The sequence below is a fragment of the Macaca nemestrina genome, chromosome Y (genome assembly GCF_043159975.1).
Source record: "Macaca nemestrina isolate mMacNem1 chromosome Y, mMacNem.hap1, whole genome shotgun sequence".
NCBI lineage: Eukaryota > Metazoa > Chordata > Mammalia > Primates > Cercopithecidae > Macaca > Macaca nemestrina.
Genome location: NC_092146.1, coordinates 11,307,002 through 11,451,180, shown reverse-complemented (window position 1 = coordinate 11,451,180; position 144,179 = coordinate 11,307,002). Strand labels below are relative to the sequence as shown.

At 39.7% G+C, this 144,179-nt stretch overlaps 2 long non-coding RNA genes across 3 annotated transcripts; both read right to left on the bottom strand.

Moving 5' to 3' along the window:
- Positions 1 to 53,361: 53,361 nt before the first annotated feature.
- On the bottom strand, positions 53,362 to 56,033 carry LOC139360953 (uncharacterized). The gene is made up of 3 exons (XR_011618514.1): positions 55,970 to 56,033; positions 55,096 to 55,203; positions 53,362 to 53,471 (listed from the first exon to the last, which is right to left on the bottom strand). It is a non-coding gene; the product is annotated as an uncharacterized lncRNA (long non-coding RNA).
- Positions 56,034 to 59,218: 3,185 nt separating this feature from the next.
- On the bottom strand, positions 59,219 to 122,249 carry LOC139360990 (uncharacterized). Of its 2 annotated transcripts, none has more exons than XR_011618575.1 (7): positions 122,166 to 122,249; positions 120,677 to 120,768; positions 117,868 to 117,938; positions 115,933 to 116,072; positions 64,708 to 64,756; positions 62,185 to 62,305; positions 59,219 to 59,445 (listed from the first exon to the last, which is right to left on the bottom strand). It is a non-coding gene; the product is annotated as an uncharacterized lncRNA (long non-coding RNA). The 2 variants fall into 2 exon arrangements; XR_011618576.1 differs by lacking the exon at positions 122,166 to 122,249 and adding an exon at positions 121,774 to 122,038.
- Positions 122,250 to 144,179: the final 21,930 nt, after the last annotated feature.

The window sequence follows — 144,179 nt, the reverse complement described above, 5'->3', positions numbered from 1 at the left end:
ATATTCACTTGTTAGACTCAGGACCTTAACAGTGGGCTTTAAACATGTGAGATGGTGACAACATTTGCTTTGATCTGTGTGTGTAATTGAGAACGCCAATTAGAACTTTTGCTGGTGCCTGTCATAAACCTCTCTGTACCATTCAAGGCATTTATACATTATAAGTTAGTGTTTTAAAGCTTCATGAGCTTGGCACAGATATGCAACCCAGGACCTTACCTATTTCCCTAAGCCTAGCAATGAAAGGAAAAATATCTGCTATTGGCTGATTCCCAATATTTGCTTGACCATCATGCCTGTGAATTGACGCAATGAATATGTCATAGTCCCATTTGTGGGCAAAATCTAGGCAGGAGAGTAACATCACTTAGGTGCTGAGCCAAAGCAACATGTCAGAATGCCCTCTCTAGGCAGGGTATAAGAGTTAGACTCACATTAACTGGGTGCTGGACACAGCAATATGACACAATCCCACATGTGGAAAAAGAAAAACACAAAACCCCAGCAAAGGAATGAGAGTAAAAACACCTATCTAGTGGGCCCAGGATATGTCAAAATACATTCTGTGTCTCCAGGACAGGCATGAGAGTCACATTATCAGGGTGCTGGACTCAGGAATATGTCATAATTCTCTCTATATGCAGGACCCAGGCAAAAGAGTAACATTATGTAGGTGCTGGGTCCTTGTATGTGTGCTCATGTGTACACTCACATGTTCGCTATTGCATAAAAATCTCTATAATATCTGAGAACCTTATACAAGATGCATGAGAATTGCAAATCTCTCAGAGGCATACATGCTTATATGGACTTATGACCTTACATATTGCCTAATCCCCTCCACTCCTTGTGAAGGCCAGAGAGAAGAAGTCACATTACCTAAGTGCTGGGCTCATCAATATCTCACAATCTTGTTACTGTAAAGGCCCAGACTGAAGAGGATAATCACATCACTTAGGTCATGAGCTCAGATATATGGACCAATGTCACCAGTAGGCAGGGCACAGGCAGAAAAAGAGTCGTAACACCAAGGTGCTTCTTTAGGTATTTGTTACATTTTAATATGTGGGCAGAAACCAGGCTAAAGAGCCATGTCACGTGGTCCCGGGTCCTGAGATATTCACAAATCCCCCTTAAAAATGAACCCCCTTAAAAATGAACCTAGGTGCAGGTTTCATTGTTACATCATAATGTTTCATGTGGGCAGAGCCAAACAGGAAGGCACATCACCTAGGTGATAGTCCCAGAGATATGTTGCAAAGTCTTCTTTGAAGCATGCCTCTGGAAAAAGAGTGCCATCACTTTTGTGCCTGGTCTAGCAATATGTCATAATTTAGAGGGGCAAGTCCTAAGCAGAAAAACCATAGCACCTACATGATAGGCCCTGTGATATGTAAGAGTATCCTCTTTCGGCATAGCCCTGGCAAAACTGTATCACCACCTGTGTGCCTTGGCCTTGAAATATGTCACTATCCTGCCCTGTTTGCAGGGCCCATTCCAAAGAGGTGAGTTATATCTTCCATGTGATGGACACAGTGATATATCACAATGATGAGTGTGGGCATGGTGCAGGCAAGAATGTAACATCACCTGGGTGCTTGATCCAGTGATATCACAATTCTTACTTAGAGCAGGGACCAGGCAGAAGAGTCACATCACTTCAGTTTTGCCCTAGATAGATATCAGAATCACTTATGTAGGTAAAACCAATCTGACAAGTGAAATCACACAGGTGTGTGGCAAAGATATATATTACAGTCATTATGGAATAAAATTTTAGGGATTAGTTTTACAATACCACACATCCTATTTTCATGTAGGACAGTTGCCTTCATCCATCTGTGAAGATGATAGTTCTTACTGTCAGCTGAATGTACATACGATAGAATTTCCTATGTGTGCAATAAAACTTTCTGTACCACACTGTCTATATAATACTCTCTATAAACTCTCTATACACAGTTACGAAACTCTCTATACAACACTCTGTATACACTGTTATGACAATCTCTATACAACCCAAGGGCAGTATAAAATATGTGAATATTCTAATATTCTGTAACCTTTGTAACAGAAAAAGATTCCGGTCATCACTCATGTTCTGAAACATAGTTATAAGAGTCAACATTTCTCCAATTAGCTGGAGTCACATATGAAAGTATTTATCTTGCTGGTTAGCTGTGCCTAGGTATATGTCAACATCTCCTGTGTGGTTACTAAACAGGCGGGACAACCACAACACCTAAATTCTAAGCCAGAAATATTGCAATATTCTCTTGGTAAGCAAGGTTCTAACAGAAAAGTATACGGCATAATGCCTCTTGTTAAGAGTGTCCAGGCGGGAGAGGAGAGTCAAATCACCTAAATGATGGGCCCAGAGATATGTCACAATGCCCCCTGTTGAAAGAGCCCAGGAAACAGTCATATCGTTTGGATGCAGTGCTTGGAAATGCTACACTCTTCACTGGAAGCAGGATTCAGAAAGGAGAGAAAAGCTACCTAGCATAGACGATGGCTCCACAAATATATTACAATCACTTCTGAGGACACCGTTAAGACAAGAGGGTCAAATCAGCAAGGTTCAAGACCCAGGTATGTCAAAATGTAATCTGTGGGCTATACCTAGATAGCATTAATAAGACACTCAGGAGCAGGGCAAAGGTACATATCACAATAACACCTGTGAAAAGGTCCAGGAATTAGAGTTACCATCCTGCACATACCTTGTCTTTAGATACAAGAGTCATTATTAGGGCTTTGATCTGGTCTCAGGTTATAACACTATATTACCTGAGGGCAGGGAGAAGAATGGAAACTTATAGCACCTGAGTGGGTACTGGTTCAGTGAAATGTTACAATATGGCATGTGGGAAGGACTAAGGAAGAAGAGTAACATCACCTGGATGCTGATTTCAGTGACATATCTAAATCCCTGCTGTTAACAGGGCTTAGGCAAGGGAGGAGACACACATCACCTAAGCAGTTGGCCTGGGTATATGTCACAATGGCCTCTATGTGCAGGACCAAGGCAATAGAGCAACCTCACTTTGGTGCTGTGTTCAGCAATATGTTACAATCTCTCTGGTTGTCAGGGCCCAGGCAAGAGAAAAGAAACATCACCTAGGTGCTGAGCCAAGTGACCTGTTACAAGGCATGTATGGTCACAATCCCACCTAGCAAAGAGTCACATCACCTGTGTGCAATACCCAGTTATGTGTCACAATACACCACAATTACAGGGCCAAGGCAGTAGAATGAAGTCACATCACCTATAAGATGGAGCTAGATAAAAGCCATCATGCTCTTTATAGGGAGGTTTGGGGTCAATATTTTACATCAGGTGGGTGCTGGTCCCAGTGATATATAAAACTGCCCTTTCTCACGTTGCCAAGAAGATGTTATATACTCCTTAAGTGCTTGGTACATGTATGTCACAATTTCCCTTGTGGTCTGAGCTCAGAAAGGAGAATCAAAACACACAGATGCCTGGCCAAGTCATACTTCCCAATCACATATTCAAAAGTCTTCAGAAATAAGTTTCAGAATTCTACACAAGTACTGGCTTCAGGTATGAGAGTCAACACCTCCTATGAGTTAGGTCGAAGTACAGGAGTCACACTCTTAATAACGCGCAAGATGCATGTATGAAAGTCCCAAACCCACTTGAAGATTGTGTTTAAGTAGGAGAGTCAAAGCACCACAGCCCTGCTACATCATGGTTCAAATGTCACCACACCACCTGTATATCAAATTTACATATGAGAGTAACAATGCTTATGTGTGTGAGATTTAGTACCTCATTTCTGTGGGTTCTGTTCATGTGTGAGAAGGACAATAGTGTCAACTGGGTGCCCATCAAAGAGTGAAGATAGCACCTGGTTGCTTGTGCCTGTTATGACACTCTGTATCATTGACTTTATATGTTACGCCTGAGTAGCACTGAATTCTTATAGGTGAGAGATCTAGGACTTTACTCATGGGGGAAAGACTGGCTATGAGTGCTGAAATCTCTCCTCTGGCTGGGCCTAGGAATGAGAGCTCTTATTGTGCATATGAGCTGAATCTAGGAATATCTCACAATTTCACCTTTTGACAGAGCCAAGACAGAAGAGTCACATTAACTGGGTGCTGAGCCAGGTTTACATTATAATATCCCTTGTAGGCAGGACCCAAGCAGTACAGCATATTAACTGGGGACAGTTCCAAATAATTTGTCATCATGCCCACTGGGACCAGATCACAGGCATAATAACGGGTTTTCTATCAGAACCCAGTCTATACGAGAGATGTTGATTATCATAACTGGGTTTAGGGTAATACCTAAGATTGTTCATCAATAAGAGCATGTAGGCCTCAAAGTGGTTTGCAACTCTTATATATGTTGCATAAACCTTTGGATGTTGCAGAGTGTGTTATACAATCACCCAAAACACACGTGAGATTGTTACCCCATGCATACAGGGTTGAAAAAATAGTGGATAGTCATACCCCCAAGGTACTAAGTTAAGCAATGTGTTATAATTTCCTCTCTTGGCAGAGTCCAGAACAAAGTGGAAAGTCACATCATCTAGGTTTTGCACTTAGTGATATGTTACAATTTCTTCACTGGGCAGGATCCAGGCAGGAGAGGAGAGTCATATCACATAGTTGCTATATGGAATGCTACTTCACCGTGTCCCCTGCGGGCAGGGCACTGAGAGAAGAGACACATCATCTAGTTGATAGGCCAAGACTTACGTGATAATATTCCCTGTTGTCTGGGTTCAAGCAGAACAGTCTCATTAGTATGATTCTAACCCAGCAATATTTCACAATGCACCATGGGAAAGAATTTAGGCCAAAAGTCTCAACACCGGGGTGCTAGGCCTAGTAATATGACACAATATCCTTATCTTTTAGATGACACTTTTAACTGTTAGACGGTGTGTATAAGAGTCACAATGTTGGCTGGGCATGATGGCTTATACTTGTAATCCCAGCACTGTGGGAGGCCGAGACAGGTGAGTCACTAGTTCAGGAGATTGAGACCACCCTGGCTAACACGGTGAAACCCCATCTCTACTAAAAATACAAAATAAATAAATAAATAAATTAGTAGGGCATGATGGTGGGTGCCTGTAGTCTCAGCTACTCGGGAGGCTGAGGCAGGAGAATGGTGTGAACCCGGGAGGTAGAGCTTGCAGTGAGCTGAGATCGCACCACTGCACTCCAGCCTGGGTGACAGAGTGAGACTCCATCTCAAAACAAAACAAAACGAAACAAAACAAAACACACACAAAAAAACCAGTAACAATCTCATGTGTGTTTTGGGTGATTGTATAACACACTCTGCAACATCCAAAAGTTTATGCAACATACATAAGAGTTGCAAACCACTTTGAGGCCTACATGCTCTTATTGATGAACAATCTTAGGTATTGCCCTAAACCCAGTTATGATAATCAACATCTCTCGTATAGACTGGGTTCTGATAGAAGACCCGTTATTATGCCTGTGATCTGGGTACAGAAATGAATCACAATCTCACCTGTAGCAAGGTCACATGTAAGTCATAATTCCATCTTTATACTTTATTTACTTGTTAGACTCAACACTTCCACAGTGAGCTTTGTAATGTGGCATTTGCTCTCACCCGCTGTTATAATCAAGAGTCACGATCTTAAGCTTTTGCTGAGTCCTGTTACCACCCAAGAAGTTTATAGAATATGAGTTAATGTTTTAATCTTCTGTGAGCTTTCTACAAACATGAAACTCATTATTTTACCTATTGCTGTAAGCGTAATGATAAGAAGCAAAATATCTGTTATTGATGGAATCACAATTTATGTTTGATTATCATGCCTCTTTATTGAAGCAATATAAATTTAATAATCCATTTTTAGGAAAAAACGTGGCAGGAGAGTCGCACAACTCTCCTGTGCTGTGCCAAGCAATATGTCACAATGCCCTCTCCATACTGGTTCTAGAAATGACAGTCACATTAATTGGGAAGTGGAACCAGTAATATGAATAAATCTTAAATGTGGGAGAAAAACCAGACAAATGAGGAGAGCAAAAACTCCTACAGAATGGGAACAAGATATTTAAAAATACTTTCTGTTGCTCTGGCACAGGCAGGTATGTTACATCATCAGGGTGGATGGCTCAGCAATATGCCATAATTCTCTATGTATGCTGTACCCAGGCAGAAGAGGGACGTTATCTGGGTGCTGGACCCTGCAATATTTAAAAATTCTTTTTCATGGGCACAGTTCTGGAAAAAAAATAATAGTCATATTGCCTCCTAAGTATTGGGCTTAGCATTATATCACATCACTATATTGTAAAGGCATAGGGAGAAGAAAAGATTCACATTACTTAAGACACTGAATCAGATATAAGCCCAATGTCCAGAGTAGGGAGGGCTGAGGCAGAACAGAAGAGTCGTATCACCTAGGTGCTTCCCTAGGTATATGACACAATCTAATGTGTGAAGTAAAGCCAGGCAGAAGAGCCACATCTCCTTGATGCTGAGTCCTGAGATGTTTCTCAAGGCTCCTTTAGGACAGGAACAAGGAAACAAAGTTACAACAAATAGGTGCAGGTTCTATCCTCATGTCACAATGCTCCATGTGGGCAGGCTTGAGCAGACAGTCAAATCACCTGGGTGATATGCCAAGAGATACGTCACAATGCCCTCTTTGAGGCATGGCCATGGCGAAATAGTACCATCCCCCTTTTGCCCAGCCTAGCAACATGTCACTATCCAGGTAAGGTGGACTCAAGCAGGAAAGCAACATTGCCTAGGTGATAGGTCCAGAGATTTGTCACAATGGTTTCTTTAGGACATGACCCTAGCAAGACATTACCATCACCCATCTGCGTGGCCCAGCCATATGTCACTATCCTGCTCTGTACTCAGAGCCCATTCTAATAGGGAGAGGTATGTCACCTAGGTGGTTGACACAGTGATATGTCACAATGATTTCTGTAGGCATGGCTCAGACAAATATGTAACATGACCTGGGTGCAGGATCTAGTGATGTGTCATGACATTTCTGAGAGTGGGGTCCAGGCAAAAGAGTCACAACGTTTAGAAATTGGCCCAGGTAGGTACCATAATAATATATGTGGGCTAGAACCAGTCTGGAGAGTCTTATTGCACAGGATCTCAGCTACAATTTATATCAAAATCACACTAACAAAAATTACCTGGCTGACATTTACAATATCACATATGACCTTTTTTTATGAGTGACAGGTGCCTTAATACATGTGAGATGGTGACAATCCATAATGTTCCTTCAGTGTGCATTTGAGACTCAAAATTTCACTTTTCTTCTGTTTTTTTTTATAACACTCTGAACAAGCCAAGGGTTTTATAAAATATCTGAGGTTGTTATAATCTTCTTTAACTTTTTTCCCAGAAAGAGATTTAATCACTTGAGTTTCTAAAGCAAGTGATGAGTGTCAAAATTACTCCTATTTGTGGGGTCCACAAATGACAGTTGTTATCATGCCTGTGATCTGTGTCTAGATATATGTCACAATTTACTCTGTGGTAATAAAACAGGTGTGCCAAGTAATCTAGATGCTGAGCCAGAAATTTTGCAATATTCTCTTTGTTGGCATGTCCCTGGCAGAAAAGCTGCACAACTTTGGGGTTACACTCAGATGTATAGCACAATGTCCCTAGTGGGAAGTGTCCATACAGACAAGGAGGCTCATATCTCCTAAATTATCAGCCCTGAGATATTCCACAATGTCTCCTGTTAAAAGAACCAGAAAAAAGAGTCATATCATATGGATGCGGTGCTTAGAAATCTGCAATCCCCAGTGGAAGCAGGGTCCAGTCAGAAGAGTAGAGTCAGATAACTAGGTCCAGAAACATGTTACAATACTTCCTGGGGATATTGTTAAGACAGAAGAGTCAAATAACTAAGGTACTCAGCTGAGGTATATGTCCAAATCTCATTTTCTGGCTACACCTAGGCAGGATTATTGAATCCCTCAGGAGCTGGGCAAAGGTATATGTCACAATAACACTGGTGGAAACTTCCAGGAATGGGAGTCACCATCTTGTACATAGCCTGGCTCCAGGCTTAAGAGTAATCTTTAGTTCTCTTCTCTGGTCTCTGCTATATGGCACTTTCTGCTTATGTTATAAGCAGAAAGCCCACATCACCTGGGTGGGTGTTAGTCTAGTGAGATATCACAATCTATCTTGTGGACAGGACCCTGGAAGAAGAGGCACATCATTTGTTTGCTGGTTTTAGTGATACACCAATATTCCCTCTGTGGGCAGGGCTTGGGTAGGTGAGGAGACTCACTTCACCTAGACAATTGGCCTAGATATATGTCCTCACCTTGGCACTGGGTTTAGCAATATGTCACAATCTCTTCTGTGGTGAGGGTGAGGCAAGAGAGGAGAAACATCACCTAACTACTGAGCCAAGTGATATGTTACAAGCCTTCCTGTTGGCAGAACCCAAAACAGGGAGTCACATCACCTGGGTGCAGGACCCAGTTATGTGTCACAATGCACTGTATGTTAAAGCCTAAGTCAGTAGAAGGGAGTCACATTGCTTATAGGATGGACTGAGATATAAGCCACAATACCTTTTATAGTCAGGGATTAGGCAACAAATACACAGCACCTGGGTGCTTGTCCCAGTGACATGTAAAACTCCTCTTTCTTGGCAGGCTCAGGCACCTTTGCTTATGTGTATAGTTTACATTTGTCACAATTTCATCTGTGGTCATACGCTAAAAAGGAGAGTCAAATTATTCAGACACTGTGCTAACTTTTATATTGTAATCACACACTAGAAATTTGTTTAGAGATAATTTTCACAGTCTCACACAAGTCCTGGCTTTGTGTATGTGAGTCAACACCTCCTATGAGTTTGGTGGAAGCAGAGAAGTCACAATCTCAACAATGGGTCAGATCCATGTATAAAATGCGCAGTCCCACTTGAAAATTGTGTTCCAGTGGGGGAGTCACAGTCTCACAGGTGTGATGAATCGTGCACTCCCAAACTACACATTAGTCAGATTTGTGTATCAGAGGAACAATTTCAAGCTTCGACTGCTCTTTTTGTAAGACTTATTACCTTATTTGCAGGTTCTATTTGTGAGAGATTGACAATCAGGTCAGCAGGGTGTGCATTCAGGAGTAAACAATAGCGCCTTGGTGCTGATCCCTTTATTATACTCTTTGCATCACTCAGCCTTTATATGATATGCCTAAGTGTCATAATCCTCTGTGAACCCTATACAATTAGTAGACCCATTGCTTTACTTATGGCCAGAAGACTGGTTATGAGAGTCAAACTATCTCTTCTTTCTGGGTCCAGGTATGATTGCCATACTTGGGCAAGTGTGCTGAACCCAAGGATATGTCACAATTTCACCTGAGGGCAGAAACAAGGCTGGAACATCTAATCACCAGGATTCTGGGCTCAGGATGCATTATAATCTTCTCTGTAGTCGGGAACAAGTCAGAAGAGTAACATCACTTGGGTATAGCCTCAAGTATTATGACACCATGTCCACTGTAGATGAGGTTGAAGAAAATGAGAAGAATCACACTTAAGAGCAACTTAATGAATTTTACAATATGTAAAGCCAGAAAATTAACTCTCCCCTCAGGGCTTTGTATAATGTAGCACCCCCATAGTCTAAATTAGAGAAGACTACTAACTGCCTGGTTTTCGCTGTGTGCTCAGCAAGCCTTATTTGTTCTCATTCCTAGTTTTGCATTCCTTAAGTCTCAGTGAGTTCCTGCTTCACCACCCTAGTGCAGCTGCAGAGTTACAAAGTTCATACAAAAACATGGTCTTGTCACTTAGCTCCTGGCCACTGACTGCTTAAAAGGTGGCTGCTTTCTTTGACCAGTGCTCAGACTTTCTGGACACTAGTCCTACTGAACTGGTGATCACCTTAATAATACAGGGCTCTTCTGAACTCTGCTCTGTCTCTCCTGTCTCTAATTGTCCCGTTACGTTTCTTATTATAGGGGCTCATCTGGGACTGTAGATGGCAGGTTTTCGTCTCCTCTTTCTGTGGGCTAGAGCACAAGGATGCGGGAGAGTTGGGACCCTTGGTCAACTGGGTAAGACTCAGCTCAACAGGAGAACAGCTCTCTCATCTCTTAGAGCCTTCCCCTGACAGCACAAATGAAACCAAGTCAGGAGTAGCAGGATAGTCACAAGAGCAGCACGCAGGCGCACTACTGAACCGGTATAAGGTTGGACCATAGGAAAGCCCATCTCATAAGGAGGGAAAGGGAGCTTGATCATGTCCTGACGAGCAACCACTAATCCAATCCAAAGTGGCTGGGGGCAGCAGGAGTACCCTGACAATTTAGATGAACCTCGTGTTCCCACTAACAAGTGAAAGTGGCTTACTGCATCTGGAAACAGGGACTGGGAGTGATGTGTGTATGTGTGAATCTGGGAGCCTAACTAGGCTCACCCAGGACACCAGAGAGGTTCATTTCATCTGATGATGAAATCTGGAGCAAAAGAGGTGTGTGAAAGTGTATGATAGAGACGGTCTTGGGAGAGGCCAACATGAGGAGTGATGTGGGGAGGTGCAGATCTGTTAGTACAGACTGTGTCCTCAGAGGTGAGCCAGACCTAGGTCACTGCATAAGGCTGACAGGATTAGCTTCATAGCTTTACAGCAGTAGTTGGCTGCAACCTGGCCAAGCAGCATCCAAACTTCCTGTAATAGGATCCAGTCTGGTGTATCAGAGAGTGAAAGCGAGAGTGAAAGCTCGCTGTGAAGGTGGAAATAAGAGGAAAAGCATCAAAACCAACCCATTAAAATGTATGTTGAAGAACTTTAGAAAAGGCTTTGGTGGTGATTATGGAATGAAGTTAACACCTCAGAGGCTAAGAACCTTTTGTGAAATTGACTGGCCCTCTTTAATGTAGGGTGGCTGGCTGAGGGAATCAGAGATAGGGAAATAATTGGCCGAATGTTTCAAGTGGTCACTGGGGTTGGACAAAAGCCTGGGCACTCTAATCGGTTTCTATACATAGACTCCTGGCTGAGCATGATTCAAACCCATCCCTAATGGCTACAGGCCAGTTTTGAAGATTATTATAAGACTCAAATGTATCATATAAAACAAAGAACAATAGAAACTGATCCAGGCTGGGACCCAATTCAGGTCCAAGGACTGCTGAACTTGCTGAGATACCAAAAGGCTCAGATACAAGGAATAAAGGCAGAGTTCTTGGCTACAGCCTTTGTTGAAAGGGTTAGATTGCAAGAGGATATGGATGTGGTTGTGGACGTGGTCATGGTAGAGAACAAGCAAGGCAACGTCAACAGACCAGGACACATCAGGAAGGTCAGCCTAGACTAGATAGAGGTCAGTGGGTGAGACGCAAGCAAAGAAAGCATTATAAAGATGAATGCCCACAGGAAGAAAAGGATAAGGGCAACAACCTGAGACAGAATGATTGGACAGGGCCTTCTTCAGCTGCTGGACAAAGCGTAGCAGAATCTGACATGGATCTAATTAGACTGACAGGAGCCAATGACTACCTTGAGAACTGAGACAAACTGGGCTCCATCTCTTCAGTCCCTGAAAAGCCTATGCTCTTAATGGTACTAGAGGGCCAAAAAATAGACTTTATGGTAGACATAAGTGCTGAACACTCGATTGTGACTCAAACAATTGGGCCGTTATCAAAAGACTGCTAATATTATCGGGGCCACAGATATCACAGAAAACACACCTTTTTGAAATCAAAGATAATATGTATTATGGAGACTGAAAAGTCCAACATAAGTTCTTACATTTGACAAACTGCCCATTGCCATTATTAGGAAGAGACTTATTACAAAGCTGCAGGCTCAGATCTCCTTTACACCGACTGGAGATATGGCTTTAAGCCTAAGGCAAATAAAGGCTATGGCACTAACTCTTATTACAGTATCCAAGGCAGAGGAGTGGAGACTTTATGAAAGTTTTACACGAGTGTAAAAAGAGTACAGCACAGCTGAGAAATAAAATGTATTCACAGACTTACTTCTTAAGTTACCAGGAGTCTGGGCAGAGGACAATCCCCCAGGGTTAGCAGTAAATCAACATCTCTTATAAAAGAGCTACTATGAGGAACCTACCTGGTGCAGATCCGTCAGTAGTCAGTATCCCATTCCCACAGAGGCTAACCAAGGGATTGCAGAGCACTTCAAATGGCTCCTTAAATTTGAAATAATAGAGAGATGTGTCTCCTCATGGAATGTGCCCCTATTGCCAGTGTTAAAACCTTCTGGCAAATACCAGTCTGTAAAAGGCTTAAGGGCAGTCAACAAGGTGGAGGCTACACTGCATGTTATTATGCCTAACCCACACATTATGCTTGGACAAATACCTGTTAGTGCTACTTGGTTCACATGCTTGGACATTAAAGATGCTTTCTTCTGCATCAATTTAGCCCCTGTAAGCTGAGACATTTTTGCCTTTAAGTAAGGCCCATCTCAGTATACCTGGGCTAGACTTCCCCAAGGATTTAAAAACTCCCCAACTATATTTTTAAAAGCACTAGCTTCAGACTTAAAGGCTTTCATGCCACCTACTGACTGATATGTCTTCAAGTGCTGTGTAATGCTGGCTATAAGGTATCTAAGGAGGCCAGGAGCGGTGGCTCAAGCCTGTAATCCCAGCACTTTGGGAGGCCGAGATAGGCGGATCACGAGTTCAGGAGATCGAGACCATCCTGGCTAACCCGTTGAAACCCCGTTTCTACTAAAAAATACAAAAAAAAAAAAAAACTAGCTGGGTGAGGTGGCAGGTGCCTGTAGTCCCAGCTACTCGGGAGGCTGAGGCAGGAGAATGGCGTAAACCCAGGAGGCAGAGCTTGCTGAGATCCAGCCACTGCACTCCAGCCTGGGCGACAGAGCGAGACTCCATCTCAAAAAAAAAAAAAAAAAAAAAGTATCTAAGGAAAAGGCACAGATCTGTGGCCAAGGACTCTGGTTTTCACATCTCCCAAGGGCAGCATGAGCTTAGGCAAGAGTGAAAAAGAGAGTGTCTATAGCATTCCTCAGCCAGACCCAAGGTGGCAAGTCCAGGAATTCCTAAGGGCAGTAGTTTCTGCCGCATATGGATCCCCAAGTACTCACTCCTAGCAAAACCTTTAAATGCAGCGATGACAGGGATGGGGGAAGGAGCCTCTCCTTTAGGAAAAGGAACAGGATATGACTTTCAAGGAAATCAAGAAAGCCTTAATCCAGGCACCAGCACTAGGGCTGCCAGACATGACAAAGCCTGTTTACCAATATGTTCATGAAAGAAAGAGGATGACCACAAGAGTCTTAGTGCAAACGTTAAGGTCATGGTATTGACCTGTAACATATCTGTCCAAACAATTGGACTTGGTGGCCACAGGATGGCTGCCCTGTTTCAAGGCATTGGCTGCCACTGCTGTGTTAGCTGAGCATGCTAACAAGTTTACCTTTAAACAGAACTTTACCTTTAAACAGGCTGCACCCACCGACCAGCGCCAACTGTCTGACACAACCCAGTGAGATGAACCTTGTACCTCAGTTGAAAATGCAGAAATCACCCATCTTCTGTGTCACTCTCGCTATGAGCTGAAGGCTGGAGCTGTTCCTATTAGGCCATCTTGGGCGCGCCCCCCACATAATTTTCTATATAACAAGACTAAATACTACGCTAAAAATCTTGAGAATTAGAAAAGAAATTCAGTAAAGTGGCTGTATATCAAATTCACATACAAAATTATGAGAATTTTTACATGCCAAGAATAAGCCACCTGAAAAAAAATTCAAGAAAACACTTGTTTACAACAGCTATAAAAATAAATCTTCTTTCATTTTAAGTTCATCCTTGGGGTAAGGTTCAAATTACTTTTTTCTGTTTGTTTGTTTGTTTGAATATTCAGTGTTTTCTACGTCATTTGTTAAAGAGACTTTTATTTTCTCATGTTAAGTGATAAAGACAGGAGATAGATAAGGGACCTTTTCTCATTTTGAGTAATAGAGACAGGAGACAGTCAAGGCTCCTGGCCAGAACTCTGCCTTTATGCCTAAAACAGCCTGAAGGCTGATAAATTGAACTGCTGATTTCAGATAAAGTCAGCACCTTGCTGAGTGTCTCTCTCTGAATAATGCTTACAATGTGCACTGGGAAAAGGAGGTGGAGACATGTAAATTCACACTTTTTGACAGGGGAGTAGCCTGGACTGTTCAGTTTCTGTGTGGTGACCTGATGGTCATCTGTCTCTGAGGTGGGGGCCTGTTAACAGGACTTCCTCTCACTTTGCTGATAGTTGTCTATTTTCTTTTTGTGCAATAAACTTTACTCCTCAATCTTCAATGTGTTCGTTAACCTATATATTCCTGCTTATGTGACAAGATCCTGGTTTTGGCTGAACTAAGGAAAAAGTTCTACAACATTTCACTGTCTAGTTGTGGAGCTTCAGAAAGGGGAATAAGTAAAGAAAAAAATATTTTTTTTCTCTTTTGTTTGTAAATCTTCTCATCATTGGACTTCTCCTTCGGGTAGAGGAAACTACACAACCCCACCCTGACAAGGTGAGGAACAGGCAGAATGGACAGGTGAATGGCAGCTCCCAACCCCTTCTCCTCTGGACTGGAAAATGTCAGGCATTCGTGGTGTGTTTCCCTTCATAGTTCAAGGAATCCACCCTCATCCAACATCAATTAAGTTTATCTCTCTGTTAAAGGAAATTATTTACATAAGAATAATTTTTTTTTCTCTGTCCTACACTGAAGCCTTTTTTTTTTTTTTTTTTTTTTTTTTTTTTTTTTTTTACCTTGTCAGCAGTTCAATTTTAAGCAAAAGCCCTTTTTTCTTTTTTCATAGAAAATGTTTTGTGGGTTTAGAACCAAAAAATCAGTTTATATTCTTTGTAGAATTTTAATTATGAAACAGTGTTTGTAAGGTTGGTCTTGAGCTGTGGCCAATTTCATGTGCTTTCTATGTCATTCTCTGTGGTTGTTAGGAAATTTTGTTGCAGGTCTCCATCTTGTTTTATGTTTGTAGGAACATGACCTGTAACAACATGGCAATGTTTTGTTTCACCCTCTGCCATTTCACAACGGTGGCTCACCTTTAATCCTGGCTTATAGAATGAGTCCTTTCTAGTTTCATATCAGAAGGTACCTTTTGCCATTTGCTGATTCTCTTCCCCTTCACAAACTGCCTTAATTCATTTTTCTCTGAGGACTTGGTAAGTTGCCTTCGGTAAATTTGAAAGCCAGAACTCCTGACTGCTTGGCTCTGGTAGAGTCAGCTAAAAAGGAATTTAAAAAGATTTTCTTAAAGAATGCTCAATTCGATTAAGTATAGGTACATTTAAGACACCTTTATGTTTTTCTCTTTTGCTTTCTTGTTTTGCTGGGAAACATTTTTTTTCCTTAGCTGAGTGAATTCTTTTCCTTCATTTTTACTTGCTATTCTAATGGATGCATGAGAGTCCAGTAATTCACTTAGGAAATTGGCAAATAAAACAGCTACTGGGTTTTCTTCTGCATGTCTGTGTGTAAAAGAGCTCTAATAAATTCCTGAAAAAAATGAAAAGCACTTGGATCAAATATTTTTGAAGGAAATACAAAAGCTGTGTATGTTTTGGTTTACATGACTTTAATATTTGAGAAATAAAAACAGCCTTAAAGATTATTAGTAAAACACAAATGTCGTATATATATGAGTAGGTGGACTAAATTATACAGTTGAGATACTTGGTTTGCTAAATGTTTTCATGTTATTACTGCTTTTTTAGTTTTTGAGAACAGTTCAACTTTGCTTCACAATTGGTCAAGCCTGAGGACAAATGGAACTAAACATATCCTTAATTATGGCTGCACCTAGCACATAATTAGAACAATTTCCCTGGTTTTACATTAAAGTAAAAATTGCTAAAAGTTACCATGATAACATGTAATTGAAACCATTGGAAGTAGATTAACATACAAGCTGTGTAAGAACAGTAAAATGTATTTATAATAAGAGATTATAAGAAGGCATGGGAATATAAATTCTTGCCTAGGGTTAAGCAATTGTTTTGAGTTACATAATATAGAGTTAAAGCTCAATTTGTGGAAAAATTGTAAAAATTTTTTTTTCAAAAAATTCTGTGTGTGAACATTAATTAAATGCAAAAAGGTATTATATGGGTTTTTGTAAGTTGAGCATTGAAATGAAAGCACAAAAAGGTACTCTTAAGGCACTAATCTGTGCTGTAGCAAAATTTGTAAAGAATTAAAAAGTTTTGGCTTTTTCATTTATGGGTCATCATTTCAGTTAAGTAACTAACTTATGGCAATAACTAATTTATGGTAATCTGGAATTTTATTTTATAACATCAAGCATTTTAAACCCCTAACATGTAACATCCTTCTCAAAATCAAGCTTTAGTTACAAAATTGCCTTTCCTAATTCCTGGCTTTTAGATGCTAAAGCAGGTGCCTGGAGTATGCACAAAAGACTTATACAGGATCATGTGACATGCTTAGTTATAAGGAATTGTCAAAATAGTGTTCAATATTCTTTAGATGGTATTTCGGTGAATAATGCTAATACATATTCCTAAATTGTATGAGATTTCTAAAATTCTAATGTCTGAAGTATATGTTATCAACTGCAATTAATGTTGTTATTTTAAGTTTTTATAAACCATAGAAATAAACAAAATTTTTGTCAATCATCTTTCTGACTGTAACTACTGTGAACATTTTGTTAAACACAGACAATTGTCAAGTGGTTTTGATTTTTTTTTTTAAATGGGTTTTAATCAGCTATAAAACTTTGGTGCTCACAAATGCAGGCTTCTGAAAACTTTGGAGCTTGTGACATTGGAATACAGGAAAAAACCTACAGGACTCATGAAGAATTAAATGTTTCCAAATATCAAACAAAACAAGAGTTAACTGAATGGACAGAACTGATAGAAATCTGAAGTAATCTTTCTGACTTCAGCTTGTAATATTACTGATTCTTGTATTGTTTAACACAGTCAAAGAAACTTATTTTGAGCTATTTATAGCATTTACATTTGAGTAAGCTGTACTGCTGTGAGGAAACTCTGAAGTGTATTTGTCTCTCTATTCCTAGTTTCTTCATATTTCAAAAAAATAGTTATGAGTGTTCTTAACTTATGGCAATATATCTGTTTGCATCAGTGTAATAGTCTATTTTATTTGCAACAGGACACATTTTATAGAAACTGGTTGTTTCATCAAGGCCTTGACTGAAAAGGTCTGCCTCCCTTTAAGTAGTCAAGCTCAACTGGCAGAGCCAATAAAAGCCCCTTGGATAAACTGGACTTATATCTCATCCACACAGTCTTTGTGCAGGGTTCCTGATCTGTTTTAAATAAGGAATGACACTTTGGGACAGGCCCAGGAGCTCCAAGTTTATTTTAAAACCATAAGAGGATCACCCAACTCATAAGTAATTGATGGTACAAAACCATGGCTGAGCTTGACTTCAGAAAGTCCTATGTGAAATTACTTGTGGAACAGAATTGTATCAAAGCCAATGTAAAATAACTATGTGGAAATAATTATTCTTGCTGCACTTTATGCAGCACTTTATGGGCCCAAGAGGATGACTAAACTTCATTTCACAATAACTCAGTGTTTTTTTTTGTTTTTAACAAAATGAGAACTAAATGGAAAAGATTATTTGTCAAAACTAGTTGTATATTTGTCATGAAATCATAAACTCATTAGTTTTGCATTTTTCCTACGTTTTACAACAAACCTGCTTATTCTTGTAAGCCAACTGGTGATATTCAACTGCAGCTCAGAAGAAACAAAAATGAATTTGGAATGTAAAAATCTGGATTAATATTCTAGTTCTGGGCAATTATCCTGCAAACCTTGCAGAGTTATGGGAATAAACAGGGTGCCCACCCAAACCTTAGCAAGCATAACTATAGTCACTAATTATCTGGGTGTGTTACAAGACATTCTTTATCTCCCTTGTATAAAGAGTTCTCAATTCCACAGCTCCATCTCAGCATTCAGCTAATTATATAGAGTCCATGCAAATCCCTGAGACACATTTTTGTCCCAACCCCAATTTCAAGATTCAGGTTGAAGCCCTAGGGAATAACATGGAATCTGAGAAATCCAGAAGGAGATGATATTGGAGGATAAAGGCACAGTGCAGTTAAGAATGACAAATTCCAGCTGATTAAGCCAAGCTTCCCATTTAATGGATAAAGATTATGTTAGTATCCTTGGCATAAATGAAGTCTAGTAAACTCCAGAACTACTGACATTAGAGTAGATAGGACATATGTGGGTAGATGAGTAGCCAATCATCTTCACTCTATGTCCCTTTTGAATGCCACCTGAACCCTTCGGATTCCTCTGAAAAAATATTTTTTCTTTTTTTTCTCCTCTGTTGTCTACTTACAGACAGGTCATCACTTATTCATACTACAGGACACTTCCCTCAGATGCATCCTGCAGGCCTGGAAGAGATAATTTCCTTAAACTTAGACTGGTTGGCTTAGGATTGAACTCAAGGCAAAAGAACTGAGAAGTCTGACATGCTGGTAAAATAATACATATATTTTTTCCATTGGTGCTTTTGTCTTTTCTTTTTCTATGCAAACTGGTAAAAGACCTTGGAAATTTTGAGCTGACCTTGCCATCTTCCCCTTGTTTTATTTTAATACATGTTTTTTAACAACCCAGTTTGATTCTTTTTATTTTTAAGTTATCAAAGTTCGAAAAATCATGCAACCAGAGTCTCACTACGGCCCCTTTCACTGGGGACACTTAGATAGGCCTCTTAGTGAGATATGACTACCATTTTTCCAAAAAAGTACCATCTATCATAGGAAGCACTTAAAAGTGGTTTTTGTCCTAATCCTTATCCTTATTCCAATGGCAGTCAGATGTACTCATTTAGAGGAGGGAAATAATGAGTTAAAAAAGAGCCAATGGTTCTTGGCAAAACCACACCTTCAAGCCTAAAACAGCATGAAGTCTGAAAAATCAGACTGGTGGTCCCAGATAAGGTCTTCCCTTTTCCAACTGATTTTTTTCTCAGTAAAGTCTACCTGCACAATGGGGGAAGAGGGTGGAGCCATGGTAAATTCACCTCTTATGCAGGGAGGAGAAGACTGGACTCTTCAGTTTTCTGTGATGATCTTGTGTTTATCAGTCTGGGAAGTGGGGGCCTGTAAACAGGATTCCAACTCACTTTGTTAAGTTTTTTTTTTCATTCTTTCTTTTTACTCAATCAACCCTACTCCTCATCCTTCAGAGTGTCCCTGACCTAATGTTTTCTAGTCGTGTGACCAGAATCCAACTTTTTTGAAGTAAGGAGAAAGTTTTGCAATATGAGGATTTGAAACCCTTATTTAAGATAAGCTGAGTATATGCATTTGGATTTCTTTATAGCTTTTATTATCTGTTTCAACATTTATTTTTCTGTCTTTATTCCAGCACTACAGTTTGATTACTGTAACTTTGCAGTATGTTTCAAAATAAAAAAGAATTATGGCTCTGAGTTTATTGTATTTTCCCAGGTTGCTTGTCTACTTGTGGTTTTTTGTTGTTTATAAAAATTGTAGGGCAATATTTGGTAGCTCACTCGTGTGATCCCAGAACTTTGGGAAGTCAAGACAAGTGGACTACTTAAGCCCAAAATTTTGAGATCAGCCTGGGCAATACAGTGAAATCCTATCTCTACAGAAAACCCAGAAACTTGCTGAGCATGGTAGCATGCACCTGCCAGCCAAGCTACTTATGAGGGTGAGGTGGGAGGATCAACTGAGCGTCAGAGCTTGAGGCTACAGTGAGCCATGATCAGGACACTGCACTCTAGCTTGGGTGACACAGCTAAATATTGACTCAAACATTTCAGAATATTTTAATACTGCTGGAAAAAGTACCATTTGTTTTTTGAAAGAGATTTCATTGATTTGTAGATCGTTTTGAATACCATAAACATCTAAAGAAACTTGCATGTTCTAACTCTTTAAAAATAGTATGTGGAAGAATTTGTCTAGTTTTCATATTTATACAGACATGCTAGTTTTTTTTTCTGTTTTTAACTTCCAGTTATATTTTATTGTAGTGAGAAATAATATGTTTTGTTCATTACCATTTGTTTAAATGTGCTAAGACTTGCATGCTAGCTTACAAGTTTGTCTACCTTAGGAACTAAGACATATATAATTAGAAATATTATATATTATACTATTGTTGGGTGAGATGTTTTGTAGATTATCGCCAGATCTTATTTTTCTTTTTTATCTTTAATTTTTCTGTACATTTGTCTTTGATTTTATTTTGTTTCTCTTTATTTTTTATTTACTTTCATTTTTTCTTTTAATTTAATTTTATTTCTGTTTTTTACTTTTCTCATTATATTTTCTTAATTCCACTTTATCTAGATATTTGTCATGTTTGTAACATTTTGTTTAATATATTTTTGCTTCTTTTATTTCCATTAATATCTCTTCATATTTTTATTTTTTCTCCATATTTATTTTCATTTTTTCTACTTTTTCTTAAAATTTTCTTATTTTATTTCTCTTAATTTTATTGTATTTATTATTTATTTTCATCTTAATTTTATTTTCACTGATCTTAATTATATTTCTCTTTATTTTTCTTAATTTTGTTTCACTTTATTTGTCCTTACTATTTTCGGATTACTTTAAATTTATTTTTAAATTTTATTTCTCTTGATTTTATTTTTATTTTTATTTTTTTATTTTTTTGCTTTATTTGTCTATATTTTGTTGAGGAAGGATATAGTCAGGCGCTCCTAGCAGAATTGTTGTTATTGTTGAACAGATCTTTTATTGTTATAAGCCCATCTATCATTCATTTTCTTCGGACATTTCTGCTGCTTTCAGAAGCCCCCTGTAAGCCTCAGTGTTGCTAGACTGAAGCCATGACTGCCTCTTTTTTTGTGTACCAATGGATTCCCCACACATAATCTAGGGCACTGATTGCTCTTACTACTTTACAAGGACAGGACCACACCTACTCCACTCCAACAGGTAATGTTTGGACCATATGTGAGTCTTTTTGTTGTTAAAAAATAAAATAAAATTTTGAGACACAGTCTTGCTGTGTCGCCCAGGCTGGAGTGCAGTTACGCAATTTCAGCTCACTGCAACCTCTGCCTCTCAGTTTTAAGTGATTCTCCTGCCTCAACCTCCAAAGTAGCTGGGATTACAGATGCCAGCATTTTTTTTGTTTTGTAATTTTAGTAGAGATGGGATTTAACCATGTTGGCCAGGCTGGTTTAAAACACCTGACCTCAATGATCAACCCTCCTCAGCCTCTCAAAGTGCTGGGATTACAGGTGTGAATGACTGCACCCAGTCCAGAAAAAAAAGTTTTGTTTTTGTTTTTTTGATTTTTAACTTCACATATAACTGATTTATTTTGAATTATTAGTTTTATGAGTAGATATACATACAAATATATGAAAAAAAATGCAATTGATGTAAGAAGATGAACATTTCTACATTTTTTTTTTTTTTTTTTGAGACGGAGTCTCGCTCTGTCGCCCAGGCTGGAGTGCAGTGGCCGGATCTCAGCTCACTGCAAGCTCCGCCTCCCGGGTTCCCGCCATTCTCCTGCCTCAGCCTCCCGAATAGCTGGGACTACAGGCGCCCGCCACCTCGCCGGAGTAGTTTTTTGTATTTCTTAGTAGAGATGGGGTTTCACCGTGTTAGCCAGGATGGTCTCGGTCTCCTGACCTCGTGATCCGCCCGTCTCAGCCTCCCAAAGTGCTGGGATTCATTTCTACATTTTATCTGATGATGTCATGGAGTTGCTATTTTACCTTTTCCTGTCTTTATTTTTATATGTTCAATGGGAAGATCCTCACTGAAGACTCCTCACCATGATAGACAAAATATTTTTTGTGCAATAAATCATGGATAGATGCAGTGAAGTAACTTCTGGTTTTCATTTGGAGCTCTCACAGCTGGGATTAAAAATTCTTGGTGGTAAAATCACACAATGAGTAGTTATCGTACACTGTCTTCTTCTGCACATTTGTCTACCATCATGATTTTTTGAACTTGCCAAGAAAAAAAATGTGAAAAAAATTGTTTCCCTCAGACCTACTCATCTGCCTTTTATAGATTGTCGGGTTGTGCATTGTCCAGATTGTTCAGAAGCTCATGATCACAGAGGTCATATTTGTCAAGAGAAAGCTTTGTTAAACTAGGATTAAGTGTAGGTATTTACTTCCCAGGGCCCATGGTTCCTCCAGAGGTTGGATGAAGCTTCAAAACCATTACTGAATCCAGAACTGATGACAGAATGTGCAAGCACTGAAAAATGCTCCCTTTTGATTTCCAGGTGGTCATTGCTTATTCTGGCATTAATCTTGCTTCTGAACATGAAGCTTTTCTTAGTTATCTTTCTTGGTATTCTCATAATTGTGCATCTAAGGAAAAGAGGCCTGAATGAGAGTGGTAAAGAGAAAAACTGCATTCTTCCTAGCTGATGCCTTGGTGAGCTTTGAAACACACTGAACAGAGTCTAAAGTTCTTCCTTAATATAGGATAAGTTACATCAGATTTGACTCCCATGAAAATGGCACCAAGTTTAAGATGTCAAAGAAAAGACTCAGAACCAGTGAATAAGATATGAAGTTTTACTGGGAACTTAAATAGAAGGGAGAAAGTCAACTGTCAGTGGGATTAGCATGATAACCATTTTTCCACTTACAAAAGGCATGCAGTTTTTATAGCATTTTTATTTAGCACTTTTTTTGAAGAACTTTTTACCTGTCAGCCTTAAAGGAGTGGCCTCAATCCCCTGTGTGTCCTGTATACTGTGCCACAGGATGGAACAGACCAGGTGCTCAGTTCTTCCTCATAAATGAAGAATAATTTTCAGGTAAGGCAATATTAGATTTTTTAACTTAGAATTCTGGACACTCAGAAGCATTTTTAAAATAAAGTTTCAGTCTCCAGGTATGCCCAAATCAAGTTAACACTGTCAGTTGCATCCATCAAACAGCCTGGTCTGGACAATGGAGGGCCTTCTTCCTGAGACTCTGAATTCAGAATAGTTTGATTTTTCTTAAATCCTTCAGTTGACAGTTTACTAAAAAGCCTGATGTATGTACACATTGCTGGTATGGTTGTCTAAGATAATGAGATGGCTCCTTAGTTGGTAGGTTCTGTTTCTGTTACAGGCATGACTGGTGTGTACAGGCTGCTGAGGGTCACCTTCTCCAGATTGTCATTGTCATTGGATCATGACATTCTAGGGCCCTAGTTCCACTATTTTCCAAGGTGGGGCATGCTGATCCAGACCATGAAAGTGTGGTTCACAGTGACTAGTCAGAGGCTGCCTCTTAAAAGGCAGAACTGCCAGTTCTGTGTCATATTTTCCTTGTCATTCTAAATTATCTTCTTGTATGGCGAGCAAAAAAAAAGGCTAAGAATATGACAACCCTTCTCCTTGAGTTGGTACTATTTATACATGACTCAAGTGTCAGAGTAGGTTGAGAGATCTCTTCCTGGCACAACCTGAGTAGGCTGGAGCACTGTGACCCTTAACTCTAAAAATTCCTTAATTCAGAGGAATTTCAAAAGCCACTGGATATGGGGAGTAGAGAAGGAACTGGTACAAATGACAAGTTGCAGGTAAAAGTAATTGGAGGCAGGAAGAGAATGGGACCTGCTTGTATCAGTATACACACTGCATGGGTGCAGCTTAACAGTTAAGTCAGTTCTCTGATTTGACCCGTGTGTCATGGAATTAACAGAACAACTTCTGCTCTGGCCTGGCGGCTGAACTCTTTGGTACTAGAACCAAATTTAAATTCTCATCTCTGGAATTCCATTTGGGTTTCACAGGCCACTGGAGTGCGGAGGACCAGGTGTGCCCATAAAAGTGGCTGTGGGAGGGTTTTCCTCACATGATTGGTTTCTTTTGTGCCTACACTCACAAGGATAAGGGATCTTCTTCCTCAAGGCAAACCAGGAAGGCTTATGGAAGCCAGTGAAGCAAAAAGGTGGTGCCACATACCAGTGCTTTTGGCCCTCCTGATTTGTGGCTTTGGGGGCTCAATTATGCTCAGCAGGAAAAAGGGAAAATTAAAGCCCTTTCCTAGGCCACATAGAAAAGCCTACTGCTTCTGCAACCTGCACCCACTTGTCTCTAGGAAGTGAGTATCCATTTATCTTTGTGGTCATGGCCTTCTGCTTCATTTCCGTAAGATGTTCTCCTGAAAGAAATGCCTAGGGAATCCCAGGGCCTGTGCTGGACATTCTCAATTTGTCCAAGTCAGTAAGAGAGTATCAAGAATATAATTAATATTTTCTGCATATTACTATCCCAGGGTTCCTTTTGGCTAACAATGTGTAAAAACAAATATTAAGATGTTTAGCATTTACATTATTTTAATTAGATCATTATTTATTTTCTTGAAATTTATTCTTCTGCCAATCATCGGAATTTTGTTTTATTCTTTGTTCAAATTGTTACCCATTTTAGAAGGAAAATCTTATAATATGCTACTCAAATACTAACAGATGACAGTAATGTATTTAAAACATAATTAATAAGTAAATAATTTAAATATATTTGTTTATATTAGTTGTATGAATTGTTTTTCATCTTTTTCTCAATCTCAGAAACATTCTAGCTAGGTATGCAATTCAAAATTGACAGATGTTTAAATAGGGATCTAAAAAAATTATTGGTAATATTCAGTAATATAATTCTCAAAGATTTTATCTTAAAAATCATCACAATTGACAGTTGATAGTCATAACATGCCAAATTTTCATTTAGTTTTGTGTACCACTTCTACCTTCCAGTAATTTTGGCCAGAACTATACTTCTAAGAGCTCAGGACATCAGGGCAGAGATAAAATCTCCTTGGGTTATAACAAATGTTTGCTTTTTTTCTTTCATATTGAGGATCTGCTGTGTCAAAAACTAGAATCAGGACAAGCTTAATGGCTCGTGCCTGTGATGCCAGTACTTTGGGGGACCTAGGCAGGTAGATTGCAAGGTCAGGAGATTGAGACCATCCTGGCTAACATGGTGAAATCCCATTTCTACTGTAACTACAAAAAATTAGCTGAGCGTGATGGTGGGCACCTGTAGTCCCAGCTACTCAGGAGGCTGAGGCAGGAGAATCATTGAATATGGGAGGCAAAGATTGCAGTGAACTGAGATTGCACCACTGCTCTCTGGCCTGGGTGTCAGAGTGAGACTTTATGACCAAAGAAAACTCCAGGTTTAACTGCATAGACTTAACCCCTACCTCCCTCAGTAGATATATAAATGTAAAAATATGACGTGAAAATTTTGAAAGGTTTCCTCCTAGTTTTGCTAAAATGTCCATCTCTTCATCTTGTTTCCATTGTGAGAGTCAACTGTGCAGCATAGGTAAAATTATTTTCTCTTAATTTACAGAATTAATGTAATTTCTTTACTATGGATATTTTCAATTTTTCACATGAGACTGCAGTCTAATTTCAAAAACAATATTTATTGCAAATTATGTTGCTCCTATTACATAGCTAGTATTATATTCATTTACTTCATGTATATGCAAATACATATATTTAAAAATACAACAATTTAGTGAAATAAATTGTCCCAATAAATTTAATAAACTCAATTATATCAAGTTGGTAAGGAAAAATGAACAACTAAATGAAAATTAGATTAATTAGCATTGTCTAATTGAAACAAAATATAAAATGTACTCAATAGATAATAAAAAATAGTACATGCACTGGAAATTATTCACATATGAAAATTATTTTGTGAACATCATTAAATTTTTTCAAAGCCACTGAGTTGTGAGATTAGCATTTCACTCCCCCACAACCACCATAAAAAAAAAAAACCCAAGAACAAAGCCTGTTGATTACAAACACCTTATATACCATAATCAAATTCTCAACACCATCAAATAGGATCAAAAAACCCAAAATCCCAATTCAAAAGAAAGCAACCTCAAATATATGCACACAAAGATGAGACAATATCAGTGCAAAAATCATGAAAATACAAAAAGCCAGAGTCATTTCTCTCATCTAAATGACCAAATCATATTTCAAGCAAGGCCTAAGGTGACAGAAGTAGAATTCAGAATACAGATAGAAATAAACTTCATTGAGCTACCAAAGTAAGTTGCAACACAATTCAAGGAAGAAAAAAATTTCAGGAACTGGCAGAAAAAAAAACAGCCAGTTTAGAGTTTTCAGCTTTATCAGCTGAAAAACACAATACCAAAACTTTATAATGTGAACACAAAAATTAACAGCAGAATAGGCCAATCAGAAGAAAGAATCTCAGTACTTCAAGACTGATTTTTGAAATTTGACAGGCAAGAATAGTGAAAAAAGAAAATGAGAAATGAGTAAATCCTCTAAGAAATATAGGATTATGTAAAGAAACCAAATCTATGACTAAAAAGAGTGTCTGAAAGTGATGGGGAGAATGAAAACAACTTGAAATACAGATTTCAGATATCATTTATGACAGCTTCCCCAACCTAGATAGAGGGGCCAACATTCAAATGCAGAAAATGTGGAGAGCCCCGGTAAGATGCTTTGTGAATAAATAATCCCAAAGACACATGATTTTGAGATTCTTCCAAGTAAAAATGAAAGAAAAAAAATGTGTTAAAGGCAGCTAGAGAGAAGGACCATGTCCCCTCTAAAAAAAACCTCATCAGACTAACAACAAACCTTTTAGCAGAAATCCTACAAGTCAAAAGAGAGTAGAGGTCTATATTCAACATTGTTAATAAAAAGGAATTCCAACCCAGAATTTGATGACAGATGAAAGAAAGTTTGAGAAGTAAAAAATAAGTATGACCCTACTCAGATAAGCAAATGCTGAGGAAATCTGTTACCACAAGACTTGCCTTACAAGTGCTTCTGAAGAAAGAACTACATGAGAAAAAGACTATTACCATTCACTACAAAAACACTGAAGCACATAAACTGCTGACACTATAAAGCAACCACATAAACAAATGTACAAAACAGCCAGCTAATATCACAGTGACAGAATCAAATTCACAAACATGAACACTAACCTTACATGTAAATAGGCTAAATACCCCAATTAAAAAACAGAGTGGCAAGCCGAATTAAGAATCAAGATCTAATGGTATGCTGTCATTGAGGCACCCATCTCAAATAAGCTCAAAACAAAGAGGAAAAGAATAATCTACCAGGCAAATAGAAAACAAAACAAAACAAAACAAAAACAAAAACAGAAATAAAAAGCAGGGGTTGCAATAAAGTTCCTAGAGAAACAGATTTTAAATCAACACAGATTTAAAAAGACAAAGAATGGCATTACATAATAGTAAAAGATTATATATCCAATATATCCACCAACACAAAAGCACCCAGATTATAAAGCAAATCCTTAGAGACTCTTCAAGATGTTAACATAAATGTTCTTCAACAGTCATTACCTTTACACTGCATTTGCTCATTATTAAGTCTCTGGTGTTGAACACAATATGAGGACTTGTTAAATACTTCTCCACATTTTTAACACTTGCAGAGTTTCTCTCTAGTATGAATTTTCTGATGTCTAATGAGCCATGAAAACGAGCTTGATACTTTGCCACATTTTTCACATTTTTAGGGTTTCTCTCCAGTGTGAATTCTCTTATGATTAGTAAGGTCTGAGAATCTCTTAAACATTTTGTTATGTTCTTCACATTTGTGAGGTCCCTCTTCCGTATAAATTTTCTTGTGGTTAATAAGGATTTAGGAGTGAGTAAAGGCTTTACCACATTCTTCACAGATGTAGGGTTTCTCTCCAGCATGAATTATCATATGTTTAACAAGTTCTGAAACCCACATATAGTCTCTTTAACATTCACATTTGTAGGGTTTCTCTCAAGTATGAATTCTGTATGATTACCAAAGTCTGAGAACCACTTAAAGACTTTGCCACATTAATCTCATTTGTAGGATATGTCTCCAGTATGATTTTTCTTGTGTTTAATAAGGATTAAGGAGTAACTAAAATTTTGCCACATTCTTCACATTTGTAGACGTTCACTCCTATATGAACTGTCTCATGTTCAGTAATGTTTGAGAGCTTCTTAAAGGCTTTGCCACATTTTTCACATGTGTAGTAACTCTCTGCAGTATAAATTCTCTTCTGCATAGTAAAATCTGAGAACAACCTATGGTCTTTACCTCATTCTTCACGTTTGTAGCATTTCTTTTTAGTAAAATTTTCTTATGTTCTGTGAAGATTGAGCAGAACTCAAAAGCTTTGCCACATTTATTACGTTCAGATGGTTTGTAATGGGTAGTTGACAAACATTGATGAATTCCATTATAATTGCTTTCTCACCCTCAGAATTACACACACTTTGGTCGACTTTCTTTACGTGTAAACTATAAAGGTTACAGCTTCCATATTTTCTCAGAATCACTTTTTGAGTGGAATATTTTATGTTGTGCTCTGTTAGTATCTCTGCAGTAAAATAAAAAGAGCCAGCTGAAATAAAAGAAAAACAAAATTTTTCCTTACTTAGACTCAAGTGATTATACTTTACAAATATATAGTTATACAAACACATTAACAAGGTGACAATAAATTGCCACAGACTCTAATTTCTTTACAGACATATTAACAGAAATATTTTGACCAAAATGCCTTCATGAGCAATCTAAGACCCATTTAAGAATTTGCTGCACCCCTAGTGAAAAAAATGCCAAAACCATATAGAAGTGTAATAAAAGTATTTTGTAGTTTCCTACCACAGCCATTCTTCTTCCTATGACTTTAAATATAGACTCCCAATTCATCTTCCCCCTCCACAAACAAATAAAATATGGCACCTGTGTTATTGTTTCTGTCTTTTTAACACCTTAGGAAAGACTAATTTCTACATTCCATGACAGTGTTGAAAGAAAAGGAGGTATACTTTGAGTTTCAGACAGCTGAGAAAAAGGCAAATGACTATTACAAGAAAAGAAGGACTTCAGTATCATAGACAGAAAACAAGTATAGCAACTGACTACAGAATCTCAATAGGAAACATAGAGGATGGCTGGGAGTGGTGACTGTCACCTGTAATTCCAACATTTTGAGACACTGAGGCAGGTGGATTACCTAAGGTCAGAAGCTCAAGACCAGCCAGGTCAACATGGTTAAACCCCATTTCTACTAAAAGTAGAAAAATTAGCCAGATACATTAGCAGGTGTCTGTAATCCCATTTACTCAGGAGGCTGAAGCAGGAAAATCACTTAAACTCAGGAGGTGGAGGTTGCAGTGAACCACAGTTATGCACTTGGACTCCAGCCTGAGCAACCACAGTGAAAATTCTACTAAACAAACAAACAAAAATAATGGTTTTTTTTAAAACTAAAAAACACACTAAACCAGCCTAAAAATGGTGTCATATTCCCCCAGAAAAAAGTCACTTAATATTTTGACATGTGGCTTTTTTATTATACAAATTGCAACCTAAGATTACAACATATACCAAACATCAAGATAATATGGCTCAATCAATCAATACTAAAAATGAAAGTCACTTCCAAGATGGTTGAGTAAAAACAGCTCCAGTCTGTAGCTTCCAGTGAGATTGACACAGAAGATGAATTATTTCTGCATTTCCAACTGAGGAAGCTAGTTCGTTTCATTGGGACTGATTGGACAGTGGGTGCAGCCCACAAAGCAGGGTTGGAGGTTGTCTCACTTGGGAGGCTCAACGGGTCAGGGAATTTTCCTTTCCTAGCCAAGAGAAGCTATGACAGACTCTACCTGGAGAAATGATACACTCCTTCTAATTACTCCGCTTTTTCCATGGTCTTAAGCAATGGCAGACCAGGAGATTCCCTCCTGTGTCTGTCTTGGTGGGTACCACACCCTCAGAGCCTTCCTTGCTCATTGCTAGCACAGCAGTCTGAGATTGACCTGCAAGACTACAACCTTGCAGGTGGTTTGGGCCGGGGAGGTATTTGTCATTGCTGAGGCTTGAGTAGGTAAGCAAAGTGGCTGGGAAGCTCAAACTCAGCAGAGCTCAGCACAGCTCAGCAAGGCCTACTGCCTGTCTAGACTTCACCTCTGTGGGCAGAGCATAGCTGCACAAAAGGCAGCAGACAACTTCTGCAGACTTAAACATCTCTGTCTGACATCCTTGAAGAGAACAGTGGTTCTCCCAGCATGGCATTTGTGCTCTGAGACCAGACAGATTGCTTCCTCAAGTGGGTCCCTGAACCCCATGTAGCCTGACTGGGAGACAACTCCCTGTAGGGGCCAACAGACACCTCATACAGATGGGTTCCCCTCTGGGATGAAGCTTCCAGAGGAAGGATCAGGCAGCAATTTTTGCTGTTCTGCAATATTTTCTGTGCTGCAGCCTCCACTGGTGATACCCAAGCAAACAGGGTCTGGAGTGGACTTCTGGCAAACTCCAACACACCTGCAGCTGAGGAACCTGATTGTTAGAAGGAAAAGTAACAAAGGATAGATGAATGGCTAACTAGAATAAACAGTGTAGGAAATATCTTAAATACCTGATGGAGCTGAAAATCACAGCACACAAACTCCATGACACACGCACAAGCTTCAATAGCCGATTTGATCAAGTGGAAGAAACGACATCAGTGATTGGAGATGAAATAAATGAAATAAAGTGAGAAGACGAGATTAGAGAAACAAGAGTGAAAGAAAACAAACAAAGACTGCAAGAAATATGTGACTATGTGAAAAGACAATATCTACATTTGATTGGTGTACCTGAAAGTTATGGGGAGAATAGAACCAAGTTAGAAAACACTCTTCAGGATATTATCCAGGAGAATTTCCCCAACCTAGTGAGGCAGGCCAACATTCAAATTCAGGAAATACAGAACACCACAAACATACTCCTCGAGAAGAGCAACCCCAAGATACATAATTGTTAGATTCACTAAGGTTGAAATGAAGGAAAAAATGTTAAAGGCAGTAAGAGAGAAAGGTTGGGTTGCCCACAAAGGGAAGCCAATCAGATTAACAGCGGATCTCTCAGCAGAAACTCTACAAGTCAGAAGAGAGTGGGGGCCAATATTCAAAAATCTTAAAGAAAAGTATTTTCAACCCAGAATTTTATATCCAGCCAAACTAAGCTTCATAAGTGAAGGAAAAATAACATCTCTACAGTCAAGCAAATTTTGAGAGATGTCACCACCAGGACTCACTTCAAGAGCTCTTGAAAGGAAGTACTAAACATGGAAAGAAAAAAGCAGTACCAGCCACGGCAAAAATGTGCAAAATTGTAAAGACCATCGATGCTATGAAGAAACTGCATTAGTTAACAGGCAAAATAATCAGCTAACATCATCTGACAGGTAACAATATTAATCTTAAATGCAAATGAGCTAAATCCCCAACTACAAGACACAGACTGGCAGATTGGATACGAAGTCAAGACTCATCACTGTGCTGTGTTCAGGAGACCCATCTCATGTGCAGAGACACCTACAGCCTCAAAATAAAGAGATGTAGAAAGATCTACCAGCAAATGAATGGCAAAAAAGCAGGGATTGCAATCCTAGTCTCTGATAAAACAGATTTTAAACAATCATAGATCTAAAGAGACAAAGCAGACCATTACATAATGGTAAAGGGATTGATTCAATGAGAAGAGCCAACTATATATTCACCCAAAACAGCAGCACCCAGATTCATAAAGCAGGTTCTTAGAGACCTACAAAGAGACTTAGACATCCACACAATAATTATAAAAGATTTTAACACCCCACTATCAATACTAAACAGATCAAGGAGACAGAAGGTTAACAAGAATATCAAAGACTTGAACATAGCTCTGGACCAAGCAGACCTAATTGACATCTACAGAACTCTACACCCCAAATCCACAGAATACACATTTTCTAAGCACCACATTGCACTCATTCTAAAATTGACCACATAATTGGAAGTAAAACACTACTCAGCAAATCAAAAAGCAGAGAAATCATAACAAACTGTCTCTCAGTTCACAGTGAATCAAATTAGGACTCAGAATTAGGAAACTCATGCAAAACCACACATGTACATGGAAACTGGACAACCTGCTCCTGAATGACTACTGGGTAAGTAGTGAAATAAAGGCAGAAATAAAGGTTTTGTTTGAAACCAATGAAACCAGACACAACATACCAGAATCTCTGAGACACATTTAAATCAGTGTTTAGAGGGAAACTTATAGCACTAAATGCCCACAAGAGAAAGGAGGAAAAAATAAAAAATCGACACCCTAACATCATAATGAAAAGAACTAGAGAAGCAAGAGTAAACAAATTCCAAAGCTACAGAAGGCAAGAAATAACTAAAGATCAGAGAAGAACTGAAGGAGATAGGAGATAGAGACACAAAAAACTCTTCAAAAAATCAATGAATCCAGGAGCTGGTTTTCTGAAAAGATCAACAAAATAGATAGACTTCTAGCGAGACTAATAAAGAAAAAAAGAGAGAAGAATCAAATAAACATAATAAAAAATGATAAAGGGGATATCACTACCAATTTCACAGAAATCCGAACTACCATCAGAGAATACTATAAACACCTCGATGTTAATAAATAGATAATCTAGAAGAAATGTATGAATCCTGCATACATAAGTACCTCCCAATACTAAACTGGGAAGAAATTGACTCCCTGAATAGACCTATAACAGGTTCTGAAATTGAGGGAATAATTAATATGCTGACAACCAAAAAATGAAGTCCAGGATCAGGAGGATTCACTGCCAAATTCTACCAGAGGTACAAGGAGGAGATGATACCATTCATTCTGAAACTATTCCAATCAACAGAAAAAGAGGAAATCTTCCCTAACTGATTATATGAGGCCAGCAGCATCCTGACACCAAAGCCTGGCAGAGACACAACAAAAAAACAGAATTTTAGACCATTATCCCTGATGAACATTGTTGCAAAAATCCTCAATAAAATGCATCACATCAAATCCAACAGCATATCAAAAAGCTTACCCACCACAGTCAAGTCAGTTTCATCCCTGGGATTTGAAATACACAAACCAATAAATGTATTTCATCACATAAACCAAACCAATGACAAACACCGCATGGTTATCTCAATAGATGCAGAAAAGGCCTTTGACAAAATTCAACAGCCCTTTATGCTAAAAACTCTCAATAAACTAGGTATTGATGGAATGTATCTCAAAATAGTAAGACCTATTTATGCCAAACTCACAGCCAATATCATACTGAATGGGCAGAAACTGGAAGAATTCCCTTCAAAAATCAGCACAAGACAAGGATGCCCTCTCTCACCACTCCTACTCAACACAGTGTTAGAAGTTCTGCCCAGGGCAATCAGGCAAGTGAAAAAAATAAAGCATCTTCAAATAGGAAAAGATGAAGTTAAATTGTCCCCGTTTACAGATGACTTGATAGAATATTTAGAAAACTCCATTGTCTCAGCCCGAAATCTCCTTCATCGATAAGCTACTTCAGCAAACTCTCAGGATACAAAATCAGTGTGCAAAAATCACAAGCATTCCCATACACAAATAATAGGCAACCAGAGAGCTAAATCATGAGTGAACTCCCATTCACAATTGGCAAAAAGAGCATAAAATACCTAGAAATTCAACTTACAATAGATGTAAAGGACCTCTCCAAGGAGAACTACAACCACTGGTCAACAACATAAGAGGACAACGAAGGAAGAACATTCCATGCTCATGGATAAGAGAATCAATATCATGAAAATGGCCATATTGCCATTTTTTATACATTCAGTGGCCATATTGCCAAGTTATTTATATATTCAATGCCATCCCCATCAAGCTACCAACAACTTTCTTCACAGAATTAGGGAAAAATACTACTTTAAAGTTCATATGAAATAAAAAAGAACCTGCATAGCCAAGACAATCCTAAGAAAAAGAACAAAGCTGGAGGCATCACGCTACCTAACTTCAGACTATATTAAAAAGCTACAGTAATCAAAACAGCATGGTACTGGTACCAAAGCAGATATACAGACTAATGGAAGATAACAGATGTCTCAGAAATAGCACCACACATCAACAACCACCTGACCTTTGACAAACCTGAAACAAACAAGCAATGGGGAAAGGATTTCCTATTTAATAAATGGTGCTGGGAAAACTGGCTAGCCATATGTAGAAAGCTGATACTGGATCCCTTCCTTACACATTACACAAAAATTAACTCAAGATGGACTAAACACTTAAATGTAAAATCTAAAACCATAAAAACCCTAGAAAAAAACCAAGGCAATACCATTCATAACATAGGCATAGATAAAACTTCATGACTAAAACACTAAAAGCAATGGCAACAAAAGCCAAAATAGACAAATGTGATCTAACAAAACCAAAGAGCTTCTGCACAGCAAAAGAAACTAACATCAGAGTGAGCAGGCCACCTCCAGAATGGGAGAAATTTTTTGCCATCTACCCCTCTGACAAAGGACTAATATCCAGAATCTACAATTAACTTAAATTTACAAGAAAACAAACAAAAAATCCCATCAAAAAGTGGGAAAATATTATGAACAGACACTTCTCAAAAGAAAACAGTTATGCAGCCAACAAACAAATGAAAAAGTACTCATACTGGTCATCAGAGAAATGCAAATCAAAACCACATTGATATAGTGTCTCATGCCAGTTAGAATGGTGATAATTAAAAAGTCAGGAAACGGATTCTGGAGAGGATGTGGAGAAATTGCAACACTTTTACATTATTGATGGGAGTGTGAATTAGTTTAACCATTGTGGAAGACACTGTAGCGATTCCTCAATGATCTAGAACTAGAAATATCATTGGATGCAGCTATCCCATTACTAGGTATATCCCAAAGGATTGTAAATCATGCTACTATAAAGACACATACACACATATGTTTATTGAGGTACTATTTACAATAGCAAAGATTTGGAACCAACACAAATGTCAAACAATAATAGACTGGATTAAGAAGATGTGGCACGTATACTTCATGGAATACTATGCAGCCACAAAAATAGGGTGAGTTCATCTCCTTTGCAGGAGCATGGATGAAGCTGGGAACCACCATTCTCAGCAAACTATCACAAGGACAGAAAAACCAAATGCCACATGTTCTCACTCATAGGCAGGAGTTGAGCAATGAGAACATATGGACGCAAAGCAGGAAACACTACACACTGGGGTCTTTCTGTGTGTGGGGAGCTAGGGGAGGGGTAGCATTTGCAGAAATATCTAATTTAAATGTTGAGTTGATGGGTGCAGCAAACCAACACGGAACGTGTATATCTATGTAACAAACCTACACATTGTGCATGTGTACCCTATAATTTAAAGTATAATAATAAAATAAAAATAAATGAAATAAAAATAAAAATAAAAATGAATATGCATAAATCAATTATATAAAAAACTTAGTAAAAACTACCTAAGACAATTTCAATTAAATTCTAGATCTATTTTTTAAAAGAAAGACATAAATTACCCTGTAAAATCAAAATTACCATCCCAATTTTGCTCAATCAGTAAAAGGGAAACAAAGAAAACAAAATGATTACTGTTGCCTTGTAGTACAGTTTGAAGTCAGGTAGTGTGATGCCTCCAGCTTTGTTCTTTTGACTTAGGATTGTCTTGGAGATGCAGGCTCTTTTTTGGTTCCATATGAACTTTAAAGCAGTTTTTTCCAATTCTGTGAAGAAACTCATTGGTAGCTTGATGGGGATGGCATTGAATCTATAAATTACCTTGGGCAGTATGGCCATTTTCACGATATTGATTCTTCCTATCCACGAGCATGGTATGTTCTTCCATTTGTTTGTGTCCTCCTTTATTTCACTGAGTAGTGGTTTGTAGTTTTCCTTGAAGAGGTCCTTTACATCCCTTGTAAATTGGATTCCTAGATATTTTATTCTCTTTGGAGCAATTGTGAATGGAAGTTCATTCATGATTTGGCTCTCTGTTTGTCTGTTACTGGTGTATAAGAATGTTTGTGATTTTTGCACATTGATTTTGTATCCTGAGACTTTGCTGAAGTTGCTTATCAGCTTAAGGAGATTTTGGGCTGAGACAATGGGATTTTCTAAATATACAATCATGTCATCTGCAAAGAGGGACAATGTGACTTCTTCTTTTCCTAACTGAATACCCTTGATTTCTTTCTCTTGCCTGATTGCCCTAGCCAGAACTTCCAACACTATGTTGAATAGGAGTGGTGAGAGAGGGCATCCCTGTCTTATGCCAGTTTTCAAAGGGAATTTTTCCAGTTTTTGCCATTCAGTATGATATTGGCTGTGGGTTTGTCATAAATAGCTCTTATTATTTTGAGGTACATTCCTCAATACCGAATTTATTGAGCATTTTTAGCATGAAGGGCTGTTGAATTTTGTCAAAAGCCTTTTCTGCATCTATTGAGATAATCATGTGGTTCTTGTCTTTTGTTCTGTTTATATGCTGGATTATGTTTATTGATTTGCAAATGTTGAACCAGCCTTGCATCCCAGGGATGAAGCCCCCTTGATCATGGTGGATAAGCTTTTTGATGTGTTGCTGAATCCGGTTTGCCAGTATTTTATTGAGGATTTTTGCATCGATGTTCATCAGGGATATTGGTCTAAAGGCAACAGTAACCAAAACAGCATGGTACTGGTACCAAAACAGAGATATAGACAAATGGAACAGAACAGAGTCCTCAGAAATAATACCACACGTCTACAGCCATCTGATCTTTGACAAAACTGAGAGAAACAAGAAATGGGGAAAGGATGCCCTATTTAATAAATGGTGCTGGGAAAATTGGCTAGCCATAAGTAGAAAGCTGAAACTGGATCCTTTCCTTACTCCTTATATGAAAATTAATTCAAGATGGATTAGAGACTTAAATGTTAGACCTAATACTATAAAAATCCTAGAGGAAAACCTAGGTAGTACCATTCAGGACATAGGCATGGGCAAAGACTTCATGTCTAAAACACCAAAAGCAACAGCAGCAAAAGCCAAAATTGACAAATGGGATCTCATTAAACTAAAGAGCTTCTGCACAGCAAAAGAAACTACCATCAGAGTGAACAGGCAACCTACAGAATGGGAGAAAATTTATGCAATCTACTCATCTGACAAAGGGCTAATGTCCAGAACCTACAAAGAACTCAAACAAATTTACAAGAAAAAAACAAACAACCCCATCAAAAAGTGGGCAAAGGATATGAACAGACATTTCTCAAAAGAAGACATTCATACAGCCAACAGACACATGAAAAAATGCTCATCATCATTGGCCATCAGAGAAATGCAAATCAAAACCACAATGAGATACCATCTCATACCAGTTAGAATGGCGATCATTAAAAAGTCAGGAAACAACAGGTGCTGGAGAGGAGGTGGAGAAATAGGAACATTTTTACACTGCTGGTGGGATTGTAAACTAGTTCAACCATTATGGAAAACAGTATGGCGATTCCTCAAGGATCTAGAACTAGATGTACCATATGACCCAGCCATCCCATTACTGGGTATATACCCAAAGGATTATAAATTATGCTGCTATAAAGACACATGCCCACGTATGTTTATTGCGGCACTATTCACAATAGCAAAGACTTGGAATCAACCCAAATGTCCATCAGTGACAGACTGGATTAAGAAAATGTGGCACATATACACCATGGAATACTATGCAGCCATAAAAAAGGATGAGTTTGTGTCCTTTGTAGGGACATGGATGCAGCTGGAAACCATCATTCTCAGCAAACTATCACAAGAACAGAAAACCAAACACCGCATGTTCTCATTCATAGGTGGGAACTGAACAATGAGATCACCTGGACTCGGGAAGGGGAACATCACGCACCGGGGCCTATCATGGGGATGGGGGAGGGGGGAGGGATTGCATATGAGTTATACCTGATGTAAATGACGAGTTGATGGGTGCTGACGAGTTGATGGGTGCAGCACACCAACATGGCACAAGTATACATATATAACAAACCCGCACGTTATGCACATGTACCCTAGAACTTAAAGTATAATAATAATAAATAAATTAAAAAAAAGAAAACAAAATGAAATAACAAAAATTAAACAAACAAAAAGATAAACAGCATGAAAATAAAAATCGTGAAGTAGGAGTTCTAAAAAGACTGTTATGCACTTCATCATTAGTAAAGAAAAATAAGAAAATCAAGAAGCTCATCAAATTTCAACAAAGATTAACACAAACGGATTTCTAGCAAGACAACAACATAAGCAATGTTGAAGACAAGAAGAGAATCTGGAAGAAAAAAAGGTTGTGTTATTTATGTGCATGCTTCTGCAAGATTACCCCTAAAATAATGAACATAAATATTTCATTCAAAAAGGCAGTAGGATAACACAGTTAAAATACCGAAAAAAAAGTGTAGGCAAGAATGTTACATTCAGCAAAAGTACCCATAACAATGAAAAAAAATTAATGACATAATTTATATCAAGATCTAACTATGTCAAGTCTTCAAGAGACTCACTTCAGATTAAATAAAAAATAATAGATTGAAAATGGCAGGATAAAAAATACATTCCATTTGAGTGTTAGCTAAATGAAAGTAGAGGTAATAATTTATTGAGCTGAATCTGGTCATATTTTATGTAATTTAAGTGAAAATTCACAAGAGACAAAGTAAGACATTTAATTACAGTAAGACGTTTCACTCACTGAGAACGTATAAATATATGAGAGTATTCCAAAACACATGAACCAAACATTGAGACAATTGAAGCAAAGACAGACAGCAAAATGATAATGGAAGTATATGTCAATATCCCACTTTCAGTAATAAAGCAAAACAGAATGTCAATTAGGAAACAAAAAACTTTAATACACTATACAATAATTACAACAACAAATCTATACAACAGAATATATATTCTTTTCAATTGCTGATAAACATTTTTTTTTTTGATGAAGCATTCAGTGGCACTATGTCATCTCCCTATAACCCGCACCTCTAGGGTTTAAGTGATTCCCCTTCCTCAGCCTCTTGAGTAGCTGGGACTACAAGTGCACACCACCACACTCACTTATTTTTTTATCTTAGTAACCCGGGTTTCACCAGGTTGCCAGGATGGTCTCAATCTCTTGACCTCACCCTGGGCCCTCCTTGGCCTCCTATAGTGCAGGGATTACAGGCATGAGCCACTGCACCCAGCCAACAACACATTTTTGAGCATGGTAAAGAGACACACATATTTTACATGCTGCTTTTCAATTTTTAATTATATTTTTCCAAAATTACAAGAAAAAATACCCACAAAATTATGTAAGATCTCAACAGACCATGAGAAACCTGACAATCTTTAAAGAGAAGAAAAATATTTAAAGCATTACAATTAATTTTCAAATACAGAATAAACCTACAGTAATCAAAGCACTTTGGTACTGTTATAGAGGTAGAACACCAAAGTCATAAAGCAGAATGCTGCAGTTATAAACTCTTGAATAGAGAAGAGAGAAGAGATATCACCTAGGTTTTACATTCAGCCATATGTCACAATTTCTGCTGTAAGCAGGACTGAGGCAGGAGATGAGAGTTACACTACCTGGACACGAGTTTCAGTGATAATTCATAATGTCCTCTGAGGGAAGTGCATAGGCTGAAGAGACACATCACCTAGCTAATAGGCACAGAGATATGTGACAATGTCACCTGTTGAAGAGGGCCTAGGCAGAAGAGTCACATTATTATGACTCTGACCCAGTGATATGTAACAATGCAACCATGGAAAGGAATTTGAGCCAAAGAGCATCAACTCCTGCGTAATAGGCCCAGTGTTATGACCCAATCTCATCTTCTTTGAAAGTGGTACCTTTAACTTTAACTGAGCGTGTATGTTATCGTCATAATGTCACATGTGTGTTGGACCAAGTATAATACCCTCTGCAATATCTGAGTGCTTTATAAAACCTATATGAGAATTGCCAAACTCTCTGAGGCCTACATGCTTGTATGGACTCACTATCTTAGATATTGTCCTAAACCCAAATACGGTAGTCAACATCTTTCCTAAAGGCATGGTTAGGGGAGAAGACCTATTATATGCCTATGAGCTGGGTCCAGAAATGAATCACCATTTAATCTATGGCCAGATCCACATATAAATGTCAAAATTCCAACTTTGTGCTGTATTCACTTGCTAGACTCAGGACCTCAACAATGGGCATCATAAATGTGGGAAGGTGACAACTTTTAATTTTATTTTGGTGTGTAACCAAGAGTGCAAATCTGAAGTTTTTTCTGCATTCTGTTATGAAACTCTCTACCACTAAACAGTTTATACAATATGAGCTAGTGTTGTAAGCTTCTGTGAACTTGGTACAAATATGTAACCTAGGACCTTAAATATGGCCCTATGCCTCATGACGAGAAGCAAAATATCTCTTATTGCCTGTAACTCAATATATGTTTGATTATCATGCCTGTGAACAGAAGCAAGATATATGTCATAATTTCATACATGGGCAAAACCTAGGCAAGAGGGTAACATCACAAAGAAATCTGCCAGGCAATATGTCACAATGTCTTCTCTAGGCATGGTATGGAAAATTAGGTCATATTAACTGGGTGCTGGACCCAGCAATATGATACCATCCCACATGTAGAAAAAATCCAGTGAAATAACAACAGCCAAAAAACCTACCATAACAGTTCCAAGATAGGTCAAAATACCTTCAGTAGTTACAGCATGGACAGGAGAGTCAAATCATAAGGGTTCTGTGTTGAGCAATAGTCATCATGTCCTAATTTTCTCTTTACTCTGGACCCAGGCAGAAGAGTAACATCAAATGTGTGCTGGGCCCTGCAATAAGTCAAAATTCCATTTTTATTATCACGGTTCAGGAAAAAAAGGAGAATCATATATTTGGGGTGCTGGGGTCAGCAATATGCCAAAATCCTCCTACTGTGAAGGCCCAAGCAGAAAAAAAACAGTCACTCACTTAGGTCTTGGGCTCAGTGATATGTTGCAAAGTCCCCAGTAGGCAGAGCTCAGGCAGACAAAGTGAGTCAAATCACCTCGTTCCTTCCCTAGGAATATGTCACAAACGTAACATGTGGACAGAAACCATGCAGAGAGCCACATCACTTGGGTGTTGGGTCCTGAGATATGTCACAAGGCTCTCTTAACACAATACCCAGCAAAGATAATTACATAACCTAGGTGTAAGTTCTCTGCTTATGCCACAATGCACAATGTGACTAATACCGAAGGAGAGAGTTATTTCATGTAGGTGATAGGACAAGAGATATGTCACAATGTCCTTTATGAAGCATAGCCCTGGCAAAAGAATACCATAAGCTGTGTGCCAGGTGAAAAAACATAGGCCCAGAGATACGTCACAATGCCCTCCTTTGGGCATGGCTGTCAAAACAGCACCCTCACCTTTGTGCCTAGCCTTGCAATATATCACTATCCTTCCATAGTGCAGGGCCCATATCAGAAAGGGGACTTATATTACCTATAAGGTGGACACAAAAATATGTTACAATATCCGTGCTGGGTACGGCACCAGCAAGAATTTAACATCAACTGGCTTCTAGATCCAGTGACACATCACAATCCATAATGAGAGAAGAGCCCAGGCAGGAGAGCAAAATCACCTGTGGTTATGAAGCAGGTAGAAGAGTCCCATCACCTCGAGGTTGGCAGAAGCTCTTTAGTTTAATGAGATCCCATTTGTCAATTTTGGCTTTTGCTGCCATTGCTTTTGGTGTTTTAGACATGAAGTCTTTGCCCATGCCTATGTCCTGAATGGTACTACCTAGGTTTTCCTCTAGGGTTTTTATAGTGTTAGGTCTAACATTTAAGTCTCTAATCCATCTTGAATTAATTTTCATATAAGGAGTAAGGAAAGGATCCAGTTTCAGCTTTCTACTTATGGCTAGCCAATTTTCCCAGCACCATTTATTAAATAGGGCATCCTTTCCCCATTTCTTGTTTCTCTCAGGTTTGTCAAAGATCAGATGGCTGTAGATGTGTGGTATTATAGAAGACATTCATACAGCCAACAGACACATGAAAAAATGCTCATCATCACTGGCCATCAGAGAAATGCAAATCAAAACCACAGTGAGATACCATCTCATACCAGTTAGAATGGCAATCATTAAAAAGTCAGGAAACAACAGGTGCTGGAGAGGATGTGGAGAAATAGGAACACTTTTACACTGTTGGTGGGATTGTAAACTAGTTCAAACATTATGGAAAACAGTATGGCGATTCCTCAAGGATCTAGAACTAGATGTACCATATGACCCAGCCATCCCATTACTGGGTATATACCCAAAGGATTATAAATTATGCTGCTATAAAGACACATGCACACGTATGTTTATTGCGGCACTATTCACAATGGCAAAGACTTGGAATCAACCCAAATGTCCATCAGTGACAGATTGGATTAAGAAAATGTGGCACATATACACCATGGAATACTATGCAGCCATAAAAAAGGATGAGTTTGTGTCCTTTGTAGGGACATGGATGCAGCTGGAAACCATCATTCTTAGCAAACTATCACAAGAACAGAAAACCAAACACCGCATGTTCTCACTCATAGGTGGGAACTGAACAATGAGATCACCTGGACTCGGGAAGGGGAACATCACACACCGGGGCCTATCATGGGGATGGCGGAGGGGGGAGGGATTGCATTGGGAGTTATACCTGATGTAAATGACGAGTTGATGGGTGCTGACGAGTTGATGGGTGCAGCACACCAACATGGCACAAGTATACATATGCAACAAACCTGCACGTTATGCACATGTACCCTAGAACTTAAAGTATAATAATAATAAAAAAGAAAAAGAAAAAAAAAAAAAGAAGAGTCCCATCATAAAAAATCTTGGAAACAAATATTCCAATTTTCTCTTTGTAGGCAGGGTCATGTCAGAAATTTCACATAACTTGTGTGCTACGTCCAATGTCCTATGGCACTGGACAATGCCTATGTGGCACATTTTCTCATGTGGGCGGGGTCCATGCAGAAGAGGAGTCATATCACATCAATGATGGGTCCAAAAATATGTCACAATGACTCCTGTTGACAAGGCCCAGGCAAGAAAGTCATATTATTTGAATGCAGTATTTAGAAATGCCAAAATTACCAAATGAAGCAGAATACAGTCAGGATATTGAGAGGAGCCGGGCACATTCCTCAGCCCCGGGCTCAAAACAAACAAGCCCAATACAAACACATCCCATCCTCCCATCCCACCACATATCGCCATATATCTCTCAAACTTCCTGAGCCCAGTACAAACACATCCCATCCTCCCATCCCACCACATATCGCCATATATCTCTCAAACTTCCTGAGCCCAGTACAAACACCACCTGGAAAAGTCTCCGATAAGGAGGCAGCCGTTCAAAGTTTTACTGAAAGCGCGGGAACCAAAAGAATTCCTTTGTTCCCCTGTAACTTTCGGGCTATAAAAAGCAAACACTCGCATTGTTCGGGGCCCTCTTGTATGCTGTGTAATGGAGGGACCAAGTTCGAACTTGTCATAAAGATCCTTGCCGCTTGGCTTTGACTCTGGACTCTGGTGGTCTTCTTTGGGGAATAGAGGGTCTGGGCATAACAATATAAAAGTTATGCAACTTAGATGATGGGTCCAGAAATATGTTACAATCACCTCTGAGCACTTTGTTAAGATAGTGCAGTCAAATCACCAAGGTTCTTGATCATAATCTCATTTGAGGGCTATACCTAGGCAGAATTATTAAATCACTCAGGAGCTGGGCTAAGGTATATGTTATAATTACACTTTGGAAAGGTTTAAGAATAAGACTCAATATCCTGCACATGTTCTGGTTCCAGGCACGAGCTGTTATTAGGCTTTTGTTATGGTCTGTAGTACATGGCTGGGAGTGGTAACTCACATCTGTAATCCCAGCACTTCGGGAGGCCCAGACAGGCAAATCACTTGAGGTTGGGAGTTTGCAACCATCCTGAGCAACATGGAGAAACCCTGTCTCTAATAAAAATACAGAAGTAGCCAGGCATGGTGGTGCATGCCTCTGATCCCAGCTAATCAGGAGGCTGATGCAAGAGAATCGCTTGAAACAGGGAGGGGAGTTGGTGGTAAGTGGAGATCCCAACATTGCACTTCAGCTTGGGCAGCAAGAGCAAAACTCAGTTGAGAAAAAAAAAAAAGCCACATTACATACATTTATGTGACTCCAGTGAGAAGTCACAACCCACCTTGTGTGCAGGACACTGGCAGAAGAGTCACATCACCTGGATGGTGATTTCAGTGGCATATCAAAACCCCCTCTGTAAGCAGGACTTTGGTAAGAGAGGAGACTCATTTCACCTAGGCAATTGGCCTAGATATATGTTCACAATATTGGTTATTTGTAGTACCAAAGCTGGAGAGTAACCTCATATTGGTGTTGGACCCAGCAATATGTCACAATCTCCCTATGGTCAGGGCCCAGGCAAAAGGGAAGAAACATCACCGAGGTGACGAACCAACTGATATGGTTCAATCATGGTTCAAATGTTACCAAACCACCTATAAATCACAATGCCTCCTGTTGGGAGAACCCAAAAAGGAGGATCACATGACCTAGGTGTAGCACTCAGTTATGTGTCACAGTGCATTGTAAATGCAGGCCCAAGACAGAGGAAGGGGAGTCACATCATTTATGTGATGGACCTAGATATAAGACACAATACTATTTCTAGGCAGTTTTCAGGCAGATAATTCACATCACCTGGGTGATGGTCCCAGTGATATAGAAATGTGTCCATTGTAGGCAGAACCACAAACGTTGTTATATATTGCTTACGTGTTTCTTCCACATATGGCACAATTTCATCTGTCGTCTGGGCCTAGAAAAGAGGGTCAAATTATTCATGTGCTGGGCAAATTTATCTGTCCCAATCACACTCTGAGAAAGGTACAGAAATAAGTTTCACAGATGACACTATTTCTGGTTTCATGTATGTAAGTCAACTCTTTCTATAAGTTTGGATGAGGTAAAGAAGTCACAATATCATCAATAGAAAAGGCCTATGTATGAGAGTCTCAATCCACTTGAAGATTTTATTCCAGTAGGGTAGTCAGAGCACCACAGGTGTGCTGAATCATGGTTCAAATGTTACCAAACCACCTGTAAATCACATCCACCTATGAGAGTAAATATTTCAACCTTTGATTTTATGTGTGAGATTTAGTACCTAATTCCTAGGCCCTGTTCATGTGTGAAAATGACAATCATGTCAGATATCTGTGCAAACAAAAGTTACATTCTCACCTGGTTGCTGGTCTCTGTGATGACACTCTTTGTACCATCAAGGCTTTATATGATACACCAGAGTGTTATAATTATTTGTGAACTTCATACATGTAAAAATCCAGGACTTTACCCATGACCATGAGACAGGTTGTGAGAATCAAAATATCTCTGCTGGCTCAGTCCAGGTACGAGAGACACTACTGTACATGTGTGCTTAGCCTAGGTATATATCAAAATTTCACCTGTAAGCAGTAACAAGACAAGAAAGCCACATCACATGGATGCTGAGCCCACTGTAAAGAAGGAAGAAGAAAAAAGGGAGAGTAACTCCATCTCTGCAATATGTAATAAAGCCCTCTCTTGGTAGAGTCTAGGATATAAAGGAGATTCACATCACCTACGTTTTGCAATCAGCAGTATATCACAATTCATTTGTTGAGCAGGACCCCAGCAAGAAAGGACAGTCACATTACCTAAATGTTAAACCAAATGACATTTCACTCTGTCCTCTCTTGGCAAGGCACAGGCAGGAGAAACAAATCACATAGCTTATAAGTGAAAAGATATGTGATAATATCCCCTGTTGGCAGATTCCAGGCAGAAGAGTCACATTATTATTAAAAGTCCTGTTCATGAGCATTGTTCAGCAACAAGATAAGAGCCACATTACCTAAGTGCTAGGTTCATCAGTATGTCACAGTCTTTCCATTGTAAAGGCCCAGACAGAAGAAAAGAATCACATCACTTAGATTGTGGGCTCAGAGATATAACCAAATGTCACCATAAGCAGGACTCAGGTAGAATAAAAGAGTCATATAACGTAGGTACTATTTTAGGTATATGTCACAATTTAATATGTGGGCAGAAACCAGGCTGAAGAGTCACATGACCTAATACTAGATTCTGAGATATTCACAAGTCTCTTTTAGAAAAAAACCCAGACAAGACAGTTACATCATTCATGTCACGATGCTCCATGTGGGCATGGCCAAGCAGGAAGTCACATCACCTAGGTGAGAGGCCCAGAGATATTTCACAAAGCCTTCCTTAAAGCATGACCCTGACAAAAGAGGACAAGCAGCTTTGTGCCTGGCCTAGCAATATGTCACTATTCAAGTGGGCAGGTCCCAAGCAGAAGAGGCATATCAAATACATGATAGGTGCTGTGATATGTCATAATACTCTCCTATGCTCTCTGTTTGCAAAACACTATCATAGTCACCTGTGTACCTGGCCTAGGAATATGTATCTATTTTGCCCTGTGTACAGGGCCCATGTTTCAGAGGAGAGAGAGTTAGGTCTTCTAATTGATGGACACAGTGATATGCCACAGTGTCTGTGGGCATGGTGCAGGAAACAATGTAACATCATCTGTATGTTGGACCCAGTGATGTCACAATTCTTTTTTTGTTTTGTTTTGTTATACTTTAAGTTCTAGAGTACATGTGCACAACATGCAGGTTTGTTACATATGTATACATGTGCCATGTTGGTGTGCTGCACGCACTAACTCATCATTTACATTAGGTATATCTCCTAATGCTATCCCTCTCCCCGCCCCACTCCCCACAATAGGCCCCAATGTGTGATATTCCCCTTCCTGTGTCCAAGTGATCTCATTGTTCAATTCCCACCTATGCATGAGAACATGCACTGTTTGGTTTTCTGTTCTTGCGATAGTTTGCTGAGAATGATGGTTTCCAGCTGCATCCATGTCCCTATAAAGGTCATGAACTCATCCTTTTTTATGGCTGCGTAACACATCGTGTACATGTATCTTTATAGTAGCATGATTTATAATCCTTTGGGTATATACCCAGTAATGGGATGGCTGGATCAAATGGTATTTCTAGTTCTAGATCCTTGAGGAATCACCACACTGTTTTCCATGATGGTTGAACTAGTTTACAGTCCCACCAACAGTGTAAAAGTGTTCCTATTTCTCCACATCCTTTCTAGCACATGCTGTTGTTTCCTGACTTTTTAATGATCACCATTCTAACTGGTGTGAGATGGTATCTCATTGTGGTTTTGATTTGCATTTCTCTGATGGCGCAATTCTTAATGAGAGCAATGTCCAAGCAGAAGTGTCATATCACTTTAAGTTTGGCCCACGTACATATCAAAATTCCATATGTAGCCTGGAACCAGTCTAAAGAGTGAAATCACATGGGTGCTTGGTAAAGATTTATATCAAAGTCACAAGGCAATACAATTCTAGGGATTAAATTTACAATATGAAACATGTCCTGTTTTCATGTAGAATACTTGGATTAATCCATCTGAGATGGGGAAAGTCGCTACTGTAAACTGGGTGTACTTATGAGATTTTCAATTCCCTCTGTGTGCTAGTCCGTGTTATGACACTCTCTATACAACCCAAGGGTGTTATAAAATGTGTGAGTGTTATAATCCTCCATGATCTTTCTATTAGGCAGACATCCTAGGCATCACTCAGTCTCTATACCTAGAGTCAAAATTTCTATTGGCTGAGTCCACATATGAGAGTCATTATTATGTCTGTTAGCTGTGCCTGGGTATATGTCAATATTCCCTCTGTGGTTATTAAAAAGGCTGGACACATCTCCTAAATTCAAAGCCAGAAATATTCTAGTATTCTCTTTGTAGGCAGGGCCCTAACAGAAAGGTCATAGAACTTTGGTGTTAGGCCCATCTCCACGGCATAATGTCGCTTGTGGAGAGTGTCCAGTCAGGAGAAAAGAGTCATATCACCTACATAATGGACACAGAGATATGTCACAATGCCTCCTGCTGAAAGGGCACAGGCAAGAGAGTCATGTCATTTGGATGCAGTGCTTGGATAGCTGCACTTTTTACTGGGAGCAGCCTTCAGGCAGGAAAGGAGACTCACATAACCTCGGCGATGGGTGCAGAGATGGGTTCTGAGGACACTGTTAAGAGAGGTGAATCAAATCACTGAAGTTAATGGCTCAGGTATATGTCAAAATGTCACCTGTGGGCAATACTTAGGCAGGACTCTTAAATCACCCAGGAGATGGGCAAAGGTATATGCCACAATGAAAGGTTCAAGGATGAGACTCACCATCCTGCACTTCTCCTTGCTCAAAGTACAAGAGTTGTTAATAGGCCTTTGATCAGCTCTCAGGTATACAACACAATATCACCTGTGGGCAGGGAGAATAAAGGAAAGTCACATTACCTGAGTACTTGCTGCTCCAGGGAAATGTCACAATTCTTCTTGTGGTCAGGACTCTGGAAGAACAGTCATGTTACCTGGATGCTGGTTTCAGTGATATATCTAAATCCCCCCTGTGGGCAGTGCTTAGGCAGGAGATGAAACATTTCATCTTGGCGATTTACCTGGATATATTTCACGATGGCCTCTATGTGCAGGACCAAGGCAGAAGGAGTAATCTCACCTTCGTGTTGGTTTCAGCAATATTTCACTGTCGCTCTGGTGGTGAGGGCCCTTTCTTGCTTTGCCAATGAAGATGTTACATATTGCTTCATTGCTTGGTGCACATATGTCACAATTTCAAATGTGCTCTGGCTTAGAAAGGAGAGTCAAAACACTCACATGCTAACCAAAGTCATACTTCTCAATCACAAATTCAAAAATGTTCAGAAATAAGTTTTATAGTCTCACACAAGTCCTAGCTGCAGGTATGAGAGGCAACACTTCCTATGTATTAGGTCAAAGTACGGAAGTCTCAATCTCAGCAATTGGTTAGATCCATGTGTAAGAGCCTCAGTCTCATTAGAATATTGTGTTCCAGTAGGAGACTCAAAGCACCACAGGTCTGCTGAATCATGGTTCAATGTCACCAAACCACCTTTGCATCAAATTCATGTATGAGAGTAACAATTTCAAGCTTTGACTGCTCATGTGTGTGAGATTTAGTACCTCATTTGTAGGCTCTGTTCATGTGTCAGAATGACAATTGTGACATCTGGGTGTGCATCCAAAACTGCTTATGTGTGTGAAGTTTAGGATCTTATTTGTAGGCTCTGTTCATGTGTTAGAATGACAATCATTTCAGCTGGGTGTGCATCCAGAAGTCACAATATCACCTGGTTGTTGTTGCCTGTTATGACACTCTATGTACCACTCATGCTTCATATGATATGCTTAAGTAGCATACTTTTCTATGAATTCTTGCAGGTGGGAGATCTAGGACTTTATCCATGTCTGTAAGACTTTCTGTGAGAGTCAAAATATCTCCCATGGCTGGGCCTAGGTATGAGAGTTATTATTGTGCATGTAAGCTGAATTCACGTACATGTCAGAATTTCACTTTTCATCAGAGATAAGACAGAAGAGTAATATCAGCTGAGTGCTGAGCCAGGGATATATTATAAACTTTTTAATAGGAAGGATATGTGTGGAAGAGTCACATTACCTTTGCACAGCCTCAAATAACCTGTAATCATGCCCACTGTATACAGGGCTGAAAAAATAGTGAATAGTCACACCCGCTATTTGCTGGGCTCAGCAATATGTTATAATGTTCTTTTTTGGCAGAGTGCAGGATAAAGTGCAGAGTCATATCACCTAGGTTTTGCACTCAGTGGTACGTCACAATTTCTTCACTGGGCAGGATCTAGGCGGGAGAGGAGAGTCATATTACCTAGATGCTATATCTAGTGATATATCAGTGTCCCCTGAGGGCAGAGCACTGACAGAAGAGACACATTACCTAGCTGTTAGGCCCAGAGATATGTGACAGTATCCCCTGTTTTCTAGATACAAGCAGAGGGGTCACATTATTATAATTCTAACCCAGCAATATTTCAAAATGTACCCATGGTAAAGAATTTTAGCCAAAAATCTCAACATCTAAGGGTACTAGGTCTAGTGATATGACAATCATTTTATGTTTTAAGGTGACACCCTTTAACTGTTAGCTTGTTGTGTATATATCTCATGTGTGTTCTGGGTCATGATATAACACACTCTACAGCAATCAAATAATTTATGCAACATCATGAGCATTGAAATTCACTCTGAGGCCTACATGCTCATACTAACTCACAGTCTTACATATTTCCCTAAACCCAGTAATGATAGTCAATATTCCTCTTATAGTCTGGGTTCAAACTGGAGACCCATTTTCATGCCTGTGGTCTAGGTCCAGCAATTAGCCACAATCTTACCTGTAGCAAGATTCACACATGGAAGTCACAATTGCATCTTTGTACTTTATTTACTTATTAGACTTAAGACTTCAACAGTGGGCTTTGTAAATGTGGGATGGTGACAACTTTTGCTCTCACCTGCATGTGTAATAAAGATTCCCAATCTTAACCTTTTGCTGGACCCTGTTATAAATCTCTGTGTACCACCCAAGGTGTTTAATTGAATGTGAGTAACTGCTGTAAGTTTCTGTGAGCTTTGTACAAATATGCAACCCATAATCTTACCTATTGCCATAAGCATAGTGATAGAGACAATATATCTACTATTGGTGGAAATCAATTTAAGTTCGATCATCATACCTTTGAACAGAAGCAATGTAAATTTCATAATCCTATTTACAGGAAAAAAATTGACAGAAGGGTAGCACAACCTAGGTGCTGTGCCAAGCAATATGTCACAATGGCCCTTCTAGAAAGCATCTAGAGATGAGGGTTACATTAACAGTGTAATGGACCCAGCAATATGACACAATCCCAAATGTGGAAAACAAAAAACAAAAAACAAAAAACAAACAAACAAAAAAACCAGACAAACGACAAGAACAAAAACACGTACAGAATGGGCCCAGGATAGGTAAAAATACTCTCTGTTGCTCTGGCACAGACAGGAGAGTTACATCATCATAGTGGGGATCCAACAATATGCCATAATTCTGTCTTTATGCAGGATCCAAGAAGAAAACGAACGTCATCTGAGTGCTGGGCCCTATAACATATCAAAGTATCTTTTCTTTTTTTTTTTTTTTTTTTTTTTTTTTTTTGAGACGGAGTCTCGCTCTGTCGCCCAGCCTGGAGTGCAGTGGCCGGATCTCAGCTCACAGCAAGCTCCGCCTCCCGGGTTCACGCCATTCTCCTGCCTCAGCCTCCTGAGTAGCTGGGACTACAGGCGCCGCCACCTCGCCCGGCTAGTTTTTTGTATTTTTTAGTAGAGACGGGGTTTCACCGTGTTAGCCAGGATGGTCTCGATCTCCTGACCTCGTGATCCACCCGTCTCGGCCTCCCAAAGTGCTGGGATTACAGGCTTGAGCCACCGCGCCCGGCCTCAAATTATCTTTTCATAGGAATGGTTCAGCAAGAAGAGAAGAGTCATATTACCTAAGTATTGGGCTTAGCAATATGTCATATCACCCAATTGTAAAGCATCAAGCAGAAGAAAAGGGTCACATCACTTAAGACACAGGCTCAGATTTATGACCCGATTTCACAAGTAGGCAGGGCTCAGTCCGAAGAGTCTATCACCTAGGTGCTTCCCTAGGTATGTGACACAATGTAATATGTGAGGTGAAGCCAGACACAAGAGTCACATTATCTTAATACTAGGTTGTGACATGTGTCACAAGGCTTCCTTAGGACAGGAAATAGGCAAGAGCATTACAACACATAAGTGCAGGTTCTACGCTTATGTCACCATGCTCCATATCAGCAGGGCTCAACCAGGGAGTTACATCAGCTACATGATAGGCCCACAGATACTTCACAATGTCTTCCATGAGGCATGGACCTGGTGAAAAAGGACCATCACCTGTGAGCCTAACTTAGCAATATGTCACTATCTAGTTAAGGAGGACTCAAGCGGGAGAGCAACATTACCTACGTGATAGGCCCATAGACTTGTCATAATGCTCTCTTTAGAACATGGCCCTAGCAAGAAAGTACTATCACCTGTTTGTCTGGCCCAGCCATATGGGACTATCCCCTACTGTGCACAAGGCCCATTCTAATAAGGAAAGTTACATAACCAAAGTGGTTGACACCCAGATAAATCACAATGATTTCTGTGGGTATTACTCAGGCAAAAATGTAACATGACTTGGGTGCTGGATCTAGTGATACATCACGATTTTTACTGAGAGCAGTCCCAGGCACGAAAGTCATAGTAGCTTGAGGTTGGCCTAGATAGATATCACAATAACATATGTGGACTGAAAGCAGTCTGTAGAGAAAAATTACACAGGTGTTCAGCAAAGATTTATACCACAATCATACTTGCAGGAAATTACCAGGATGAGATGGACAATACCATACATGTCCTGTTTTCATAAGTGACAGTTGGCTTCATATATTGTGAAATGGTGACAGTTCTTACTGTCAGCTAGGTGTGCATATTGGATTCACAATTTCATATTTTTGCTGGCTTCTGTTATGACACTCTGTAGAAGCCAAGGACTTTACACAATATCTGAGGCTGTTACAATCTTCTGTGATCTTTTTACCAGAAAAAGATATAATCACTCATGTTTCTAAATCAAGTTATGAGAGTCAAAATTACTCCTATTTGTGGGATCCACATATTAGAGTTTATCATGCCTCTGAGCTGTCCCTAGGTATATGTCACAATTTACTCTGTGATAATAAAAGAAGCATGAGAGCCAAGTCACCTAAATGTTGTGTATGAAATTTCCCCGCATTTCTTGTGTAGGCAAATTTCTGGAAGAAAAGTTACATAACTTGGGGCCTACACAAAACTTTATGTCACAATGCTGCTTGTGGGCAATTTCCAGGCAGAAGATAGTCACATTACTTAAATTATAGGCCCAGAAATATGTCACAGTGTCTCCAGTTGAAGGGACCAGTATAATGTCATTTGGATGCAGTGTTTAGAAATGCTACAGTCTCCAGTGGAAGCAGGGTCCAGGAAGGAGAGTAGTCAGGCAATCTAGATAATGGGTCCAGAGACATGTTACAATACTTCCTGAGGATATTGTTAAGACAGAATAGTCAAATCACAAAGTTGATCAGCGGAAATAAATGTCCAAATTTCATTTATGGGCTACACATAGGCAGGATTATTAAATCACTCAGGAGCTGGGTAAAGTTAATTATCACAATAACACTGGTGGTAAGTTGAAGGAATGGGAGGCACCATCTTGCGTATGACATTGCTCTAGGTTTGAAAGTCATGATTATTCCTCTTACCTGGACTCTGATATATGGCACAATATCACCTGTGGGCAGAAAGTAAGCAGGAAAGTCACATCATCTGAGTGGGTACTGGTCCAGTGAGATGTCACAATCCTTTTTGTGGGCAGGACCTTGGAAGAAGAGTCACATCACATGGATCCTAGTTTTAGTAATAAATCAAGTCTCCCCCTTGGGCAGTGCTTGGGTGCCGGAAAGAGAAGAGACTCGTTTCACTTAGGCAATTGGTCTAGATATATGCACAATGGCCACTATGTACAGTACTACAGTATGAAAGTAACCTCACTTGTGTGCTAAGGTTAGCAATATGTTGCAGTCTCCCCTGTGGTCAGGGCAAGGCAAGAGAGAAGAAAAATCACCTAGGATCTGAGCTAAGTGATATGTTACTATGCTTCCTGTGACATTTCCATGTCACAAAATGGAGAATCATCACCTGGGTGCTATAGCAAGTTCTGTGTCACAATGCACCATAAGTGCCAGACCAAGGCAGTAGAGGAGAATCACATCACTTACATGATGGACCTGGATATAAGCCACAATGCCTTTTATAGGCAAGGATAAGGCAAAGAATTCATATCATCTGGGTGTTGGTCCCAGTGATATGTAAAAGTGTTCTTTGTAGGCAGGCCCAGGAAGCTTTGCTTAGGTGTATGGTCCGCATATTAGTTAGATGATGGACCTAGATATAAGCCACAATGCCTGCTATAGGCAGGGATCAGGCAAAGAATTGAAATCAACTGGGTGTTAGTCCCAATGATATGTAAAAGTGTCCTTTTTACGCATGCTCAGACACCTTTGTTTAGATGGATAGTCCATATATGTCATGATTTTATCTCCGGTCATGGCCTAAAGAGAGAGTCAAAGTATTCAGGAGCCGGTCTTACTTAGGCTAATTTGTATATTCTGATAACACACTAGCAAATATTTAGAAATAAGTTTCACAGCACCACACAAGTCCTGGCTTCATGTATGTGAGTCAACACATCCTGTTAGTTGGGTGAAAGCAGAAGAGACACAATCTCAACAATGAGCAACATCCATAGATATGATGCCCAATCCCACTTGAAGGCTATGTTCTGGTAGGGTAGTCACAGCCTCACAACTATGCTGAAACATGCATCACCAAACCTCCCGCGTAAGAGAGGAACAATATCCACCTTCAACTGCTCTTTCGTGTGAGATTTATACCTTCTTTTTAAGCCCTGTTGTTGTGAGTGAATAAAAATCAGGTCAGCTGGATGTGCATCTAAGAGTCACAATAGCACCTGACTGCTGATCCCTGTTATGACATTCTTTGTACCACTCAGGTTTTATGATATGCCTGAGTGTCATAATCCTCTGTGAAATTTATACAATTAGGAAACCAATTACTTTACTTATGGCCAGAAGATTGGCTATGAGAGTCAAAATATCTCTCTTCTCTGGGTCCAGGTATGATATTTATTTTTGTGCATGTGAACTGTATATGTCACAATTTCACATGTGGCGAGAAGCAAGGCAGGAGAGCATCATCACCTGGATGTTGAGCTCTAGATACATTATAATCTCCTTAACAGCCAGGGCCAAGTCAGAAGAGTCACATCACCTGGGTACAGTCTTAAGTAATATGGCACCATGTCCACTGTATACAGCATTGAAGAAAAAGAGGAGAGTTACACCACCTAGGTGCTGGGCTCAGCAATCTGTAATAATCCCCTCTTTTGGCAGACTCCAGAATAAAGAAGAGAATTGCAATACCTAGGGTTTCACTCAGTGGTATGTCACAATTTCTTTAGTGGGCCAGACCTAGGCCAGAAAGGAGAGTCACATTTATTAGATGCTATGTCCAGCGATGTCACAATGTTCCTTAGGGACAAAGCACAGGCAAAATAGACAAATCACCTAACTGATAGCCTCAGAGAAATGTGATAATATCACTTGTTTGCAGGGCCCAGACAGAAGAGTCAAATTATTATGATTCTGACCCAACAACATTTCACAATACACACATGGGAAGCAATTTTAGCAAAAGACTTAATATTTGGGGTACTAGGCCCAGTGATAAGACACAATCTCTTCATCTTTGAGGGTGACAACTTTACATGTTAGCTTGGTTTGTATATGAGAGTCACAATGTCACGTGTGCGCTGGGCCATCATACGACACCGTACACTATATCTGAGGGCTTTATATGGCACACATTTGCGTTGCAAAGTACACTGAGGCACACAGGATCACACGGACTCACAATCTTATATATTACTTTAAACCCAGGTATGATAGTCAAAATCTCTTATTAGGCTGAGTTCAGAAATGAGACCCATTTATATGCCGGTTATCTGAGTCCAAAAATTAGTCAAAACTGAACCTGTAGCCAGATTCACATATGAGAATCACGATTCTATCTTTGTACTCTTTTTACTTGTTAGACTCAGTACCTCAATATGGACTTTGTAAATGTGGGATGGTGACAACTTTTACTTTCACATGGGTATGTAATTGAGAGTTATCATCTTAACTTTTTGCTGAGTTTGTTGTGAAACTCTCTGTACCACACAAGGAGTTTTTACAATATGAATTAGTGTTGTAAACTTTTGTGAGCTTTGTACAAATATGCAACCCAGGATTTTACCTATGATGTAAATACAATGATGAGAGGCCAAATGTCTCCTTTTGGCTGAATCTCAATATAAGTTTGACCATCATGCCTGTGAACAGAAGCAAGGTATATGTCATAATCCTATTTGTGGGCAGAAAAAAAAAATAGTGAAAAGAGGAAAATCACTTAGATGTTGTGGCAAGCAATGGGCCACATTGTTCTCTTTATGCATAATCTAGAAAGGAGGGTCCCCTTAACTGTGTGCTGGACCCAGCAGTATGGAAAAAAAAAATAGCCAAAGGGTGAATGCCAAAACACCTACCAATTGGGCTGAAGATACATCAAAATACTTTCTGTGGCTCTGGCAAAGGCAGGACAGTAGCATTATCAGGGTGCTGTGCCCAACAGTATGCAATAATTCCCTCTTTATTCAGTACTCTGGCGGAAGAGTAACATCATCTGGATGCAATAGGTCAGTATTTTCCATTGTGGGAATGGTTCAGAAAAAAACAGTAGAGTCACATGACCTAAATGCTGGGCTCAGCAATATCTCACAATCCCACCATTTTAAAGGCCCAGGCAGAAGAGGAGAGTCATATCACTCCGGTCATGGGCTCAGCGATATATTCCAACATTCTCAGTAGGCAGGGCTCAGGCAGACAAGGAGAGTCATATCACCTAGGTACTTCCCTAGAAATATGTCACAATGAAACATGTGGGCAGGAACCAAGGAGAAGAACCACATCACTTGGGTGCTGGTTCCTGAGATATGTCACAAGGTTCTCTTAACATAGCACGCAGGCAAGAGTGTTACATCACCTAGGTGCAGGTTCTCTTCTTATGCCACAATGTTTCACGTAGATAGAGCCCAAGCAGGGAGTCAATTCACCTAGATGATAGACCCAGAGGTATGTCACAAGGTCATCTATGAAGCAGAGCCCTGGCAAAAGAGTATCATCACCTGTGTGCCTGGCCAAGAAATATGTCATTCTGCAGGTTGGCAGAGCTCAAGCAAGAGAGCCACATAACCTAGGTGACTGGTTCAGAGATATGTGACACTGTACTACCTTGGACATGGCTCTGGCAAAATAGTACCCTCACCTGTGTTCCTGGCATTGCAATATGTCACTATCCTTCCACTGTGCGGGACAATTCCAGTGAAGTTAGTCACATCACCTGTGATGTGAACACAGATATACATGACAATAATTTTGGTGGGCATGGTACCGGCAAAAATGTAACATCACCTGGGTTCTAAATGAAATGATATATCACAGTGCTTATTGACAGAAGAGCCCAGTCAGGAGAGTCACATCACTTTGAGGTTGGCCTATGTAGATATCACAATCCCATATATGGGCTGGAACAAGTCTATAGAGTCAGATTACACATGTGCTTGGCAAATAATTATATCACAATCACACTGTTCAGAAAATTCCATAGATGATATTTACAATACCATGCATGTCCTGTTTTCATGTGTTACAGTTGGCTTCATCCATGTGAGATTATGTCAGTCCTTACTGTCAGCTGGGTGTGCATACAAGACTCACAATCTCACCTGCATGCTGAGCTCTAGTTTCATTCTGTTTGTATAACCAAAAGACTTTGTTAAATACGTGTGAATGTTGCAATCTTTTGTGATCTTTATACAAGAAGGTAATCCAGAATATCAGGCCTGTCCCTAAACCTAGTTATATGAGTCAAAGTACTCTCTATTGGCTGAGTCTGCATATGAGCATCATTATCATGCCTGTGAGCTGTGCCTACATATAAAATACATTTCCCTCTTTGGTTATAAAGAGGGCAGAACAGACACTCACCTAAAGGCTGGGCTAGAAATATTCCCACATTCTCTTTGTAGGCAGGGTCCCATCAGAAATATCACATAACTTGTGTGCTAGGTCCAGCTCTATGGCACAATGTGCCTGTGGGCAGCATCCAGGCAAGAGAGGAGAGTCATACCACATAAATGGTGGGCCTAAAAATATGTCACAATGCCTCCTGTTGACAGGGTCAAGGCAAAGGCTCATATTTATATAGTCGCAGTGTTTAGAAGTGATGCAATTAGCAAAGGAAGCTGAGTACAGGCAGGGGAGGAGAGTCATGTAACTTAGATATACAGAAATATGTTGTAACTTCCCTGAACACATTGTTAAGATAGCTATGTCAAAGAACCAAGGTGATTGGCTCAGGTATCTAGGAACATCTCATTCAAGGGCTATACCTAGTTACAATTTTTAAGTCACCCAGGAGATGGGCTATATGTCTCAATTACACTTGAGGAAAGGTTTAAGAATAAGAGTCACCATTCTGCACATATCCTGGATCCATGCATATGAGTTGTTGCTATGTTTTTCCTTTTTTTTTTTTTTTTGGAGACAGAGTCTCGCTGTGTCACCCAGGCTGGAGTGTAGTGGCGCAATCTCGGCTTACTGCAACCTCCACCTCCCGGGTTCAAGCAATTCTCCTGCCTCAGCCTCCCGATTAGCTGGGATTATAGGCAAGTGCCACCAAGCCGGCTAAGTTATTATGTTTTTCTTATGAGCTCAGTTATATGGCACAATATCACCTGTGGCCAGTGAAAAGGCAAGAAAGTCACATGATCTATGTGGGTCTTCGTCTAGTGAGATGGAACAATAACTCTTGTGGTCATTGCCCTGGTAGTTGGATCACATCAACTGGATGCTAATTTCAGTGATATATCAAGACTCCCTCTGTGGGCAGGACTTTGGCAGGAGAGGAGACTCACATCATTCAGGCAATTGGTCTGGATATATGTCACAATGACCTTTATGTGTAATACCAAGGCTGACGAGTGACCTCACATTGGTGTGGGGCCTAGCAGTATGCCACAATATCCCTGTGGTCAGGGCCAAGGCAAAAGTGAAGAAACATAACCTACAATCTGTGCCAAGTGATATCTTACCATGCTTCCTGTTGGCAGATTCCAAAAAGTAGACTCACATCAAATGGGTGCCCTACCCAGTCATGTGTCACAATGCACTGTAAGCACATGGCTTAGGCAGTAGAAGGGAATTACATCACTTACATGATGTACCTTGATATAAGACACCATTCTTTTTGTAGGCAGGTTTCAGGCACATAATTCACATCATCTGGGTGATGGTCTCAGTGATATATAAAAGTGTCCCTTGGAGGCAGAGCCAAGAAACATGTTATATATTGCTTAGGTGCTTTTTCCACATATGGCAGAATTTTATCTGTGGTCTGGGCTGAGAAAAGAGTATCACATTATTCTTGTGCTGGCCAAAGTTACCTGTTCTAATCAAAGTCTCATAAATAAGTTTCACATCCCACACAAGTCCTGGTTTTGTATTTGTGAGTCAACCCTTTCTATGATTTGGGTCAAAGTAGAGGAGTCACAATCTCAACAATGGGCAAGATCCATGTATAGGAGCCCCAATCTCACTTGAAGATTGTTTTCCAGTAGGGGAGTCATAGCTTCCCAGATATGCTGAATCATGGTTCAAACATCACCAAGCCACCTGTAAATAAGATCCACGTATGAGAGTAATTATGTCAAACTTTGAGTGCTTTTGTGTGTGAGATTTAGTACCGCATTCCTAGGCCCTGTTCACATGTGAGAATGACAATCATGTCACCTAGGTGTGCATAAGAGTCACCGTTTTACCTCATTGCTGGTCTCTGTTATGACACTCTTTGTACCATTAAGGCTTTATATGATATACCTGGATGCTATAATCCTTAGTATATTTTATATAGTTGAAAAACCCAGGACTTTATCCATGGTTATAAGACTGGCTATGAGATTAAAAATATCTCTACTGGCTGGGTCCAGGTATGAGAGTTATTATTGCATATGTGAGCTTAACCCACGTATATGTCACAATTTCACCTTTGAGTAGTGACACGTCAGAAGAGTCATATCACTTGGGCCCTGAGCCAGTGATACCATATTATTTTATTTTTGGGTTGGGTCTAGTCAGAAGAGTTAGATCACCTGCGTGCAGACTCAAATAGTGTGTCACCAAACCCATTCTAGATAGGATAGTAGAAAAAGAGAAGAGTCACTTTACCTAGGTGCTGGGCTCTCCCATATGTAATATCCCGTACCTTGTCAGAGTCTAGAGTATGAAAAATAGACACATCACCTAGGTTTTACAATCAGTGGTATGTCACAATTTCTTTGTTGAACAGGACCCAGGCAGGAGAGGAGAGTCACATCATCAAGATGTTAACTCAAGCAATGTTTCACAATGTTTTCTCTTGCACAAGCAGGAGAGAAAAATCACCTAGCTTATATGCCCAGAGATATATGAAAATATCATCTGTTGGCAGGGCCCAGGCAGAGGAGTCACATTGTAATGATTCTCATCCAGTGATATGTGACAATGCACCCATGGAAAGGAATTTAAGCCAAAAAGGTTCAACATCAGTCCACTTGATCTAGCAATATGCCAAACTTTTTGTCTTTCAGGGTAACATCATTAACGGTGAGCTAGGTGTGTATATGAGAGTCACAAACTCTTGTATATATTGGGTCATTATATGACACTCTGGTAACTTTGAAGACTTCACACAGCATGTATGAGAGTTGCGAACCACTCTGAGGCTTACATGCTTGTATAGATTCATGATCTTACATGGTGAAAAAAAACCCAAGTGTAATAGTCAATATCTGTTCTATAGGTTGGTTTTAGGGATGAGACCCATTATTATGCCTGTGAGCTGGATCCAGAAAAGAGTCATCATCCCACCTGTGGCCAGACCCACATGTGAGGGTCACATTTCCAACTGTATACTGTCTTCACACATTAGACTCAGGACCTTAACAGTGGCATTTGGACATGTGAGATGGAAACAAAATTTGCTTTCACCTGGATGTGTGATCAAGAGCTCCAATATGAACTTTTTACTGGTGCATGTTATAAAACTTTGTACCACACAAGGAATTTGTACATTATTAGTTAGTGTTATAAAGTTCTGTAAAGTTGGTACAAATATGCAATTCAGGACCTTGCCTATTGCCCTAAGTCAAAGGATTAAAGGCCAAATATTTTCTATTGGCTGAATCCTAGCATAAGTTTGATCATTATTCCAGTGAACTGAAGTAAGGTACATATCATAGTTCCATAGTCCCATTTTCCCAGTGGGCAAAAAACCTAGGCAGAAAGGTAACATCACTGAGGTGCTGTGCCAAGCAAAATGCCTTGATGTCCTCTCTAGGCCGGGTTTAGGAATTAGAGTCACAGTACTGGATGTTGGACTCAGGAATATGACACCATCCCACATGTGGGAAAAAAAACTCAGTCTTGTTATGAGAGCCAAAACACCTACATAATGGACCCAAGATATGGCAAAATACCTTCTGTGGCCCTGACACAGGCATGGCAGTCATATTATCAGGGTGTTTGGCAGGGCAATATGCCATAATTCTCTCTATATGCAGGAACCCAGCCAAAGAGTAATATTATCTGCATGCTGAACATTGCAATAGGTCAAAATTCTATTTTGGGGCATAGTTCAAGAAAACAAGAAGAATCAAATAACCTGAGTCTTGGGCTCAGCAATGTCTCAAATCCCACTTTGTAAAGACTAAACAGAAGAAGAGAATCACTTCACTTAGGTCATGGGCTCAGAGATAAATCTCAGCATCCCAAGAAGGCAGGGAGCAGGCAGAAAAACAAGGGTCATACCACTTAGGTGCCTCCTGAGTTATATTTTACAATTAAAAATGTGGACAGAAACCAGGCAGAAGAGCTACATCAACTGGTCCTTGGTCCTGAGATATTCACAATTCCCCCTTAGTAAAGGACCGAGGCAGGAGAGTTACATCACGTAGGTGCAGGTTCCACCCTTATGTCACAATGATTGATGTTGGCAGGGCCAAGTAATGAGTCACATCACCTAGGTAATAGGCCCAGATATGTGTCACAAAGCCTGTCTTAAAGCATGCCCTGCAAAAGTATACCATCTCCTTTGTGCCTGGGCTAGCAATATGTCATAATTCAAGTGGGCAGATCCTAAGGAAAAGGGCTGTATAACCCACATGATAGTCCCTGTGATATATCAAAATGTCCACTTTTGGTCACAGCCCTGGCAAAATAGTGTTAGAACTGTTTGCCTAGCCTATGACTATGTCACTATCCTGCCCTGTGTGCAGGACCTGTTTCAGAGATGAGAGTTATGTCTTTTAAGTGACGGACACAGTAATATGTCACAGTCATGTCTGTGAGCATGGTGCAAAAAGAATATAATGTCACCTGGGTAGTTGATCCACTGATGTCACAATTCTTATCGAGAACAGAGTCCAGGCAGAATAATCTTATCACTTCAAGGTGGACCAGGTAGATATCAAAATTCCACATGTAGGCTGGAAGCAGTCTAGAGTGAAAATACACATGTGCATAAGTCATGATGAAATAAAATTCTAAAGATTTGATTTCCAATAAGAAAACCTTAAATGAACCTTGATTCATTTAAGACAGTTGCCGTCATCTACCTATGATGGTGAAAGTCCATGTCAGCTGGGTGTGCATGAGAGGCTCACAATTTTCTCTGTGTTCTAGGTCCTGCTATGACAATCTCTGTACAACCCAATGGTATTATAAAAATATGTGAGTTTTCTGTGAGTTTTTAACCAGAAGGAGATACCTAACATCACTCATTTGCCTAAACCCAGCTACAAGAGTTAAAATCTCTCCTATTGTCTGAGTCCACATATAAGAGTCATTATCATGCCTGTTAGTTGTGCCTAGGTATACGTTACCATGCACTCTGTGGTTGTGAAAACAGACAGGCAACCACATCACCTAAATCCTAAACCAGAAATGGTACAATATTCTCTTTGAAGGCATGGCTCTAACGGAAACATTGTAATACTTGGGTGCTAGGCCCAGCTTTATGGCATAATGCCCCTTGTGGAGCAAGGCAGGAAAGAAAATTTATATCACCTAAATGATCAGCCAAAAGATAAGTCACAATTCCACCTGTGGAAAGGGCCAAGGCAAGAGAGTCCTGTCATTTGGATGCAGTGTTTAGAAGGCCTGCACTCTTCACTTGAAGCACAGTTCAGGCAGAAGAGGTGATTCACATAACCTAGATGATGAGCCCAGGACTGCAGGGCAGAAATAAAATCTTCTTTTGTTATAAGAAATGTTTGGTTTTGTTCTTTCATATCACAAAATTTTCTATCCTCAGAGACAATAAGTTGAGGATGGTCTGTGTCCAGATCTATAATCAAGGCCAAGCACAATGGCTCAAGCGAGTAATCTGAGCACTTTGGAAAGCTGTTGTGGCAAAATCATGAGTTCAGGAGATCAAGACCATTCCAGCTAACATGGCGAAACCCTGCCTCTACTAAAAATATAAAAAAAATAACCAGGGGTGGTGGCGGGCACAAGTAGTCTCAACTACTTTGGATGCTGATGCAGGACAATTGATTGAACACAGGAGGCAGAGGTTGCAGTGAGCCAAAATCGTACCACTACACTCCAGCCTGGGTGACTCCATCTCAAAAACAACAACAACAACAAAACTTAGAATCAAATCTACTTAAAATGGCTTGATAATTCTGCCTAAGCCAGGACATAGAGAAGTAGGACTAAAACCATATTTTGTTAATCTAAATGAAAACAGTTCAGGGCATTTTAGGTTTCAATACTGATGGTGCATATTTTAACATGTCTCAGCAATTCCAGGTTTGACTGCATAGATTTACCCTCTACCTCCTCCAGGAGATGTTTAAATCAAGAAACATGGCTGCATGGCTGAAGATTTTATAAGGTTTTCATTTAGTTTTGCTGAAATGCCTATCTCTTCATCTTGTTTCCATTGTGAGTGTCGATTATACAGCATAGTTACAATATCTTCTCTTAATATGAAGAAATAATGTCATTTCTTTACTACAGATATTTTTAATTTTTCACCTGAGACCACAAGCTAATTTCAAAAATAATATTTATTTCTAATTAGGTAGTTTTTATTAGATAGCTAGTGTTGTCTTTGTTTACTTAATGTATATGCCAAAGAGCCATCATAACTTATTAAACTTTCAACTGTTTACTTGAATAAATTGACATAATAAAATTAATAAATTTAATTATGTCAATTTTATAAAGTAAAATGAACAATAACTAAATGAAAATTAGATTAAACAATATCTCTAATTGAAATAAAATGTAAAATGTACTAAATAATTAACATATAATAATACATGCACTGTGAAATTACATGAGAATAAAATTGTGAACAACATTAAATTTTATCAAAGTCACTTTTATAATCTCTGATGGGATTATACAAAGAATGTTTTATAAAATTATATGAAAATTATATATTGTCTACAGTGAGCAGCAGGCCAGAAGAAAAACAAAAACAAAAAAAAATGAATTTGCACAATATGATTCTAAGCCAGGAGCAGTAACATTTTAGATAAATGAATTTAATGCAAAGCAGAGAAAACAGATTTGCTTTCAAAATCTTTAAAGGTTCTGGTTTGCTGCTAAATGATTAACACTTGTAAAATTATCTGTTTTATTCTAATGATTTTCTTTCCCTCTGAAAGTAAATACAGAACTATAAACAAATTTGATTATTCTTCATAAATTTGTCACACCTAACATTTATTAGGTAATAGATATGTATTTTTAAATCCATGTAAATAAAAACGAAAGGTTTGTATGGGTTAAGCAAACCAGAGAAGTCAATATTCAACAACAAAAACATAATAAAATTTTGTAAACTGTTGTTCAGAATTCAGAAATATATAGTTCCATTATACTCACGTAGTCTTTATTAGAACCATTGTAATCACCTACTGTTACCATCTGTTACCTACAAGTTTGGGTAAGATGGGATAAGTTAACATCAGCAGCAAGGAAAATATTTAATGTAAAATAGCCTTAACACAATAACAAAAATTTTGGCTTATGAAACAACAGGTGCTGGAGAGGAGGTGGAGAAATAGGAACACTTTTACACTGCTGGTGGGATTGTAAACTAGTTCAACCATTATGGAAAACAGTATGGCGATTCCTCAAGGATCTAGAACTAGATGTACCATATGACCCAGCCATCCCATTACTGGGTATATACCCAAAGGATTATAAATTATGCTGCTATAAAGACACATGCACACATATGTTTATTGCGGCACTATTCACAATAGCAAAGACTTGGAATCAACCCAAATGTCCATCAGTGACAGATTGGATTAAGAAAATGTGGCACATATACACCATGGAATACTATGCAGTCATCAAAAAGGATGAGTTTGTGTCCTTTGTAGGGACATGGATGCAGCTGGAAACCATCATTCTCAGCAAACTATCACAAGAACAGAAAACTAAACACCGCATGTTCTCACTCATAGGTGGGAACTGAACAATGAGATCACTTGGACTCGGGAAGGGGAACATCACACACCGGGGCCTATCATGGGGAGGGGTGGGGGGGGGATTGCATTGGGAGTTATACCTGATGTAAATGACGAATTGATGGGTGCTGATGAGTTGATGGGTGCAGCACAGCAACATGGCACAAGTATACATATGTAACAAACCTGCACGTTATGCACATGTACCCTACAACTTAAAGTATAATAATAATAAAAAAAAGAAAACAAATTAAGTCTACCCATTGTCATTAAAAAGGCATTTTGAAATTCACTGTATTTTATTTAGCTTAAGTTGCAAATGGTAAATCTAATTCCTTCTAAAATTCACATAATTTCTCTTACTATGCTGAATATTAACCTGATCACTTACCACACTTCTAATATCCTGTCACTTATGATACTGCTGTAAACCAACCACAAGTGGTCTTTCCATTTATAACTTTTTTCATGTATCTTAGATACCAGTTTTTTAAATCTTCCATGGGAAAGTATATAAATCTGTTCATCTGATATAGAAGAACCTTTCTTAACTCTGGAGCAGCAACCATTGATCATATTATTTCACATAAATTTTAGAAATGAAGACACATCATCAAATGTAAGAGTTAAATTACATCAATATTTGCTTTAGAAAAAAATCAGATTATTTCAATATAAAAAATTATTGATCTTTTAGAAAAAGATGATCAAGATTGCTGACTAGAAGCAGCTAGACTGTGTAGCTCTCATAGAGAGGAATGCATAAATAGAACAACTTCAGCTGAAACATCCAGGTTCCCGCATTGAGACTAGTTAAAGAAACAATTTAACTTGTGAAGAATGGAGTAAAGCAAGGCAAGAAAATGTGCCATTCTTGAACAACATGGAGTCAGGCAAATCTCCACATCCAGTAAAGCAGTGAGTGCATGTGTGACCCTGGGAACCCATAATTCTTTCACAAATCTTTGCAATCGTCAGGTAAGGAGGTATCTTCATGAATCCACTTCATTAAGGCCTTCAGTTTAACACACAGAGCTACATGGTGTCTCAGCAGAGCAGTCACTCAGGCCTGTGCAGAGATTCAAGGACTTTAGATACTCTGGTTTTCCAGGCTTCCCAGAAAAAGCATCAGCAACTCTAGCAAAACAGGAGGTCAAACCCCTGTACATACCTATAGAAACTAGGCAGAATCCAGGGGGCTGAGCAGTGATGGTCTCTAGGACTCACTTCCACAGTGCCTCATAGGGTAAGACGTACTGGCTTAAAATTCCTGTCAACCATTGGTTGCACCTTCTGGGGATGGAGTTACCAGAAAGAGAATGGGCCACAATCTTTGCTGCTTGGGCAACTTAGCCATTCCAGCCTTCAAGTTTTGAAGAGCCCAAGCTCACTGGGGGCAGGAAGAATCTCCTAGCACCCTACAGGTGCTCTAAAAAGACATGGCCAGACTGCCTGATAAAGCAGAGCTCCAATATCATTCCTCCTCACTGGAAAGAATTCCCAACGAGGGTGTCCAGCTACCATTACCAGTGCTCTTTGGTTAATGGAATTTTGAAACCTCTTTGGAATATAGTTTTTAGAGCAAAGACTGAGCTGTCATTTTTGCTGTTTGTGTGACTTAGCTATTTCAGCCTTCTGCCTTTGGATAATCCAAATAGACTGGGACTGGAAGTGATACCTCTGCACCGCAGAGCTGTCCTACAAAAATGAGGTTGAACTACTTTCTTAAGTAGTTCCCCTTACATGTTCTCCTCAAAGGGTAAGACCTTTCAAAAAGGGTTTCTAGATACCTCTGACAGGTGCCTTTGGGCTAAAAACAGGTCTATACCTCTCTGTGATGGAGCTCCCACAGAACAAGTCATGCCACCATTGTTGCTGTTTTGCAGCATTCACTGGTGATAACGTTAGGTACTGGAAAATCTAAGGTGAATAGAAATTTCAGTGAACACCCAACATATGGCACCATCCCTTCAGACAAGTGCTGAGAAACTTACGTGAGTGCCTGTTCTCATATATTCTCACTGGGCATATTCTCCAGGACTGGGGAACTAGCCAATCATTGCCAGAGCTATTGAGCCAGTATCAACTTAACAACTCCCTAGACAGAGTCTGCAGGGGCAACTGAAAATATTTCTGCCACTACATCTGCAGGAGATCTGTCCTTTCTACCGGCAGATTAATAAAAAATCCAAAACCCTAAGTAAGTGCCTTATTCACACCTCAAACAAGCTGCAGCTCACCCAAGGAGAAAAGACCAGTTTATCCTCCATGGTTTCCACAAACTAACCAATGCTCCTCACCAGACAGTGAACCCCTAATTTGACCACAAGCACAGATCCTCCATCCTGTGTTGACTGCACTGAGGGATTGCTGACCTACATCTCTCTGAGATTCAACCCCTGGAAGACAAGCAAAATGGTGTGGCAGTAAGCAAGCTCAGATGGTTAGGCACAAGAGCATCTGTAGTAAAGTGTGGCCAATGGTGGTTGTTTCTTTAGGCTCAACTTTGTTCCATTAGATACTTTAGCCCTAGCAGAACTGTTGGACCTAATTTCTGCAGGATGATCAGGTAAATCAGGAAAAGCAACTCCAACTGAGCACTCCTTGGTCTGCTCACCTCACCAGGGACCCAGTCTGGCTACTGATACATACAGGGCAGTCTCAGGTACTCTGGGAGCCCAAACCATTGCACCTGCACTGGTGGGCCATGCCTGACACCTGTAGAGCTCAGCAAGGTAGCCCCTATGACTGAATCAGCCCATATGTCTCTTCCCCATATTGCAGCTTCCCCTGACACCATAATGGCTCCAGATATTACTTTGTTGGCACATGTCTGCAAAGGAGGGTTTGTCTTTGCTTGCCCCACCAGCAATTGGGAATGCAGTATTTCCCTGAAACTCCCAGCAACTGCCATTGCAGATGAAGCTTTGCTGGGCAAAGAGCCAGAAAGCCACACCCCTGCCTTTGTGCTTACATAGTTCAGAGAAAAAGGTATGCTAATACACTCTGAACACTCTTTCTTGAGGGTCACAAAGGAGGCATCAAAAACTTCTCTGGTCAGCATCCTGCCATAAGCAAACCCTACATTTAGTACAATAGCACCACATTTCCAGCAGCACTCTCCTCCCAGCTGCTTTGTTCCTACCACAGAGTTGAATGCCCAAAGACAGGGAGAAACCTTATATTCGCTTGTACTCTGCGGCAGCTGTGTAACCTTAGTCCCACAGAGTGGGAAACTTCAAATATCAGGGGGCCAGGGAAAAGAGTTGGGGCTCAATACAAGTCATCCAGACTATGCAACCTCTGAGATGTGAGGTGAGCGTTGCCCTCCAAATCAAGACCCCCAAAAAACGAATCTAGCAGGAACTAAGCCTGTTGGCTGCAAACACCTTATACCACAATCAAATACACAAGACCATCAAATAGAATTTTAAAAAATCCCATTCAAAGATCAACAACCACAAACATATGCCCATAAACATGTGGCAAAATCAGTGCAAAAATTTTGAAAACACAAAAAGCCAGAAAGACTTCTTTCCTCTGTGTGACCAAATTACATTTCCAGCAAGCTCTAAGATGACAGAAGTATAATTTAGAATATGGACAGAAATAAACTTCACTGAATGACAAAAGTAAGTTCAGTGCCAGAAAGGGGAAAAAAAAATGAAGAAACTGGCAAAAACAAACAAACAACAACAACAACAACAAAAGAGCCAGTCTGGAGAAAAATGGGGCCAATAGGATAGAGCTGAAAAAAACAACGCGAAAACTTTCCAATATAATCACAAGTATTAACAGCAGAATAGGCCAAGCAACAGAAAGAATCTCATAGCTTCAAGACTGGCTTTCTGAAATAAGACAGACAAGAATATTGATAATATATCTGGTTGATAGCACCCAGGCAGGAGAGTCACATTATTATGATTCTAACCCAGCGATGGGTAACTGTGCAACCATGGAAAGGAATTTGAGCCAAAAACTCTCAAGACCTGAGTACGAGACACAGTGATATGACACAATCTCATTGTCTTTGAGGGTGACACCTTTACCTTGTAACTGAGCATTTATATTAGACTCACAGTCTCATATGTGCTGGGCCAAAGTATGAAAGTCTCTACAACAACCAAGAGCTTTTTAAAACCTGCAGCAGAGTTGCAAACCTCTCTGAGGCCTACATACTACTAAGGACTCACAATCTTACATAGTGCCATAAACCCTGGTTTGACAGTCAACATCTCTCCTATAGGCAGGGTTAAGGGAGAAGACCATTTTTCCTGTGGGCTGGGTCCATAAATGTGTCAGCATTCCATCTGTGGCCAGATTCCCATATAAATTTCACAACTCCAACTTAGTGCTATATTCCCTTGTTAGACACAGAACCTCAACAGTGGGCATTGTAAATGTGGGATGGTGACAACTTTGAACTTTACCTGGGTTTGTAACTGATAGTTCCAATCTGAACCTTTTACTGGGCCTTGTTATGAAACTTTCTATCACCGAAGATTTTAAACAAAATAAGTAAGTTTTGTACAAACATGTAACCCAGGACCTTACCTATTAACATAAGCCTAACATGAGAGACAAAATATCTCCTGTTGGCTGATTACCAATATAAGTTTGATTATTATCTCTGTTAACTTAAGCACGGTATATGTTATAATCCAATATGTGGACAAAAAACTAGGCAGGAGGGTGACATCATTTGATTGCTGTTCCAGGCAATATGTTACAATGTCTTCTCCAGGCAGGGTATAGGAAGATGAGTCATCTTAACAAGGTGCTGGACCAAGCAATATGACACCATCCCACATGTGGAAAAACCAAATTGTGAGAGAAAAAAACACCGTATAATGAACCCAAGATATGTCAAAATACCTTCAGTAGCTTCAGTAATGACAAGAGAGTCACATCATAAGGGTCCTGTGCACAGCAATATGCAATATGCCATAATTTCCTCTTCAGGCTAAACTCAGGCAGAAGAGTAACATAATCAGGTTGCTAAGCCAAGAAATAAGTCAAAATTCCTTATTTGTGGGCATGGTACAGGAAAGAGAGGAATGTCACATATCCTGAGTGCTGGACTCTGCAATGTGCCAAAATGCTTCTATTGTGAAGACCTAGGCAGAAAAAGAGAGTCACATCACTTAGGTCATGGGCTCAGATACATGTCCCAATATCCCAAGTAGGCAATGCTCAGGCAGATGAAGAGAGTTATATCACTTAGGTGCTTCCCTAGGAATATGTCACAATGTAACTTTCAGGCAGAAACCACGCAGATGAGACACATCACTTGAATGTTGGGTCCTGAAATACATCACAAGGCTGTTTTAGGAAAGCACCCAGCAAAGAGAGTTACATTACCTAGGTGTAGGTCTTCTGTTAATGGCACAATGCTCCATGTGGGTAGGACCCAAGGAGGGAGTCTCTTCACCTAGATAATAGGCCTAAAAAAAGTCACAGTGTGACTATAAAGCATAGCCCTGGCAAAAGAGTACCATCACCTGTGTGCCTGGCCTAGAAATATGTCACTGAAGGTTGGCAGGGGCCAAGCAGGAGAGCCACATAATGTAAGTTACAGGCCAAGAGAAAAGTCACAATGCCCTTTTTTTGGCCATGGCTCTGGCAAAAGAGTACCCTAACCTGTATATCTTGCCTGGAAATATGTCACTATTCTTTCTTTGTGCAGGGCCCATTCCAGAGAGGAGATTTACATTACCTACGAAGTACACACAGAAATATATGACAATAATTTTGGTGTGCATGGTGCAGGCAAGAATATAGTAATCACCTGTGTACTAGATTACTAGATCCAATCACATGTCACAGTCTTCACTAAGAGAAGGGCCAAGGCAGGACAGTCAGATTACCTTAAGATTGGCTTAGGTATATTTTGCAATCCTATATATGGCCTGGAACAAATATGGAGAGTCAAATTACACAGGAGATTGGCAAAGATTTAAATCACAATCACACTGTTCAGAAAATTCCACAGATGATATTTATAATACCACACCTGTCCTGTTTTCCTTTGTGACACTTGTCTTCAGCCACATTGGGATGATGACAGTCCTTACCGTCACCTGAGTGTGCAAACAAGATGCAATTTCAGCTGTATGTTGAGCCTGGCTTTGACTTTGTCTGTAAAACCCAAAGACTTTATAAAATATATCTGAGTGTTATAATCTTTTGTGACCTTTGTACAGGAAGGTGATCCAGGATATCACAAATATCCCTAAACCTCATTACAAGAAAAAAAATATCCTCTATTGGCTGACTTCACATATGAGAGTCAATATCATGTGAGCTGTGCCTAGGTATATGATACAATTCACTCTGTGGTTATGAAGCAGGCAGAACAGCACCATCACTTAAATGTTGGGTTAGGAGTATTTCAATATTTTCTTTGCATGTAGGGTCCTGTCAGAAATATCATATAACTTGTGTGCCAGGTCTAGCTTTGCATCAGAATGTTATTTGGGCACTGAGTGTCCAAGCAAGAGAGGAGAGTCATATCACCTAAATTATGCACCCCAAAATATGTCACAATGCCTCCTGTTGACAGGGCCCAGGAAAGTGAGTCATATCATTTGGATGCAGTGTTGAGAAATGCTAAAATTATCAAAGGAAGCAGGATACAGGCAGAAGAGGAGAGTCATGTAACCTAGATTATGGGTCCAGAAATATGTTACAATACCCCTGAGAATATTGTTAAGATATCACAGTCAAATCACCAAGGTGTTTGTCTCAGGTATTTGTCAAAATCTCACTTGTGTGCTATACTTTGTCAGAATTATTAAATTAAATTATTAAACACCTTGGTCAAAGGTATATGTCACAATTACACTCATGAGTGGTCACCATCCTGCACATGTCCTGGTTCCAGACATATGAGTTGTTCTTAGGCTTTTGTTATGATCTCAGGTATATGGCAGAATACCACCTTTGGTCAAGAGAAGGCAAGAAAGTGAAATTACCTTCCTAAGTGTGGGTCCACGGAGATGCCAAAATCCAACTAGTGGGCAGGACCCTATTGAAAGAGTCACATCACCTGTATGCTGGTTTCAGTGATGTGTATCAAAACTTTCTTTGTAGGCAGGCCTTTGGTAAGGGAAGAGATTCACAGTGGCCCTTATTTGCAGTACCAAGGCTAGAGAGTGAACTCATATTGGTGTTTGGCTCAACAATATGTCACAGTCTCCCTGTTGTCAGCTCTCAGGGAAAAGCGAAGAAACATCACTTAGGTGCTGAGCCAAGGAATATGTTACAATGATTTCTGTTGGCAGAACGCAAACATTACCTGGGTGCAGTACTGCAGTAGCCAGTTATATGTCATGATGCACTGTAAGTGCAGGGCATAAGCAATAGAAGAAAGTTACATCACTTCTGTGGTGAACCTAGATATAAGACACAATTTTCTTTGTAGGTAGGTTTGGGCAGATAATTCACACCACCTGGGTGACGGTGCAAGTGATATATGTGTGTGTATTTATACACACACACATACACACACACATATATGTGTGTGTGTATATGTGTGTATATATTATATATAATATATATTATATATATAAAATACATATTTTTATATATATATATATAAATTTGCTTTTTGAAGGTAGAGCCAAGGCAGGTGTTCTGTAATGCTTAAGTACTTTTTCCACATATGGCTCAATTTCTTTGTGGTCTGGCCTAGAAATGATGGTGAAATTATTTATGTGCTTGGCAAAGTTACCTCTCACAATCACACTGTCAGTAAGGTTCAGAAATAAGTCTCAAATCCTGGTTTCATGTGTGTGAGCCAATCCTTTCTATGGATTGAGTCAAAGTAGAGGAGTCACAATCTAAACAATGGCCAACATCCACATATAAGAGCCCCAATCCCACGTGAAGATTGTGTTCAAGTAGGGCAGTCACAGCATCACAGGTGTGCTCAACCATACTGCAAATGTTATCAAACTATCTGTGAATGAGATTCACCTATGAGAGTAATTATTTCAACCTTCAAATGCTTTTTATGTGTGAGATTTAGTACCTCATTCCTAGAACATTTTCATGTGTTAGAATGACAAATGTGTCAACTAGATGTGCATACAAGGGTTACATTCACACCTAGTTGCCGTTCTCTGTTATGACATTCTTTGTACCTTTCAGTTTTTATATGATACATCTCAATGTTGTAATACTTTGTGAATTTGATACAAGTGAAAAACTCAGGACTTTATCCATGACCATGAAACTGGCTATAGAGTAAAAATATCTCTGTTGACTGGGTCCAGGTCTGGTATTATCACACATGTGTTCTTAACTCAGATATATTTCACAAGTTCAGCTGTAAGCAATGACAATGCAGAATAGTCACATCAGCTGGGTTTTGAGCCAGTGATACAGGATAATCCTATTTGTAGGATGGGCCTAGTCAGAAGGGTTATATAACCTGGCGACAGCCTTAAATTGTATGTCAAGAAGCCCACTGTAGACAGGGTAGAATAAACAGAGAAGAATCCACAGAATGTGGCAGCTCATGCCTGTAATCCCAGCATTTTGGGAGGCTGATGGTAGCATATTATGAAGTCAGGAGTTTGAAATAAGCTTAGCCAGAATAGTGATCCTGCCTCTCTACTGAAAATACAAAAAAAAAAAAACACAAAAAAACAAAACACACACACACACACACACACACACACACACACACACACACACACACACACACACACAAATCTGGCAATGGTGGCTAGTGCCTGTAATCCCAGCTACTAAAGATACTGTGGAAGAAAAATCGTTTGAACTCATAAGTCGGAAGTTGCAGCACATGAAGGTGGCACCACTGCACTACAGCCCAGATGACAGTGCATGACTCTTTCTGAAGAAGAAGAAGAAGAAGAAGAAGAAGAAGAAGAAGAAGAAGAAGAAGAAGAAGAAGAAGAAGAAGAAGAAGAAGAAGAAGAAGAAGAAGAAGAAGAAGAAGAAAAAGAAGAAGAAGGAGGAGGAGGAGGAGGAGGAGGAGGAAGAGGAGGAGGAGGAGGAGGAGGAGGAGGAGGAGGAGGAGGAGAAGAAGAAGAAGAATGAGAGGAGGAGAAGAGAAGAAGCAGAAGCAGCAGCGGCAGCAGCGGGGGAGAAGGAAGAAGAAGGAGGAGGAGGGTAAGGGGTATTATTTTAAATAACCCTCTTATCTTCCGAATGTCTTGTTCGTTATTAAGGTTGTGGATGATAGATCCAGAGCATATAAATAATATGACTTTAAAGAAGGTGTGGGTGCAAATATGTAGAAATGCTAGGTATGGTTGGTTAATACCGATAGGGAGTCACTCCACTTAGGTGCCTGGGTTCTAAAATATGTAATAATACCCTCTCTTGTCAAAAATGTAGAATATACAGTTACATACCATAGATTTTGCAATCAGTGGTATGTCAAATTTTCTTTGGGTTGCAGAACCCAGGCAGGAATGAAGAGTCTTATAATCTAGATGTTAAGTCATACAATATTTTGTAATATCCTCTGGGGTCAGGGCACAGGCAGGAGAGACAAATCACCTAGTTTATAGCTCCATTTATACATTATAATATACTTTGTTGGCAGGGTCCAGGTAGAAGAGTCAGTTTATAATGAATCTAATCCACCAAGATGTCACAATATACCCATGTGAAGAAATTTAAGCCAAAAAGTCTTAAAATCTGGGTACTAGGCCTACTAATATGGCAAATCTCTTTATCTTTGAGGATGGTATCATTAACTGTGAGCTGGGTTTGTATATGAGAGTGACAATGTAATGTGTTCCTGGGCTATTTATTACCCTCTAAAACATTCAAAGGATTTAGGCAGCATTCATGAGAGTTCCAAATCACTCTGGGACTACATGCTCATAAGGGTTCATGATCATACATACTGACCTAAACCCAGGTATAATAGTCAATATCTCTTCTGTAGTCTGGGTTCAGGGGTGAGACTCATTACTTTGCCTATGAGCTGGATCCATAAATGAGTCACCATCCCACCCGTGACAAGATTCATATATGAATGTCATTATTCCAATTTTATGCTGTATTCATTTGTTAGATTCAGGACCTCAACAATGGGCTTTGTAAATATAGAAGGTAACGATATTTATTTTCACCTGATTGTGTAGTGAAGAGTCACAATCTTAACATTTTGCTGGGTCCTGTTATGAAACTCTCTGTACCATGCATGAATTTCTATAATGCAATTTAATGTTGTAAACTTCTGTGAGCTTTGTAAAAATATGCAATTAAAGACTTTACCTATTGATTTAAACCTAGTAGTGAAAGACAAAATATCTCCTATTGACTGAAACCCAATATAAGCTTCATTATCATGCCTTTGTACTGAAGCAAGGTATATGTCATTATCCCATTTGTGGGAAAAGCTAAGCAGAATGTTAGCATTACTTAGGTGCTATGCCAAGCAATTTATCACAATGTGCTCTCTAGGCAAGGCCTAAAACAGAGGGCCCCATTTACTGGGGGCTGGAGTCAGCAATATAATACAACCCCACATTGAAGTAACCCAGCATAGTAACAAGAGCCAAAAGACCTACAGAATGGGCCAAAGATATGTCAAAATACCTTCCATGCCTCTGGCACAGGCAGGAGAGTCACATGATTAGGGTGCTGGGACCTGAAATATGGCAAAAGTACTATTTGTGGGCATTGTTCAGCTACAAGATGAGAGTCATACTACTTAAGTGCTAGTCTCATCAGTGTCCCCCAATCCTCTCATTGTAAAGGCCCATACAGTAGAGGAGAGTAACATCACCGAGGTCATGGACTCAGAGATATGGCCCAATATCACCATATGCAGGGCTCAGGCAGAAAAAAAAGTCATATCTCCTAGATGCTTCTTTAGGTATATGTTGGCAGAAACCAGGCTGAAGAGCCACATCACCTCATCCTGTGTCCTGATATATTCACTGTTGGGGTTCAATAAGGCTAGTAGAAAAAAATATAAAAGACAGTAATAGTTAGAAGCTCTTTTGGAAGGCCTGAGAGTTTGCATACCTTTAGACTGCTTGGATGAAGGTAGCCAGGGTCTTTTTGCAGGAGCCATAAAGATTAGAGTGCAATTACAAAGGAATGTGGGAAGTTTATCTTACTAACTTGTTTACTTATATGAGCTTAACACTAACCTTTTCCTATGGCAGGTACATTACTGCCTCCTACTCGTTGAGTCAGCAGAATTTTATTAGTCACAAATGGTGTTTGCTTAGGGCCTTAGAACATGGTCTTTAATATTTACCCTTTAATGGTGCTTACTCACAACTTTTGTTAGTCTTACTGAATAAATGCAAGCCTGATTAGTGAATCAGGGCCAAGTTGCAACTGTTTACAGAACTCAGTTTAGAGGCCATAAGCACCTCAGACCCTCAGCTGGACTAACAGAGCAGAATATCTGTATGTCACTTTATTCATTCATTGCTGAATCAGGGATCTGCAGGAACAGACCCTCTGCAACTAGTGCTCCTGAAAAAAACAGCACTGCCTCAATTTACAAGTATTCTTTAGAAAGGCCCCAGGCAAGAGAGTTGCATTACCTATGTGTAGGTTCCAGCTTTATGTCACAATGCTCTGTGTAGGCAGGGCAAAGCAGCAAGTCACATCACCTAGGTTATAGCCCCAGACACGTTAGATATGTCACAAGGTCTTCTTCAAATGTTTGCCCTGGCAAAAGAGTACTATCGCCTTTGTGCCACACCTAGCAATGTATCACTATTCAAGTGGGCAGGTCCCATCAGAAAAGCCACATCACATATGTGATAGGCCCATGAGATGTCAAAATGGCATATTTTGGGCATTGTCCTAGCAAAAGAGTATGGTCATCTGGCCTAGGGAATATGTGTGCCTGACCTACGTATATGTCATTATCCTGCCTTGTGTGTAGGGCCCTTTCCAGAGAGGAGGGTTTTATCTTCTAAGTGATGGGCACAGAGATATGTCACAATAATGTCTGTGGTCATGGTGTCAAGAGAGGGAGTTACTACATATTGCAGAGCCCACCCCAACAATACGGAGTGACTCTCCTCTTTTTCTTCTTCCCTGTGTATAGTGGACTGGGGGACATATGATTTGAGGCTACACACAGTGATGTGACACTTCTAAATAGGCCAAGCCTACAAATGAGATTATACTATATCACTGTCTCAGCACTAGGTGATATGACTCTACTGCCTTGTCCCTGCATATAGGTGAAATTGTGACATATATCAAGGTTAAGCACACGTGCACATTAATAATTCTCATACCTGAACCCAGATAGCGGAGATATTTGACTTTTATAGGAAGTCTAATGGCCATGGGTAAACTCCTGGGTTTTTTACTTGAACGAGGTGAAAATGTGACGCCTGTATATACACCTAGCTGACATGACTGTCATTCGCACACATGAACAAGGCCTAGGAATGAGGTACAAAATGTCACACACAAAAGCAGTTGAATGTTAAAGCAATTACTCTTACACATGGATCTTATTCAGATGTGGTTCAGTAACATTTGAACCATGATTAAGCACAACTGTGGTGCTCTGACTCTCCCACTGAAACATGATCTTCAAGTGTCATTGGGACTGTTATACGTGGATCTTGCCCATTGTTGATACTGTAACTCCTCTACTTGGTCCAACTCATACAAAAAGCTGACTCACATACATGAAACTAGGACTTGTGTGAGATGTAACTTATTTCTGAACCTTTCTAAGAGTGTGATTAGGACAGGAAAATTTGCCGAGTGATGAATAATTTGACTCTCTTTTCTAGGCCCAGACCACAGATAAAATTGTGCCTCATGTTGAACAAGCACCTAAGCAACATACAGCAACTTCCTTGGCTCTGACTAAAATGGGCACTTTTATATATCACCTAGGTGACGAGAATTATCTGCCTGAAACTTGCCTACAATGAAAATTGTGTATTATATCTAGGTTCATCGCATAAGGGACATGACTCCCTTCCATTGCATAGGCACTGAACTTACAGTGCACTGTGACACATAAGTAGGTTCTGCACACAGGTGACGTGATTCCACTTTTTGGGTTCTGCCTACATGAAGCACTATACTATATAACTTGGCTCAGCACCTGGTGATGTTTATTTGCTTTTGCCTGGGCCCTGACCACAGGAAGATTGTGACATACTGCTGGGCTCAGCATTAATGTGAGGTCACTCTCCACCCTTGGTGCTGCATATAAGGGCCATTGTGATATATATCTAGACCAATTGCCTAGGTGATGTGAGTCTCCTCCCTTGCCAAAGTCCTGCTGACAGAGGTTGTTTTGTTATGTCACTGAAATCAGCATTTAGGTGATGTGACCCTTCTACCATGATCCTACCCACAAGGTGGACTGTGACATCTCACTGGACCTGCACCCACATAGGTGAGGTGACTTTCTTACCTTCACTCTAGCCAAAGGTGATATAGTGCCATATACCTGGGAACATAACAAAGGCCTGATAACAACTCATATGCCTGGAGCCAGGATGCGTGCAGGATGGTGACTTGTTCTTAAACATTTCCATAAGCGTAATTGTGAAATATACCTTGCCAAGCTCCTAAGTGATTTAATAATTCTGCCTAGGTATAGCCCACAAATGAGATTTTCACAAATACCTCGGCCAAGAACGTTGGTGGTTTGACTGTGCTATTTTAACAATGTCTTCAGCGGGGATGACTCTCCCTCTCTGCCTGTCTTCCGCTTTCTTTGGTGATTGTAACAAGTCTTTGCAACGTTCTTGGCCAGAGTGTCACATCATTTGGATGCAGCACTATTCACAATAGCAAAGACTTGGAATCAACCCAAATGTCCATCAGTGACAGACTGGATTAAGAAAATGTGGCACATATACACCATGGAATACTATGCAGCCATAAAAGAGGATGAGTTTGTGTCCTTTGTAGGGACATGGATGCAGCTGGAAACCATCATTCTTTCCAAACTATCACAAGAACAGAAAACCAAACACCGCATGTTCTCACTCATAGGTGCGAACTGAACAATAAGATCACTTGGACTCAGGAAGAGGAACATCACACACCGGGGCCTATCATGGGGGGGGGGGAGGGGGGAGGGATTGCATTGGGAGTTATACCTGATGTAAATGACGAGTTGATGGGTGCTGACGAGTTGATGGGTGCAGCACACCAACATGGCACAAGTATACATATGTAACAAACCTGCACGTTATGCACATGTACCCTAGAACTTAAAGTATAATAATAATAAATAAATTTAAAAAAAAAAGAATACATTTATATCTTGATGACCTCAAATTGTCATTAAATGGTTAAATTAAAAAAAAAAAAGACTCTGTCTCAAAAAAAAATTGTATCTTGGACAACCAGTTATCACCAGACTTGTCACTGCTACTCATGAATCTCCCCACTGTTTTGCCATATAGTTGGGTGCAGTCTTTCACCTGCTTTTGAGTAGCTCATCTGGTTTGGGGGACTTGGCTATGGTTCTCTGTGCAAAGTTATTTCTAGTTAATACATTATGCAGAAGGGATATGTGTTACATTAACAAAACCATTCGCCAGAATACTACAAGTGACAGCTTAAAACTCAAAGGGCTTGGTGGCACTTTATATCCCTCTAGATAAGCCTGTTCTATAATTAATAAACCCTGGCCCCCAGCCTACATATCGCCATCTTCAGCAAACCCTAAAAAGGTTATAGAGTAAGCACAAGTGTACACCTAAAATGTTAGGTCAAGGTGTAGCTCATAAGGTGGCAAGAAATGGACTACATTTTCTATACTAAGGCCAAGAAGCATGCACACAACACCTGTTATCCTCCTCAAATATTATTCTAGAAATTACTATTACTAAAAACTCTTTACGCACATATAGAGGAGATAAGTTGCAACGTGGTAAGCATACTTGAAAGTGTGCCTGGACAAGGGAAAGTTTAGCTTAACCAAAGGCCTCCAGGTTACACCCAGATTTCATAATGACCTAATCACTTTGAGCCAACTCTAGTGGCTCGTTAAAACCTCATTAAAAATATTAACAAACTACCTTAATCAAACCGTTTACCTAGGACAAAAGTATATACGATAGAAACTTTCACCCTGTTGCAATAGACATAGTACAGTAAGGGAAATATGAAAGAACTGAACAAAGCTTTAAAAAGCAAAGACAAACTCTTACACCTTCTGCATAATGTATTAACTAGAAATAAGTTTACACAAAGAACTATAGCCAAGTCCCCCGAAATCAGATGAGTTACTCAAGAATAGCTAAAAGAGAGCAGCAATCTATTTCCAAAATAGTGGGAAGATGCATGAGTAGCGGTAACAAGCCTAACAAGCCTTGTGAAAGCTGGTTGTCCAAGACAGAATGTTATTTCAACTTTAAATTTACCAACAGTATTACTTAATCTCCCCTAAGTTAACTGTTAGTCTAAAAAGAGACAGCTCTTAATACCATAGGAAACAACCTTCCTGCAAAGAGTAAAAAATACTACCACCATAGCTGGCCCAAAAGCAGAAACTAATAGGAAAGCATTCAAGGTCAACTCCTAATTATCTTAAGTTCTAATCACCCTACTGAACTCCTGACATCACATTGGACTAATATATTACTTAATAGAAGCAATAATATTAATATAAGTAACAAGAAAGCTTACATCAGACTGGAATAACCCACTGACAGTTAACAGCCAATATTAATAAACAATATATTTAGGGCCCTATTATTTAAACTGTTAATCCAAAACAGGCATGCTCTAAGAAAATATTAAAAAAACTAAAAGGAACTCAGCAAATCTTACTCCATCTGTTTACAAAAACATCACCTCTAGCGTTACCAGTATTAGAGACATTGCCTGCCCAGTGGCATATATTCAATGGTCGCAGTATCCTGACCATACAAAGGTAGCATAAACACTTGTTCCCTAAATAGGGTCTTGTATAAATGGCCACAAGAGGGTTCAGCTGTCAATCACTTTTAATCAGTGAAGTTGACCTGTTGGTGAAGAGGTAGATATAAACTAATATGGTGAAAAGACCTTTCAGAGTGTGAATTAACTAATGAAAATAAAACCTTCAAAAAGCCTACAGGTCCTAGCATACTATCCCTTCATTAAAAACTTTGATTGGGGTCGCTTTGGAGCATAATTCAACCTCTGAACAACCTAAACTAAGACTGCACCAGTCTCAGGGAGTTGACAAACATTGACCCAGTGATTTGATCAATGGAATAAGTTTTCCTAGAGAAAACAGAACAGTTCTCTCCTGGAGTCCATATCAACATTAGCGTTTATGATCTAGATGTTTGATCAGGACACCCTAATTGTGTAACTGCTTTTAAAGATTTGTTTGTTCAAAAATTAAAATCCTACATCATCTGAGTTCAGACCAGAGTAACCCAGGTTTCTACGGATTTAACTTTTCTCCTAGTAGAAAAGGACGAGAGAATTAGGTTCCAATTCATAAAGTGCCCTCGTCCCATAAATAATGTTATGTCAATCTAACAAATCAACTCCCACCCTACACAAGAACAGGGTTTGTTAAAATGGCAGAGTCCAGCAATTGTATAAAATTTAAACTACTTCTTAACAATATAACTTTCTCCTACTTATTATTCCCACTCTAATTGTTATAGCATTCCATAAACTCATTTAACGAGAATTCTTAGGCTATAAACAAATATGCAATGGATCTAACACTGTAGGTCCCTATGGAATGCTTCAACCATTCGCTGACATAATGAAACTTTTCAGCAAGGAACCCTACAGCCCTCAACAACTACTATTAACCTTTATATTATTGCACCAACCCTGGCCCATTCTATCGCTCTCATCTTGTAGACCCTCCTCCCTATTACCAGATCCTCTAAATAATTTTAATAAGGGCCTCCTATTTATACTACCTATATCAAACCCAGCCATGTGCTCTATTCTGTGATCAGCATGAGCATCAACCATTATTTTATTATCAGTTCCACTAATAGGTGGCTCATTTAACTTATATGCACTTATCACAATGCAAGTATTCATCTGACTGCTTCTATCTTCATGAACCCTAGTTATAATATGATTTATCTCCACACTAGCAGAAACTAACCAAGCCTATTCTATTCTGATCTAATGGAAGGAGAGTCAGAGCTAGTCTCAGACTTCAACATCAAATATGCCACAAGTTCATTTGTCCTCTTCTTTATAGCAGAATACATGAATATTATTATAACAAATGCCCTAACTACTACTATTTTCCTAGGAGCACTAAAAACTATATATTCACCAGAACTCTATACCACAAATTTCATTACCAAGACCCTCCTTTTAACTGCCCTGTTTTCATGAAATCGAACAGCATACACCCAGTTCCGCTATGAGCAACTCATATATATTCTATGAAAAATATTATACCACTTACAGCAGCATTCTGCATATGATATATCTCAATGCCTGTCCTAATTTCCAGCATTCCACCCAAAACATAGGAAATATGTCTGACAATAGAATTACTTTGATAGTGTAGACAATAGAAGTTAAAATATTCTTGTATCTAGAAATACAGGGATTGAACCTACCCCTAAGAATCCAAAATTCTCTGAGCTACCTCTTGCACCATGTCCTAATGTAAGGTCAGCTAAATAAGCTATCAGGCCCATACTCCAAAAATATTGGTTATATATTTCCCATACTAATTATTCCATTAGCTCAACTTCTTATCTCTCTTACCATTTTCAAAAGAACTCTTATCACAATGCTAGGCTAAAATTGATTTCTCATCTGCACAGGAATAGAAATCAACATAGTAGCTCTTACCCCAATCTTAATTATAGAAACAAATTTCCACTCTAAAGAAGCAATCACCAAATATATTCTTACCAAGCAACCAAATCTATAAACTTATGATAGGTATCCTTTCTGATAACCAGTCCTCTGGACAATGAATAATAATAAACACTATTAATCAATTTTCTTCTAATAATAATAATGAACATAGTAATAAAATTAGGAATAACACCTTTTCATCTTCAGAGTCCCGGAAGTAAACTAAGGAACCTCTCCAATATCTGGCATACTTCTTCTCACATAAGAAAAATAAATAAACAAAAAACTAGCCAGTATCTCGATTATGTTTCAAATTTTCCCATCAATAAACATGAACATTCTCCTATCTATCAAAATCCTCTCCATTATAGTGTGCAGTCAGGGAGGACTTAATCAAACACAACTGCATAAAATCCTAGCCTACTCCTCAATTACTTACATAGGTTGAATAATAGCAGTACTAATTTATAACCCAAACATTACCATTCTAGGGCTGATTATTTACTGTATTTTAACAACTACCACATTTCTAATACTCAAACTGAGTATAAACACTAAGTGAGTATACAAGGAGATGTGCCAAATCTTCTTGTCTTAGAGGGTGACAACATTAATTGTGAGCTGGGTGTGTACAGAGTCATAATCTCACATGTTTCTTGGGCCATTGTCATACAATGTATGACACTCTACAAGATTCAAAGGTTTTAAACAGCATGCATGAAATTTACAAACCTCTGTGAGGCCTACATGCTCTTATAGATTCACGATGTTACATATTTCCCTAATCCCAAATATAATAGTCAAAATCCCTCTATGGTCTGGGCTCAGAAATGAGATACATTACTATGCCTATGAGCTGGATCTAGAAATTAGTCACCATCCCACCTGTGGCTAGATTCACACATATGAAGGTCACAATTCCAACTTTGTACTGTATTCACTTGTTACACTCAGGACCTTAACAGTGGGCTTTGGATGTGGTGACTATATTTGCTTTCACCTGGGTGTGTAATCTAGAGTCCTAATCAAAACTTTTGCTAGTCCCTGTCATGAAACTCTCTATACAACCAGAGGGGTTTATATATTTTGAGTTACTATTGTAAAGTTCTGTGTGCTTGGTACAAGTATGTAACCAAAGGCAGGACCTTACCTATTGCCCTAAGACTAGAGATGAAAGGCATAGTATCTTCTATTGGCTGAATCCCAATTTAAGTTTGACCATCATGCCTGTGTACTGACGTAAGGTATAAGTGATATTTACATTTGTGGCCAAAAAGTAGGCAGGCGGGAAACATCACTAAGATGCTCTGCCAAGCAACATGTCAAAATGCCCTCACTAGGCAAGGTATAGGAAGTAGAGTGACATTAAGTGGATGCTAGACTCACAAGTATGAAACAATTTCACCCGTGGAAAAAAACCAGCCAAGTTATGTGAGCCACAACACCTACATAATGGGCCCAGGATATGTCACAATATTTTCTGTGACTTTGGGACAGAAATGAATCACATTATCATGGTACATTATCATTATCATGGTGCTGCACTCAGAAATATGACATAATTCTCTCTATATGCAGGACCTAGGAAAAGACTAATATTATCTTTGTGCTGGGCCCTGCAATAGGTCAAAATTTCTGTTTGCGGGCATCGTTGAAGAAAAAAAGGAGAATCAAATAACCTGAGTGGTGTGTTCAGCAATATGAACAACCCGCCATTGTAGGGATCAGTCAAAAGAAGACAGTCACTTCACTTAGGTCATGAATTCAGAAATATATCCGAGTATCCCCAGTAGATAGATTTGGAGGAAAAAAAAAAAAGACAATTACACCACCAGGGTGCTTAGCTCAGCAATAAGTAAAAATTTCATTTCTTGGTAGTGTCCAGGAAAAAGAGGAGAGTTGTATCACCTAAGTTTAGCACTCAATGGTAGGTTACAATTTTTTCAGTGGACAGCACCCAGGCAGAAGAGGAAAGTCACATTACATAGATGATATATATACAGCAGTATGTCACAGTGTCTTCTGAGGGCAGGGAACTAACAGGAGAGACATATCACCTAGCCAAAAGGTCTAGAGATATCTGAAAATATCTCCTGTTTGCAGGGCTCAGACAGAAGAGTCACATTATTTTGATTCTGACCCAGTGACCTGTAACAATGTCCTTATGAAAAGGAATTTTAACCAGAAATCTCAATACCAGGGTACTAGGCCAACAGATATGACCCAATCTCTTTATCCTTAAGTGTGATGCCATTAATTGTTAGCTAGTTGTGTATATGAGAGTCACAATCTCACATGTGTGCTGGCCATGGTATGATACACTCTACAACATCTGAGAACTTTATACAACATGCATGACAGTTGCAAACCTCTCTGAGGCCTACATGCTTATGTGGACTCACGATCTTACATATTGTTCTAAATCACGTATGACAGTCAACATATCTTCTATAGCCTGGCTTCAGGGATGAAACCATTATTATGCCTGAAAGCTGGATCCAGAAATGAGTCAACATCCTACCTGTGCCCAGTTTCTGTTATGAAAATCAAAATTCCAACTTAGTGCTATATTCACTTGTTAGACTTAGGACATCAACAAGGGGCTTTTTAAATATATGATTGTAATACCTTTTACTTTCACCTGAATGTGTAGTCTAGAGTCACAATCTTAACTTTTTACTTGGCCCTATTATAAAACTCTCTGTATCACACAAGAAGATTTTATGATATGAGTTAGTATTTTAAGATTCTGTGAGCTTTGTGCAAATATGTAATGAAGAACCTTACCTATTGACCTAAACATAGTGGTGAGAAGCAAAATATTTCTTATTGGCTGAATCTCAGTATAAGGTTGATCAACATGCCTTTGAATAGAAGCAAGTTAAAAAACTAGGCAGAAGGTAAACATGACATAGGTTCTGTGCCAAGGAATATATCACAATGTGCTCTCTAGGCAGAACCTAAAAAAGACAGTTACATATACTGGTGGCTGCAGCCAGTAATATGATACAACCACATGTAGAAAAAATCCAGCCAAGTAATGAGAGCCAGAACACCTACAGAATGGGCCAAGGATACATCAAAATACTTTCTGTGGCTCTGGCACCAGCAGATGACTCACATCATTAGAGTGCTAGGCTGAGCAATATACTATAACTTTCTCTTTATGCATGACCTAGGCAGAATAGTGACATCATCCAAGTGCTAGGCCCTTAAACAGGCAGAAGTTCTGCTTGTGGGCATGGTTCAGCAACAAGATGACAGTCACATTTTCTAAGGAATGTACTCATCAATATGCCACACCCTTCCCACTGTAAAGGCCCAGACAAAAAGAGTCACATCACTTAGGTCATAGACTCAGAGATACAGCCCAATGCCACCAGTAGGCAGGGCTCAGGGAGAAAAAAGGAGTCATATAGCCTAGACACTTCTGTAGGTGTATTTCAAAATTTAACATGTGAACAGGAGACAGGATGGAAAGCCCCATCACCTGATCCTGGGTCCAGAGATATTCACAAGTCTCCCTTAGAAAAGGACCCAGGAAAGAGGGTTGCATCACCTAGGTGCAGGTTTTATCCTTATGTCACAATTCTCCATGTGGGCCAATCAAGCAGGAAGTCATGTCATCTAGATGATAGGCCCAGAGGTATGTCACAAAGCTTTCCTTAAACCATGGCCCTAGCATAAAAGCACCATCACCTTTGTGCTGGCTTAGCAATGTGCCACTATTCAAGTGAGCAGGCTGGAAGCAGAAGAGTCATATCACCTACATAATAGGCCCTGCGATGTGTAAAAATGCCCTCTTTTGGACATGGCCCTGACAAAAGAGTATCATTAACTGTATGCCTGACCTAGGAATATGTCACCGTTTGCCCTGTGTGCTGGACCTATTCCAGAGAGGAGCGTTATGTCTTCTATGTGATGGACACAGTGATGTGCCACAATGATATCTGTAGTCATGGTGGAGGCAAGAATGTAACATTATTTCAGTTATGGATACACTTGTGAAAAAGAGAGTTTCTGGGATGCCAGATGAGTTGGTCTCCCCTGTGTGAGACAACCATGGGGAGCCATGGGAGGTCTCTGAGGAGAAAAGTCTCCTTATTGCCTTCTTGTGTTTATGACCCAAGAGCATAAGTTCAGTGGCATGCCACAGGTGGCTCGGGGAAATAACACTTCCTTGAAGCAATAGAGTATAATCAAACATCTTGGCTCCTCCTGAAACCCACTCCCACCCATTTCAGTCCCAATAAGTTAAGACTTTAAGTAGTTTAGACACACACCTTTGCTCAAGGAAATTCACAGAAACCGCCACTGCTACGCATCTTATTGAATGACTCACGAGTTCTCCTTCATTGATTAATCCTTTTCCTCATCCCTTCTTACCCTCCCATTTGTCCTAAGAACAAAGAGCTTGTAAACCAACAAACTGGGTGGAGACCGAGAGCTCAGAGCCATGATCGAGCCTCCAACGCTCTGGCCCCCTGGACCCTTTTAAACTCTTATTCTGTCTCTTTCTAATTCCTTTGTCTCTGCGGGACTTGGGGTACCCACTGGGTGGTGTGGGGCTGTTTTCCCTAACATGATGTTACAATTATTACTAGAACTGAGGCGCAGGCAGAAGAGTCATATCACGTCAAGATTGGCTCAGGTGGATATCAAAATCCCATAGGTAGTCTGGAACCAGTCCAAAGAGTAAAATGACGCAGGTGCTTGGCAAAGTTTTATATCACAGGCATGATGGAAAAAAATTATATGGATTAGATTTACAGTAACACACACATCCCATTTCATGTAGGACAGTCACCTTCTTTCATCTGTGATAGTGAAAGTCCTTACTGTCGGGTAGGCATGCATAAAAGACTCAAAAGGTATGTGTGCTAGGCCCTGTTATGACACTCTCTGTACAACCCAAAGATGTTATGAAATATGTGTGAGTGTTGTAATCTTCTGGAACCTCTTCACCAGAAGGAGATCCTGGAGATCACTCATGTCTCTAAACCTAGTTATAAGAATTAAAATTTATCCTCTTGGCTGGGTCCACATATGACAGTCATTATCATACCTATTAGCTGTGCCTGGGTATATGTCCACGTCCCCTCTGTTGTTATTAAACAGGCAGGACAACAACATCACCTAAATCCTAAGCAAGAAATATTTCAATATTCTCTTTGTAGGTAGGACACTAAAGAAAAGTCACCAAACTCGGGTGTTAGCCCCAGCTCTATGGTACAATGTCCCTTGTGGAGTTTGTCCAGGCAGAAAGGAGAACATATTGTATGGGTTCATGATGGGTCCAAAGATGTCAAAATGCCTCCTGTTGAAAGGGTCCAGGCAGGAGAGTTATGTCATTTGGATGCAGTGCATAGAAATGCTACTCTCTTACCTGGAAGCAGAATTTAGGCAGGAAAAGAGTCACATAACCTAGATGATTGGTCCAGAGATATGTTATGATCCCTTCTGAGGACAATGTTAAGACAGGACAGTGAAATCACCAAGGTTCTTGGCCCAGGTATATGTCAAAATGTCATCTGAAGCTATATTTAGGCAGGATTATTAAATCACTTAGTAGCTGAACATAGGTTTGTGTCTCAATAACACCTGTGGACAGGTTCAGGGATAAGTGTCACCATCCTGCACATATCTTGGCTTCAGGCTCCAGAGTCATTATCACACTTTTGATCTTGTCTCAGGTATATGGCAAATATCACCTGTGGGCAGGGCAAAGAAAGGAAAGTCACATCAACTGAATGGGTGGTGGTTCAGTGAAATGTCACAAACATTTTGTAGGTAGGATTGTGGAAGAAGTGTCACATCACCTAAATGCTGGTTTCAGTGATATATCTAAATTCCCCCAATGGCAGGGTATAAGCAGGAGAGGAGACAGAATTCACCTAGGCAATTGGCCTGGATATATTTCAAAATGGCCCCTATGTGCAGGAACAAGGCAGAAGGGTGACCTGACCTTGATGTTTGGTTCAGCAATATGTCACTATGCCTTTGGTGGTCAGGGGTCGGATAAGACAGAAGAAACATCACCTAGGTGCTGAGCCAAGTGATATGTTGGAAAACTTCCTATTGGCAGAAACCCCCCTTTCAAAAAGAAAAAGTCACATTACCTGGGTGCAGTACCAAGTTATGTGTCACAAAGCACTATAAATGCAGGGCCTATTTAGTAGAAGGAAGTCGCATCACTTACATGATAGAAGTATATAAAGCCACAGTTCACTTTGTAGGCAGAGTTTAGACCAAGATTTTATATCAGCTGGGTGCTGGCCCCAGTGATAATTAAAAGAGCCTTTTGTCCCATTGCCAAAGAATGTGCTATAAGTTGCTTAGGTGGCTGATGCATGTGTGTCACAATTTCCATTGTGCTCTGCAACTAGAAAGGAGAGTCAAAACACTGAGATACTGTGCAAAGTCATACTTCTCAATTACACACTGGAAAATGTTCAGAAATAAATGTTATTGTCCCGCCCAACTCCTGGCTTCCAGTATGAAAGGCAACACCTTCTATAATTTGAGTCTAAATACAAGAGTCACAATCCCAACAATGGGCAAGATTCACGTATAAGAACCTCAATCCCACTTGAAGATTGTGTTCCAGCAGGAGATTCAAAGCACCACAGATCTACTGAATGATGGTTCAAACATCACAAAACCACATGTGGTTCAGATTCATTTATGAGAGTAACAATTTCAATCTTCAGTTGCTTATGTGTGTGAGATTTAGTACTTCATTTGTAGGCTCTTTTCATCTGTGAGAATGACACTTATGCTAGCCGAGTGTGCCTCCAGGTGTAACAGTAGCACGTGGTTGCTGGTGCCTGTTATGACACTCTTTGTATGTCTCAGACTTTAGGCGATATTATTGAATAGCAGCCTTTTCTGTGAATGTTCAAAGATGGGAAATCTGGGACTTTACCCATGGCCATAAAACTGGCTATTAGAGTAGAAACATCTCCCCTGACTGGGTCTAAGTCTGAGGGTTATTATTAAGTATATGAGTTGAATCCAGGCATATGTCACAATGTCACCTTTGGACAGAGACAAGACAGAAGAGTCACATCATCTGGGTACTGAGTCAGGGATATATTATAATCTCCTTTGTAGGCAGGACTCAGTCATAAGCATCATATAAACTGAGAACAGTCTCAAATAATATGTCATTATGCCCACTGTATACAGGGTTGATAAAATAGTGGATAGTCACAATCTCTAGGTGCTGGGTTCAGCAATATGATATAATTTTCTATCTTGGCATAGTCCAGGAAAAAGAGGAGAGTCACATCACATAGATATTCAGTGGTATATCACAATTTCTTTAGTGAGCAGGATCCAGTCAGGAATGGAGTCACATTACATAGATGATATATCTACCAATATGTCACAGTGTTCCCTCTGGGCAGGGCACTAGAAGGAGAGACATATAACATAGGTGATAAGCCTAGAAATATGTTATAATATCCCCTTTTGGATGCATCAGAACAGAGGAGTCACATTATTATGATACAGACACAAATATATTTCACAATACAAATGTAAACCAAATTGTCTCAATACCAAGAACTAGGCCTAGTGATACGACAGTCTACTTCTCTCTTTGTGTGACATCTTTAACTGTCAACTTGATATGTATATGAATCACAATCTTAGGCGTGTTATGGGTAATCAGATAACACACTCTGTAACATCCAGAGGCTTTATGCAACCTGAATGAGAGTTGCAAACCTCTCTGTAGCCTACATGCTCATATTGACACAGTCTTACACATTGCCCTAAACCCGGTTATGATAATCAACATCTCTCTTATACGGTGGGTTCAGACAGTAGTCCCATTATTATATCTGTGATCTGTGTCCAGAAATGAATCACTATCTCATCTGTAGCAAAGTTCACATGTGAAAGTCACAATTCCATTGTTGTACTTTGTTTACTTATTAGACTCAGAACTTCCACACTGGGCTTTGTGAGTGTGGGATGGTGACAACTTTTGCTCTCACTTGCCTGTGTCATCAAGAAGCACCATCTTAACCTTTTTCTGGGCCTTTTATGAAAATCTTTGTACCACTCAGAAAGTTCATAGAATATGAGTTAGTGATGGAAACTTCTATTAGCTTTGTATAAATATGCCACACATAACCTTACGTATTCCCCAAAGTGTAGTGATGAGAGGCAAAATATCTGCTATTGGTGTAATCCCAATTTAAGTTTGATCATCATGTCTGTGAACTGCAGTAATCTAAATTTCATCATTTCACTTGTAGAAAAAACAAGTGGCAGAAGGGTAGCACGCCTTAGGTGCTGTGCCAAACAATATGTCACAGTGTCCTCTCTAGGCTGGGTCCAGAAATAAGAGTTACATTAACTGAGCACTGGACCTGGAAATATGACACAGTTCCAAATGTGGGGGGAAAATGATGAGAGCAAAAACATCTATAGAATCAGCCCAAAATATGTAAAATTACTTTCTGTTGCTCTGGCACATGCAGGACAGTTACATTATCAGGGAAGGGAACCCAGCAATATGCCATAATTCTTTCTTTATGCAGGACCCCAGCTGAAGAGAGACACCATCTGATACTGCACCTTGCAATACATCAAACTCTTTTCATGGGCATGGTTAGGGGAAAAAAGTAGAATCATAGTCCCTAAATATTGGGCTTAGCAATATGTCATATCATAGCCTTGTAAAAACTCAGGCAAAGGAAAAGAGTCACATCACTTAGCACACAGGCTTTAATATATGGTCCAATGTCCCAAGTAGACAGGGTTCAGGCAGAAGAGAAGAGTCATATCACCTAGGTGCTTCCCTAGGTATATGATGCAATCTAACATATGAGCTGAAAGTAGGCAGAAGAGCCACATCATCTTGATGCTGGGTCCTGAGATATGCCTCAAGGATCCCTTAGCACAGGATCCAGGCAAAAGAGTCACAGCAAATAAGTGTAGGTACTTATGTCATGCTGGGAACAGGTCCTAAGGGTGTCATAAACAGGTTTTAAGGAAACTGGCCATAAACAGGATTTCTGCAGCAATGTGACACACTCATGATGGCTACCACCCACACTGGTAGAAATTGTTGGTTTGCTGCAGCAGGGCAAGGAATGCCTGGCCCACCTGGAGTGGAAAACTGCTAAAACCAAAAACAATAACATGAGCAGTCTGTGCCTTAACAACATGCTTTTGCTGCAGATAATCAGTCAAAGCCTGTTTCTCTGCTCCTCGCTAAGAAGGATTTGTTTCCTGTAAGAAATTCTTTTAGTTAATGTACAATCTATAGAAACAATACTTATCACGGGCTTACTGTCAATAAATATGTGGGTCAAACTCTGTTCATGGCTGTCAGCTCTGAAGGCTGTTAGCCCTCTCTTTCACACTTTGTAGTCCATTTCTGTGTCTTTGTCTTTATTTCTCTAGCACTGCTGGGTTAAGGTCTCCATGACTGAAGAGGTTTTGGCAAGTGGCGCCCAACATGGGAGCTGAAACCTGAGTTGAAGTGGAACTACACTGGAGGACACCTGAGTACTCTTAAGCAATCCCTGTGTTAAGAAAGAAGGGCAGCTTGGAAGCATCAGGGTAACAATGAGTCGAGCAGGCATGAGGCTTGTTTGAGTCGGCTTTGGCAGCTCCTTGGAAATGGGGAAGTGAAGATTAGCACTACCAACTTATGTAGCTTTGTTTTGTGGTAGAGAAATATTACCCCTGTTTTCCTGACTGAGAAACTAAGAACGTAGAGATTTGGGGAAAGGTAGGCAGCACACTGAAAAAAGGATGTAAGGTCAGTGTGGGCTCTGGTTTGTTCAACCTTGGCCATTCCACACAGATAATGAGGAAGAATCAGAGGATGAAGGAGAGTATAATAAAGTAACAGAAAAGGTGAGAGAACAGGTTTGCCTGCCAGCTAAAGTGACAAAGGAGGGAGAGGTTCATCCCTACCCCTCTGTACCCCTCATTATTTTGAAGAAACGAAGTGGCCTGAGGCTTTGGATCTTTTTTCCAGAGGACACTGGCAGAAAAGCAGTCTCCCTAGTGATTGTTCAACCAGCACCTCAAGCAACCACTCTCAGTTCTATTCAGGCAGGCATTCAGCAAGCTGGACGAAAGGGTGATATGGATCCTTGGCAGTTATCTGTTAGAATACACCCAACTGATCAACAGGGGAATATTATAGCTAGGTTTGAATCTTTTCCTTTTAAAATTTGTAAAGAATGTAAACAAGTTATTAATCAATATAGACCACATTCATCTTTTGTAATGCGACTGTTAAAGAATGTGTCTATCTCCAGGGGGATGATTTCTACTGAATAGGATGCTCTTACTTGAGATTATTTAACTCCTGCTCAGTTCTTACAATTTAAAATTTGGTGAGCAGATGAAACTTCCATTCAGGCTGCTTGCAACACCCAGGACAAACCTCAAATTAATATAACTGCAGACAAACTTTTGAAGGTCAGTGGCTGGGCTGGTTTAGATGCACAAGTGGTCATGCAGGATGATGCCATAGACTAGTGTAGAGGCATGTGCATTAGAACTTGATAAAAAATCACTTGAAGAGGAAAACAATACCCTTCCTTTAGTGCTGTCAAACATGGGCCAAAATAAATATATGCAGATTTTATAGCCACTTTACAGGAGTCATTTAAAACAGTGGTTGCAGATTTGGCTGCTCAGGATACAATGTTGTTGTTATTAGTTTTCAGCAATGCCAATCCTTAGTGGAAAGCCATTCTGTGACCTATTAGAGGAAAAGCACATTTAGTTGCCTATATTAAAGCTTATGTTGGTATTGGAGGTAATCTGAATAAGGCTACTCTGCTAGCCCAGGCAATGGCAAGAATGAGAGTGGGTAAAGTAAATGCTCAGTTTCCTGGAGCTTGTTTTAACTGTGGGAAGCATGGTCATACTAAAAAAGAATGTAAAAAAAAAATCAGCAAGACTAGTTGAGGGAAAAAAGAAAACTCCTGAACCTGCAATATGTCCAAAATGCAAAAAAGGAAAACATTGGGCTAAAAGTGTCACTCTAAGTTTGAAAAGGATGAGAACCTGATTTTGGGAAATGACATGAGGGGACCATCCAGGGCCTGTTCCAAACTGGTGCATTTCTGGCTCAGGTCACTCCCTCACCCCTGTACCACCTCATCTCAGCCATTAGTGTCACAGTAGATTTACGCTGCACAAAAGCTTGAGTCTTCTACCTGGGGAAATCCTGCAAAAAGTGCCAACTGGAGATTGTGGACCCTTGCCAGTGGGGATGGTAGGAGTACTTCTAGGTAGGCCTAGTTTAAATTTAAATGGAATCAAAGTACAAGTACAAATGGAAGTCACTGATTCAGATTACAATGGGTAAATTCAAATTGTTATATCTATTTCTGTTCCCTGGAAAGCAGAGCCAGAAGAGCATATAGCACTGCTTCTGATTGTGCCATATGTGGAAATGGGGAAAAGTAAAACTAAGTGAACAGAAGGATTTGAAACCACAAATAAACAAGGCAAAGCAGATTATTGGGTGAATCAAACTATTGTAAACATCCTACCTGTGAAATAACTATTCAGGGAAAACAAAATAAAGGATTGGTAGATACAGTAGTGGACATTTCAATCGTTTCTCTACAGCACTGGTCGTCTGCATGGCCAATTCAACCCACTCAATTTAAACATAGTTGGAGTTGGTAAAGCACGTGAAGTATATCAAAGCAGTTATATTTTGCATTGTGAAGGACCTGATGGACAATCTGGGACTATTCAACCAATTGTAACTTCTGTACCTATAAATTTATGGGGAAGAAATATATTATAGCAATGGGGAGTACAAGTGTTAATTCCAGAACAATTATATAGCCCTCAAAGTCACCACATGATGCAACAGATGGGGTATGGGCCTGGCATGGGATTAGGAAAAAACTTACCAGGATTAAAGAAACCTCTTCAAGTGGAAGGACAGAATTCTCATCAAGGTTTAGGATATCATTTTTAATGGCAGCCATTGTTAAGCCTCCAGATCCTATACCTTTAAAATGGTTAACAGATAAGCCAATTTTGATACAATAATGGCTGCTGAGTAAAGATAAACTGGAGGCTTTACAGAACTTAGTTACTGAACAGTTAGAGAAAGGACACATACCTCCAACATTTTCTCCCCAGAATTCTCCAGATTTTGTCTTTCAGAAAAAAAAAATCAGGTAAATGCAGAATATTGACAGACCTTAGAGCCATTGATTCAGTTACACAACACATGGGGACATTGCAGCCAGAATTCCCTTCTCCTGTTATGATTCCAAAACATTGGCCTTTAATAGTCATAGATTTAAAGACTGTTTCCTTACTATCTCCTTAGCTGAGCAAGACTGAAAGGTTTGCATTTACAATTCCTGAAGCAAACAACCTGCAGCCTGCTAAGCATTTTCACTGGAAAGTGTCACTACAAGGCATATTATATAGTCCAACAACTTTTCAGACTTATGTAGGACAAGCAATTGAACCTACTCATAAAAAATTTTCAGTGTTACATTATTCATTATACAGATGATATCCTTTGTGCTGCCCCAACTCGGGAAATATTGTTCCAATGTTATGATCACTTGCAAAACTCAATTTCTTATGCTGGTTTAATTATAGCTCCTGACAAAATTCAGTCTACCATCCCTTACTCTTACTTAGAGACATTACTTAATGACACTACAATGGTGCCACAGAAAGTAACCCTACATAGGCATCAATTGAAAATATTACATGACTTTCAATAATTACTAGGGGACATTAATTGGATAACACCTGCTCTAGGCATTTCTACCTATGATATGAGTAATCTATTTTCTATCCTTAGAGGAGAGCCTAGTCTCACTAGCTCTTGGCAAATCACAGAGGAGGCTAAGGCAGAGTTACAGCTGATTGAAAAGCAAGTTCGGCCGGGCACGGTGGCTCAAGCCTGTAATCCCAGCACTTTGGGAGGCCGAGACAGGCGGATCACGAGGTCAGGAGATCAAGACCATCCTGGCTAACATGGTGAAACCCCGTCTCTACTAAAAAATACAAAAAACTAGCTGGGCGAGGTGGCGGGCGCCTGCAGTCCCAGCTACTCGGGAGGCTGAGGCAGGAGAATGGCATAAACCCGGGAGGCGGAGCTTGCAGTGAGCCGAGATCCGGCCACTGCCCTCCAGCCTGGGCGACAGAGCGAGACTCTGTCTCAAAAAAAAAAAAAAAGATTAAAAAAAAAGAAAAGCAAGTGCATAAGGCTCAAATAAATAGAATAGATCCAGAAAAGACTTTAGACTTATTGATTTTTCTGACTCAGCATTCACCTACTGGTGTTATTGTCCAAAAGAAGGACTTAGTACAATGGCTTTTTCTTCCACATAATAATTCACAGACTCTAATTCCTTGTTTAGATCAAATTGCTACTCTGATAGGAAATGGGAGATCTCAAATTACATGGATATGATTCTGGAAAAATTATTGTCACTCTGGCACAAATGCAAGACGCCTTTAATAAACAGTCTTACTTGGCAAACCCATTTAGCTGATTTCCTAGGTGTCCTTTATAATCACTTTCCAAAAACAAAATTATTTCGATTTTTAAAATTAATAGGATTCTCTCTAGAATAACTAAATTTAAACCAATTGAAGGTGCTGAAAATGTTTTTACAGATGGCTCTGGTAATGCTAAAGCTTCTTATTCTTAATCTAAAAGTAAAGTTTTCAAGAATCCCTATACTTCAGCTCAAAAGGTAGAGCTTGTAACTATAATTTAGGTGCTGACTGCTTTTGAGATGGCTGCCAATGTAATTTATGATTCTTCATATATGATTCATTTCACACAATTAATTGAAAATGTTCAGTTACGATTTCATACAAATGAACAATTGATGACTTTTTGTTTACCCAGTTACAAACCACAGTTAGGAATAGAATGTAGCCCTTTACATCATCCATATTAGAACTCATACACCCCTTCCAGGGCCTTTAACTACAGGGAAAAAAGTGGCTGACCACTTAGCTGCCATAGCATTATTTAATGCTAAACACTTTCACACTTTGACTCATGTAAATGCCTCTGGTCTTAGATGAAGATATAATATTATTTGGAAAGAGGCTAAAGCCATTATTCAACAATGCCCAACCTGCCAAATGATTCATTCTCCATCCTTTACTGGGGTCATTAACCCCCATGGATTGGAACCAAACTGTCTTTGGAAAATGAATGTCACTCATGTTTCTTCTTTTGGTATATTGGCCTATGTGCATGTGTGTGGAGATACATTTTCTCACTTTGTTTGGGTTACCTGTCAAACAAGGGAATCTTCTGCCTCTGTTGAATGGAATCTTCTGCAGTGCCTCGGAAACACGGGCATTCCAGCTTTGATTAAAATGGACAATGCCCCAGGATATACTAGTCAAACTATTACTACATCTGTCTCTCAATGGAATACTAAACATATAACTGGCATCCCATATAATTCACAAAGACCAGACTTTGTGGAACATATGGGTGTCTCCCTAAAATGGCAATTACAAAAGCAGAAGCAGGGAGACAGGAACTATGGGACCCCACATATGCAACTGAATCTAGCATTATTGACCTTAAATTCTTGGAGCCTCCCTAAAGTCCAGTAGCTATCAGCAGCTGAACTGCATCTACAGAAAATAGCTGCAAAGACAACTGAACAACTGGTTTGGTGGAGAGATCCAATAACAAAAAGTTGGGAAATAGATAAAATAATAACATGGTGTAGGAATGAGATACTAAATCTCACAAAAAAAAAGCAGTCAAAGGTTGAAATAATTACTCTTATACATGGATCTGATCCACAGGTGGTGTGGTAACATTGAACCATAATTCAGTGTGGTGCTGTGACTCCCAACTGAAACACAATCTTTACGTGGAATTGGAACTCTTGTACTTAGATGTTGCCCATTGTTGAGATTGTGGTTCCTCTACTTTAACCCAACTTAGAAAGAATTAACTCATATACATAAAACCAGGACTTGTGTGGGATGTGGGACTTATTTCTGAACTTTTCTGAGAGTGTGACTGGGACAGGTAACTTTGGCCAGCACATGAATAATTAGACTCTCTTTTCTAGGTTCATACCACAGATACAATAGTGCCATATATGGAAGAAACGTCTACACAATATATAACACTTTCTGGGGCTCTCCCTAAAAAGGGAATATTTATATACCACTTGGATTATTACCCAGGTGTTGTGAATTATCTGCTCAAAACCTACTGACAAAGAGGAGTGTGTCTTACATCTACGCCCATTATATAAGTGATTTGACTTTTTCCTACTGCTACTGCCCTGCATTTATAGTGCATTGTGACACATAACTCTATGCTGCCCCAGGTGATGCAATCCTTTTTGTGTTCTGCCAACAGGAAGCAATATAATATATCACTTGGCTCAGCACCTATATGTTTTTGTTTGTTTGTTTGTTTGTTTTGCTTTAGCCTGGGCCCTGGCTACAGGAAGATTGTGACATATTTCTGGGCCCACCATGAAAGTGAGGTCACTCTCCAGCCTTGGTACTGCATATAAGGGGTATTGTGACAAGTATCTAGGCCAATTGCCTAGGTGAAGTGAGTCTTCTCTCTTGCCAAATGCCTGTCAACAGAGGGGGTTTGATATATCACTGCAACCAGAATCCAGGTGATGTGGTTCTTCTGTCAGGTTCATGCCCTTGATGGATTGTGCCATCTCAGTGGACCTGCACTCATATAGGTGATGTGACTTTCTTACCTTCTCTCTGGCCACAGGTGATATTGTGCCATATACTTGAGATCATAACAAAAGCCTAGTAACAACTCATGTGTCAAACCACAACATGTGCAGTATGGTGATTCTTGTTTTTATATCTTTCCACAAGTGTAATTGTGACATATAGCTTTGCCCAGATTCTGAGTGTTTTAATCAGTCTGACAAGTTATAGCCCATAAATGAGATTTTGACACATACCTATGCCAAGCACCATGGTGATTTGACTCTGCTATCTTAACAAGGTCCTCGGGGGTGGCGGGGTTGTAAATTATTTCTGGATCCATAATCTAGGTTACATGATTCTCTTCTCCTGCCTGTAACTTATTTTCTTTGGTAATTTTAGGATTTCCAAACACTGCATCCAAATGATTTGATTGTATTGCCCAGGCCCTGCCAACAGCTGGCATTGTGACCTATTTTGGGGCCCATCGTTTAGGTGTATGATTCTCCCTTTTTGCCTGGACACTACCCACAAGGGACATTGTGGCACAGAGCTAAATCTACCACACAAGTTGTGTGACATTTCTGACAGGACCCTGCTGACAAAGAGAATATTAGAACAATTTTGGCCCAGCATTTAAGTAATGTAGCTATTCATACCATAAAAGGAATTTTAACATGCACCTAGGCATGACTTACAGGCATGATAATCACTTTCATATGTAGACTCAGTCTAAGAAAGATATTTTAACTCTTATAACTAGATTTAGAAACATGCATGATGTCCTGGATTACCTTCTTGTTCAAAGGTTACAAAAGATTACAACATTCACATGTATTTTATGAATTCTTTGGATTATACAGAGTCAATGCAGGGCTCAGCACATAGGTGAAATTGTAAGTCTTGTATGCGCCGCCCCCCCCGCTCACAGTAAGCACTGTCATCATCTCACATGGATGAAGCCAAGTGTCACACACAAAAACAGGACATGCGGGTGATATCATAAATCTCACCTGTGTAATTTTCTATTGGTGTGATTGTAATATAGATGTTTGCCAAGCACCTGTATAATTTGACCTCCAGATTTGTTTCAGTCCACATATTGGATTGTGATATCTACCTAGGCCAACCTCAAGGTGATGTGACTCTCCTGCCTGGGCTTTTCTCTCAGTAAGGATTGTGACATATCTCTGGATCTATTATCCAAGTGATGTTACATTCTTGCCTGCCCCATGCTCAATAAAATTATTGTGAAATATTTCTGTGTTCATGTCATAGGTGATATAACTCTACTCTCTGAAGTGGGCCCTGCACAAAGGAAGAATAGTAACATATTGTAAGGTCAGGCATATAGGTGAGGGTATACTTTTGACAAAGCCATACCTCAATGAGAACATTGTGACATATAATGGGGCCTACCACCTAGCTTATGTGGCTCTCCTGCTTGGGCCATGCCAACCTGGAGAATGACATATTTCTTTTCTTTTCTTTTTTTTTTAATAAAATCCTTTATTGCAGGCCTCGTGTTTGATGACTCAGGCCTCAGTGGGTCTGGGCCATGGGACCTTTCAAGTGGCCGACACAGGAACATTCTAGGCCAGGCACAAAGGCAATGGTCTATGCTTCACAGAAGACATTGTGACATACATCTGTGCCTATTACCTGGGTGAAATGACTCCCTCCTTGGGTCCGACCCACATGAAGCATTGTGCCATAAGCAGAGAACCTGCCCCTAGGTGATGTAACTCTCTTACCAGAGTGCTGTCCTAAGAGAGCCTTAGGATATATCTCTGGATGCAACACTTAAGTGATGTGGCTCTTCTGTGTGGTCTTTGCCCACATGCTACACTGTAAAATATTTATAGGGAAGCACTTAGGTAATATGACTCTCTTCATCTTCCAGAGCCCTGCCTACTGGGGACAATGGGACATATCTCTGAGCCCATGACCTAAGTTATGTGACCCTCTATTTCTGCCTCGACCTTCACAATAGGAGGATTTTAACACATTGCTGAGCCCAGCACTCAGGATTTGTGACTCTCCTCTTTCCTGCACAATGTGCCCCCCAAAAAATTGGCTTATTGCAGGGCCCAGCACCCAGATGATGTTCTCTTCTGCCTGGGTTCTGCATAAGAGAAAATTATGACATGTTGCATATTGCTGAACCCAGAACTATTGTGATGTAACTCTCCAGTCTGGTTTATTACATATTGAAGAGCCCAGCACCTAGGTGGTGGTACACTCTGCTTTTTCTTTTCCCTGTCTATAGTAGGCTTGGTGACATACTATTTGAGGCCGTACCCAGGTGATGTGACTTTTCTGACCAACTCCAGCCTATGAATGAAATTATTCTATATTACTGGCTCAACACCCAGGTGGTGTGATTCTCCTGCCTTGTGCCTGCTCACAAGTAAAATTGTGACATATACCCAGGTTAAATATACATGTACAATAACAACTGTCATACCTGGACTCAGCCAGTAGAGATATTTTGACTCTCACAACCAGTCTCATGGCCATGGGTAAAGTCCAGGATTTTTCACTTGTATGAAATTCAGGAAGGATTATAACACTCAGGTATATCAAATATAGCTTTAATGGTACAAAGATTTTCATAACAGAGACCAGCAGCCAGATGAGAATGTGACTCTTGTATGCACACCTAGCTAAAAGATTGTCATTCTAAAACACTAACAGACCCTAGGAATGAGGTACAAAATCTTATATATAAAAAGAAGCCAAAGGTTGAAATAGCTATATCACACACGGATCTGATTCACAGGTGGTTTGTAAACATTTAAACCATGATTCAGCATGTCTGTGATGCTCTGACTCACTTACAGGAACACAATCTTTAATTGGGATTGGGGCTTTTATACATGGATCTTGTCCTTTGTTGAGATAGGGACTCCTCTACTTTGACCCAACTTATAGAAATAGCTGACCGACATACACGATACCAGGACTTGTTTGGGATATGAAACTGTTTTCTGAACCTTTGTGAGAGTGTGATTTGAACATGTAACTTTCTCCAGCACATAAATAACTTGACTCTCTTTTCTTGGCTTAAACTGTAGATGGAATTGTTCTGTATGTGGAAGAAGCACCTAAGCAGTATATAAGACTTTCCATGGGTCTGCCCAAAAAAATCACTTTTTATACCACTGGGACCATCACCTAGGTGATGCAAATTATTCGCCTGAAACCTGCCTACAAAGATAATTGTCTTATATCTAGGTTCATCATGAAAGTTATGTCATGTCTTTCTACTGGCTTGGCACTGCATTTAACAATACATTGTGACACATAAGTGGTTACTGCACCCAGCTGATGCGATTTTTCTTCTTGGTTTCTGCCAACAGGAAGCGTTGTAACATATCACTGGGCTGAGCACATACGGAATGTTTCTTCACTTTTGCCTGTGCCCTGACCCTAAGGAGATTGTGACATATTGCTGTAACCAGCACCAATGAGAAGTCACTCTCCAGCATTGGTACTGCACATAAGGATCATTTTGACATACATCTAGGCAAATTGCCTAGGTGCATTGAATCTCCTCTCTTTACGAAGTACTTCCTACAGATAGGGTTTTGATATATCACTGAAACCAGCATCTAGCTGATGTGACTCTTCTGCCAGGTTCCTTTTCACAAGGTGGATTGTGATATCTCACGGGACCCACACCTACATAGGTGATGTGATTTCTTGCATTCTCTATGGCCACAGGTGATATTTTTCCATGTACTTGAGACCATAACAAAAGCCTAATAACAACTCATATGCTAGGATCCAGAACATGTGCAGGATGGTCACCCTTAATCTTAAAACTTTCCACAAGTATAAATGTGACATACACCTTTGTCCAATTCCTGAGTGATTTAATAATTCTTCCTAGGTATAGCCCCCAAATGAGATTTTGACAGATACTTGGGCCAAGTACTTTGGGGATTTGACTGTGCTATTTTACCAATGTCCTCAGGGGGGTTGTAATGTATTTCTGGACCCATCATCTAAGTTACATGAGTCTCTTCTTCTGACTGTACACTGCTTCCTTTGGTAATTTTCGCATTTCTAAACACTGCATCGAAATGATATATATCTCTTGCCTGGGACCCCTCTACAGGAGGCAATATGACATAATTTTTGGCCCATCATTTAGGTGATATGATTCCCCTCTCTGACCTGGACACTGCCCACAGATGACATTGTATCAAAGAGCTGGCTCTAGCACACATTTATGTGACATTTTTGACAAGACCCTGCCTACAAAGAGAATGTTGGAATATTTCTGGTCCAGAATTCAGGTGATATGGCTGTTCTGAATTTTTCATAACCACAGAGAGAATTGTAACATATACCTAGGCATGACTCACAGTCATGGTAATGACTCTTATATGTGGACTCAGCCAATATACAATATTTTGACTCATAACTACATTTAGGGTCATGTCTGCTATCCTGGATCACTTCTTGTACTAAAGTCACCAAAGATTATAATGCACACACATATTTTTCAAAGTCTTTGGGTTGTACAGACAGAGTCAAAGTGGGGCTCAGCGTATTAGTGGATTTGTGAGTCTTGTGTGCATACCTATCTGACAGCAAGAACATCTCAGAAGAATGAAGCAAATTGTCAAAATGAAACAGGATATGTGTGGTATTGTAAATCTCACCTTTGACATTTTCTGACAATGTCATTTTGATATAAATCTTTGCCAAGCAGCTGTGTAATGTGACTCTCCAGAAAAGTTCCAGCCCATATATGGAACTGTGATATCTACCTAGGCCAACCTCAAGGTGTTGTGACTCTGCTGCCTAGAACTTTGTCTCAGTAGAGATTGTAACGTATCATTGGACCTAGCACCCAGGTGATGTTACGTATTTGCCTCTGACATGCCTACAAAAATTATTGTCACATATTTTTGTGTACACCTCATAGGTGATGTAACTCTTCTCTCTGGAATGGTCCCTGCAAAAAAGGAGGACAGTGACATTGCAAGATCAGGCTTAGAGTTGAGGGTACTCTTTTACCAGATCTGTGCTTCATGGAGAACATTGTGACATATCTCTGGGTCTGTAACTTAGGTGAAGTAACTCCTTCCTTGGACCCTACCCACATGAAGCATTGCAGCATAAGCAAAGAACCTGCACCTAGGTGATCACTGTCTTGCCTGAGTGCTGTTCTAAGAGAGCCTTATGACATATCTCAGAACCCAGCACCCACGTGATGTGTCTCTTCTGCCTGGTCTCTGCCCACATGTTACATTGTGACATGTTCCTAGCCAGGCACCTAGGTGATATAGCTCTCCTTGTCTGCCTGACCCCTGCGTACTAGAGACACTGGGATATGCCCCAGACTCTATGACCTAAGTGATGTGACTCTTTATGCCTTGGTATTCACAATAGGATTTTTTTTTTACATATTGCTGAGCCCAGCGCTCAGGATATATCTCTCTCCTCTTTTCCATGAACCATACCCACACAAAAGAACTTTTGACCTTTTCCAGGACCCAGCACCCAGATGATGTTACTCTTCTGCCTGGGTTTTGCATAAAGAGGAAATTATCACATGTTGCACATTGCTGGGCCCAACACCCCTATTATGTGACTCTCCTGCCCATGCTGAAACCACCAAAGGTATTTTAACATATCTTGGGTCCATTATATATGTTTTGGCTCTCATAACTTGGCTGAGTTTTTTCCACATCTGAAATAGTGTCATATTTTGGGTCTGCCACCCAGTTAACGTGACCTGATTTTCTATTTCCTCCCTAGACAAGGCATTTTGACATATTGCCTGGCACAGCATCTAAATGATGATACCGTCCTGCCTAGTTTTCTGCCCACATATGTGTTATGACATATATTTGCTTCAGTTCAAAGGCATGATGATCAAACTTTTATTGGGATTCAGCCAATAGGAGATGTTTTGCCTCTCATCATTAGGCTTAGGGCAATAGGTAAGGTTTTTGGTTGCATATATGTACAAAGCTAAGATTACAAAACTAACTTATATTTTGTGGAAGAGAGTTTAATAACAGGGGCCAAGAAATAGTTCAGGTTGGGAGTCTCAATCACACATCCAGAAAAATTAAAAATTGTCACCATCCCACATTTACAAAGCCCACTGTTGTGGTCCAGAGTGTAACAAGGGAATACAGAACAAAATTGGAATTGTGACATTTATATGTGGATCTTGCCACAGGTGCAATGGTGACTCATTTTTGGATCCATACAAATGCATAATAATGGGTCTTCTGCCTTAACCCTGCCTGTAAAAGAGGTATTGACCATCAAACCTGAGTTTAAGGAAATTTGTAAGATTGTGAGTTCATATGAGCATGTAGTCCTCAGAGAGGTTTGCAACTGTCTTGCAGGTCTAATAAAGCCCTCAGATGTTGTGGAGAGTGTCATACATTGGCCCAGTGCACATGTGAGATTTTGACTGTGATTTACGTTCTCAGCTAAAGATGAAGGTGTCACCCTCAAAGATAAGGAGATTGTGTCATATCACTGAGCCTGCTACCCAGGTATTGAAACTTCGTGGATCAAATTTCTTTCCATGGGTACTTTGTTACATATCCCTGGGTTGAAATTATAATAATGTCACTCTTTTTTTCTAGGCCCTGTCAACAGGAGATATTATCACGTATCTCTGAGCCTATTAGTTAGGCGATATGTCTCTCCTGCCAATGCCTTGGTAAGAGGGGAGACTGTGACATATCTCTTGGCATAGCATCGAGGTAATGTGACTCTCCTCTCTTGTCTGGATCCTGCCCACTTAAGAAATTGTGACGTATCACTGAGTGCAAAACCTAGGGGTTGTGATTTTTCTCTTTATTGTGAACCATGCCAATGAAGGGAATTATTATATACTGCTGAGCCCAGCATATAGAGGATGTGAGTATGCACTATTTTTTTTTTTTTTTTTTTGAGAGGCAGTCTCACTCTGTTGCCCAGGCTGGAGTGCAGTGGCCGGATCTCAGCTCACTGCAAGCTCCGCCTCCCGGGTTCATGCCATTCTCCTGCCTCAGCCTCCCGAGTAGCTGGGACTACAGGCGCCACCTCGCCCAGCTGTTTTTTTGTATTTTTTAATAGAGACGGGGTTTCACCATGTTAACCAGGACGGTCTCGATCTCCTGACCTCGTGATCCGCCCGTCTCGGCCTCCCAAAGTGCTGGGATTACAGGCTTGAGCTACCGCGCCTGGCCTGCACTATTTTTTTAAACCGTGTGTTCATTGGGCTTGATGACATATTATTTCAGACTGTACCCAGGTAATATGACTCTTCTAACTGATCATGCCTACAAAGGAGATTATTATTTATCCCTGGCTCAGCAATCAGATGATGTGTCTCTTTTGCCTTTTCTCTATGCAAAGGTGAAATTTTGACATATACATGGATTAAGCTTATATGCATAATAATAACTCTTATACCCAGACCTGAAAGAGATATTTTTGAGTCTCAGCCACTCTTATGGCCATGGTTAAAGTCCTAGATCCCCCACATGTAAGAATTCACAGAAAAGTATGCTGCTCAGGCATATTACATAAAACCTGAGTGGTACAAAGAGTTTTATAACAGGCACCAGCAACCAAGCGCAACTGTGACTCTTGAATGCACACCTTACTGACACAATTGTAATTGTCACACATGAACAGAGCCTACGAAAGAGGCACTAAATTTTACACACATAACTAGTCAAAGCTTGAAATTGTTACTCTCATACATGAATCTGACCCACAGCGGTTTGGTGACATTTGAACCAGGATTCAACTGACTTGTGGTGCTTTGATACTCCTACTGGAACACAATCTCAAGTGGGATTGGGGCTGTATACATGCATCTTGCCCATTGTTAAGACTGTGATTCCTGTACTTCGACCTAACTCATAGGAGGTGTTGACCCTCATACCCGAAGCCAGGACTTGTGTAAGACTGACAATTATTTTGAACACATTCAAATGTGTGATTAAAAAGTGTAACTTTGCCTAGCATCTGAGTGTTTTGACTCTGCTTTCCAGGCCCAGAGTTGAAATTGTAACATACATGCCCCAAGCACCTAAGCAATGTACAACACCTTGTTTGGCAATGCAACATAGGGCACTTGTATATATCAGTGAGAACAGCACCCAGCTGATGTAAATCTTGGCCTAAACCCTGCTGACAAAATGCATTTTGGATTTGATCTAGGTCCATCATGTAAGTGATAAGACTTTCTTCTACTGCCTTGATCCTGCACTTATTGGATATTTTAACACATCATTGGGTATTGAAACCAGATGATGTGACTCTTTTTTTTTTTTTTTGGTGGGGGGGTGTTTCTGCAAGTATAATGCTTTGTGACATATCACCAGCTCAGCACCCAGGATGTTTCTTCTCTCTTGTCAGGGCCATGACCATCAGAGAGATTGTGACATATTGCTGAACATGTGGGTAGGGCCCAAGGAAGAAGTCACTTCACCTAGGCAATTGGCACAGAGATATATCACAATGTCCTCTCTGAAGCATAGCCCTGGCAAAAGAGTACCATCAACTGTGTACCTGATGTGGAAATTTGTCACTTACAAGGGTGGCAGGGCCCAATCAGGAGAGCCACATTACCTAGGTGATAGGCCCAGAGATATGTCATATTGTCCTTCTTTGGGCATGGCTCTGGCAAAAGAGTTCCCTCACCTGTGTGCCTGGTCTTGAAACATGTCACTTATTTCTTTGTGAAGGGCTCATTCCAGAGAGGACAGTTACATAACCTATGAGGTGGACACTGACATATGTTACAATAATTTTGATGGACATCGTGCAGGCAATAATGTTACATAACCTGGGTGCTATATCTAGTAATATGTTACAATCCTTACTGAGAGAAAGATACAGGCAGGAGAGACATCTGCTGGAGGTTGGCCTGGGTAAATATCACAATACCATATATGGGCTGAAACGTCTGGAGAGCCAAATTGCACAGATGCTTGGCAAATATTTATATTTCAATTACATTGTTAGAAAACTCCAAAGATTAGATTTACAGTACCACACATGTCCTGTTTTCATGTGTGACTGTTTCATCCATAGGATATGAGGAAAGTCCTTAGAGTCAGCTAGGTGTACATACAAGACTCACTCTTTCACCTGTGTGCTAAGTCCTGATTTGACTCTGTCTATATAACCCAAAGACTTTGTGAAATACATTTGAGTGTTGTGATACTTTGTGACCTTTGTACAAGGTAATCCAGGACATCACACAAGTCCCTAAACCTAGGTATGAGTCAAAATATCCTCTATTGGCTGAGTCCACATAAAAGAGTCATTATCATGCCTATAAACTATGGCTAGGTGTATGTTCCAATTTCCTCTGTGGTCATGAAGCAGGCAGAACAGACACATCATGTAAATGCTGAGCCAGAAATATTCCAATATTCTCTTTGTATGCAGGTTTCTGTAAAAAATACCACATAACTTGTTTGTTAGGTCCAGTTCTGTGGCACAATGTCCCTTGTGGGCATTGTCCTGCCAGGAAAGGAGAGTCATATCACATTAATGATGGGCCCAAAAATATGTCACAATGCCTCCTGTTGACAGGGCTCAAGAAAGAGAGTAATATCATTTTGATGCAGTGTTTAGAAAAGCTACAATTATCAAAGGAATCAGGATAGGAGAGCCATGTAACATAGATGATTGGTCCAGAAATATGATACAATTCCCCCCGCGAACACATGTTAAGATAGAACAGTCAAATAAACAAGGTGATTCACCGGGTATTTGTCAAAATCTCATTTGTCAGCTATGCCTATGCAGAATTATTTAATCATTCAGGAGCTGGGCAAAGGTAGATTTCACAATTATACTTGTACAAAGGTTAAGAATAAGAGTCACAATCCCGCACTTGTCCTGGCTCCAGCCATATGAGTTGATATTAGGCTTTTGTTATATTCTCAGTTACACGGTGCAATGTCACCCATGAGCAGGGAGAAGGCAAGAAAGACACATCACCTACATGGGTGTGTATCCAGTGAGATATTACAACCCACCTTGTGGGACTGACCCCGGCAGAATAGTGTCACATCACCTGGATGCTAATTTCAGTGAAATTTAAAAACCCCCTCTGTAGACAGGACTTTGGCAAGGGAGGAGATTCATTTCACCTAGGTAAGTGGCCTACATATATGTCACAATGGCCTTTATGTGCAGTGGCAAGGCTGGAGAGTGACCTCAACTTGGAGCTGGTTCTAGCAATATACAACAATCTCCCTGTGGTCAGGGCCCAGGCAAAAGCAAAGAAACATCACCTAGGTACTGAGCCAAGTGATATTTTACAATGCTTCCTTTTGGCAGAGCCCAAAAAGAATTACATTACCTGGGTGAAGTATCCAGTTATGTGTCTCAATGCACTGTAAGTGCAGGGCCAAAGCTGTAGAAAGGAGTCACATTCCTTATGTGATAAACCCTAATACAGAACACAATTCTTTTTGTAAGCATATTTCAGGCAGATAATTCATATCACCTGGGTGACGGTCCCATTGACATATAAAAGCGCTCATTGTAGGCACAGCTACGGAAAGTGTTATATATATTGCTTAGATGCTTTTTTCTCATATGGCATAATTTCATCTGTGGTCTGGGCCTAGAAAAGACAGTCTAATTATTCATGTGCTTGGTGAAGTTACCTGGCACTCTCAGAAAGGTTCAGAAATAAGTTTCACATCCCACACAAGTCCTGGTTTTTTGTACGTGAGTCAAAACTTTCTATAAATTGGGTCAAAGTAAATGAGCCAGAATCTCAAAAATGGGCGAGATCTATGCATAGACCCCTAATCCCACTTGAAGTTTGTGTTCCAGTAGGGGAGTGACAGCAACACAGTGTGCTGAATCATGGTTCAAATGTTACCAAACCACCTATGATTCATATCCATGTATGAGAGTAATGTTTCAGCCTTCAACTGCTTTTTATGTGGGAGATTTAGTACCTTATTTCAAGGCCCTGTTCATGTGATACAACGACAATCGCATCAGCTAGGTGTGCATATGAGAGTCACATTCTCACCTCATTGCTGGTCTCTGTTATGACACTATTAGTACCACTACGGCTTTCTATGATATACCTGAATGTTATAATCCTTTGTGAAATTTACACAAGTAAAAAAACTCAGGACTTTTCCCGTGGCCGTGAGACTTCCTATGAGAGTGAAAATATCTCTACTGACTGAGTCTAGATATGAGAGTTATTATTCTGCATGTGTGCTTAACCCAGGTGTATGTCAAAATTTCAACTGTGAGAAGGGAAAAGGCAGGAGAGTCACATCACCTTGGTGCTGACTCAGTGATACAATATTATCTCATTTGTAAGCTGGGCCTAGTCAGAAGAGTCACATTACCTGGGTAAAGCCTTAAGTAGTATGTCACCATGTCCGCTATAGTTAGGGAATGAGAAAAAGAGGACAATCACACCACCTAGGTGCTGATCTCTGCAATATGTAATAACCCTCTCTTGGCAGGGTCTAGAATATGAAGGAGAGTCACAACACCTACGTTTTGCAATCAGCGGTATGTCACTTTTTTTTTTGGTGAGCAAGACCCAGGCAGGAGAGAGGAGTCACATTACCTATATGTTATTTCAAATGATATTTCACAATTTCCTCTGTGGGCAGGGTACAGGCAAGAAAGACAAATCACCTAGGTTATAGGCCCAGAGATATGTGATAAAATCCCCTACTGTCAGGGCCCAGGGAGAAGAGTTACATTATTATGATTTTAACAAAGCCATATGTCACAATTCACCCACAGGAAAGAGTTTAAGCCAAAAATCTCAATACCTGAGTTCTTGGCCTACATCTCCATCTCCTGGATGAGATTGCCACACCCACAGAATCCTCATGCATAAACCCCGCTCCCTTACCCTCAAAAATTATCCAACTCTCTACGCTATTAAAATCAATTGTGGCCAGGCGCAGTGGCTCACAGTTGTTATCCTAGCACTTTGCGAGGCTGAGGTGGATAGATCATGAGGTCAGGAGATCGAGACCACCCTGGCTAACACAATGAAACCCTGTTCCTACTAAAAAAAAAAATACAAAAAAAACTTTAACCAGGCATTATGGTGGGTATCTGTAGTCCCAGATATTCAGTAGGCCAAGAAGGAGAATGGCGTGAACCCAGGAGGTGAAGCTTACAGTAAGCTGAGATTGTGCCACTGCACTGCAGCCTGGGAGACAGAGCGAGACTCCCTCTCAAAAAAAAAAAAAAAAAAAAAAAAAATCAATTGTGACCAACACGCCATCATACTCAACTATTCATCAAACCAACATAATCTCTATTGATAATTCTAATAATAAAGTCCCTCAAATATCAATATTTTAACCTCATGTTTCAGGATATTCCTCAATAGCCATAGCCATAGTACAACCAAAAAACAACCATCATACAACCCAAATAAATCAAAAAGACTATTAACCCCATGAAACCCTCACCAAAATTCAACACAATACCACAACCCACAGCATCATTAATAATTAGCCCCAGGTTTCCATAAATAGGAGAAAGATTCAAAGAAAAACCTACAAACTCTATAAAAAAGAGAATACTTAGTAAAAATGCCACTATTCTCACATGGATGATAACCATGACAAATGATATGAAGAAGCATTGTTGTACTTCAACAACTGTAAGAACTCAAATGACCAATACCCTAACACACATCTGCTAATAGAAATCATTAACTACTCACTCATTGATATTCCCACACCATCTAACATTTCTACATGATAAAACTTCAGGTCAATTCTTGGTGACTGCCTAATTTTCCAGATCATTAAAGGATTATTTTTGGCCATGGACACCTCAGACACCTCAGACACCTCAAGTGCCTTTTCTTCAGCTCAGATATAAACTACAACTGAAATATATGCTATTTTCAGGCCAATGATGCTTCAATATTTTTCATTTGCCTCTTCACACGTGTTGGTTGAGGTTTATATTATGGATCATTTCTATTCCTAAGAATCTGAAATATTGGCTTTACCCTCCTATTTGAAACTATAGCAACAGTGTTATTAGGCTACGTGCTCCCATGAGGCCACATATCATTCTGAGGCACTACAGTAATTAGAAATCTACTGTCAGCCATTCCATATATTGGAAGTGAACTTGTATAATGAATCTGAGGTGGACTCTCAGTTGACAAAGCCAACCTTACACAATTTTTTGCCTTCCATTTCAACTTTCCCTTCAACATTACAACTCTATCAACTGTTCACCTATTATTCTTACATGAAACAGGATCTAACAACCCTTGAAGTGTTTCTTCAGACCCCCCAAAAAAATCACTTTCCACCCTTAGTATAAAATCAAAGATATTCTAGGTTTAATTTTTCTTATCCTTTTTCTAATAACTCTAGTACTATTTTAGTCTGAACTCCTGAGCAACTCAGATAATTACACTTTAATCAACCCCTGTAATAATCCACTCTCTATTAAGTCAGAATGGTACTTTTTGTTTTCATACAGCCTTATGATTTATCTCTAACAAACTAGGAAGCATACTGACTCAGGTATTCTCCAATCTCACTCTAGCAGTTTTTTCCTTACTTCACAAATCTAAACAACAAAGCAAAATATTCCAGCCACTAAGTCAATGCCTATTTTGAATTGAGTGGATTACCTGTTTACACTCACATGTATCAAAAGGTAGCCAGTTGGATACACTTTTTTTGCCATCAGGTAGACAACACCTATCGTGTACTTCTACACCATGCTCACCTCACTAACTGAAAATAAATTACTTAAATGAAAAGGCTATTGTAGTATAATTTAATACTCTAGTCTTGCAAACCAGAAATGGAGAATTGCCTCCCCAGAACCACCCAAGGAAAAAGAATTCTTGCCTCACTGTCAACACCCAAAGCTAAAATTCTAATTAAACTACTCTCTGATTTTTTTCACAGCACACGCTGTAACTACTATGTCAGTTTTAACCAACTAGCACCAACACCTTAGTGCTTTGCGTGTACTTTGTGCATTACTGCTAACTCGCATGAATAATATATAGTACTATAATTGTTTAGTGGGTACATAGTAAATTCATAGATGAGGATACATTACAAATCTTGTCCATAAATGTATAAGCATGTATTAACATTCCTTTAGTCACCTATGGTACATCTATTATTGACTGTCCAATACAAATCTAATCCATATGAATAGTAAATCCTAATATATATCCTTAATATTACATGATGCATATATTCATTCATTGGAAATAGCATATTTCAGTCAAGCAATCACTTGTCAACACAGATATCCCTTCCAAATTCTGGTCTCTAAATCTACCACCCTCTGTGAAATCATCATCACACTCAGGAGTACTGTTCTCCTTGCTCTGGGCCAAAACACTTGGGAGTGACTATTTTGAAACTATGCCTGGCATCTGTTTCTTACTTCAGGTCCATTAAACTAACATTGCTCACACATCACCCTGAAATAACACATCTCAGTAGACTACTGACTACCCCTTATTAAACAGTCAGGAGAGCACTATTGTTCATTTTGTATTTTTAACTTTGGGGTATGCTATCACTCACCATTGGGGAATGCCTGGTCCCTGCTGAATCAGCTGTAGATGAGCTCAGATTTGATTCCTGCCAAATCAACTGTAGAAGCTGAGCATATATTAAATATTCTGGCAGCATAATAACCATAAGTTCTTAATTAATTCCTGAAGGACATAACAAACAATAGGCATGTATGCTCACGCATGTATACTCATGCATGTAAGCACACTTTAAATTTACTATTTCTGATTAAATGCACAAACTTCTCCTCCCTCCATCTTTGACTTTACTGCCAACCTAGGTAAATGTACTGTTACCAAATACCAAAACAAAAGACTAAAATGCAACCCAGTCAGAGTCCCAAAATCATACTTTAACTGTGAATACCCAAACAACTACTCCTTGATTGATGTAATATTCCTAAAAATCTTAAGGCCTCCCAAATCAACTCTCCATTTTATATAATAAACACAATATCTAAACTTCCACTGTAATACTAATATAACACCATAAATATATCCTTCTAAAAGCTCTCCCCCATTTATTATACCCTAAATCAATTACATTCTAATTATGAATAATCCTCTCAATCACATCTCTTCTAATTGAACTTTAAAGACCTTGAATTCCCAGAAGTGTAAAAACCTATTTATATTTACTTCTTTCCTTTCATATGCTAATTTTAGTCTCAAGTATTTATATGATTAATGTAACTTAAATATTTCAAAGCAAGACACTGAAAATGTCTAGATGGGTCTGCATAACCCCATAAAAAATAGGTTTGGTCCTAGACTTTCTATTAGGTCTTAGTAAGATCACATATGCAAGGATCACCGCCCCAGTGAAAATGCCCTTTAAATCACCTGGATCAAAAGAAACAAATATCAAACATGCACAAATGCAGCTCAAAACACTTTACTCAACCACACCACTACAAGAAACAACAGTGATGAGTATTTAGTAATAAATAAAAGATTAAACTATACTGATATTTATGGTTGTTCAATTTCATGTCAGCTACTGGGGCCATATGATCAACCCAAGCTATTAGATCTCTGCATAAAGAGTGTGTAAGGTCTATCCTCAATAAAACTAAACTCCATATAAATTGTAAAACAAACAAACAAACAAACAAAAACTTCCTGCCCAAGTAAAGTATACGACAAAGGTAGCTTTAATATCCTGAATACAAAATAGCTAAGACCCAAACTTGGATCTGATACCCCACTATGCTTAGCCCTAAACTCTAATGTAGGAAAGTTCTTCCCTAAGGTCTTAGGACCTGTTCTACTTTAGAGTAACACACTTACAAGACATTAAGTAATTCTGCGATAAGTCTAAAGTTGAACTAAGATTCTATCTGTTACTCTCTTTGGGAAGGTTTGTTTCCTAAGATCTTAAAAGCTGTCCCTCTTTAGACTAACAAACTTGCAGGGAGATTAAGTAATTCTGTGGGTAAGTTTAAAGTTGAAAGCCTGTAATCCCAGCACTTTGGGAGGCCGAGACGGGCGGATCACAGGTCAGGAGATCGAGACCATCCTGGCTAACATGGTGAAACCCTGTCTCTACTAAAAAATACAAAAACCTAGCCGGGCGAGGTGGCGGGCGCCTGTAGTCCCAGCTACTGGGGAGGCTGAGGCAGGAGAATGGCGGGAACCCAGGAGGCGGAGCTTGCAGTGAGCTGAGATCCGGCCACTGCACTTCAGCCTGGGCGACAAAGCGAGACTCTGTCTCAACAACAACAACAAAAATAAATAAATAAATAAATAAATAAATAAATAAATAAATAAATAAATAAAGTTGAACAAAGATTCTGTATTGGACAATCTGCTATCACTAGGCTCAGTAGGCTTTTCACAGCTACTCGGGAATCTGCCCACTATTTTGCCACATAGGTGGGTGCACTCTTTTAGGTGTTCTTGAATAGTTCATCAGGTTTTGGGGGACTTGCTATAGTTCTCTGTGTAAAGTTATTTCTAGTTAAGACGTTATGCAGAAGGGGTATATGTTACATTAATAAAACCATTCACCAGAATACTGCAAGCAACAGCTTAAGACTCAAAGGACTTGGTGGTGCTTTATATCCCTCTGGAGGAGCCTATTCTATAATTGATACACCCCAATATCCCTCACCACTTCTTGCCCCCAGCCTATATACCACCATCTTCAGCAAACCCTAAAAAGGTTATAGAGTAAGCACGAGTATACACATACAAATATTAGGTCAAGATGTAGCTCAAGAGTTGGCAGGAAATGGACTACATTTTTTATACCCAGAAAATTTCACAACAAATTTTATGAGATGTAAGAGCTCAAGAATAATTTAGCAGTACAACAAGCGGTATATATCCTAAGAAGCAATTATGTCAATATAAGTATTAGGAAGGTATTCTCCAATGCATAAGCTTATATCAGACTGGAATAATCCACTCACATTTAGCAGCCTCATATTAATAAGCAATATATTATTAATGGTCCTATTATTTAAACTGTTAATCCAAAACAGTATGGATTTAAGGAAATATTACAAAAACTAAAAGAAATTCGACAAATCTTATCCCACCTGTTTACCAAAACATCCCCTTTAGCATTACCAATATTAGAGACATTACCTGCCCAGTGATATAAGTTCAATGGCGGCTGAATCCTGACTGTTCAAAGGTAGTATTAACATATGTTCCCTAACTAGGGTCTTGTATACATGGCCACACAAGGGTTCAGCTGTCACTCATTTTTTATCAGTGAAGTTGACCTATCCATGAAGAGGTGAATATAAACAAATAAGATAAAAAGAGCGTTAATTCATTAATGCAAGTAAAATCTCAAAAAAGCCTACAGGCCCTAGTGTACTATCCCTGCATACAAAATTTTGATTGGGGTGACCTTGGAGCATAATTCAACCTTCGAACAACCTAAACTAAGACCACAGCAGTCTAGACGAGTTGACACACACTGACTCAACAATTTGATCAATGGAATTAGTTACCTTAGGGATAACAGCAAAATTATATTCTGGAGTCCATATCGACAACAGGGTTTACAACCTCAATGTTGGATGAGGACGTCCTAATGTTGTAAGAGCTATTAAGGGTTTGTTTGTTCAAAGATTAAAGTCCTACATGATCTGAGTTCAGACCAGAGTAATCCAGGTCAGTTTCTATCTATTTAACTTTCTCCTAAAACAAAAGGACAAGAGAAATAGGGCACAGTTTGTAAAGTGCCCTCACCTCATAGATAATGTTATGTCAATGTAACAAATCACCTCACACCCTACTCAAGAACAGGGTACAGTCAAGGTAGTCAAAAAATAATATCAAACATGGTCTATGTTCCTGGAAAAAAGCCTAGGAAAACAGGAGATGGGAATTATTGAACCCATACTTTAAAAAATGATGAAAAATGATTAGGTTATCATTTTTAGGGGCAGTCACTGTTGAGCCTCCAAGTCCTATTCCCTTATAATGGAAGATCCAAAATCCTGTTTGGTTTGAGCAGTAGCTGCTTTCTCAGGAAAAATTAGGGGCCTTTCAGGAATTAGTCAAAGAGCAATTAAACAAAGGAAACATTGAACCCACATTTTCTCCATGGAATTTGCCAGTGTTTGTAGTAAAGAAAAAAACTGACAGATGGTGCATGCTGACCGACTTACCAGTGGTCAGTGGAGTCATCCAGCTGATGGGGGCCCTGCAGCCAGGGCTTCTATCCCCCATCATGATTCCTAGAGACTGGCCATTAATAATTAGAGATTTGAAGGATTGCTTTTTTAATATCCCTCTAGCAAAGTCTGATTTTGAGAAATTTGCTTTTACTATTCCTGCTATGAACAACAAGGCACAGCTAGATATCATTGGAAAGTCCTAAAGTCCTGACACAGGGTATGTTGAATAGTCCTACTATTTGTCAAACATTTGCGGAGGAGGTCTGTTCAACCTGTGAGAGATCAGTTTCCTGATTTGTATATAATTCATTATGTGGATGGCATATTGTGTGTGGCCGAAAATCGAGACTGATTTTTCCAGTGTTATTCATATTCATAGGAGGTGGTAACCAATACTGGATTGATCATAGCACCAGATAAAATTCAAACTGCCACTTCTTTTCAATATTTGGGAATGCAGGTTCATGAAAGAGCAATTAAACCCCAAAAGGTTCAAATTTGAAAAGACTCTCTGAAAACTATAAATGATTTTCAAAAATTATCAGGGGATATCAATTGGATTCAACATATTTTGGGAATCCCTACCTATGTTATGTCTAATCTGTTCTCCATTTTAAGAGGAGAACCTGATCTCAATAGTAAATGAGAACTGACTCCTGAGGCTGCCAAAGAATTACAAATGATTGAAGAAAAAATACAACAGGCTTAAGTTAATAGAATAGACTCAGGTTTACCATTACTGTTCATTGTGTTCCCTACTCTCCATTCTCCTACAGGGGTTGTAGTTCAGAGTGAAGACTTAGTTGAATGGTCTTTCCTGCCTTGCAATGCTGTTAGAACACTCACAGTATACGCGGATCAGATGTCAGTCTTGACTGGGCAATCTCACCTTAGAGTTGTTAAACTCTGTGGCTCAGATCCAGGTAAGATTATAGTGCCAATGAATCAGATTCAGCAAGCCTTTGTTAATTCAATCAAACAGCAAAAAAAAAAAAAAAAAAAAAAAAAAAAAAATTAGCTGGCTTCACTGGAGTTCTTGGCAATCAATATCCAATAAACAAAATTTTTCAGTTTTTAAAGCTAACAACATGGGTCATTCCAAAAATTACACAGAGTACTCCATTGGAAGGAGAAGTCACGGAGTTTACAGATGGCTCTAGCAATGGAAAAGCAGATTATGTAGGATCTAAAAACAGAATTATTCAAATTGATTTTCAATCATCACAGAGGACTGAATTACAGATGGTTATAGCTGTGTTAGAAGACTTTAAGCAACCTGTAATATTTGTCTCTCATTTAGCTTATATTGTTCAAGCCACTCAATATATAGAAACTGCACTTGTTAAATATCTTGTGGATGAAGAATTCTGTCAGCTGTTTTTTCTTTACAAAAGGCAGTGCATGATAGCAGTTTTTCTTTCTATATTATGCACATTCAAGCACACACTTATCTTCCTGGGCCCCTTGTAAGGGCTAATGATCAAGCTGATGTTCTAGTTTCCACTGTGCTTTACGAATGCCCAAGATTTTCACTCCCTAACACATGTTAATGCAGCAGAACTTAAACAAAATATAAAATTACTTGGAGATAGGCAAAGGACATTGTGTGCAACATTGCCCTCAGTTTCAGATACTACAACTGCCACATGAAGAAACTGGTGTTAACCCTTGGGGATTAACCCTCAGTATGTTGTGACAAATGGATGTAACACACATACCTTCATTTGGGAAACTTTCATATGTCCATGTTACTATAGATACACTTTCCCATTTTTTAGGTGACTCTTGCCAAACAGGTGAGGTGGCTGCTCATATTAAAAGATATTCACTTTCCTGTTTCACTGCCATGGGCATCCCACAAAAAATTAAAACAGAAAATGGCCCAGGCTATTGTAATAAATCTTTACAAGCATTCCTTCAACAATGGCACATTGAGCACAGTACTGGTATGCCCTATAATTCTCAAGCCCAAGCCATTGTTGAATGGGCTAATCGAACCTTAAAATCTCAATTGCAAAAACAAAAGACAGAGGGGGGAACCAGAGAATACTCTACTCCCCATATGCAGCTATGATTTGCTTTTATTACTTTAAATTTTTTGAATTTATCTAGAGATCAGGTTATAATGGCAGCAGAGCAGCATATGACAGGTCAAAAACAAATCCTAATAAGGGAAAACATGTGTAGGGGGAGGACACCAGAATCAAAACCTGGGAAAAGGGCAGAATTATTACATGGGTTTGAGGGTTTGCTTTTATTTCACCAGGAAAGAATCAGCTTTCTCTCTGGTTACCCACAAGACATCTTAAGCTGTACCAGGAGCCAGAATCCATGAAAGAGTAAAAGACCTTGGAACATCCCCGCACCCTCAGTTCCTCAAATGGCTCAGATGAACACCTCTGTTGAGCAGATGGAAACCAGTAAGACTTGCCAAGCAACTCCACCAACCTGGGGGCAGATGAAGAGACAAGCCCACATTGCAGAAGAGAATCTGAGGTCTCAGAATAAGTCTCTGACCACCGGTAATCTAATGGTAGCTATGATGGCAGTAATCTCCCTGGCGATTACTCTCTCAAGAGCTGAGGCAGATCAAAATTACACTTATTGGGTCTACTTCCAATTCCCACCACTGATTAGGCCTGTTACATCGTTAGACCCACTGGTGGAGGTTTATGTGAATGATAGTGTCTAGATGCCTGGACCAACAGATAACAAAGTTCTTACTCATCCAGAGGAGGAAGGACTGTTAATGAATGTTTCCATTGGTTATCATTTTCCTCCCATCTGCCTGGGGCTGGCAGCAGGATGTTTAAATGATAGTAAACAAAGTTGGATGGTTCATGTCCCTGCACATAATGGATCAAAACCTCTATTCATGCAATCTGTGAAAGAACATTTCAATCTTTGAACACTATTAAATACCTTGAGCACAGTGATGTTATGACACATCACCAGATTAATAAATTTAAACATAATAAGGAGCCCTGCCCTACGCAGGCCACTAAATTATCTGGAAAGGTAGGTGTGCTAAGCTGGGAAGATTGTATTGCAAACAGCACTGCTGTACTGCAAAATAATTCCTATGGAATCATCATTGATTGGACCCCTAGGGGAAGCTTTGCAGTAAATTGTACTGTACAGCATGAAGATTGTAGAGAGACTCCTTTTGCAAATGACTATCCAGATAACGCAGCATAATTAAATAGAAGAATTGAAACAAATTACCCTGTTCAGTGGGAGGAGAACAGTATGGCTCCTCCAAGCCTAAAACTGATTGATCTAATTATAAGTCCAGAACATCCAGAGTTATGGAAATTAATGATGGCTGAAATGCCAATTTGGATTTGGAAAGGAGAATATAAAACAGAGCCCCATAGTAAAAAACTTCGATTTGTTGTAGCCATGACCTCTAATTGGATGGTCCTATTACAGAGTTTTGTTAAACCTCCTTTTATGTTGGCAGTGGGAAAATTTAATATTCTACCTGACTCTCAAACGATATCATATCATAGTTGTCATCTTTTTACCTGCATTAATTCTACCTTTAATAAAGATAATAGCATTTTACTGGTTAGGGTCTGAGAAGGAGTTTGGATACCAGTTTCTGTCAATAGACCTTGGGAGGCTTCTCCCTCCATACATACTATCAATGAAGTACTAAAATAAATATTTAGTGGATCAAAGAGATTCATATTTACTTTTATAGCCGTCGTCATGGACGTTATAGCTATCACAGCTATTGCTGCGGCTGCTGGTGTTGCTTTGCACTCTTCTACTTAAACTGTAGGCTCTGTGGATAGTTGGAAGAAATACTCTTCTAAGTTTTGGAATTCCCAAAGTGAAATGGATCAAAATTGGCAAATCAAATTTATGATCTCCATCAAACAGTAATTTGGATGACAGATTGGATTATGAGGTTGGGACATAGAATTCAAATGCAATGTGACTGGAATACTTGTGAATTTGTATTATTCCTGTCTCTTATAATGCCACCAAACATCATTGGGAGATGATTAGACATCAGCTACCAGGAAAAGAAGTTAATTTAACATTAAATATTACTAAACTGAAAAAACAAGTTTTTGAGGCATCTCAGACTCATCTCATCGTGTTGCCTGGAGCTGATATTCTTGCTAGAACTGCTGATGGCCTTTCTCATACCAATCCTTTAAAGTGGATTAAAACCATAGGTGGATCAACAATTGCAAATGTTACTTCGGTTTGTGTATGTTTATGCTGTTTACTGTAGTCTATAGATGTGTACGGCACCTTGGGAGAGAAACCAGACACCGTGAATGAGCCATGATAGCAATAGCAAATATTAATAAAAAATAATAGCCGGGCGCGGTGGCTCACGCCTGTAATCCCAGCACTTTGGGAGGCCGAGGCGGGCGGATCACAAGGTCAGGAGATCGAGACCACGGTGAAACCCCGTTTCTACTAAAAATACAAAACATTAGCCGGGCGCGGTGGCGGGCGCCTGTAGTCCCAGCTACTCAGGAGGCTGAGGCAGGAGAATGGCGGGAACCCGGGAGGCGGAGCTTGCAGTGAGCTGAGATCCGGCCACTGCACTCCAGCCTGGGCGACAGAACGAGACTCTGTCTCAAAAAAAATAAATAAATAAAAAATAAAAATAAAATAATAAATAATAATAATAATAATAATAATAATAATAAAGACAAAAAAAGAGGCCCATGGGAAAGAAACTTTCTGGTGTGCCCGGTGCGTTGGCCTCCCCTCTGTGAGACACCCATGGGAAGCCACGGGTGGCCGCTGAGGAGAAAAGTCTCCTTACTGTTTTCATGTCTTTATATCTTGACAGCATAACTGCTGAGAGGCATTCCACAGGTTTTTCCGGTAGATAACACTCTCTTGAAGATGTGGACAGTGTAAAATATCTTGACTACTCCTGAAACCTGCTTCCATCCATTTGACTTCTGCTAAGTTAAAGATCTTAAGTAGTTTAGACACATGTCTTTGCTCAAAGAAATTCACAGAAACTGCCACTGCTATATATCTTATTGAATGACTCACGAGTTCTCCTTCACCAATTAATCCTTTTCCTCATCTCTTCCTCTCCCTCCCAACTGCCCTAAGAACAAAGAGCTTGTAAAACAATAAATTGGGTGGATCCTGAGAGTTCCGGGACGTGAGCAAGCCTCCGACTCTCTGGTCCCCTGGACCCACCTTTAAATGCTTATTCTGTCTCTTTCTAACTACTTTGTCTCTGCCAGTCTCAGAGTACCTGCTGGGTGCTGTGGGACTGGTTTCCCAACACATTTGGATAGAGCCAAGAAGAAAGTCACGTCACCTAGGTGATAGGCTCAGAGATATGTCACAAAGCCTTTTTGAAAGCATGGCCATGGCAAAAGAGCACTATCACATTATATTTGGCCTAGCAATATGTCACTATTCAAGTAGGCACTTCCCTAAAAGAAGAGCCATATCATATAAATAATATGCCCTGTCATATGTCAAAAGGTTGACCCAGCTTAAGGAGTCAAACCACACCAGTGTTTGGCAAAAATTTATTTCACAGTGATGATGGAATAAAGTTCTAGGGATTAAATTTAGAGTACCACACATGTGTTTTCATGTAGGAAAGTTGCTTTCATCCATCTTTGATGGGGAAAGTCCTTACTGTCAGCTGGCTATGCATATAAGACTTGTAATTTTCTCTGTGTGCTAGGCCTTGTTAATACACTCTCTATACAACCCAAGTTTGTTATAAAATATTTGTGAGTGTTGTAATCTTCTGTGACCTTTATATGAGAAGGAGATCCTGGACATCACTCCTTATTTGTCCTAAGATAAAAATATTCCAATATTCTCAAGACAACAATATTCCAATATTCTCCTTGTAGTCAGGGCCCTAACAGAAAAGTCTTGAAACTTCAGTGCTAGGCCCAGCTGTATGGCATAATGCTGTAGGAATTTAATCAGGCTGGTGGAAAAATATTGAAGACAGTTATAGTAATTGCCACAAACTCCTTGGAAGGCCTGAGAGTTTCCACTCCTTCAGATTGTTTGGCTGAAGGCAGCCAGGGTCTCTTTGCAGGAGCAAGAAAGATTAGGGTGCAAGTCCAAAGAATGTGGGGAGTTCATCTTACTATTCTATTTAGTTATATGGGTCTAAGACTAACATTTGTCCTACCACAAGTGCTTAACTGCCTCCTGCTTGAGGGGTCAGAGGAAGTTTATTACCTGCAAATGGTGTTTGCTTTATGCCTCAGAAGCTGGGCTTTGTAAATGTGGGATGGTGACAACTCTTACTTTGACCTGGGTGTGTAATTGAGATCCCCAATCCTAACTTCTTGCTGGACACTGTTAGGAAATGCTCTGTACCACCCTAGGAGTTTATACAATATAAATTAGTGTCGTAAACTTCTGTGAGCTTTGTAGAGATATGCAATCCAGGATTTTACCTATTTCCCTAAACCTAACAAAGACAACCAAAAGATCTTATATTGGCTGAATCCCAATATAAATTTGACCATCATACCTGTGAACTGAAGCAAGGTATATGTCATCATCCAATTTGTTGGCAAAAATATAGGAAAAAGAGTAACATCACTCAGGTGATGTGGCAAGCAATATGTAACAATGTGCTCTGCAGCAGAACCTATGAAGGAGGCTCATATTAACTGCTTGCTGGACTGAGCAATATGACACAATTATACATGTGGAAAAACTTAGCTAAGGGATGAGAATATGTCAAAATAACCACTGAGACTCTGGCACAGGCAAGACTGTAGCATCATGAGGGTGCCGTGGACACCAGTGTGCAATAATTTTCTCTTTACTTAGGACAATGGCAGAAGAGTAATATCATCTGAATGCAATAGGTCAAAATTTTGCTTTGTGAGCATGGTTCACAAAAAAAATTGTTGACTCACATCACCTAAATACTGGGCTGAGAAATATTTCAAAACCCCACCCTTTTAAAGGCCCAGACAGAAAAAGAAGAAAGTCATATTACATAGGTCATGAGCGCAGAGATACGTTCCAGTGTCCTCAGTAGGCAGCGATCAGGGAGACATGGATAGTCATATCACCTGGGTAGTTCCCTAGAAATATATCACATGAAATATATGGGCAGAAATCAGGCAGAAAAGTCATAACACTTGGGTTCTGAGTCATGAGATATGTCACAAGGCTCTCTTATGACAGCATCCAGACAATAGACTTACACCACCTAGGTGCAGGTTCTCTGCTTATGCCACAATGCTCCATGTGGTTGGAGCCCAAGGAGGGAGTCATTTCACCTAGGTAATAGGCTTAGGGATTTGTCACAATGTCCTCTAGGAACCATAGCCCTAGCAAAAGAGTATCATCACCTGTGTGCCTGACCTAGAAATATGTCACACTCCAGGTTGGCAGAGCCCAAGCAAGAGAGCCACATAACCTAGAGATATGTCACAATGTCATCCATTGAGCATAGTTCCGGCAAAAGAGTACCCTCACCTGTGTCCCTGACATTGCATTATGTCACTATTCTTCATTTGCGCAGGGCACATTTTTAAAGAGGAGAGATACATTACCTATGAGGTGGACACAGAAATATGTCACAATAATTTTGGTGTGCATAGTGCAGGCAAAAATGTAACATCACCTGGGTGCTAGATCCAGTAATATGTCACAATCTTTTCTGAGAGAAGGACCCAGGCAAAATAGTCACATCCCCTTGATGTTAGCTTAGGTAGATATCACAATCCAATACATGGGCGGGAATAAGTCTGGATAGTCCAATTGAAGAGGTGTTTGGTAAAAATTTATATCACTATTGCATCGTAAGAAAATTCCAAAGGTGAGATTTACAATACTACACAGGTTCTGTTTTCATGTGTGACAGTTGACTTCATCCATGTGAGATGATGACAGTCGTTACATCAGCTGGGTGTGTGTACAAGACTCACAATTTTGCCTGGGTGCCAAGCCCTGTTTTGACCCTGTATAACCCAAAGACTTTGTAAAATATGTCTGTGTGTTGCAATCTTTTGTGACTTTTGTACAAAAGGTAATCCAGGATATCATGCAAGTCCCTAAGCCAAGTTACAAAAATTAAAATAATCTCTATTGGCTGAGTCCACATATGAGAGTCATGATGAAGCCTGTGAGCCATTCCTAGGTATGTGTTAAAATTCCCTCCGTGGTGATGAGGGAGGCAGGCAGAAGAGCCACATCACCTAAATTATGGTCCAGCAATATTCCAATATTCTCTTCGTAGGCAGGGTCCTGTCAGAAATGTCACATAATATGTGTGCTAGGTCCAATTTTGTGGGACTATGTCCCTTGTTACAATGCTTCTGGTTGCAGAACCCAAAAAGGAGAATCACATCACCAGGATAAAGTGCCCAGTTATGTGTGACAATGCAATGTAAGTGATGACTCAAGGCAGTATATGGGAGTCTCATCACTTATATAATGAACCTAGAGATAAGATATTATTCCCTTTCTAGGCAAGTTTCAGGCAAGTAAATCATGTAGCCTGGGTAATAATCCCAGTGATATATATAAATGCCCTTTGTAGGCTGAGTCAAGAACATTGTTACATATTGTCTAGGTGCTTGTTTCACATATGGCACAGTTTCCTCTGTGGTCTGGGTTTAGAGAGTCAAATTACGTGCTGGGCAAAGTTACCTTTTCCAGTTACACTCTCAGATAGGTTCAGAAATAAGTTTCACGTCCCACAGGAGTCCTGGTTTTTTGTATGTGAGTCAACTCTTTTTATGAGTTGGATCAAAGTAGAGGAGTCACAATCTCAACAATAAGCAAGATCCATGCTTAAGAGTCCCAATCCACTGGAAGACTGTGTTCCAGTAGGGGAGTCACAGAGCTGCAGGCATGTTGAATCATGGTTCAAATGTTACCAAATCATCTGTGAATCAGATGCATGTAAGAGAGCAATTATTTCAATCTTCAACTCCTTTTTAAGTGTGAGATTTACTATCTCACTTCTAACTTTTATTATATATGAGAATGACAATCATGTCAGCTAGGTGTGCATTCAAGAGTCACGTGTCACCTCATTGCTGGTCTCTTTTATGACACTCTTTGTACTGTTAAGACTTTGTACCAGAGACCATTAAGGCTCTTTGTATGATGTACCTGGGTGTTATAATCCTTCGTTAACATTATACAAGTGAAAAACCCAAGACTTTACTCATGGCCGTGAGATTGGCTATGAGAGTCAAAATATTTCTACCAGCTGGGTCCAGACATGAGAGTTACTATTGTGCATGTGTGCTTAACCTAGATATATGTCACAATTTCACCTGTGAGCAGAGATAAAGCAAGAGAGTTGCATCACCTGTGTGCTGAACCAGTGATACAGTATTATTTCATTTGTAGGCTGGGTCTGGTCAGAAGAGTCACATCACCTGGGTACGGCTTCAAATGCCATTAAGAACACTATATACAGGAAAGAAAAGGTGAAGAGTTACCCCACATAGGTGCTGGGCTCTGCAATATGCAGTAATCCTTTATCTTAACAGAGTCTAGGATATGAAGGAGAGTCACATCATCCAGGTTTCCCATTAGCAGTATGTCACAATTTCTTTGATGGGCAGGACCCAGGCATAATAGAAGAATCACAGTACCTAGATGTTAAGTCAAATATTTATACTTTAATGTCCTCCAAGGACAGGTCGCAGGCAAGAGGGACAAATCACCTAGTTTATAGGCCCAGATATATGTGACAATATCACCTGTTGCCAAGGTCCAGGCAGAAGAATCACTTCCTTATGATTGTAACACAGCGATATATCACAATGCACCCTTGGGAAGAAATTTAAGCCAAAAAGCCTCAATACCTGGGTAACAAGACTAGTAATCTGCCAAATTTTATTTGCCTTTGAGGTTGACATCTTTAACTGTGGGCTTGGTGTCTATACAAGTGTCACAATCTCATGTTTCCTGAGTTGTTGTATGCAACTCTTTGACATCCAAAGGTTTTATATGGTACACCTCAGAGTTGCAAAACCCTCTGAAACCTACATGCCCATATGGATTTGTGATCTCAAATATTGCCCTAAACCCATGTATAATAATCAATGTCTTTTCTATAGGCTGGGTTCACAGATGAAAAACATTATTTTGCCTGTGAGCTGGATCCAGAAATGAGTCACTATCTCACCTGTGGCCATATACATATATGAAGTCCACAATTTCAACTTTGTATTGTATTTACTTGTTAGACTCAGGACCTTAACAGTGTGCTTTGTACCTGTTGAGCAGTGAGATGATTTGCTTATAACTGGGCATGCAATTCAGAGTCCCAATTTGAACTTTTTGCTGTTCTCTATCATGAAACTCTCTGTACCACCCAAGGAGGTTACATGTTATGAATTAGTGTTGTAAAGTTTTGTGAGCTTTGTACAAATATGCAACCCAGGACTTTACCTATTGCCCTATGCCTAGAGATGAAAGGCAAAATATCTCCTATTGGCTAAATTCCAATATAAGTTTGATTTTTCTGCCTATGATCTGAAGTAAGGTGTATGTCACAGTCCTGTTTGTGGGGAAAAAAACTATGCAGAAGGGTAACATCTCTTTGATGCTGTGTCAGGCAACACATCATAATGCCCTCCCAAAGAAGGGTATAGGAATTAGAGTCACATTAAGTGGGTGCTGAACTCAGCAAGGTGACACAATCCAATGTGTGAAAAAAATGTAGCCATGTGGGAGTAAAAACACCGACATAATATGGTCAGGAGATGTCAAAATACCTTCTGTGACTTCACACAAACATGAGAGTTTGGGCGTGGTGCAGCAATATGCAATAATTATCTTTATATCCAGAACCCAAGCAAAACAGTTACAATCTGGATGCTGGGCCTTACAATATGTCAACATTTCTGTTTCTGGGCAATAACTCAATTTTTGAGGCCAACATCATCCTGATACCAAAGCCTGGCAGAGACACACACAAAAAAAGAGAATTTTAGATCAATATCCCAGATGAACATTGATGTAAAAATCCTCAATAAAATACTGGCAAACCAAATCCAGCAGCACATCAAAAAGCTTATCCACCATGATCAAGTGGGCTTCATCCCAGGGATGCAAGGCTGGTTCAACATATGCAAATCAATAAACGTAATCCAGCATATAAATAGAACCAAAGACAAAAACCACATGATTATCTCAATAGATGCAGAAAAGGCCTTTGACAAAATTCAACAGCCCTTCATGCTAAAAACTCTTAGTAAATTTGGTATTGATGGAACGTATCTCAAAATAATAAGAGCTTTTTTTTTTTTTTTTTTTTTGTTTGTTTGAGACGGAGTCTCGCTTTGTCGCCCAGGCTGGAGTGCAGTGGCCGGATCTCAGCTCACTGCAAGCTCCGCCTCCCGGGTTTACGCCATTCTCCTGCCTCAGCCTCCCGAGTAGCTGGGACTACAGGCGCCCACCACCTCGCCCGGCTAGTTTTTTGTATTTTTAGTAGAAACGGGGTTTCACCATATTAGCCAGGATGGTCTCGATCTCCTGACCTCGTGATCCGCCCGTCTCGGCCTCCCAAAGGGCTGGGATTACAGGCTTGAGCCACCGCACCCGGCCAAGAGCTATTTTTTAATGATCGCCATTCTAACTGGTGTGAGATGGTATCTCATTGTGGTTTTGATTTGCGTTTCTCTGATGGCCAGTGATGATGAGCATTTTTTCATGTGTCTGTTGGCTGTATGAATGTCTTCTTTTGAGAAATGTCTGTTCATATCCTTTGCCCACTTTTTGAAGGGGTTGTTTGTTTTTTTCTTGTAAATTTGTTTGAGTTCTTTGTAGGTTCTGGATATTAGCCCTTTGTCAGATGAGTAGATTGCAAAACTTTTCTCCCATTCAGTGATCAGGACACAGTCAGGAGAAGAGAGTCACATTGCCTAGATGTTAAGTCAAATGATATCTTACAATGTCCTCTGGAAGCAGAGCACAGGCTGGATAAAAAAGAAATCACCTAGCTTATAGGCTCAGAAATATGTGATAATATCCCACGTTGGCAGAGTCCAGACGTGTCACATTATTAATATTCTATCCCACCGATATGTCACAGTGCAGCCATGGGAAGGAATTTAAGCCAAGAAGTCTCAACATCTGGGTACTACCCCTGGTAATGTGCCAAATCTCCTTGTGTTTGAGGGTGACATATTTTACTGTGAGCTGGGTGTGTATATGAGCGTCACAATCTCACTTGTTTTCTGGCCATTGTATGACATTCCACAACATTCAAAGTCTTTATACCGCATGCTCGAGAGTTGCAAACCACTTTGAGGTCTACTCGTTGGTATGGATTCACAATGTTATATATTGCCCTAAAGTCAGGTAGGAGTCAACATCTCTGATGTAGGCTTTCAGGAATGAGACCCATTATTATGCCTGTGAGCTGGATCCAGAAATGAGTCACCATCCCACCTATAGCCTGATCCACACATGAAGTTCACAATTCCAAGTTTGTACTGTATTCTCTTCTTAGACTCAGGAACGTAACACTGGGCTTTGGACATGTGTGATGATAACAATATTTTCTTTCACTTGGATATGTAATCAAGAGTCGCAATCTGATCCTTTTGCTGGTCCATGTCATGAAACTCTCTGTGTCACTCAGGAGTATATACATTATGAGACAGTGTTGTAAAGTTCTGTGAGCTTAGAAAATGTGCAACCCAGGACCTAACCTATTGCCCTAAGCCTAACAATGAAAGACAAAATATCTTCTACTAGCTGAATCCCAGTATAAATTACACCATCATGCCTTTGAACTGAAGTAAGGTATATGTCATAGTCCCATTTGTGGGCAAATCTAGGGAGAAGGGTAATGTCACTTAGGTACTGTGCCAAGCACTATGTCACATTTCCCTCTCTAGGCAGACTATAGGAATAGCATTATATCACGAGTGCTGGATTCAGTAATATGACACCATCCCACATGTGGAAAAAGTCCAGCCAAGTTATGAGAACTAAAAAAACCTATATAATGGGCCCAGAATATGTCAAAATACCTTCTGTGGCTTTGGCACAGGACTGAGAGTAATATTACTAGGGTGTTGGGTCCATCATAATTCTCTCTATATGCCATAATTCTCTTTATATGCAGGACCCAGGCAACAGAGTAACATTATCTGCATGTTGGGGTTGCAATAGGTGAAAATTTCTCTTTGTAGGCATGCTTTGAGAAAGAAAGGAGTGTCAAATAACCTGAGTGCTGGGCTCAGAAGTGTGTCACAATTGCTTCATTTTAAAGACCAGGCAGAAAAATAGAGTCACTTCACTGAGGTCTTGCACTCATAGATATATCCCAATGTCCCCAGTAGCAAAGATCAGGCAAAAAATGAGAGTTATATCACCTAGGAGCTTCCCTAATTACATGTAGCTACCTAACATGTGGACAGAAACTAGGTAGAAGAGGAACCTCACCTGGGTACAGACTCAAGTAATATGTCACCATGCCCAATATAAACCCAATGTAGACAGGTTTATAAGAAAAAAAAGTGAATCACGAAACATGGGTGCTGGGCTCAGCAATATGTAGTAATTCCCTTTCTTGTCAGAGTCCAGGACAAAGAGGACAGTAATGACATCTAGGTTTTGCCCTCAGTGGTATGTCACCATTTCATGAGTGGGCAGCACCAGACAGGAGAGGAGAGTCTAATTACCTAGAAGTTAAATCTACCGATATGTCACAGTGTACACACAGCACTGACAGGAAAGCCATATAGCCTAGCCAATTATACACCCAGAGATATGGGAAAATATCACTTGTTGGCAGGATCCAGGCAGAAGAGTCACATTATCATGATTCTGACGCTGTGATAAGTAACAATGCCCTTATGGAAAGGAATTTAAACCAAAAAGTCTCAACACCGGGGTACTAGGCCAAGGGATATGAAACAGTCTTTTCATCTTTAAGGGGGACAGCATTAACTGTTAGATAGTTGTATATAGTTGTGTATATGACAGTCAGAATCCCACGTGTTTACTGACCATTGTATGACACTCTGTACAACATCTGGATAGTTTACACAACATGCGTGAGAGTTGTGAACCTCTGTGAGGCCTACACGCTTATGTGGACTCACAATCTTACGTATTGCCTTAAACACAGGTATGATAATCAATGACCTGCCTGTAGGCTGCAGGGATGAGATCATTATTATGCCTGTTATCTGGGTTAATAAATGAGTCACCTACCCTCCTGTGGCCAGATTCACTTACGAAATTCACAATTCCAACTTGGTGCTGTATTCACGTGTCAGACTCAGGACCTCAACAATGGGCTTTGTAAAGACAGAATGGTTACAACTTTTATTTTCACCTGAGTGTGTAGTCAACAGTCACAATCATAACTTTTTGCTGGGCACTGTTATGAAACTCTGTGTAACACCCAAGAAGTTTGTATGGTATGGGTTAGTGTTGTAAACTTCTGTGAACTTTGTACAAATATGTAATGAAGGACTATTGGCATAAACCTAGTAGTGAGAGGCAAAATATCTCCTATTCCATGAATCTCAATATAGGCTTGGTCATTATGCCTTTGAACTGAATCAAGGTATACATCTTAATCCCATTTGTGCACAAAAAATCTAGGCAGAATTTTAACATCACTTAGGTGCTTTCCCATGCAATATGTCACAATGCCACTTCCAGGCAGTGCCTAGGAGAGAGGATCACATTAACTACAGGCTGGAGCCAGCGATATGATACAACCACACATGGAAGAAACCCAGCAAAGTGAGGAGAACCAAAACACCTAAAAAATGGGCCACAGTTACATTAAAATACATTCTGGGCTCCATCACATGCAGGAGAGTCACACCATTAGGATGGTGGGATAAGCAATATGCCACAATTTCCACTTTGTGCACCACCTAGGCAGAAAAGTAATATGTCATAATCTTTCAACCAGTAAGGTCCAGACAGAAGAAAAGAGTCACATCAAATACATCATAGGCTCAGAGATATGGTCCAATGTCACCAGTAGGCAGGGTTCAGGCAAAAAAAAAAAAAAAGAGTCATATCACGAAGGTGCTTCTTTAAATATATGTCACAACTTAATATGTTTGCAGAAACCAGGCAAAAGAGCAACATCACCTAGTCCTGGGTCCTGAAATATTCACATGCCCCACCTTAAGAAAAGTACCCAGGCAAGAGGGTTGCATCACCTAGATGCAGGTTTCACTCTTGTGTCACAATGCTCTATGTGGTCAGGGCCACGCCATAAGTGACATCACCTAGGTATAAGACGGAGAGATATGTCACAAAGACTTGCTTAAAGAATGACCTGAGCAGAACAGAACCATCACTTTTGTGCCTGGTCTAGCATTATTTCACTATTCAAGTGGGCAGATCCCAAGCAGAAGAGCCATATCACCTACATGATAGACTCCGTGATATCTAAAAATGCCCTCTTTGGGGCATGGCTTTGGCAAGAGAATATCATCACCTTTGTGCCTGACCTACAAATATGTAACTGTCCTGCTCTTTCTGTAGGGCCCATTCCAGGGAGGAGAGTTGCAACTTCTAACTGATAGAAACAGTGATATGTCACAATGATGTCTGTGATCATGTTTCAGGAAAGAATGTATCATTCTTATGTGGATGCTAAATCCAGTGATGTCACAATTCTTACTGAGAGCAGGGCTTATGCGAAAGAGTCACATCACTCCAAGTTTGGTCCAAGTAGTTATCAAAATCTCATATGTAGACAGCATCCAGTCTGAAGAGTGAAATCACACAGGTGCTTGGCAAAGTCAAAATTTCTATTGGCTGGGGCTACATATGACAGTTATTATCATGCCTGTTACCTGTGTATAGGTAGATGTCACCTTCATCTCTGTGGTTCTTAAACAGGCAGGACAAACACATCACATAAATTCTAAGCCAGAAATATTCCATTATTTTCTTTGTAGGCATGTAACATAGAAGTCACAAAACTTGGGTGCTGGGCCCAGCTCTATGGTATAATGCTTCTTGTGGAGAGTGTCTAGGCAGGAGAGGAGTGTCCTATCACCTAAATGATGGTCCAGAGATATGTCACAATTCTGCCTGTTGAAAGGGCCCAGGCAATAAAGTCATGCCATTTGGATTCAGTGCTTAGAAACTCTAAACTCTTCACTGGAAGCAGTGTTCATGCAAGAGAGGAGAGTCACATAACCTAGATGATGGATACAGATATATGTTAGATCCAATTTGAGAACATTGTTAAGTCACAAGAGTCAAATAACTGAGGTTTTTGGCCCAGGTATATTTCAAAATGTCATCTGTGGGCTATTATTAGGTGAAATTATTAAATCACACAACAGCTGGACAAAGGTAAATGTCACAATAACACCCATGGAAATAGTCAGGGATGAGAGTCACTACCCTGCTCCTCCTGGCTCCAGGTACAAGAGTCATTGTATGGCCTTGATTTGGTCTTAGGTATTTGGTAACATGTCACCTGTTGGCAGGAGAAGAAAGGAAACTCATTTCACCTGAGCGGGTGCTGGAACAGTGAAATGTCACAATCCTTCTTGAGGGCAGGATTCTGGAAGAAAAGTCACATCACCTGGATGCTGGTTTCAGTGATATATCTAAATCTTCCTTGTGGGCAGGGCTTAGGCAACAGAAAAGAAAAACTTCACCTCTCCAATTAGCCTGGATATATGTCACAATAGCCCCTGTGTGAAAGACCAAAGTAGGAGAATGACCTCACCTTGATGTGGGTTCAGAAATATGTCACAATCTCTGTGCTGGTCAGGTCTCAGGCAAGAGAAAAGAAAGATTACTAAGTTGCTGAGCCAAATGATATGTTACAAAGCTTCTTATTGGGAGAACCTCCACCTCCCCCCCAAAAAAAGAGTCAAACAACTTGAGTACAGTAACCAGTTACATTTCAAAATGGGCCAAAAATGCTGGGCCAAGGCAGTAGAAATAAGTCACATCACTTACGTGATCAATCTAGATAAAAGCCAAAATGATCATTGTAGATAGATGTCAGGCCAAGATTTCACATCAGTTGAGTGCTGGTCCAAGTGATATATAAAATTGCCTTTTGGCATATGGCCAAATAAGGTGTTATACACGCTTGGGAGCTTGGTGTATATGTGTCACAATTTCAACTGTGCTCTGGGCCAAACACTCAGATGGTGGGCAAAGTCATACTTTTCAATCACAAACTCTAAAATATTCAGAAATATGTTTCACAGTCCCACACAAGTCCTGGCTTTGTGTTTGAGAGCCAACACATTGTATAAGTTGGGTTGAATTTTGGGAGTCATAATCTCAACAATGGCCAAGATTCATGCATAAGAACCACAATCCCACTTGAAAATTGTGTTCCAGTAGGAGAGTCAAAGCATCGCATGTCTGCTGAATCATGATTCAAACAGCACCAAACCACCTGTGGGTCAGATTCATGTATGACTGTAACAATTTCAATCTTGGACTGCTTATATGCGGGAGATTCATAGGCTCTGTTTATGTGTGAGACTGACAAACGTGTCTGCTGGGGTAGCATCCAAACTCACAGTAGTACCTGGTTGTTGCTGTCCATTATGACACTGTCTGTACCACTCAGGCTTTGTTTGTTATGCCTGAGTAGCATACTTTTCTGTGAATTCTTACCAGTGTGGGATCCAGAATTTTACTCATGGTCACAAGACTGGCTATGAGAGTCAAAATATCACCCCAGCTGGCTGTAGCTATGAGATTTATTATTGTGCATATCAGCTGAATCCAGTTATATGTCAGAATCTCACCTTTGGACAAACACAAGATGGAAGAGTCACATGCTTAGTGAGGGGTACGTTATAATCTCCTCTGTAGTCAGGACGCAGTTGGATAGTCTTTTCACCTGGGTACAATCTTAAATAGTATGTCCATGCCCACTGTATACAACATTGAAAAAATATTGGATAGTCACAGCACCTATGTGCTAGGCTCAGCAATATGTTATTATTCCCTCTTTTGGCAGAGTCCAGGACAAAAGGGGAGTCAATTCACCTAGGTTTTGCACAAATTTGTATGTCACAGTGTCTTCAGTGGGCAGGATCCAGGCAAGAGCAGAGTCACCTAGTTGCTATATATACTGATATGTCACAGTGTAACCAGTGGGCAGGGCACTGGGAGGAGAGACACATCATCTAGCTGAAAGGCCCAGAGATATATGATGATATCCCCAGTTGGCTGAGTCCAAACAGAAGAGTCATATTACTATGAATCTAACCTAGCGATAAATTAAAATTCACCCAATGGAAAGAATCTAAGCCAAAAATTATCAGCTCCTAGGGGTATTGACCTTGTGATATAAAATAATTTTCTCATCCTTTAGGGTGATGACTTTAACAGTTAGTTAGTTGTGCACATAAAATTCACAACCTCATGTGTGTTCTGGGATATGGTATGACACACTACAACATCTGAAGGCTTTATGCAACATGCATGAGAGATGCAAACCACTCTGAGGCCTACATGTTTGTATTGACTCCTAATCTTTCACATTGATTTAAACCCAGTTAGGAGAGTCAACATCTCTCTTATAGGCTAAGTTCAGATGGGACACCCATTATTACACCTGTGATTTGGGTCCAGAAATGAGTCACCATCTCAATTCCATCTGTGTTCTTTATTCACATGTTAGACTCAGTATTTCAACACTGGACTTTGTTAATGTGGGATGGTGACAAATTTTGCTCTCATCTGCTTTAATAATCAAGAGTCATGATGTTCTCTTTTTCCTGGGCCCTGTTATAAAACTCTATGTGCCACCCGAGGAGTTTATAGAATATGAGTTATTGTTGTAACTTTCTGTGAGATTTATTTCAATACGCAATTCATAAGTTTAACTATTACCCTAAGTTTATCGATGAAAGGCAAAATATCTACTATTTGTGCAGTTCCAATTTAAGTTTGATGATCACGCCTCTGAATTCAAGCAATGTAAATTTCATAATTGCATTTATAAGACAAAATACTGGCACCTGGGCAGCACAACTTAGTTGTTGTGCCAAGTAATATGTCACAATGTCATATTTTTTTGTTTCTCTGGCACAGTCCAGAGAGTTACATCACAGGGTGGGGATAGGGAAGCATGCCATAGAAATATGTCACAATGTGCAAAACCAAAGTATGAAAGTGACATCAACCTGGCACTGGTTTAGCAATATGCCACAACCTCGTCAGGATAATGCCACAGAGGAGAAACATCACCTAGGTTTTGAGTCAAGTGATATTTTACAAAGCTTTCTGTTGGCAGGACCCAACAAGGAGAGTAGCCAGAACGCTTTTTATAGGCACGGGTTAGGCAAAGAATTCACATCACCTATGTGCCAGTCACAGTGATATGTGACAGTGCTCTGTGTAGGCAGTCTCAGACAACTTTGCTTATGTTTATGGCCCACATATGTCACAATTTCATCTGTGTTCATGGCTTAAATATAGAGAGTCAAATTATTCAGGAGCTAGGCTAACTATTATGTCCTAATTAAACTAAATGAAATATTTAGAAATATGTTTTACTGTTCCACACAAGTCCTGGTTTTGTTTATGTGAGTCAACGACTCCTGTGAGTTGGGTCAAAGCAGATGAGTCACAATCTCGACAATCAGCCAAGAGACTAGAGCTAAAACACCTATAGAATGAGTCAAAGATACATCAAAATACTCTCTGTTCCTCTGGTACAGGCAGGACAGTAGCATCATGAGGGTGCTGTGCCTCCAAGTATGCAATAATTCCCACTTTATTGAGGTCTCTGGCAAAAGAGTAACATCTTTTGTGTGTAATAATAGGTCAAAATTTCCCTTGTGGGCAAGTTTCAGCGAAAAGAGGAGAGTCAAATGACTTAAATGCTGGCTCAGCAATATGCCGCAATCCCAGCACATTTAAGGCCCACTCAGTAGAGAACAGTCATGTCACTGAGGACGTGGGCTCAGAGATATGTCCCAATGTCCCCATTTGGCAGGACTCAGGCAGAAAATGAGAGTTGGACCACCTAGGTGCTTCTTTAGTTGTATGTCATAATCTAACACATGGGCAGACAGCAGTCAGAAGAGCCAGATCACCTGGGTGACGTGTCCTAAAACACGTTGCAAGTTCCCCTTAGGACAGAACCAGGTGAAAGAGTTACATCACCCTGATGCAGGTATAATATTTATTTCACAAGGTCCTGTGTGGATGAGCCCCAAGCTTTGAATTATATCACCTACTTGATAGGCCCAGAGAGATGTCACAATATCTTCCTTGAAACACAACCCTGGCAAAAGAGTACAATCCCCTTTGTGCTAGCCTAGCAATATGATACTACAACCCCTGTGTTCAGGACCCATTCCAGAGATGTCATAATTATTTCTGTGGGCATGGTCCAGGCAAGAATGTAACGTCACCTGGGGTTTTAGATGCAAGGGTATGCCAAACGCTTACTAAGAGAATGGCCAAGGCAGGAGTTTTACATCATCTAGAGGTTGGCCCAGGGAGCGAGCACAATACCATATATGTACTGGAACCAGTTGGGAGAGTAAAATTACAGAGATGCTCAGCAAATATTTATATCACATTCATACTAGCTGAATATTCCAAAGACAGGATTTTCAATACCACACATATCCTGTTTTCTTGAGTGATCATTGGCTTCATATATGTGACACATGACAGTCTTTACTGTAAGCTGAGTGGGCATATTAGACTCATCATATTATCTTTCTGCTGGTTTCTATTATAAGACTCTCTCCTATTTCTGGGACCCACATGTAAATCATTATCATGCCTGTGAGTTGTGCCTATGTATATGTCAAAATTTACTCTGTGGTAATGATAAAGGCATGAAAGTCACATAACCTAAATGTTGAGGTAGAAATGTTCCAACATTCTCCTTACAGACAAGTTCCTGATTAAAAAATTGCATAATTTGGGGGCTATGATCAACTGTATGGCACAATGCCCCTTGTGGGCAGTGTCCAGGCAAAACAGGAGAGTTGTATCACCTAAATGATAGGCCCAGAGATAAGTCAAAATGCCTTCTGTTGAAAGTGCCAGGCACATATCATTTCTAATTATAACATTTTAACTAGAGTAATTTAGTATCTTATTGTGGCTTTGATTTTCATTTTTCTAATAATTAAAAATGTTGAGCATCTTTGCACGTACTTGGCCATTTGTATGTCTTCTTTGGAGAAATGTCACTTAGGGTCTGTTGCTGATTACTAAATTTTGTGTCATTTTTACTGTTAAGTTTGTTATATGTTCTTCATGTTTTTCCCTTGTCATATGTATATTTTGCAAATATGTTCTCCCACACTGTAAGTTTTTTCTTCACTCTGTTAATTTATTTTTGCTATGTAATTTTTTTTAGATTCTAGTAATTTCATTTTTCTGCTTTTGCCTTTCTTGCTTGTGCTTTTGAGTTCTTACTTAAATTTTTTCCAAGTCCTATTTGGTAAAGAATTTCTCTATGTTTTATTCAAATAGTTTTTTAAGTTTGAAATTTACATTTAAATCTCCTATTCATTTTTGATTATTTTAATACAGCAACAGGTTTGTACCTAGTTGGATTCATGTAAATAGTCAATTTTCCTAGCACCATTCACTGAAAAGATTGTCTTTCCTAACATGTTTTCTAAACAACTTAAAATTATTGGTTTTTGGAATTTAATACTGGTATCCTTTGGTATATGTGTGTGTTTTCCATGTCTTGCTTGTTTTAGCTTTTTTAGTACATTTTGAAGTCAGGTTGTTTGATGCTCTCAACTTTGTTCTCTTTTCACAAGATTACTTTGGCTATTCGGGGAGTTTTTTGCTGTGGTTGTTCCCTATGAATTTTAGACCCGTTTTTTTTTTCCTTTATTTTAAAAAATGACATTGGTATTTTAATAGACTTTGCATTGAATCTATAGATTACTTTGAATACCATGGCCATTTTTACAATATTTTTATAATTCATGAGCTAAAAATACCCCTCGATTTTTTTGTTTTATTTAGTTTTTATCAATGTTTTATAATTTATAGTGTAGAGAATGTTTATCTTTTTAATTAAGTTTACTACTAGACAGCTTTAATTTTTATTCTAGATGCTGAAAAAGCATTCGGAAGAATCTAACATGCCTTTGTGATTAAAACATCTGAATAAATTTGGTATAGATGGTATGTAACTCAACACAGTTAAGGCAAAATATGACAGAACAATGGAGAAAATCACACTGAACAGGAAAAGAAGAAAGCTTTTTATTTAAGGTCTGGAAAAACACAGTGATGTCTGCGTTTACCACTATTACTCAACAGAGTACTGGAATTCCCAGCCAGATCATTCAAGCAAGATAAAGAAATAAAAGACATACAAATAAAAAAGGAGAAAGTCAAATTGTCTCTGTGAGCAGATCACATAATAGTCTATATAGCAAAACTTAAGTACTACACTAAAATTCTTGAGAAGTAATAAAGAAATTCAGTAAAGTGGAAGAATATCAAATTGACATAAAAATTAGGAAGATTTTTATATGCCAGGCATAAGACATCTAAAAAATAAATTCAAAAAATAATTTACAGCAGCTATAAAAAGTAAGTGTTATCTCATTTTAAGTTCATGCTGTGGTAAGGTTCAACTTTATTTTTTATCATTTGGATATTTAGAATTCTACAAACCATTTGTTAAAGAGAATGTTCTTTTCTCATGTTGAGTGATAGAGACAGGATACAGCCAAGGGACCTTTTCTCATTTTGAGTGATAGACAACAGAAATAGTCAAGGATCCTGGGCAAAACTTCACCTTTAAACCTAAAACAGCCTGAAGGCTGAAAATGTGGACTGCTGGTTTCAGATTAGGTTGACCCTTTCCTGACTGTTTCTCTCTGAATAATCTCTTGAGTAGCTGAGATAACAGGTGCACACCACCACGTCCAGCTATTCTTTTTTTCTTTTGTATTTTACTAGCAATGGGATTTCAGCATGGTGGCCATGATGGTTTCAAACTCCTGACCTCAAGTGATTTGCCTACTTAGGCATCCCAAAGTGCTGGGATTATGGGTATGAACCACTGTGCCTGGCTGAAAAAAAAATTAACTTGAAAAATAACTGATGTATTATGAAGCTGTCAGCTTTACTGGTAGATATGCAGGCAAATATGTCCAAAAATGCTAATGATGTGAGATGAGCATATCTACACATTAAACCATAGTGATTTATGGAGTTGCTATTTTCCCTTTTCCTGTCTTTATTTCTATATGTTTAATGGGAAAATTCTCATTGAAGACTCCTCAGTATGATTGAAAAAAAATGTTGTTCAATCAATCTTTGATAGATGAAACTTCTGGTTTTCTTTTGGTGTCCTCAAAGCTAGGATTGAAAACTCTTGGTTCTAAACTCACATGATGAGGAGTTATATTATGCTGTCCTTTTCTGCACATTTGTCTGTAGTCACATTTGTTTGAACTTGCCAGCAAATAGAATAGGAAATTGTTTCCCTGAGATCTACTCATCTCTCTTTTATAGTTTTTAGGTTGTGCATTGTCCAGTTTGCTTATAAGCTCATGATCACAGAGGTTATATTTGTTCAGAGCAAACTTTGTTGCACCAGGATTAAGTGAATATGTTTACTACCCGGGGCTAATAGTTCCTCTAGAGGTAGGATGACTCTCAAAAACCATTATTGAAGGCAGAAAGTGAAGACAGAAGTTAAGGGCTGCCTACAGGAGAGAATAAAATTCTCCCTTTCACTTTCCAAGTCATCACTGCTTATTCCAGCATCAGTCTTGCATCTGACCACCATATGTTTCTTGTTCATCTTTCTTGGTATACCACTAATTGTGCATCTAAGGAAAAGAGGCCTGGATGAGAGTAGTAAAGACAACAACTACATTTTTCTATAGGTGATGCTTTGGTGAGCTTTGAAGCACATTGAGCAGAGCCTGAATTCTTCCTCACTTTTGGGTAAGTTGTGTCAAATTCGACTTTCATGTAAATGGCACCAGGTTAAAGATGTCAAAGAAGAGACTCAGAAAAAGTGAATGAGATGGAGTTTCACTCTTGTTGCTCAGGCTAGATAGAGTTCAATGGCCTAATCTCACAACCCCTGCCCACGGAGTTTTATTGATTCTCTTGCCTCAGCCTCCGAAGTAGCTGGAATTAAAAGCATATGCCACCACGACAGGATAATTTTGTATTTTTAATAGAGGCAGCATTCCCATGTTGGTCAAGTTGATGATCTCTTGATGTCAGGTGATCCACCTACCATGACCTCACAACATGCTAGGATTACAGGTGTGAGACACTGAACGTAGGTCACTGCTAGAGTTTTAGGTTGGAACTTGAACACTCAGAAGCATTTTTTATATAGTGTCAGTCTCCAGCTATGCCCGAGTGAAGTTAACACTGTCAATTGCATCTGTCCTACAGGCTGGTTGAGGCAGTGGAGATTCTTCTTCCTGAAACTCTAGATTCAAAAAAGTTTTTTTCTTTTTCTTGAATTGTTGAGTTGGCAGGAATTTATCTAAAAGGCCTTATGTGTGTGCACACTGCTAGTAGAGTTGTTTAAGTTAATGAGTTGTCTAAGTTAATGAGATGGCTTTTTAGTTGTTAGGGTCTGTTTCAGTTGCATACAGGCTGCTGAGGTGCCCCTTTTCCAGATTTTCATTGGACCATGACATTCTGGGGCCCCATTTCAACTATTTTCCAAGGTGGGATATGCTCAACCAGGCTGTTAAATTGTAGTTCAGGTGATCGGGCTGAGGTTGCCCTTTAAAAAACAGAACTGCTAAGTTTATGTCTTATTTTCCTTGTCATTCTAATGTATCTTTTGGTATGGAGACTATTAAAGAATGTGACTATGTGATAACACTTCTCCTAGAGTTGGGACTATTTATACATGACTCTTAAGTGTCAAGGTAGGTTGACAGATCTATTTTCCTGGCACATCCTGTGTAGGATAGAGCACTGTGACCCTTAGTTTAGCTCACATAGTCTTCAGAATAATTTCCAAAACCATAAGATGTGGTGAGTAGAGAAAGATCTGATATAAATAACAAGTTGCAGGTGAAGTAATTGGAGGCAGGAAGAGAATGAAACTTGCTTGGAGCAGTACACACACCACTTGTGTGCAGCTGAACAGTCAAGCCAGTTCTCTGATTTGGGCCATGTATCATGGAATTAAGAGGCCCACTTCTGCACTGGCCTGAGTGCTGAACCAGATGTGAGTTCTGGACTCTGCAATTCCAGTTGAGTTTCACAGACCAATAGAGTGAGTAGGCCAAGGTGGGCCAACAAAAATTGCTGTGGGTGGGCTTACCACACATGACTGGTTGTGTCTGTGCTTACACTTACAAGGAAGAAGGGTCTTCTTCCTCAAGGAAAGCCCATGGAATTTTAATGCAAGCCCAGGGAGGTGTCAGGCTTATGGGAGACGGTAAAGAAAAAGTTGATGCCTCAGCCCAGTGCTTTTGCCTCTCCTGGCTTGGGGCTTTGGGAGCTCAATATGCTCATCAGGAAAATGGGCAATGGACACCCCTCAGTGACTGGCTGCTTACGCCACTTTTACCAGGCAACTGAACACTGCCAACACTGAAGCTTTAGGTACAGCCTGTGCTTCAAAATACTGAGGGATCTCTGGGCTGAATTCAGGTCCCCGAGAAGGTTCTCCCCCACAGGGACTGCTCAAGCCAACACCTCTGTGTGCCCTAGACAGCTCAACATGTTTGCTATATTGCCCTTATTTTCTGCTCTTGTCAACCCCGTGTCTTCCCAAGTTGACTAGGCTAGGGGTACATGCTCAGTACATGCAAAGAATGTCATTTTGTTTGTTTGTTTGTTTGTTTGTTTGTTTTGAGATAAAGTTTCACTTTGTTGCCCAGGTTGGAGTGTAGTGACACCATCTTGGGTCACTGTAACCTTCATTCTCTCGGTTCAAGTGATTCTCTTGCCTCAGCCTCCTGAATAGCTGGGATTACAGGAGCCTGCCATCATGCCCAGCTAATTTTTGTATTTTTAGTAGAGACGGGGTTTCACCATGTAGACCAGGCTGGTCTCGAACTCCTGGTCTCTGGAGATCCACCTGACTCAGCCTCCCAAAGTGCTGGAATTCGGGGAATGAACCACCAAGCACAGTCCAAAGAATGTTTTATGAAATTAGATGAAAAGAAAATTGCATATTATGTCTAGGGTTAGAAACAGATAAACAGAAAAAAAGAAGAAGAAATTGCAGAAGAAGATTCTAAGTCACTAGCAGTAACATTTTAATCAAGGAGTTTAATACAAAGCAGAGAAAATAAATTTGCTTTGAAAATCTTTGAAGTTTCTGATTTGCTGGTAAGATATCAACCTTTGTAAAATTATCTGTTTTATTCTAATATTTTCTTTTCTTCTCAATGTAACCAACCATAAACAAATATAATTATTTTTATACATCTGTTACACACCTAAAGTTTATTTTACAGTAATGTATCTCCTATATTTAAATTCAGGTAAATAAAAACTAAAGGACTGTATGTGTTTATCAGAGCAGAGAAGTCATACATGTAATACAAAAAAAAGTAAGATAAAATTTTGTAAATAGTTGTTCAGTATTCAGACACATATAGCTCCATTATACGAATGTAATCTTCATTACAACTATCATAATAACCTGTACTTAGAAGGAAAACAAAATTGTAAATTGTAAACACCATACATTCCAAATTATTTTAAGTTAAAAACCACTGGCAAAGGAATCACTAGAGATGTTATTCCACTGTCCCTCATTAGTATATTGTTACCATCTGTTACCTACAGCCTTGGTTAAGATGGGATGTCTTAATGTCAGTGGCAAGATACATATTCAATATAAAATAGCTTTAACACAATAACAACAATATTGGTTTATTAAAACAAAGTCCACACATTGTAATTAAAAAGTCATTTTGGAATTCATTTTAGTTACCTGAATTTGCAAATGGTAATGCAATTTCCAACTAAAAACCAAATTATTTCTTTTATTATGCAGAATGTTGCCCTTACCACATTCCTATCACCTCGTCATGTATGATACTGTCAGAAACCAACAACTAAGTTGCCTTTACACATATAAATTGTTCAAGTATTTTAGATTTCTGTTTTTAAACTTCCATGGAAAAGTATATAAATCTGTCCTTTTAATATAGAAGAACCTCTCATAACTCTGGTGCAGCAACTATGGATCAGGTTCTTTCATATAAATTCTAGAAATAAAGATGTAACATCAAAGGTAAGAGATAAATTACATCAATATTTGCTTTT